Source organism: Metopolophium dirhodum, chromosome 3 (assembly GCF_019925205.1).
Source record: "Metopolophium dirhodum isolate CAU chromosome 3, ASM1992520v1, whole genome shotgun sequence".
NCBI classification, from domain to species: Eukaryota; Metazoa; Arthropoda; class Insecta; order Hemiptera; family Aphididae; genus Metopolophium; species Metopolophium dirhodum.
The window spans coordinates 11,018,380-11,121,618 of record NC_083562.1 but is presented as its reverse complement, the minus strand read 5'-3'; the positions used below and the strand labels follow the sequence as shown (position 1 = coordinate 11,121,618).

Sequence of the window (103,239 nt, the reverse complement as noted above, 5' to 3'; positions counted from 1 at the left end):
AATATTTTTTAAGGAATATCAACAAGCTAGATTTAACCTAAGTCCTGGCTAAGAATAGTATTTTTAATGCGATATAATACACAATTGATTTAAAATGTAATAACACTAATAACAAATCCTTTATCAGCTATTTTTATTTTAATCAATTTAAAAACTAGTGTCCTAATAATGTTAAAAATAATAATGTTCATCTGTATCATTAAAATAATAAGTAATTATTCGTGTTTTATAAAAGTAGGCATACATTTAAAGTTATAAAAAGTACATAATAAAATGTAGGTACTTTAAAAATACTTATAAATATTGTATAAATAATTTACCGATGATGAGTAGAATTTGTTAAATAATTAACTGTTAAATTAAAAATATTAATCTGCGTGCTTGTGTACTTTTCGATTGACCAACTGTATTGTAGTTAACACGTAAGTAGGTACATAAGTATCACGCACGATTACAATAAATATACTAACTACCAAGTGACGTTATATACGTCAGTTTAAAAACAATGTTTTTCATTATGACAATATTGTCTAAGAATTTGGTATTAAAACGTATACGATATTGTGATGTACTTACGTTAGGTTATGCGATGTACTTATAGTACTTAGTACTGTGTATTTATTTACATGATTATGAATTAATTGTAATATCATACCTATCGAGTATTGGCAGAGTAACCGAGCTCGGCCGACCGGTCGAATTAAATAGATTTCAAAATATCGTTTCGAAACACATACTCACACGCACACCCCCCCCCCCCCCCCACATTTATGTAAAGGGACATAATACTATTAAGTGCTCTGTGTTGCGTTGCTCGGCAACCGTTTTGTTGTAGGTGTTGTGTGGACGAGATTCGGGTTGCAGGTATTATATTATAGTACCTAGGCCTCAATTTTATTCGGAGTTCTCTGCACGCGAACAATAGTCGTGTATCGCGACATCCACGTAAATCCTGATATGATGTCACTTTTATAACATATCATATTAATTCATTTATGGGCACTATCATTGTGGTGGTTTGATGTTCACGTTAAGTTTTCATTCATAGCGAGCGAATTTAGTTATAAAATGTCCAATTTTAAAAAGAATTCAAAGGCCAATAAGCACGTCGTGACGTCCACGGGACTATCGTTGCAGGGCTCTCAAGTACGTACATTGAAATATAATTCTATAATATATACATGTTGTATATTATAATCATATAGTTGAATATTATGTTACACTAAAACTTTTATATTTTACAGACGCATTAAAGATTTAATTAATTGTTCATTTGCTTATAAATCGATGATTATATATCTATTTTAACATTTTAATACTATGATATTTGAAATATTATGCACATGTAACCCGAGCACTAAAATAGTACAATAAAAACAGAAAAAAGATATTACTACAACAGTGATTATATAAGGCCCAATAAGGGTATCGGTATCGGTTTTTCCAATTTTCCGAAATTCCATAAAATTTGAAAATTATAACGAATTCACAGGAAAAATTATCACGTCCTGTTAAATAATCGGATTTTGTTAGTTATTTTTTTATTTAAAAAAAGAGAACAATTTTCAGGTCGGATCATAGGCTACATTTTCATTTTACTTTAAATAGTGGTAGAAAAATACGTTTTAAAATGAACAAACATTTTGCATTATTCAAATGCTTATTTAAGCTTCTATAATTATTATTTTGAAAATCGGACCTTGATCCGGCCCCGACGCCCTTAAATATTAAACTATAAGGATACAGGGTCCGCCGGGTAATATCATAAAAAAAGGCGTCCGAAGCCTGAGGCGTTCATATAAAGACTTAGTTAGATTTAGAATATTGGGTCACCGCTATGGAACAGAAAGTAATGAAAGTTAAAATTTAACTAACAGAACAGGTAAGTTAATCCCATTTGACAGTGACACTTAAAACTCGAAATACCATAACTTATAAGTTATAAAACAAGTGCCCGTCTACGTTTGGCCAACAATTTAAATTTAATATTCGTGACAATAACACACGGGTGCAACACAAAGTGACAATCATCTAAAACAAAACCTGAATACTGAACTTCGAAAACTTTGTTGCACTCGTTCAAATTGGAGGATTCGCCGCTGATAGTTTGAAGATCCCATAATAAAGCAAGGACAATGGAGGCAGGTTCACAATTTATTTAAATATTGGATGATAAAGTTTTTTTTGCGCAACGAGACGATTCTTGGTCCTTTCATTAATACATATTTATATTTAACATACATACAGTCTATTGCCTTCAAAATGCTTGTAATACTATTATTATTCTATTTTGGTAACACCATAACTTACAGTAACAGACAAATATCACACAACATATAGTCTTTTGTCTGCTTTTTTCTAGTACCTATATTATTGTACTACACGCACCCTGTGGTTTTATTAGCTCACGCGTGCTATGTAAAAAAGAAGAAGTCTTTTTTTGTATTTATTCCAATGTGTGTTCAGTCAAGGAAACGAACCCATTGGGTTAATAATAAATACAATTTAATCAATACATATCGTGGTGGACAGGCAAAGACGTATTATAATAGTCTATTGTCATAGAGTCACACAACATATTTAGTTTAACACAAAAAATAATACAGAAGTATAATTTTGCATTGGATTTCGATCTCGGAAAAGAGATGTGAAGTATCTTTAAATATTACTTTATTTGTATTTTTGATACCGGTCCTATAAAAATATACAGAGGTCAGAGGCCATTCATTTGTTCCACATTAATAGATAGTTATCATAATATTCAATTATTATGTAATAAAATATTTTATGTGAGTGAAAATATTATATCGGATATCATATTATAGGTATTATAATTTATTCAATTTCACAATTTATAAAAATATAAAATATTTGACTTGAATACAACACGTAGGTAGTCATAGGTACATTGCCCATTATCGCCACTGCAAAAAGGCATTCTTAACCATCCTTCAACAATGCAAGAAGTACTCTGGGAGAGGATCTTTCCCCCTGTTGCCCCTTAATTATGGTCCTGAAATATAGGACACTCTGTATAATTAAATCACCCATATTACTCAGTACCCTAGAAACTGGACTATTGAATCATTAATCTCTCGCAGACAGAATTCTAAAATATGAAAAGGGTCGTTATATAGGTAGGTAACTGAGTTATAGAGTGTACCCATTTTTCGTGGACATACGATATATTTGATTTTTTAATATACATGTAAGTTCTGGCTAATAATTTACCTATATAGGTAGGTAGATTCTACCTATTTTTTGAAGGCTTTATTTCAATAAAAATAAATATAAACATATATTTGAACTAATTCGTTGACATTTTCGATAAAGGTAGACAATTTTAATTTCTGTAAAACTATGCATACGGGCATTAATAGCGCATCCACAAAATATTTTTTTGTAACAATTAATAGACAAAATAAAATATATATTCTTTAAATAATATTAATTATCATACAATATTTTTAAAATATGTACCTACACAATAATTAATAGCGATACTATAGTATGTCTGACGTCTGTATACTGTGCCTTAAGTAGTTAAGTGCATACCTATAGGTACTATATGTACCTATTACAAGTAACGTCTATAAATAGGAACTATATTAATTTAAGATCTTAAGCCACATAAAATAATAACAAACTATAAAAGCGTAGATTTAATTTTATAGAAACCATGACATTTTCGCATCCACAAACTTTTCTATTCGTTTAGAGTTGTTGATTTATAAATTATTATTTTCTCTATCCTGTCATATTATTATTAAATAGTTTGTGCGTGTACCTACTTTGCTAGTCACGCGATGTCTTAAATTTGAATGAATATTAATTTATGCAACAACCATATGTAAGTGTGCGAATGGAGTTTTCACTAGCAATCGTGCGTACTTATATACAATAATGTCAATATATGAAACTTTGTATTCCTACAGATACTTGGCATTATTGTTGGTATGTATAGTAAATAGATTTTATCATTTAAATATTTAATAATGGTTTCTAGAGATAATTAATCCCATCAAAATATATAAGTACCTATTTATGACTTATAGACTATAGTAAGTATAATAATATATTGCGCACAGTATATAATATATACCTAAATTATACAGCTATATAATATATAACTGATATTGAATATTGATAACGAGTAAAGACGTACTATATTTTCGACTCTTGATTTGTATTTTTGTTTTGGCTATAATGTACGCGTTGTCTATACGTTTCTTGATAGTTATGTTCTTAAAATAATGGTTATTGTTTTTTAGTAATATACGTATTCTTGTATGAATATATATTATGTATATAACTAAAAACTAATATTATACCGTTATCTGCAATGTCTACATTATATTTTACATTTTAATATGTATTATGATATTTTGTTCAGATTAATCTCTCAACCCGTTTATCGAATTTGAACATTTCAAATCCTTTACATTATTTGTACAACGAAAACGTTGATACGCCGTCGCGTGGAAGACCGATGTCTGCACTGACATTGAGTGCTACATATCAGGTTTAATGATTAGATAAAATTATATTTTACACCATTCCTACAAAAAATATCATTCGTTAATTTCATTTTTTAGGAATCACCGCGTAAGTCAAGACTAGTTAAACGTCCCCAGTCTGCAGATACAATAAATAAGATTAATAAAAGCCGACACATTTCATTTGATTTCAACGATCAACAGATTGACACGGGTAAATATAGAATATCTGAATATATATATTGGTAAAAAAAAATATACAATTTATCAAAATGTTTGTTGGACGAGATTCGAGTGCAATTTTCGTGAATTATCCAATAGTTTTTAGTGATAATTAGTGTATTAGTTAGTGTATCACTTATTATTGAACAACCACGATATTACTTTGAATGAAATGTAATCATATCTGTAAGATGATCATGTGACAAATAAAATTATTTCACTGTAGAAAATATGATTTAAATCCCATTATTAGTCACTAATCACTATTACTATTACGTAGGTATTCAAAGTTAAAGAAAAATACAAATAAAATTATTTCATTTATTATTACAAAGTTGCTTAAACTCATTTTATTTTATTATATTTTCAAAACCAATAATAATAATGAACATTCCAGCCTATAAGTTATAATACTATAATAACTGTACAATCTGGATTAATCACGCGATTCAGCGTGACTCTTTGTGTGTTTTAAAATCTTTACAATTTATACTTATACATTGGCAAAAATTTCTATGTGTTCATATACAATACACACGCCACAATGTTATGAAATAATGTACACGTTGGGCGCATAACAATGTACTCCTATAATAAATGCTAATTATTCAAGTACCAGCATGTTGTACCACTCATTAATAATTATTCATCAATCACAACTGCCAATAACAATTTATCTGTCGCAAATTTGGACAATTTGGTTTGAACTTTGATTTGCAATAACATTAGTTATAATAATAATTAATAATAATTGATACTTGCAGGGATCATTATTTCAGTATTAGTTTTAGTAATTAATTGCGGTGGTGCCCACTAGACGGTACACTAGTACCACTACTGCCCATATACTCAGACCTTAAAAGCCCATTGTACACGCCCTTTCACCTTAAGTTAACGTCCTGAATACAATTCATATTGGAATAAAACTGATAACATTTTGAGATTTTTAGTATACAAAGACCATCGCAAAAATCATAATAAACAAAATCAATTACACAAATTTAAAGTTTTCATTACATTAACCCATCTCGCAGGTATCGTAAATATAGATCGGACGGAGAGTGTGTTTGATGAATCGGATGGGGCCGAACTGTCGTCGTCTAGTGACGGCCAATTGACACCTGTCCCCCCAAACGACGGCATCGGCGATGGCGATGGACAGCCGTCACTCGAGCCAGGGCTGACTTCTAAGCCACCCATACCACCAGGAGGTGGGGACGCGCGCTTGCCGGAAACTTTCGGCCGGGCGGCCAATGGATCAGCGACGTTCGACGATGCGGTGGAACTGAAATTCCAGCGCTGGTTCCCGAATTCGGCACCGGTTCTGGTTCCTGTACCATCACCCGTCACAGACGTACACGTAGAAAGTGTTACCAGTTGCGGCAGCGTCGGTGATGGGCGGACCGTGGCGTATGTGAAGAGCGGCCGCGGTCAGCTAGACGAGGAGAACCTGTACTCGAACCTGAGCGCGGCCATAGGTGGTGGCGCGAACGACAGATTTGGTGGGTCCGTTTCCGTGGACCTGTCGGGGGCGCTCCGGGGTAGCGACGCGGGCAGTGACCGGAGCCGGACACGGTCCATCGCAAAGCCGAAGATCAGGTCAAAGAAGAAGATCGCACCGGTGGTGGCGGCAACGGTCGGTCACAGATCTAAAAATATAAAGGACACGCTCAAATCGAAGCAGGTCGCGGTCGCGGCCGCGACTGTCCAGCCGGTCGAAGCAGCGGTAGCGGCGCGGAACGAGCAACCTTCGGAGAGACAGTCAGAAGTGAGGAGAGACCGTCCAAAGAACGCTGAACGTTCGCCGGTGCAAGATTACGTCAGGGAAGATGTGGTCTCGTGGATGTCAAGTCACTTGCAGAGACCTTCCACACCTGAGTTCAACAGCCATACACTCGTGAGTATCCCCGGTGATCGGCATCCGCATAACTGTTTGTTATTTTTAGAAAGCATCGATACGTCTATTTAGTAAACATTTAATGTAATTTATGTTTAAAGGACGCGTTTTGCGAAGAAAAACATAAGACGTCGACTTACGACGAGATCGTCAACATTCTCAAAGAACTTGAGTCCGAAAATAACGACATCGGTAGTTAGTTTGTAGAATTCGCTTACCTCAAACTTTTTTTGTTATCGTCATACCTACTATCACGTATTATAATACTTAATTATTATTTATTACACTTAAATTAATATATTTTATAACATTATTTTTATATTTGTTGTATAATGATGTATACTGATTTATTGTAGACATGAATGTCAGGAAAAGTGGTGTTACAGATAATAATAAACATCAAACATTAGTACCAGAATCTTCGTCTAGTTCAAAGTTAATATCACTTGGAAATCATTATACATTTTTGTTTTTTTTTCATGATTCCAAGTATATATTTTTTAAATGATATTTTTATTTTTGTTTTTTTAATGGATTTTTCAAAGGGCATTATGGTCATTTCTGGATGAGGTAGAGAAAAATGCAAATCAACCGACTGTTCCCAAATCACCCAAACAAAAATCGCCCGTACAGTTGCCAAACACACCACCACCGTCGTAAGTTGATTTTCTGTCCGCCTAATAACGTGTGGTATAGATCACTTTTATGTTTAGACCAGGTAAAAAAGTTGTGGATGTAAAAAAGGGAAATCTCCAACAAGTTATGGATCTTGACAAAGCAGAGTTGGCTCAGAAAGTAGCCATGCTTCAAATACAATTATCAGAAAAAGAAGATATAACTGAAAAATTAAAAACTACTATATCTGAACTACAAGCGGAGCACGCTAAAACTAAATCTGAATATGAATCCACTGTTACAAGACACCAAAAATTCATCGATAAAGTAAATAGTATTAAAATATTGTGAAATTATTTTGTGTATCAGATTATATTTAAAACATATATTATTCGATTAGTTATTGAACGAGAAAAAACAACTCAGTGAAAGCTGTTCTTTGACTGTAAAAGAACTTACAAAAAAAATGAATGACGCACTATCGAGCCAAGAAGAGCGACACAAAGTTGAATTGAAAAAAGCTATCGACAAACAGACAGCATCTGAGAAAATAAAAAAAGATCGATGGGTTGATCTGAAGACAAAAAAAATCAAAGTAAATATATATTTTAATATTTTACTATTTAATGCACTACCACTAGATACTTAAATGTTACAACTTTTGTGCATACAGGAGATGACGATTAAAGGTATTGAACCTGAACTTAATAGAATGTCTATAGCATATCAAGAAGAATTGGCTGAACTTAGAAGAATTCATCAATCCCAAATTGAAGAGATCGAAGCAACATGGCATAGGAGAATGGCAACCATGAGGGATAAAATGGATGCAGAACGGGAACAAGCAATTGTGACAGAAAGAGAAAACTCAAGAAATCGGTACCTATATTATTATCATGTACACTATAAATCCCGTAGATAACTTCTTATAACTTTGTATATAATATGTTTGTCACTATTGATAAAATTATTTTATTAATTTATATACGATATATATCATAAGCCATAATGGTTTGTAGTGAATAATTATTAATGAAATAAAACGTTTCAATAAGACTAAAATAAAACCATAAGTCATATAACGAAAGATTAACTGTTTGTATTTATTAGTTAGGAAAATTTATATTTTTTTTAAATAAAATAGAAAAAAAATAGCCTTTTGGACTTTATTTTGAAAACAACATTCGTTTTTCCGATGACCACCTATATAGTGTAATACTTTGATTTACAATTAATAAACTATTGTTTAAAATTAGCTTAGAAATGGAAATAGCTGAACTTGAAAAGAGCTATCAAGATCAACGTAAACGACTATTAGGCGAAATTCACGGGGAAAGATTACGTCAAGAAAGAGAAAATGAAGTGACACTAATGGAAAAGCAAAAAGCCCTTGAACAAAAGTTTGAGAAATTGGTATTAGAGATCCAAGAGAAGATTAATAAAAAGGAGCAAGAATTTCAGGTAGGTAACGTTAATTTATAATTTTATGATAATAACTAATAGCTTAAAACCAAAACCTAGGTATTGTTTTTAAAGGTTTTAATAAATGAAACGGAGAGTAGAAGCATTGAGTTGTAGTGGTATTTGTCTTACTTCGTCATTTTCATTGAAGGGTAGTGTTGCTAAAATTATATCGAATAATTATTTATTAGTCGTATACCAAATATAGTGTCAAACAGAGAACGTTTACTAAAAGCAAAATAAATCCAATATTTATGCATGAAATTTAAAATATTTTATTGACAATACGATCTGCTTTCAGAACGAGTTGAAGACTATTCGAGAAACTTGTGAAATAGATAAGACAAAATGGATACAACATCAAACAGCTGTGTTAGCAGATAAGGAAAGTAACATCAAAGAAATGTGCAAAAAAGAGCGAGACAAGCATATTGAATTAGTTGTTCAAAAATTGGAGAACGAAGCTTCTGAAAGAGAAAAAAGTTCAGAAATGAAAATTAAGTAATAATTTATACATTAATAATCAAATTATTGATGAGTCATTATTTACATTTCATCTAGTGTAAACTAGTTTAAACTTTAAATCGTATAATATTTATATAGTTTATTGCAATTATTATGTGTCTTAACTGTATGTGTGAAAGTAGATTTGATAACAAAATGTAATTAATTGTGATTGTAGACGAATAAAATCTGAGTACGAAGCTGACATTCGAGAACTAGAAAATACCATATCTGGCCATCGTATGAAATTAAACGAAGCTCGTACCAAAGCACAGGAGCAAGAAGATAAATTAGCAGATCTCACTAGTGAATTGAATAAGTGTAATGTTGAACAAGTACGATTACAAGAGGTATGTATTTAATTTTATAAATTATGCTAAATGTTAACGTGTAAAGGTCATTATTCTAATTTCTAATAATTTTTCAGTTGATTTCCAAACTAAAAAATGACCTTACTGAAAATGAAAATATTATAAAAAACGAAGCTGTCACTAAGATTGGAATATTACAGACAGAATTAATTCAATCAAAATTGAGTTTCGAAACTAAAATAAAAACCATTGAAAATGAAAAAGAAAGAGAAATAAATCTCGTTTATGTCCGGTATTAGTATGCGTTTTCAATTAAATAAATTTAAGGTTGGCTCATTCGATCGTTATTATTTTAGAGTAAAAGAAGCAATTAAACGAAAAGACGATACAATTCAGACTTTACAAAGTGAACGAAATGCTGCCTTAGATCAGTGCAGTAACATGGAGAGACTCTTGGAACGTCAGAGAAAAGAACTTTTGAAGCTCAAATAGTTTAATTATTGCTAAGGACATTTCTAACATTAAACGAATTCATCGTTTTTTTTTCTTTATAGCTACGCAAATCATTTTTCAAAAATATTCGATTATGTTTTTAAATTGAAACCCTTTTTTATAGTACGTATTATAATAATTTGTAATTTATATAATTAATAAAAATGTTACTATGATCATATTAATAATTTTATAAATATTAGTTGTTGCCTAGTACCTAATACAAATTTATTTTGGGTACAAAATAAAAATACAAATTGGTTTATTAGTGAAAATAATATCACGACTTAGCACTAGATCTGCCCGACTAGCCAATGGCAACCAAATAATAAATACTAATTTCAACTAATTATTTCTCCTATAACCAATATCAACCATTTATAAACAAAAATGTCCGGGGGGTAGGAGGATGAACATTTTTTTACGACCTATTCACAATTTCACATATTATCTACCAAATATACAAAAAAAATTTCATTAAAATCGGTCGAGCCGTTTCGGAGGAGTGCGACCACAAACACCGTGACACGATATTTTTATATAATATTAGATAATAGTCATAATATATTAATATTATACCATGATAAATTGAATAATCAGTCATGATAAGTAGAATAATACAATATGTGTTTATTTGGATTTCGAGATAAGTAGAAGTCAATATTATTTACAAGAGAATCTGTCCGGGCCGATGAAATCCATATAAGGTCCATTAACACTACGACGGAACAGAGACGGACCGGAATCCGTCCGGAACCCGCCGTGCCTGGAAAAAATATTGTTCTTGTATTTTTAAATATAAACGTTCATATTAATAGTATATATTAAAGTTGTTTTGCATCGATATACCATAATAATATTATGTAATCGTTGACGCCTTTAATACATATATGTAGAGGTAAAATGTTCTATGGTGTATTGTTAGTAGTGTTTGGTTGCCCCTGATTAGGAGTTTATGGTGATCCGTCGATTTAGCCAATATTTTTATTATCGAAGGAAATATAGGGTCTTCTGTGGTAAGAGAAGCAAACTGATTGTGCACGATGAAAGGTTTTGATTTATATTGGTCGGTGTGTGTGATAAATGGTTATTATGGAGGATTAAAGGGTTTAAGATAAGATACGTTTAATTCCAATATTACGTTTATTATTTTTATTTTGTTTCTTCGAAGTGATGACTTTATTATCTATAATTATAATTTTAAGATACGCCTCCTGTCTGCAAGGCGCATATTATTTTTTATTGGTATGTTTTCTGTAAGCGATGGTAAAGTCAGCATTTGGCGGTCGGATTTATAGTTTTGAAGTCCGAGATTCATCCAATGTGGTTTTAAATATCAAGTCGATAGATATTTTCAATTTTAATTGTCCGAACGAGCGAGTGACCACGCCGGGTGTATATGAAAATACTATAAAATTAAATTAGCTATAACTTGTTAAGACTAAGTCCGACCGCCAAATTTTGACTTCACCATCGTTTTTAGCATGCTTAACTACATACATTAAAACAAAACAAATTGCATAGTGTTGATCCGGTAAAACAGTAAAGTTCCATCTATTATTATCTACAGTCCAAAAGTTCCCATGCACGATGGTGTCTGTGGTTCGTTATAACTTATAAGTTTGTAAGACGTGTACACATTATATGTGACGCGATACGTTTTTTGATAATTAAAATAAAGTAATAAAGTAATGTTTTTTTTTCAATTTGGTGGAGTATTTTTCTGAAGATTGGGCAGGTTGAGCTTTGGTAGAGAAAACTAGGTATAAATGGTCGATTAGCATATACGTTGCAGAATTCTTTAGTTCGGAATATAGGTCTAACAGGATATAAACCTATAAGTGGCGTAAAAGCGCAGCACACTGTCTGCGCGGAAATAACCATTAACCGTCCATTTAAAAAAAAACTGACTACAACACTGTCCCTTGTCAATTTGTCCGGCATAAATAAACAAATATAATAAAATATTATTAATAATAATACTTTTTGATTAGGTACCTACCTAATAATAATATTAAAATAATATTATGATCGTAATAACACCACCACTTTCATCAACGGTACTCAACATCTCGTGTTCTGTTTTAATATCTAAACAAAATATTCACCCAGTGTGGCGCAAATAATTAGTCATAGTAATCTGTAAACCGTTACAATGTTTAACCTTAACTTGAGCTTTTTGATTTCTCGAATCAATTATTCTTTTCTGCTCAGCTATTTATTTCTTGGAAAATTCTAGTCAATTAATGTAATCAATTTCTTACTCAAAGCTTAACTCTGGACCGGAAATCGGACTTTCCGGATGTTTCGTCCTGCCGATTTACCATCAAAGGCATTTCGCAATTCGTTACTAACCTATAACCATCAGTATATACGTGACTGTTGTAATTGAAATTACACATTATTGTTTCGCACTTAACATTTTATTTTATATGAACCTCTAATAATACGTTTTACTTGGAATAATTATCGTAGTTGACCATTTGAATTATTTGAGGTCCTTCACTTTGAATTTGTACCAATCCGAAACATTTTAAAAACCTATATGCACGCGGGGAGTTCTCAGCGGGAGGGTTATTCGAATCTTCAGTTTCCTTTTCGTGTTTAGAAAATACACAGAGAATAGGTTCGTTACTGTGGAAAAAAAAATCGTACAAGTACACTCGTCGCTTTTGGCCCTTTTATTTTTCATATATGTCACCGGAGGCCATTTTGCGCTGTTAGGTAATAATGTTTCATTGTGACCACATGGTGCGTCTATTAAACACTCGCAAATGAGTTGATGAACTGTCGTAGAGACGTTAAAGGTCGGCTATTTGAAAATGGATAAAATAAAATGGCACCTGCGAGTGGCTGCAACATCATTTAACTGCAGTGCGCTAAAGTATAAAATCGATATAGGTGCAACAATACTGGGTGTATTATAATATAATGTATAATGTAGAACTGTAATGACTTATAAGTGTATATAATGTAATATTATATATAATTACATAGTTTAAATTATTAATAATTTTCAATGTTATGATATATTATGTAGTATGTAGTAATATTATTTTTATGATTATTTATATTAAATGACATTCTAAATATCATATTTTTTATAAATTAAATAAAATAATATTTTATATAATGTTCATCTCTGAATTGTATTTATGTTTGATGTGATACTTATCGTCATTGTTGTAGATAATATAAATCATTAATACATTATTAATCATTTCCCACTTTTTAGGTGAACGATTAATGTTGGGGTGCAAACAAAAACTGCACTTACAACATACTGTAGGTACCATTGTAACGAATAAAAAATGTAATCAACTTGGATTTGCTAGAGCTAGATAGCAGTAGAGAGCTTAGAGCAATAGCAGCAAAAACCATATAATATAGGTTACCTAATAGCAGAGTGGGTGTATTTTTGTTTTAAACTGTTTTTTTTTTTTTGGTTCAAAACGATATTTTAAACAAAACAAATTGTTTTAGTTTTAAATTATATATTTAAAACGGCTTCGACCACAATTTCGTGGAGTAGCAGTAGTTAGAATAACATAATTATTATGATCGACGTACAATATAATAAAATAATAAATAAAAATACAATCGTAATTTGACTACTTTGAGAACTTATCGTATCCGGGGTAACTATACGGTATCTCTAGTTGGTAAAAATAATTACCTAACTTGAGTTCAGAACGTTAAGTTATAATAGTTATTATTGAATAGTAAAAATCAATACATATTACTTATTGCTTAAAAAATAATATAAATGAAATATTAATTAAGTTATACTTAAGTATAGTCAATAAAAGTATATTTGTTTACTTAAACGTTTAATTGATAAGAGTTAAATCATTTTTTTAATTTACCATCTGGGTCACACGTTATAATATACGCTTAAGCGATAATTATGCATCTTTCAAATTTTTTAATTTTCAAAAATTAATAGAATAGGTACTTAGTAATCATTTTATTTCATGCTAGTTATTATAGTAACCTTAAGAAATTATATATTTTTTTCAACTAATTTATTAAATTTAACAATATATTTTATTTGTTTATTTTATTTAAAATCATTGTATATTTTATAGCGAGAAAAAAGGAAAAGTAAGTAACCACTCTCCTGCACAGAAGGTGTCGAGTGTACCTCGTCATTGAGGAATAAGTTACAGTAATGTACTTATGTATTATAATATTATAGTAAGGATATATATATATAATATATATTAGCGAATGATATTATAACACACGAGAGCGTTACTACGAGTCATGACAGTCAAAGAACAATGTGTCGTGGTTATCGTTTTTAAAATTCTAATCTGCTAAATTGTAATCTGCTATTTTTATACTAAATTATAATTAATCATTTTGTTTTAATTTTTAAATTGTTGAAATGTTCGCAATAGTTCCAGTTATTCAAGTATTAGGCATGATATAATACTTATGTATGAGGTATGTGTTAAATTTGAATTCAATAATAAATCGTTGCATACGAAAAACAATTCTGTGCAAAGAGGGTTTGTCAGCCTATTTTACTAAATGTATTATAAAATTATATTTATATTGCTATTGAAGTGATTTGTTTTAATAATAGTAATACAATAGGTTGAATTAATATTTTAAAACCATTGTATTTGAAAATTTAAAATTTAAAAACATAAAAGATATTATAAAATATAATATCATACGTTTAAAATGTCAAGTGTCATTGAATAACATTTTTAAATTACAACTTAACCTTTATTCTATTTTAAAGTGTAAATATCTAATTTAATTCAAATTTTAGTTTAAAATGTATAGTAAAATTGTTTTTAGATTTTTTGTTGTAGTATAAAATACTTATAGTATAAGCAACCTTGTAATACATTCTCAATCTTAAGCTATAAAAATTGAAAATTTCATACTCTTTTATCTTCATAATTATTTGAATATTTTCGTGATTTTGTCAACATTTGAACTTCAAATCTTTAATGGAGAATTACCTATATCATATCATTAATATTATGTAATATAATGTTTTTATTGTACCCTTACAAACTTTAATTAAAATGCGGACTGCTTATATAATAATATTATTGATATGCTTTACGTCTATAAATCAATATTGATAATAATAATAATAAAATAATATTAATAAAAAACATGCTAACATTACAACAGAATATGTATTTACAGTCTTAATTCGGAATATTATTAATTTAATAAAAAAAACATGTTTTTTAATCAAATCCAATAAGGAAACAAACCCACACGATGATCAATCACCTTGTCAATGCTTGTTTATTTCAATGGCAATGGGGGAAAAAAAAAACTATTTAATAATATCTCAGTGGGGTAGAAGAAACTAAAGGGGTAACGATACCATGTTTCAGTAATCCTATTAACGGTTCACACGTAAACCGCGAATACAATAAGCACACTACTAACACGTGTTCACTGTTCCTCATATTATAAAGAAAAATTAGAACTATGTTACAAATATTGAATTTAAAACCAATTAATGAACGGCATAATATTTCCGTTTAACAATAAATTATTCTTGCTGTATTATATAGTTATATTGAATTGCGTTGGTCTATTAATTATTTATTACGACTCCAGGGTTTCACAAACATAAGAAAATCTTAACCAAAAAGTAAAAAAAGAATAGAAACTGACAAGAAATAAAGAAAAGGGCGCAGAAAGGGAGAGAAATTTGTGATCCGACGTACAAACGAAATATTACAATATTGCCTGGGGTTGACATTTGCAGAAGGGTCTAACAAGAGAGGCTCAACGTTCAAATGGGATCCGGAAGGAAACAGGAAGGAAAGAATAAAGAACCTGCGCTCCCTTTTGCCAGCTTTCACTACCCAATAGTAAAAATGTATAAACAAGAAATTGAACGAAAAAACCAATCCAAAAAACTTATCATTTTTATATTTTTTTAAATATAATGCAAAATAATGAAAATAAAAAATATCATTCCTAACATTTTATTTACCGAGTACAATAATTATTCAAAAGAAGTGTATAAATTCAAATTACAAAATGCAACTTAATTTTGCAACTCTGTTATTCTATTTCTTTTAGATTTTAGGTAACATACGATCCTTTACTTCGCTAGTATATGCTACTGAAAACGTATCAAATCTTAATCAACACACAGTTGTAAAACTTTTCTCAATAAGTTTTGAGTGTTAATTATACTATCATAAGTAATATATGTTGATAAATCACATAATAAGAATTACGAGTACTTATAATACAAAATTAGTATAATACATATCATAGGTACAGATAATTATTAAGTAGTATTGTTTTTAATCTGATTGCTACTTGTACATAGGTTGTCTTTTTTTTAACTTGGCTATTATTATTAAATTATGAATATTTAGGAGTTTAGGATCTTAGTTTTTTTTAATGATGAGTAATCACAAATATCTTTAACAATAGAATATCAGATTTTCTAAAAAGAATATGTAGAGTGCTAGCAAATATTTTTAATATTTTTAATTTTATCAAAATAATTTTGAGTTACCAATTAATTACGATTTCAGGTATTTCTAAAGACTTTTAAGTCTGAAAAGTCCAACCATAGTAAGTTAATTGACTCCAATAGGTAGGTATCACAGTTTTTAATAAAGTTTTAATAAATTTTTTAAAAGTCTTCACTGGTTTATAAATTAAGATTTTATTAAATAATACAAGAAAACAATTAATATATACAACAAAGTTATTGATTACATTTAAATTTAGTTATTGTACAATTATGAAAGATAAATTCATGAGAAATGTCTTAAAAGTAAAAAAGCACCGAGTAAACTAATTAATGTGGAACCGATTCGTGTGCCCGCATTTTGAATATCAATTTTTTCAGTTTCAATATATTTATCTGTTAATACGATTACAGATTGTGGTCGCAGTTTTATTGGATTACTAGCTGAAGGTGCAGTTGATACAATATTTCTAAAAACAATAATTACAATAAATTAAAAAACATGAAACTGTTCATAATTTTAACGAGTCATCATTACTCAATCCAAAACAATTTTTAAGTGAGATATTCTAATTACCCTGGATTATATGCAGAATTTTCACTTCCCAAGTATACGTAAAGTTCGTCTTTGAGGTTCTTCACGTCATTGGACAATATGACGGTTTCAGTTTCACTTCCAAAATTCATTACGACAATGTACGATTCGCGTTCCAACAATGATCTAAAAATTAAGTGATTAAGAATAATTATTAACGAAAAGATACAATGCATAATATTTCATACAATTATAAATTAATTTCAACTTTTATTACCTCTTTAAAATATATATCGATTTAGTAATATTATACGTTTGAAGATCACCATATTTTAATGTATCGGTTTTCCGAAGTTGAGACATTTTTTTGTAAAAATTATAGTTGCTAGTTGGTATTTTTTTCTGTGATTCGACGTTTACTTTATAATAATTTGGATTTACTGGCAACCAAGGTTTTTTCGCTTCAGTAAATCCTTAAAAACATTTAATACAATACAAATTATATTTCATAATAATAATTAATCATAACTTTTTTCTTGAATTTAACGTCAACTTTTCAACAGTTATTGATTTCTTTGAGTAGTTCATAGAGTATGCACTGTAGTAATTTGAATACATTAATGACCGAATCGATGCAGTTGAATTAAACAAATAATACATTTTTTTAAATGTTCCTAACCCTTATCAAGATTTATCATAGTAAACTAATTTTAAACATTTCAATATAGATGAAATTAATGAGCGTTCATTTTATAATTTCTTCATACTTATATTTTCAAATTTAAAAACGCGTGTGATAAGATTTATAATCTGACTTAGTGTGGAAAAAAATAAACACACATAAAACATGGCATTATAGGACATATAGGTGCATCTTGGTTTTAGTATTTAGTGTACGTCCTTGGTTCTCTTGAAATCGGCAAGTGACGACGGTGTACCTCGTTTTATGAACTAATTCTACCGATACGGGAAATCCGTCTGTAACGGGTTTTGGATATTTTATCACTTAGTTTATTTTAAATAAATATTAAATATATATAAATAATTTATATCTATATTTTTCTGATATCTCTAGACTCTAATAACAATCTCAGTAATTTTCGTCATAATCGATTGAGTAGTTTTTTAGCATACACGTAACAAACATACATTTATTTATATATAATTATCAATCATAGATTATACTATAAAATTCCCTTTGAACTGAATTCTCGTGTGAGCCACCCTATAGCAACTAATATGAATTGAAAAACCAAACTACAAACACTCCTCGAGTCTCAAAGAATAAATGTATTGCAAAATAAATTATACCTGCGTTTATTGAACTATCCCATTGCATAGGGCATCTTTCATTATCTCTTGTTTCATCCAATTTTCCAGCTCCTGAATTATTAGGATCTTGAGTTTGATCTGGTCTCACATAAGTATCGTCCATGCCAATTTCGCTACCGTAGTATGTAACTTCTATACCTGGCAGAGAAAATTTCAAAGCTGTGAAGAGTGGTACCATTTCAGGACTAAATTTGGTTGGCATTCTAAAATTGTCATGATTTTCCACCTTAAAAAAAATGTATGAGATTAAATTATACGTCATATTTGTTGTATAATATTTATAAGCTTGTAAACGCATTGAAGTAATATTGAATGGGGCACTTGAATACAATACGATTATTTATTAGTGTGTGGACCTATGTCATATTATATTTTGAACATCACGTTTAATATTTTCTTAAAAGCATCATATTATTTTAAAATACTTACCACCCAATTAGCCACCTGGTTTTCAGGCATATTATCTAGCCAATTTTTAATATTTTCGTCTATGGATTCAATTATATTACGTTTATCAACAGCTAATAATGCAAAGTTAAATGGTAAATGAGCCCCAAGTTTCGTTGAATTGCCGTAGTATTGCATTAATACTTTTATCGGTGAGTAGGATTCGGTGGCTATTAAACTGTTCAAATATAAAAATGAATTAAAATAATATTATGAATCTCTCGATTAAGCAAAGAGAATGTAACTTTTGATGTTACATTCATCAAATATATGATAATATTATGATTTACCAAGAAATTGGCCTGTTATTACTTCTCGTATAATTATCGACGAATTCTCTCCATTCCCTTATAATTTCAATGGTTTCAGGTTGATCTACTGTATATGTATGATTCAAACTAAAATATTTTGTTTTACAATCGTTTTCGTTCGTCATACAAGGTTCATCAAGGAATAAATCACTTTCATATAAATGTTTAAGGGCGTCAAATCGGAATCCAACAATGCCTCTATCCAGCCAAAATTGAATTATATCCTTGAATAAAAGTGCACAGTAAAATATGTATACTGATAAAAGACAGAAACAACTCGTTGTTTTTGTCTTAAATGTTTTCCCATTTCCAGTAAAAATTGTTCGTTTCATTTCAGTAAATTTATCTATTAAATAGCAAATTTCAAGATGGTGCTCCCTTTGTAGGATTTATGATATTTGAAATTTTAATTGAGCTATAAATAACTAAATACTTAAATAGATAAAATACCAAATAATTACTTATATTTCGCTTCAAAATTATAATACCGAACACCAACGATATCACCAATTTTGATTTGACAATAAGTAAATTTTCGAATGGTAAAAAAAAAACTGTGTTAAAAATGCTGAACGAAAATGTAGTTCTTATATTATTAAATTGTATTTATTATGAGTATATATATGAATAAAAAAGGCATACATGTATAGCGTTCTCTTACTTGTATTTTAATCACTTACCAACATTTCTTTGTGAACTTCTGGGTTTCTAATATTAAAGTCTGGTTGTTTTGAATTAAATTGATGGTAATAAAACTGTTGTCGTTCTTTATTCCATGTCCAGCCAGTACCACCAAATATACTCATCTGTGTAAAAATTGATTTTCATTCAAGATTTAATAAAGTAAATTATTTTTAATTTAAAAATTCTTATGAATATTAATAAAAACTATTTCACATGATGAGGTTGGTAAAACTAAGTATTATTACCATTTTGTAAATATCTATGCTTTTTATTCTAATAAACATTTGAGAAAATGCTTTTAAAATTACAATAGTATTATTAAAATAATATAATGAATTTTAAAGTTCATAAATGTTATTTACCCAATTATTTGGAGGTTTTGGTATAATTGTTGAATTTTTTAAAACTTCATCATGGTTTGATGCGTTACGCCAAACGTAATAATCTGCGTATTTGCCTTCTCTTTCAACTGATTTCTTAAACCACTCGCATTTATAACTCGAATGGTTAGGTATAAAGTCTGTTACTAATTTAAGATCTAAAAAATATATGTTTACAGTGATCTATCACGTCATGTAATATGCTGTTAATCTGCAAATTAGTCATTACTAATAAATAACAATTACTTCGTTTCTTCATTTCTAATACAAGTTCATCAAAATCAGTCATTGTTCCAAATATAGGATCTATCTTATAATAGTCTTCAACATCATATCCCATATCATCCATAGGTGATTTGAAAAATGGACCAATCCATAAAGTCTCAATACCAAGATCAACGAAATGATCTAGTTTCTGGGTAATACCTGAACATTTTGAATAAAATAAATAATAATAAATTGACATAATATTATATAAATACCTTTTAAATCACCAATACCATCATTGTTACTGTCTTTAAATGATCTTGGATACACTTGATATGTTATTGTGTGCGACCACCACTCATTAGTTGGTTTTGTAGCACGGAAATATACATTCCCGTTTACGGTGGAGCATGTATATGCTATCACCATAAACAAGAATACATCAAATGTCCCCATATTGTTTTTAAATATAATAAATTACCTAAAATAATAAATATCGTGTTATAATTTGTCGACAAAAAAATATTGGATTTTAATATGAAATAATTCAAGTGTAGCTGTAAAAGGTATATAATAGGTAAAAATTATAAAATAATCATTAAACTAATTTGTATACATTTGATTAGTTTTGCAGTTATAATTTATAGTGCCATTAGAATCTATGTTGAAAATAATGGTAATTTAAACAAAAAATGAATACCTATTAACTAGGTACCTACAATAATGTATTTCAAATATTTTATTTACGAACAATTATTATATATTTAGGTATATATAACCTTTTAATATTTTTTATTAAAGTGTTTAATCATTTATAGATAAGAATAGTTAAATATTTTTTCTTTGAACATCAAATTTTACTAAGCAAAGAAAAATTAAATAAATTCGTCTAAAATATGATTTTAGTGCTAAGTCATACAGTTTATTTTTGTTAATAGACAATGGTGAAATAACTATAATAGCTAAATATTAAGTATATTACATTTTTAACTTACAACAATTACAAGACAGTTCAATAAAATAATTAACTAAAAATATTCAACTATGGTTTAATATAACATGAAATGAATAAACGTTTAGGTAAATATTTTTTTAGAGCGAACTGTGAGGTGTGTGCAATGGTGCAATGTTCCAATAACTGTATTGACCTGAAAAATATTCCCAATTTATATAAACAAATTGTGTTTGTTTGATCATAAAAAAAGGATGGTATATTTAAGAACTTAATCACTTAATAATGATAAAAGCAATAAACACAGTAGCTACATTATTATAAGCGCAATCACTGGCATTACGTTTAAGATAGGTGTATTAGGTAACTATTGTTCTATATTCATAATAATCACGTGATGGTTATATAATATTTAAGTATTTAAATTTTTTAAATTCAAGCCCCACTGGCTGGTAAAGTTAACTTCTCCCCTGCCTAAGATTATCTGTAATATATAGATAAAAAAGTACCAAATCAACTAAAATAATACAACTGACAGTCGGTATCAACAGTATGTAGGTACCAATACGGTTTTCGTTAAAACCAGCGTTTATTATCAATTGGTAATGTCCAGCCGATTCAATCACTTAAACTAAACATCTAAGTTGAAATATTTATTAAATTAGGGAAAATCATTCCAAAAGTCATTCCAAATTTATAAACCAGTTGCCATTACAACTAAACGTGTTCAGATAAGTGTTAACTGTCCTCGTGCGCGGAATTAACTACTTCAGCGGTAAATCCACAGATAAACCGACCCAGGTACCTCTATAATTAATTGAAAAAAAGTGGGTAAGTGGATGTCGCTCTGCTGTACCGTAGGTTACAAGTGGGTCACTGTAATGGATGGTGTTAAATTTGAATTCAATGATATAATATCATTGTAAAAGAAAAACAATTCTGAGCGAAAACGGTCAGTCAGCCTATGATATTAGGTACCAAGTATATTTTATGATATTATTGTGAAAAAAGTAATTTATATATAAACTATTTACATATAAATCAAAATATTTGGAAAAGGTTATGGTGTATAGAAAATGCTAATATAAACATTCAGTCAAAATTTCATGTACCTACGGTCATTTGTATTAGAGTTGCACCAAAAACCAAAATCGATTTTCTCAAAAACAGATTTTGCGTAAAAATGTCCGTTTTTCCTTAATTTTTCTTTTGTTTTTCACGTCACTTTTGAGAACTACTGGGAAATTTTTACTTTTGACCCCCCAAAGTACCAACTAGATTCACTTTCCTATCAGAAAAGTTACTGTTGACGAAAATCCAAGCACTTTTACTGTCCTAAAAGGTAATGACAGACACAAAAAAAATAAAAAAGTTAAATTAAAAAAAAACACACATCATTGTAAAATCAATATATTCATCGCTTCGCTCAGAATTTGAGTTGAGAATTCATAAAATGTTTCTTTTTCAATCTAAGATTTGAAAATATAATACAAGATTATCCATAAGTTTATCTACCTTTATAAAAAAAAAATGTCTACAAGAAAGTCAAATTAAATTTTTATTAGCGTTCGAAATTCTTATTTTTACAACCTTGATATTCACTTGATTTCTTGTGTAACGATTTTCTTATTTTTTTGTAATTAAAAAACGTATGTTGACGTATGTTTGACAAAATGTATCAAATTTAAAATGTAATCATTATTTTGTAGTTAAAAATTTATAAATGTAGCTAAGGATTGAAAATTTAAAACAAGGTTCCACATAAATAAGTATATATATAAATTACTTTATTCACAATAATATTATCAAATATACTTATTTCATAGGCTGCTATCATAGGCTGACTGACTGTTTTCGCTCAGAATCGTTTTTCTTATACAATGATATTATATCATTGAATTCAAATTTAACACCATCCATTACAGTGACCACTTGTAACCTACTGTACAGCAGAGCGACATCCATTTACCCACCTTTTTATGGGTACTAGTTTTGGAATTACGAAAAAATATCACCATTAGTATAAAAATTGAGCTACTCTAAAACTTTAGTCTAAATTGTAATTTTTAAATCTCTTTTTTCAAAAAAATCAATTAAAATTGCCCTGTTAAAATGGGTAGCTATCCTTTGAAATAATAAGATTGTGTGGCCAAATAACTGGGTAATAACATAAAATTCTAAATGTTTGAAAAAATAAATATACATTTATTATATTATACACGATCAAAATACCAACCCGGAAATAGAGGAAGTAAATATATAAAAATGCAAATAATAATAATATATATATAGTAAAATAATAAATAAAATAATAATTATTAATATATAAGCGGCATACAATGCAATTTGTCAAAAATTATAAAAAAAATTTGATATTTTCAATTAATCATATTATAATAGATCTGTAGGTAATAAGTATTCTATGTGTGGCCTACACTGTTCTATGATGACAATTTATTACAGTAAATAAAAAAAAGTCAAAATAATGTTTGACCCCTGGTAGGTCATCAGGACCGAAAGGTACCGAAGATTTATAAAATATTTCATGAAAAATTTAAAAAAAATCCTGAAATGATGACAATTAATTTTTTTTGGTTAGAAATTCATAAAAGTATTTGTGTTCATAGCAAATATTAGAAATATTAATAGAAGATTCCCACACGTTTTTCTACCTTTATCAAAAAAATAAATAAAAAATAGTTCACTGGAAAGTAACGCTATTTATAGTCATGACTCATGAGATATTTTCGATTTTTAATTATTAAATTTGATTATTTATGCAAGGATTATTTATAGGAGCACACATGTCTCCCCTATTTTACGGATTGATATTATAAAATCGTGTATGTAATAATATGTGATTGTAACCGGTTTATTCTGGTTGAGGGCAACTGGTACATTTTTAAAATGCTAATTAGAACCAATTTTCTACGGAAAGCCCAAAAACCAATTTCAAAGTTATAGATTATTAAAGCATTTTTTCAATGCATATTTTTATGCAATTTTGTTTTCAAATTAAGTTTGATATTTTTAACGCACAAGAAACTAAAAAAATTATAAAAATTAAAATAAAATGTTCGACACTTGGTTTTTAGAGTATTGTGTATAATATTATACTCATCTCGTTGGTCAAAACTTGATCGATATCAGTGATTATAATGTTGTTTATTTTAAAGTTTGATTGCTGTAGGTATAAGCATCAGAATCGTCAAAATTGTAGTTCATAGATTTCTCGGGTAAAGTTTTTTAATGGTTATTATTTTACTAAATCTAGCTCAACACTAACAATTTTAAAACTAGAGCAGAAACAACGATGTACCTAATTATGAAATCAGGGAATTTTAACACAAAAATAATGTTTAATTCAAGTATAACAAATCAAAGAAAAAAATACTGTTAAATTCAAATAAGGAAGCACATAATATAAATTATAATGACACGGTCTTATAATAACTAAATTACCAATCATTAAAACACGATGAACTAACGAAATCATTTTTTATATAATTTATTATATAATTATATTATAGTGATACCAATACACCGGTGAAAATTATACATATTGTAATATTTTTAAGTGTTTTCATCTAAATAATAAATATACTATTAATTACCAGAATTTAAAATAATATAATATTATGTACCTAGTTACTAGCTTAATAATAATCTATTTAAGATATTAACATTTAACATTATTTAAACTTAATTTATGTAAAATACTTTTTATAATATTAATTAGTTAGATATATCTGTAACGTATTATTAACATATTATTCTTATCTAGTTTGTATTTAAAGCAATACAATATTTTATTCAAATATTTTTACCGTATTTACGGTACATACCTATATCAAAAATAGTAAATATTTGTTATTAATGTTATTATATTAATAATGCACAACGTTTTACTAATCTTAACCCAATAGGAAATAAATAATAAATCCTTATACAAATGTATTGAATCGAAATATTATCTACATTACTCTGAATAAAATAAGCATTAAATAGGTATATATTTTATTTGTCTATTAATTTAATGAAATCATGTTATTCTATCAATTTATTTTTTATTTTTTATCTATTTCCGTTAAAGAAAACATTATACTCTTTTCTACCACTGTTAATATATAATATATTTGTTTAATACAATCAAACACTTTCAAATTGTACGTCATTTATTACCGTTCCCTGATTTTTTTTTTTTAAGAACTCCTCCAGCACTAAAAATTAAATAGGCTTTCAACTTATGCATGAGATGAAAGTTCATTATTGAATTTTAAAAAAGGGGAAAGTAGGTACGATGTGGGTTTTTTTTGTCTTAGGTAGAAAAACTTATGTGAAATCTTCTATTAACATTTTTAATCTATTAGCTATGATAAAAACATTTTTATGAATTTCTGACTGGAACATAATTATTTACAAAATTCAAAAAAATGTTTATGGCTATAAATAGCTCCAAACAAGTCAAACTAGTCTGAAAATATTACTATACATAGAATAGAGATATTGCTAAAATGCTGGAGAGAAGATGGTCTGTCGGCTAATATAACTAAAAATATTTCATGATATTGCTATTAAAGTAATTTATTTTACTATTATTGACCTGTTACGGTAGGTTGATTTAATTATTGCCAAATGTGTATTTTATCATTTTCCACATTTTTCATCATTTTCCCATTTTATACATGATACAATTTCCAAAATATTTTGACCTTTTTGACTATTTATAGACATTTTAAACTAGATTTGTTTTTTCTTTATTAAATGTCGATACAGACTAATGATCTTAGCCGTCGAAGCCTTAATCCAATAATAATAAAAAACAAATATAAGTTGATGGACAGTCTTAGCTCAAAATTATTGTTTTTCGTATACAATGTATTTTTTATCGTTGAATTCAAATTTAACACATTCTTTACAGTGAATCCTACAGACAACTACTATACAGAAGATCAGTACCCACTCGTCCACTTTTTTTTTCAAATAGGTATATTTATTATATTTACAAGAGACACAGACATATTTTACTTAGTATTAGGTAGATATCTAGTTTAAATGAGCAAATTATATCCCCAGTTTTCTAGTTCAAAAGTATTGTTAGTAGATATTTGTAGTGTTAGTTCAAATATATCATTAAATATTATTTAAGTTGTTAAAGATTATTAAATCCATTAATACTCAACAACTATAAGCTAAACAATCATAGCACACACGTGCTTCTTTAAAGCTGATATAGATAATTGACAATATATATTAATTCAAATAACAATAATAGAAGTATAGTTAGTATATATTATCTACATATTGGTTAGACTATTCTTATAATATTAAGTGATATTGCAATCAGATATCATTAAGCTAGAATAATTTTTATTTTTTTAAATACGATATTGAAAATGTGGACAAGTGGGTACCGCTCTACTGTACATTTATTGTCCTGTCCGTCACTATAATGGATGTTATTAATTTGAATTCAATGAACATGTAAAATCATTGTACATGAAAAACGAATCTGAGCGAAGATGGTCCATCAGACTATATTGGTAAATATATTTTATGATAGGTATTCTTTCTATTATAGGTAAAGACATTTATTTTACTATTATTAAAACAGTAGGTGGGTTAAATTAATTTTTACCAAAAACTTTTCATTTGGTTAATGAACAATTAGCCAGAGATTAATAAAATCATTATTTTTCATTTAAATTCCTTTGATCCAAATTTTAACTTAAAATATCCAAATATCTTAGATTTTTTTTTTACAGTAAGAAATATTTATGAGAAATCTAGTTTTAAATGTTCAATCCTTAACTATCCAAATTGAACATTTTAAATATTTTTAACTACAAAATAATTTGCTCGTGATTATGATGAACTTTGTCAAAATTTGAACTTCAAACACAAAATCAAACCCAACTTTATGAATCCATATAGGACCCTAAATATTAAGTCTCCTTCCTCAAAGAAACCAGATTGAACAAGCAAATTTAGAAAAAAAATATGTTTCCTATGTAGGTACACATCATATAAAAATATATATTTTTAAAAATGATGAAATCTAATGCGATGTATTATAAATTATAATAAACATTATATAAAGATTTGTTGAAACTAATGGCCTTAGCTGCTGAAGTTGCAGATTAATAAAAAACAAAATAAAAAAATATTTTGTAACCATATTTATCAAGTGCGTATTATTAATGTAGAACCATATATTAATTTAATTTTACATAATACTAGCGTCTTAATTAGTAATAATGCATATTATGTATAAAGCACGTTTATCTTTATCCAGTGAATAAGGTCTTTAAAATGTGAATCATTGTATTTGTAATCAAACACAATAAAATATTAATGAAAAAAATATTTCAACATAGTAAAGTCATTGGCACATTACATCATTGCAGACACTTCACAGTTAGCTCCGAAGCTGGGCAAGGTAGCGATTTTTTTAAACTAGTTGAAGTTGAGTCACTTTAATAAAAAAACTAACTAAGTTAAAATATAAATTAGTTTCTGAAACCGTCTAAATTTCTAACTTAGTTAATTAAAAGTTAGTTAATAACTTAAGTTAGAGTAGAAGTTAGAAGTTAGTTTTTTTTATAGAACCTTTTTGTTTTTATAAAACCTTTTTGTTGAAATGTAAATAATAAGTTATCTAACTTAAATTATTGATTAAAATTGAAAAATTGAATGAAACCCTATAGTAATTTGATCAAAATTTTCTAACTAGGTAAGTCATAATTTCAATTAAGGCGCCCGGTGCCGATGCCATTTTATCCTCAAAAATACACTCTGCGCGAATAACGATACCACCTTGTAAAATCAACCAAATTTCATAATTTTTTTTTTTTAATTGCTAGAGGGAAATATTCTACAGTCCTCATCGATTTCTGTTTTTCAATATTTTATTCTCAAACTTTATAATATGTCTAAGAAAATACAAGATAAAAAGTATTTTTTTTAATTTTTTTAATACAATTATATGAAATAAAATACAAAATCAGAGATCGATGCGGGCTGTAAAAAGTCTTCTTCTTTCAGATAAAAAAAATAGTCATCAAAATCCGACAATTCTACAAAGCTTGAGAGTTATTCCCGTAAACTCACTTTTTTCGATATAATACACTCTATAGACCCCCCCCCCCCCCTAAAGAGGTATCGGGCAGTAGATTATAATTGAGATGGCAACTAAAATATAAAATTTAATTTTCAACCTATTACCTACAGAACTAATAAAAAACAAATTACTAATAGGAATATAATTAAATTAAAATATCCTTAGCGAGAAAGGTAACCTAATTACTAAAATTCAACCACCATTCGAATCGTTATTCATATACCCACTTTAATATAGATATAATTTATTTTGAATTTAACACAATATAGGTACGTTAAAGCGCTCAGCTAAATTAGGATTTAGGAGTTACACTTGATACCTGATAAACAGCAGAAAAGTCAAATAAATTTTTTATAAGAATTTAAAGTTAAAATTTTGAAAGTATAGTTATTGTAACAAAGAATAAATGTATAATACAATTACATTGTTACTTATCAACAATGAAAGATCAATTTATAAAATTCATCTTCTAAGTATAAAAACAAAGAGTAAAATAATTAATTTCGTATTGAATTCTGTACCACTAGCAGTATTTCTAGGTAATTCAGGTTCAATATATTTATCTGTTAATACGACTTCTGACTGAGGTCGCAATTGTAATGGATACCCGGTTGAAGAAATTGTAGATACTTTACTTCTGAATTCAAAAACACCAAAATAATAAATTCATAAAAGTTTTATAAACTGATAATCCGTTAATCGTTATACATATTTTAAGTTCAAAAACCTAATTACCCGGGGCTATACGCAAAATGTTCAATTCCTAAGTGTACGAATAGTTCATCTTTGAGATTACGTATGACATTAGACAAGATGACTGTTTCAGTTTCACTGCCAAAGTTCGTTACGATTTTGTATGATTCGTGTTCTAATAGTAACCTGAATATTATCAACAGTTTAATAATATAAGAAAATAGCACATTGCTTTATTTTTCTAAGTAGCTATCGTTAATTAATTTTGGTTGCCTCTTTAAAATGTAAATCGATTTAGTAATATTATACGTCTGAACATCGCCGTTTTTAACGTATTGGTTTTTCAAAGTTGAGCCATCTTTTTGTAAAAATTGTAGTTACTGGTTGGCATTTTTTCTGTGTTTTGACGTTCAGTTTGAAATAATTTGGATTTACTAGTAACCATGCCTTTTTCTCTTCAGTGAAACGTTTAAAACGAATTGCCTTGATTGCATTAAGCATTATAATATATAACAACTTGAGTAAACATTAATTGTGTAATTACTAATTGTACATATTATATTAAGTTGTATAGTGTTGTAGTAGGTAAATAGGTACTTAAATCAATTGAAGCTATGAATAATAAACTATTATACCTATTTATATCATTTTATTGACTTTAATTATTCAGTGACTGACTAAACATTTAAGTTTGAAGACATACATTAAATAATTTCATTAACTATGTTTGTATTTGTTATGTAATAGTGATGGATAAATTATTAAAATTATTATATTTAATAGAATATTTCTCTTATACCTGCGTTAATCGAATCATCCCATTGCATTGGACACCTTTCGTAATCTCTAGATATCGATACTTTCGGACCACTCGAAAAATTGTCGTCTGTCACTTATTCTGGTCTCAAACACATGTTGTCCTCTATGCCAATTTCACTGCTGTAATAATATGTTACTTCAATACCGGGAAGACAATTTCAATGCAGTAAACATTGGTACCGTTTCTGCACTATATTTCGATGACGTCCTTAAATTGTCATGATTTTCAATCTAAATGATGAAAAAATAATTAATAAAACACTTCATAGGGTATCCAGACATTCCCCCCCCCCCCTACCCCTGATAACCCCTGGGGTTTGGACACAATTTTAGATTTAAATGTTACCCATATAATTCAATATTAGTATATACTACTATTTTACTTTTATTTAAAACTATATTTTTACTTAACTTATTTTAAATATTATTTATTATTTTTTTATTGAAATTAAGATTATAGGCTTTTTAGTTAACGTAGTTTTTACGAAAATAAAAAAAATTAATATGAACAAAAGCTAAAAAATATGTGTTAAAAATAATAATTTTATATTCGAAGGTAAATAATTAAAAAAAAAAAAAAAAAACGGAGGGAAATTGTCCGCATCAAAAATGTATCGGGAGGAAAATGTCCTACTACGCCGAAAACAGCCGGGGGGAAATGTCCACCATTCACTTCATAGTTATCAAAGGTACTTTTAATATGCATACAATTTGTATATATATAAATATACGTTCAATAATTATGATATTAATGTTTCATACTATGAGCGTTTAAACTTCAAATTAATAAGTGTATGTTAACTAAATGAAACATAGAATATATATATAACATAGCAAAGAGATTTTATACAAAGATTTTTTAGGCTTTAAATAGTACATAACATTATCGTGCGATTTAAAAATACGTACCAACCAGTTGGTCACTGCGTTTTCTTGTAAATCGGCCAACCAAGTTTTAATTATGTTATCGATAGATTCAACAATATCATCATCCTTTGGACACCTCACCAATGCTTAGTTAAATGGTATTTGAGCACCAGGGTTCGTTGAGTTGCCGTAAAATTGCATTAGTATTATTCACATCTGAATAATATTCTGTTGCCATTAAATTATTCATCATAATATTAATATAAAATTATGATTTGTATTTATTAATTTTATTATTTTATTGTATAAATAATACTGAATACATACCTACAATGTTTATACTGAAAATTAAAAATTAAAATCAAGTAGGTTATTACTTATAATTATTTATTTTGCATGTCTATAAAGAAAACCGAATTCATGTGTGTGTAGCATCCTTATATTATATTTTAATTACTTACCAAAATGCCTTTCTGAACATTTGGATTTCTTATATTAAAGTCAGGTTGTTTGGAACTGGATTGATGTAAATAAAATTGTTGGCGTTCTTTATTCCATGTCCAGCCAGTACCACCAAATACACTCAACTATGTAAAAATCGATTTGCATTCAAGATTTAATGAAGTAAATTATTTTTAATTTAAAAATTCTTATAAATATTAATAGAAACTATTTTAAACGATGAGGTTGGTAAAACTAAGTTATTACCATTTTGTAAATGTCTATACTTTTCATTTAATTAATATTTGATAAAATGCTATTAAAATTACAATATTATTTAATATTTAAATATTAGGAATTTTGAAGTTCATAAAATATGATATTTACCAATTATTTGGTAGTTTTGGTTTTATTGTTAAGTTTCTTATAACTTCATCGTGGTTTGATGCGTTACGCCAAGCGTAATAATCTGCGTATTTGTCTTCTCTTTCAATTGATTTCTTAAACCACTCACATTTATAACTTAAATGATTAGGTATAAAGTCTGCTACTAATTTAAGATCTAAAAAATTATATTGTAATACATTATATGTCTACCTTCTACGTTAATAAATACATAAAATGATTCAGAACCAATAACGACCATACATCAGTGTAGAAAAACTTAAAACGCAATTTAAAAATACAAAATAAATTATTTAAATAATAAAAAAAAACTATATTGACATTTTTTTTTTTCAAATTTGTATAATATAAATATTATAGTGTAAAACGTATAAACGCATAAACGTAATTTACTAATTAAATACATTTAGGAGGTAAATATACCCTAATATATTTTAAACATGCGACACCGGCATTAACCACTTCAGAAGTAAATTTATGGATAAACCTATCCAGGTACCTCTATAATTAATAACTAAAATAACAAGTAAAAAAATTAACATCGCCATAGCTTAGAGGTTTTTTTTATAAATTTTCTTTAGTTTATTTAAGATAAGACATAATATAAAACAGTAGTAGTAAGTATTTTAATTTTTAGTTTAAACTCATGCTAAATGATTAGGTAAACTTATCCCGAATACATTCTCCTTCGCAGACTGATCTTATCTGTAATGCGTAGTTTGTAATATGTATCTGTAATGTAACAAATAAACCAATACAACTAGTACAACAAAAAGGTTCTTGTGACTTAATAGTATTATGTCGTAGGCATATAGTCAAAGAATTTAATGTTTATGCAATTTCACTATCGGCCTAGACATTTAGTTAAATGACTAGGCATTTAACTAAATGTCTATTTCATGTCAGGCAAATAATAAAAAAACATTTTGTATTATTTTAAAAATTTAAATATATTTTCTATCAGTTATTTATTGCTATTTTATATATAAAAAAGCTTTGTATTATTTATTAATATTAAAACACATAGAAAATAAAATAATAATAATAATATAATAATTATGTGAAATAATATGTTTGATTTCGTGTTCACTATTACTATTGTTTTAAAAACGAAATCATAAAAAAAAAATAAAAAAGTTATATTATAATTACAATAGTTACCTATTACTTGTTGTCACATGTTATTATTTGGTGGCATTTTTTGGAACATTTAAGATTTTTCTTACATAAGCACTGATTGGTTTGAGATTGCCGCTTTCCTGATCGACATTGACATTTAACAAAACCTTGACCGTTATAAATTGATAAGTATGCTACAGCTTCACGTATGGACACAAATTTGTCTTTTTGTACTTTGCTGTCTTCTAAGCAATTATTTGAAACTAGTTGAAGTTCTTCTCTTGAACACCGATTTTTTACTTTACCAATTTCTGTGCAAATTTGATAAACGCCGGTCCGAATTTCTATTATTAACCCATTTATATTTTGACCATCGAGAGGTCCTCGGTCTACTTTTGGAACACTTAATACTATTTGATCACCAACTTTTAGTTCTTTAAATAGTTTTTCGTTATTTTCTGCCATTTTTTTAGCTGCGATTGTTTTCGTTTGTAAGATTCAATGCGGTAAACTTTTATCTGTTTTTCATTATTACATAGCAGACATACATATTTTCAATATCGTTACTATTATTTATAGAATAGCTGCAATTATCAGAATGAATATTTCTTTTACATATAGTACATTGGAGTTCACTACCTGATTTTTCTTAAACACTGCAGATATTATATACGTCACAATATATTTTTTTTCTTTGAAGGTATATTGTCAACATTATGTTCTGAATTGTCTTGTAAAATATTTTCAAAGTCTTTTTCATTTGATAATTTTTGAATAATTTCGGAAGGTAAGTTTGTATAAGTAAGACCTACTTTCGGTTCAGTGCCAAACAAGACTCGTTATGGCGAACGACCTAAAATTCGATGATGTGAAATGTTTTTTTGCCATTGTACAAAATAAACTCCGATTGACCACTTGGTACTTATATTGCCTACGACCCAAGCTCGTAACATGTTTTCAACGTCTTGATTTGATCTTTCTACAGATCCCTGACTCTGAGGGTGCAGTGGCCACCCATGTACTATTTTACATTCAGGCCACAATTCTGCCAATTTTCAATTATTTTCGTTGTAAATTCTCGCCCATTATCAGACTGAAGTATTTGAGGTGCTCCTTGTTCCAAAAAAATTATTGTACAATTCAATCGCATGTTCTGTATCTTTTTCCGAAACGTCATATTTTTGTCGTAATTTGTTTAGTTAAGTTATTTTTTGCTAGATTTTCATTTAGTGAGGTAGATTTCCGAAACTGGACAACGAATTTTGTTGTTTGGGGTCTTGTTAGATTCACATTGGCTAGAAGAAGTGCAGTGAAGAACTAAATCTCCAATAGTTAATTCACTACAAAGCTGTAAAGCTAAAAAACATCAAAAAATGCCCAATCAAATTTGTATTAATTTTTTTTATGTTCTGTAATGAATTAACTATTAAAGATAAAGCTCTGAAAATCTTCACCGCACTTTTCCTAACCAATGTGAATCTAATATGACCCCAAAGAACGAAATACGCTTTCTGGTTTCGGAGATCTATCTCACTAAATGAAAATGAAAATGATTTTTTTTGCGGCTGTCACACCGACATATTTTTGGATTCAAATTGTTATACCGCTTGAGTGTGATATCGGCTAATAAATTTCTAAAAATTTAAAATCAAAAAAGTTTACATGCCGATGCTTTACTTGGCAAGCGTTTATTATTCGTTTTTATGGTGATAAATAAAGCGTTAGAAATTAAAATCCCATTTTAGTGGTTTTTCGTAATTTGTCAGTGGTTTTTCCTATGCCATTAAATAACAATTGAGAAAATCGAAAAATGACCTGTTTAAAGTACCATCTTGATCCAATATGCTAAAAGATAAGGTATTATATGTTGAAATCGAAGCATTCCTTCTGGTCAATATTTTGTAAACAGGATATAAAAAAAATAAAAATAAACACCTTGTAAAACCACTAGCTTCCTCGCTCCGCTCAGAATCTAAAAATATTAATATAATATTATGAAAATTTAATATGAATTCATAGGAGCAAACATTCAATAATAAGTTCTAAAATAAAGTTACCAAAGAAATAATTTTAAATTGTATTATATTATGGAATCATATAGTTAATTGCATTGTACTAAAATATCCGTTTAAAAACCGAGAATTTAGCATGCTTGCGTAGAGTGACCTCTCCTAACTTTTTTTTTTTATATAAATGCTATTTGTACATCTGTAGTCTTTATTAACTGTAACGGAGCAAACTAACAAAAAACGGCCCTTCTCAGGGCCACCACATGTGACATATACAATATAGCCACAGACCTAACGCCCGACCAATCAGAAATAGGCGACGCTTATAGGCTGATTTCTAAATACATATTTTAAGTACAGACAAGAAAAGGATATCTATGAATAGAAGATATGACACCGATTACGTTGATACCATTTTGACCTTTGTAAAATAAATTCCGGCTAAATTACACGGTGCACCGTAACTCCGCACGGATCGTCGCCATTTTATAATATATCACCTTAAATCCGCAAACAAGTTTTTTTTTCGACACCTTAACTCCGCATACAGGATTTTTTTTTAACACTCTAACTTCGCACATGGTATAAAATATATCGTATTTATTATTGTATTAATTTATTTATTTTAAATACAATATATTATGTTATTAAAATTAAATAAAAATAATATTTTAGAATAAATAAAATAAAATATAAAATATTTAATGTAAATTAAAATTAAATTGCATTAAATGAAGCTAAACTCTTTACAAAATTATACCTATCAATTTGGTTGTCGTTATACAATTCTATTTTTTTATTTATAAATTGTATATGGTTTTTTTGTTGTGTTCTAATTATTCTACTTTCATTATTATTGGCAGAATTCATTCGTATATAAGAATCCGTCTGCATGGCTAATAAATTTTTAATGAAAACTGCAATATTTGGATGTGCTGAAGTAAATAAATTACCAAATTTGGCATGAAAAGACTCACAATTGTTAGTTGTTCTTTCCAGTGTTGCTTCTTTTTTGGCCCAAATACTGGGTGGAAATGTTGCATCCTGTTTTATGTATGTTTTGTCTAAGTAAGTGATAATTTTTTTAACTCGTGCATCCTTGGGTTGGTCATTTTTAAAGTCATTTTCAAAACATAGTTCAACTTCGTAAGGATCTAGAAACATAAGACCAAATAATTGTCTGAGCCATTTTCCTATGTTGGATTCGTTGTTTTTATATTCAATTTTCAATTTTCAAAATTTCAATTGAACAAGACCAACTGCTTGTATTCGTCTCCACCTATTAACAAAAAATAAATACAAATAGATAACTAAATATAATATAATATATATTATCCATACGTCCCATGATTGACTAAGATGAAAACGGCATCCAATTATAACTATATTAGGAAATATATCTTTGACGTTTGAATGAATTGCCGTTTCGAAATCGATTACTAGTGTTCTTGGTTGCAAACATTTGTTTAACGAATGACATTTTTCACGAAGTATTTCCCAAATAGCTGTATATGTATCTTTATTTTTATTTGGAAGCAGACAGAACACAACTGGTACAAATACGCCATTACAATGTGCGTGAATACTGAATAATTGGTGAAAAAATTTCGTACAGTATTTAAATGTACCATCAACATATAAGGTCTGAGAATCACACATAAAATTTAAATTTATATCACATGAAAATATTATTATATGATCTAATGGGTCATTTGTTATATCAAAATATTCGTCTTTCACCGTTATCGGATTGGTGTTATTAATATAATCATGTACTTCAGATATTGATTTTGGAAGTTTCGGTAAATTTCGTATACGTTCACGAGAAATGCTATCTCTAATTAATTTTGTGTCTTTACATGTTAAAGTCGACGCTGCTTCTACATTATTAGCTATTTCAAGTTTTATTAACTTGGAAGGACGATCAGTAATATAATCAAGTCCCTTTCGTTTTATCCCGTTACTAATCTTTTGTCGAATAATAATATTGGTGTCGATACTTTTATGTAGATGTGTCCCTGATTCCCGCAAAAAATTATAATCAACGCCAATCGTGTATAATTTTGCTGAACACGTTTTCTGTATGCATTTCCATCCAACTTCTCCGGATATTAGTTCTGTATACTTAGAGTATTTATAATTATTTTTTACTAACAGCACATTTCCCCGTTGACTGTATACAACACTGATTTCACTTGCCATATTTAAATAAAACATAATTTAAGCAACAATATAATCTAACAATTAAATTTTAAGCAACTACTACACAGAGAATGCTCAGAGAACTGAATTCGTCCCGTATACGTTCCACACTAGGGAAATAAATATATTGGTTATTAGTTTATTACCTATAATATGTTATCAATTTTATATTATATCGGTTTTATGGCATGTGGACTTTTGGTGTTAAAATATTTTTAGAATGCGGAGATACGGTGCGTTCGTGTTTTCGACCGTGCGGAGATACGGTGCATGCGGAGTTACGGATTCACAAAATATTTTTATTCATGCGGAGCTGCGGTGCGTCCAAATTACAAAAGAAACCGTGCCAACTGTAAACACACCAATCAGCATACAGGTTTACTAGTCGGTACAACGACGGGTATATATACGGGTGCACGCTCATACAAAATCATCAGTCTTCTTCCACCTTTCAACACAACACTACACACCAACACATTAGCGGGAAAGAGGAAGACAACAACCAGGAGCGATTAGAATCATAAGCAGCGGAAGACAGGCGATCCAGCGAAGGCGAAACGAAGAGCAGTAGATACAACACAGGAGAATTATTGTGCCGGACGACCAGCAGCAATCATATTCGGAAATACAACCCGACGGAAAATAAGTAGTGCCAGCGAATCAAGAAGTAGTATTCACACGACGGAGACGGTTAACGCACATCGCCGGCGAGCCAAGAAACTATCCTACGGCAGTAGTGAGTGATTACCAGCGGCTTTACACGCGGTTCTCCTCCGCTACCGTTAACAGTCGATCTACCCTTGCGACTACAAAAAGGTCCTTTTCAGGACCATTACAAATCCAGCGTGCCTGTCTAGGTGTTCGCCCCGAATCTCTCGACCTAACATTGACTTGTCCAAGTTCATAATTAGGGAGTCAGATTTCATTTCCCATTATATTTATATAATATACTATTGATTTATGCCCTTAATATTGTTAAATTTAAATCGCGCCTCCTTAGGCCCGATACCGCCCGACACGATCTACTTACTTAAGTCAACCGTGCGGCCCGGATTAAACAAATCCCTAATAACTGTAAATAATTTATTTTAAAAACATTGTACAATAAATTTTATGATACCGTAAACAATATTCTTATTTAATAAAGAACAGTTTGTCGAGCATCGGCGCACTGTTTCATAACTAGACTTATTTAGGAGTTAAGTTTTCTTGAACGATGGGGGATGACAATCATTTCTATATTTTAAGAAGAATGTTTATTACAGATACAAAGTATAAAAATACTATTATTATATCATAATAATTATGATTTTGTATCAGGCATTTCAAAAAAAATTTTTAAAAATGTCTGTATTTTTGAAGGATATATTGAAAGAAAACTTTGAAGATTAAATAGACAAACCATAGTAAGTTAACTAACTCCAATAGATAGGTGTCACAGTATTTTATCAAGTTTTAATTAACTGCTAATTAAATAACTTGATAAGTCTTCATTGGTTCATAACTTAGAATTTTATTAAATAACACATGCCAAACAAAAAAAATTACAACAAAGTTATTGGTGTCTAAAATTTAAACTAAAATCAGTTATAACTAATTATTGTACGAATGTACTATCATGATTTATGAAAGATAAATTCATAAGAAATATCTTAAAAGTAAAAGAACACTGAGTAAACTAAATAACGTGGAACCGATTTGTGTGCCCGCATTTTGAATATTAATTTTTGGTGTTTCGGGTGCAATATATTTATCTGTTAATACGACTACAGATTGTGGTCGTAGTTTCAATGGATTACCAGTTGAAGGAACAGTTGATACAATATTTCTAAAAACAAAAATTACAATAAATTTAAAAAAGAGGGTAAGTGGGTGTCACTCTGCTTCACAGTAGCTAACAAGTGGTTAATTGTAATGGATGGTGTTAAATCTGAATTCAAAGATATACTATCATTGCATACGAAAAACGATTCTGGGCGGAGTTCGTTTGTCAGCCTACGATATTATATTATATTATATTTATATTGTTATCATTAATACGGAAGTCGGTAAGTTGAATTAATAATATTTGTATATAATAATATACTTCAGAATGTTTCAAGTACCCACGAAAATATTTATAAATTAGGTACGACAAAATAACTAAAATCATTATTCTTGGTAATTTAATATGACCTAATTTTGATCAAATTTTATCTTAAAATAAAACTATGAGAAAACTATGTTCATATATTTTTTAAATTTTTGGTTACAAAATTATCTACTGACGTGGAACCTCGTTTCACATTTTTAATCCTTCTAGCAATGAATAATTTTAACATTTTTATCTACAAAATAATTTACAAATTTTCGAGATTTTGATGAATTTTGTCAACATTTGAACTTTAAATGCTTATAAGAACATCGTGCCAATGTATCTTTTTAATATTTATCAACTCCAGTTGTAATAATATATCAGATGCCTTGTATTAAATTGACAAGCTTTTTGACCAACAAATAAAAATGTTTTGACATTTTAAAAATACTAAAAAATTGGAAATGTCCATAAACAGCTCAAAAAGAGTCAAAATGTTTTAAAAATTATAACGAGAATATGAAATGATAAAATAAATATTTGGTGTATATTTCAAGAACCTACGGTTATTAGTTTATGAATAACAACGAAATAAGAAAATGGTTGTTAATTTACGAATTTTAATATGCCTATAAATAGCTAAACATGAATCAAAATGTTATAAAATTCTAATGTAAACATTCAGTGAAAATTCAAGTATTTGAGACAGTTTTTTAGAGTTAGTTAAAAACCAATATCGATTTTGGAAAACTCCCGAATGGAAAAGATACTGAAGTATAAAACCGAAACATTATTTTGGCTACATATCATGTAAGAAGACATTAAAAAAGTACACGCTCCGCTCAGAATTTAAAATAAAACTGTAAATTAATTTATTGTAACGAGTCATTAGTCATTACTAATAGCAAAACATTTGTAAATTCTAATTACCCGGTAATATATGCAGAATTTTCACTTCCTAAGTATACGTAAAGTTCTTCTTTTGGGCTCTTCATGATATTGGACAATATGACGATTTCTGTTTCACTTCCAAAATTCATTACAACTATGTACGATTCACGTTCCAATAATGACCTGAAAATGAAACGATTTAGAATAACTAACAGAAAGGAACAATGTGTAATATTAATTCAAAAAATAATTAGTTAATTAAAATTTTGATTACCTTTTTAAAATATATATCGATTTAGTAATATTATACGTTTGAAGATCACCATATTTTAATGTATCGGTTTTCCGAAGTTGAGACATTTTTTTGTAAAAATTATAGTTGCTAGTTGGTATTTTTTTCTGTGATTCGACGTTTAGTTTATAATAATTTGGATTTACTGGCAACCAAGGTTTCCCTTTGGTAAATCCTTAAAATCATTTAATACAATACAAATTATATTTAATAATTAAAACTAGTCTTAACTTTTTCGTTAAGTTAAATGTTTTTCGTAAACATTTTTCAACAGTTGTTTTTTTTTTAGTATCCTCTTTGAATAGATCATATAATAGGACCTATCTATATTCATTTTAGTTTATAATATTATGTTTTTTTGAAATGAATCCGTTATCATCCTAATATAATAATTTTCAATAGTTATTTAAAGTCTTATCATTCAATACAGATGATTTTGATGACCGTATACTTTATATACTTTATATAATTCCATTCTTATATATTAAATTTAAAATGTGTATGAATATCTGTATACTACGTCCGGAAAAAAACACACATAAAACCTGACACTATATGTGTATCTTGGTTTTATTGCACTTTAGTTCATGGGAAAATAGGTGAGTGGCGACGTTGTACTAACCTCGATTTATGAACTAATTCTACTGAGATGTCAATCCACCAGTGACGGATTTTGGATATACCACTATGTACATTGTATAACGTGGTTGGAGATAAATATATATATATATATATATATATAGAGAGAGAGAAGTTTCATTAATTTCTGTAACCAATGTTGGTAACACTATTTTTAAATGTATCGGGTATTCCAAAGTCGAGATATTTTTTGTAAAAATTGCAGTCGCTATTATATTCTGTGATGCGGCATTATTAGTTTATATTAATTTGTATTGAAAGGTTAGGTTAAGCATAACTAGGCATTTTTTTTTTCATTGAAACCTTTAAAACGAATTAACATGGCTTATTAATGTTTAAAAATAAAATACAAATATAGCTTGTGCATTTTTAGATTATAAAATTATACATTTAAGACCTTATCATTCGAGATGGATTAAATTGATAACCGTATATTTTATAATTTCTCCATACTTGTATATTCAAATTTAAAATGTCTATGATTTGCTGCGTACAACCCAACTTCATCTGGGAGAAAAGAATTCATAAGTTATGGCCCTATAAAGATTTGTCTCAGTTTTAGTGTAAGTACCTCCATAACAGCCAAATCGGCTCGGCGTCGGTGTATAACGTTTGGGAACTAATTCTACTGTGATAGGCCTATGCCGGATTGGTCCAATGTGGCAGCAGAACATAGGATTATTTAAAGCAATTGCTTCATGTCTGAAATGATTGGGTGAAGGCATAATCGTACAATGTCAACTCAAATATCATAATTAATAAATATTAATGGCCCCTGCCGCTTATTTTGTTTCAATGAAGGCGGTGGTAAAAATGTTTAAAATATATGTACAATATTATGCTTTAAAACCTTCACAATTTCGTTCCGCCACTGTAATTGAATAAATCACTTGGTATATTTTTAAACGTGGTTAAAACTACTTTTTACATATTAATAAAATATCTAAGAACAATCTCAGTGAATTTAGTCAATATCGGTTGAGTTGTTTTTGAGTATACATATCAATACTTATATGATTATATGCAACAACATACCTATATTTTTATATTCTTTATATTTTAATATAATAATATCTTAAAGATTATAATATAAAAGTCTCTTTGATTTATGTAACCAACGATAATACTATAAGAGAAAAAACATATTCGATTTTCACGATCCAAAACTGAATTCCTGTGTGAGCCACCAACTGCACCACCTTATAGCAACCAATATAGGTTGAAGAACCACGCTATAAATACTCTCCGAGACTCAAAGAATATGTATGCAAAATGTTCATGTGTAATTATATTGTACCTGCGTTTATTGAACTATCCCATTGCATTGGACACCTTTCACTATCTCTGGATCGACCGGAATTTTTACCTCCCGCATTATTAGGATCTTGTGATTGGTCTGGTCTCACATAAGTATTTTCCATGCCAATTTCGCTACCATAGTATGTAATTTCTATACCAGGGAGTGATAATTTCAAAGCTGTAAAGAGTGGCGCCATTTCAGGACTATATTCGGTTGGTGTTCTTGGGTTGTCATGATTTTCCATCTTAAAAAAATGTATGATATACAATTATATGTCTTTGAATAATTGAAAAATATTTACAAACGTGTAAATAAATGTATTGAAGTAATATTTTATGGTATTTAATACAATAAGAATATTTATGAATGTCTGTACCTTTATCATATTTCATTTTAAACGTCACATTTAGTATTTTTTTTAAAGTTTTATATTTTAGAGTACTTACCGCCCAATTAGCCACCTGATTTTCAGGCATATTATCTAGCCAATCTTTAACAATTTTGTCTATGGATTCAATTATATTACTTTTATCCACATTTCTTATTAATCTAAGGTTAAATGGTACATTAGCCCCAGGTTTCGTTGAATTGCCGTAGTATTGCATTAATATAGCTATCGATGAGTAGGATTCAGTGCCTAAATAACTGTTCAAATATAAAAATGAATTAATATAATATTGTGAATTTCAGTAAATTAAATATAAGTTGCTACTTTTAAAATTACATTCACCAAATATGATTTACCTAGAGAATGGGATATTTTTATTTCTCAAATAATTATCGATGAATTCTCTCCATTCCTTAACAATTTCAATAGTTTCAGGTTGATCTGTTGTATAAATATGATCTAAACTATCAAAGTTTATTGTACATTCGAAGTCGCTCCTTAGACATGGTTCATCAAGAAATGTATCACTTTCATATAAATGTTTAGTAGCGTCAATTCGGAATCCAATAACACCTCTATCCATCCAAAATGCAAATATATCCTTTAATAAAATTGCACAATAAATGTACACTGATATAATATAGAATAAAACTCGTTGTTTTTATTATAGAAACACTAACATACTAACTTTACGCTTCGTTATAAATAGCAAATTTCAAGATAGTGCAGTCAAGTTTTTGATATTTTAATTTTCAAGCAAGTTATAAATAGATAAAACATCAAAATATCGAATACCAACAAAATCACCAATATATTGGGTTGAAAATAATTAAATTTTTGAATGATTAAAAAAAACTATACTGAAAATTATGAACGAAAACCAAGTAGGTTATTACTTATTATTATTTATTTATTTTACTTTATTTATTTTGCATGTCAATAAAGCAAAACAAATTCATGTGTGTGTAGCATCCTATTAATTATATTTTAATTACTTACCAAAATTTCTTTATGAACATTTGGATTTCTTATATTAAAGTCGGGTTGTTTTGAACTGAATTGATGGAAATAAAATTGTTGTCGTTCTTTATTCCATGTCCAGCCAGTACCACCAAATACACTCAACTATGTAAAAATCGATTTGCATTCAAGATTTAATAAAGTAAATTATTTTTAATTTAAAAATTCTTATAAAAAATATCAATAACAACTATTTTACATGATGAGGTTGGTAAAACTAAGTTATTACCATTTTGTAAATTTCTATCCTTTTCATTTAATTAACATTTGATAAAATGCTTTTAAAATTACAATATTATTTAATATTTAAATATTAGGAATTTTAAAGTTCATAAATGTTATTTACCCAATTATTTGGAGGTTTTGGTTTTATTGTTGAATTTTTTAAAACTTCATCTTGGTTTGATGCGTTACGCCAAACGTAATAATCTGCGTATTTGTCTTCTCTTTCAATTGATTTCTTAAACCACTCACATTTATAACTTGAATGATTAGGTATGAAGTCTGTTACTAATTTAAGATCTAAAAATATATAGATTTACAGTAATCTATCACATGTGATATGCTGTTAATCTGACTAATAAATAATAATTACCTCGTTTCTTCATTTCTAAAACTAGTTCATCAAAATCAGCCATTGTTCCAAACATAGGATCTATCACATAAAAGTCTTCAACATCATATCCCATATCATCCATAGGTGATTTGAAAAGCGGACCAATCCATAAAGTCTCAATACCGAGATCAACGAAATGATCTAGTTTCTGGGTAATACCTGAACATTTTGTGTAAAATAAATGATTATAAAAAATATTTATATATAAATATATAATAACAAATCGATATAGGTACCTTTTAAATCACCAATACCATCATTGTCACTGTCTTTAAATGATCTTGGATACACTTGATATGTTATTGTGTTCGACCACCACTCATTATTTCGATTTTTAGCATGGAAATATACATTCCCGTTTACGGTGGAGCATGTATATGCTATCACCATAAACAAGAATACATCAAATGTCCCCATATTGTTTTAAAATATAATAAAGTACCTAAAATAGGAAATATTGTGTTATTATTTTGTATCCAAAAAAAATCGGGTTTTTATTTAGAAATAATGGAATTGTAGTTGCTTAATAATATTATATGAACTATAAAATTAAATCAATTCACATGCATTTGATTAGGTAGTTTTATACATAAATAAAGTTACAATTTATATTGCTATCAATATTTACAATTAAAATAGGAAATTCATACAAAAAATTAATATCTGTATCTTTTTACTATAATTTATTTCAATAATTTATTTATTGAATATATACTATTTTAATTTATTTCAATAAAAACAATTATAATACTATGTATGTAACTGATATATAGAGTGTACCCAATTTTCACGGAAAAGCTGTAGGTTTATTAAGTTTTAATATTTTTTTGTCATTTGTAGATTAAAATATTAAATTTTTTTTTCGTATTGTCAAATCATGTTAAAAAATTAAAAATTATTGATAATGTAAATTTGTCAAAAAATATGATTTTAGTACTAAATCATACGTTAAATGGTTAAATTGCTAATAACAGCTATAATATTATGTATATTCAATTTTAAACGTAAAACAGGTTCAAGACAGTTCAATAAAATAATTAATTAAACAATACAATTATAACAATGATAGTGTAATGAAATTAAATTAATAATTGTTTAGGTCATTTTTTTTTTAAGCAGTATACTACTTCTGAAAAATATTATTTATTTATATAAATAAATTGTATTTGTTTGATCATAAAAAATGATGATATATTTTAGAATTAATCACTTAATAGTAATAAAATAAACTGAAATAGGTACATTATTATAAACGAAATCACTGGAATTAAGTATTGTAAGACAAAATTGAAAGTATTAAGTATTGCTGTATTCATCATGGACTCGATGGTTATATTATAATACATTTTTTTTTAATTTTTACTTTTAACTTTCACTGAATGATTAACACATAAAACAAATTTAAATAGATTCGTCAAAAATAAGATTTTATTTTTTTTTTTTGGAACTAACCTAACCTTGGAACGAGGTTAACCTAACCTACAACATATTAAAATTTTTTTCTATTATTCAAGAATGATTAAATAGCCATAATATTACTTATATTACATTTTAAACTTACAACATTTATAAGACAGTCTAATACAAAAGAGCGACGTTGAGGTGTGTACAACGCAGCAATGTTCCAATAACTGTATTGCCTTAAATGTTCATCATTTATTTAAATAAAATGATATGTGTTTGATCATAAAAAAGGATAATATATCTATTTATGGCTCAAATCACACAATAATTATGATAAAAGCAATAAACACAAATAGGTACTTAAGTATATTATTTTACAGCCCGGTTGTGTAAGGCGTGCATTTACACTTTAAACATTTAAAATTAATGAATATTTTTATTATTAAGTACATATTTTTTGATTCTATAATATGATAATATTTATGAATTACGTGGGTTGATCAATCCATAAGACCACAGCCATAAAGTAATAATATATCTACATTATAACTGTACACTCGTCATGATTTTGAGTTTATGACTATATGTAGTATTCACTTCTCATTGCTATTATAGTAATATCGTTTTGCGATACGTTGTACTTATTGGGTTGAAAACGTACACAGCACCTAAACGTTGGTAATAACCCGCCGGGTATCAACCATTTATAAAGTTATATTATAATTATATACGTAACATTTAGGCGAGTGTAATATTAATGTGTAATATTATATCTGTAACAGTGGCGTGAATAAAAACATAATTGGTTATGCTCAAATCATTTTTCGTGAACTACAACTCATAATATTGTTATACATACCTACCGATAAAAAGTACTATTTCCCATCTATCAGTACCCACCCACCCACGCATATTTAAGGTGTTGTTTGAACAACACTTTTACGCTATATTACACGTCACAAAATTGTATAATAATATCATAATAATATAGTATTATAAATTTATAAATATAATAACTTACTAATAATTATTATGATTTAAGAGTATGTAAAAGTTTTGTACGTTTAAAATTCAATGTACCATTCATGTAATACAATGACATTAGAATTGGGTGTGTGATAAACACTAATAAAAATCGAAAATATCTTATGTCTATAGTTGGCTCAAAATGTTTAGAAATATTTTTAAATGTACAGAAAATGCTAGTGAAAACATTTGATAAAAGAAGCACTTACATTTATTCGTTTATGATAGTTGCACCAAAAAACAAAATTGATTTTGTCATACACTGGTTTTAAGTAAAACTTGTTTATATTGTATTAATTTATTATACTTATTAGTTATTATATACTTAATATGTCTATAACACCAGTGATAGTACCTTATCATTAAATATGCCATTGTAATGAATGTGTTGAATTTAAATTAAATGATAATTTATGGTATAGCTACCAAAAAAAGGTGGGTAAGTGGGTGTCGCTCTGCTGTACAGTAGGTTACAAGTGGGTTACTGTTATGGATGGTATTAAATTTGAATTAAATGACTTAATATTATTGTATAAGAAAAACGATTCTTAGCGAAGGAATATGATATTACTATGTTTATTTGATGATATTATTGTGAATAAAGTAATTTATATATAAGCTATTTACGTGGAACCTTGTATTCAATTTGCAATCCTTAGCTATAAAGTTGAACATCTTTTAAATTCAGTACGTGTCTAGACAGCCAACCATGTAGCACGTGTTTACCGTATCACGAATTCTTATTTTATAGCTCTCGACAGCACATCACTACTGTGTACACACATATACGGGTAATATAATAGTATTAAGTAACTACCAACCTCATTGTATAATGAGCTACGCTAATAAAACGGGCAAACCGTCTGTACCGTCAGTCATTAAGAAACCGATATCGAATAAAATCCCAAATAAAACAAATTCAACACTGATCACCAAACTTATAAGTGCATTTAATACACAATCCACTTTACCTCAACGTACAAATAATATTTCTATCAATACTACCTCTACCACCACCCCTTGTACATCTACTTCGATTTCATCTGCACCATCACCTTCGGAGACTTCTTCGACCAGTGATATCAACAATAGAAAAATACATATTAACAACATCGAACAAAAATCTCTACCCTGGTGAACAGGCACTGGTTTTTAACTCAATAGATGGTATACCTCAAAGAGACTATATTCTCGCCTTAGGTAAAATATTATCACCAAAAAACATAGTATACGTCTCCCGCATCTCGAATAATCGTTATTGAATTTTTTTTTCGAGCTATCAAATACTAGATTCCCTTTTAGAATCCACTCAGACTTTAACAGTTAACGATAATTTAATACAAATACGCAGACTCATAAATCCGTTAAAAAGGATAGTCATAGCCAATGTCTGTCCCTCTATCCCTAACCATGTTATACTTGACACGCTTAAGAAAATCAATATTACCCCCGTGTCAGAAATTTCCTACCCCAAAGCCGGCATCAACATTGAGGGATATGATCACATCTTAAGCTTCCACCGCCAGTTATTTATCAAACACGAAGATGCACCAAATTTCCCTGAATCCTTACTCCTACTTCACAATCAGACCGAATTCAGAGTTTTCATTACCGATGACAGAATTACATGTTTTATATGCAAATTCACCGGCCACACTTCTAACACCTGCAAGAAAATTGAAGCCGTACCTCTAACCTCTAACAGATTTCCACAACCCGTTTCTATGGGAGAACCCTCTATGGAAAAACTTCATGTGGAAGAACCTTCCACACACTCCCCGACAAATATTGACATCCCTGAAACGGCTATACATACCCCCACATTAAAAAGTCCTAACCACTAATTCACATCCCCTCAGACAATGGAAGGGATCACAGAAGATCTTCAAACAAACGAAATTCTTCAGCCTAGGTCCCAAAACAAGAATCACAAACCCGAGAACCATCACATACCATCAAATTAACTACACAACTAACCTAACCTCTGACGCCTCATCTCTAGTAACACCATTCTCACCACCCCCGATAAGCTCATCAACTCTCGAGGCCGACATCAGCAGAAGCAGGAATGTCACAAAAAAACCTAAAGTAGATAGATTCAGATCTAACTCCTCACCCAAGACTGTCGACAAAATAACCTCTGGTCTCAAACCAGCTCATGTCTACGGTCACTTGTTTTAGAGTAACACCAAAAACCAAAATCGATTTTGTCGAAAACCGATTTAGCGTAAAAATTCCCGGTAATGGGAAATTCTTCACTTCCTCACTAATGGGAATATGGGATTTTGACCTCCCAAATACACCAACTCGATTCACTATGTCATTGAACAAGAAACTTAAGTTGAAAATTGAAGCATTATTTCCACTACTTATCATGTTCTAACTCCTCATCCAAGACTGTTGAAAAAATAACCTCTGGTCTCAAACCAGCTCTAATAACCCATCCATCTCTCTAATCCAATAATTCATATATGTATTGGAAAACTACACTATCAAAAACTTAAATATCCACAGTACCTGTAAAGAAATCAATTCGGATACCATATTCCTAATGCTCTTGATTGATCAAGTAAAACCTTAAGTCACTGAACGTACCATTAAAGTTCATCTCACCAAACTAGACCATCTTCTCTTCCAATCATCAAAACCTCAAGTTAACTAACCCTTTTTTGCAACCCTAAGCAGCTCAATAATTATTTGTTAATAAAAATAATTAATATGATAGTTAACATTATCCAATGGAACATAAACAAGTTCTACAGCAAACTAGAAGAACTTCAACTAATAATCAAAGACCACAACCCTACAATTATATGTATACAGGAAAACAATTTTAATACCAATAGTAACCCAGTTCTACAGAATTACAACGTTTTCAAAAAAACCGTAATTCCTGTATAAGATCCAGTGGGGGAGTTGCAACTTTGGTTGATCATAATTATCCCACCGAATAAATCACACCTCTTACTGATCTTGAAGCCATCGCGCTTTCTATAACACTCCCCCTTGTAACCTTAACAGTTTGCAACATATATATATACCAAATCAAAAGAATTTACACTCTATGATATAGAACATATTATCCAACAACTCCCCAACACGTTTATAATCGTTGGTGATTTCAACAGTCATAGTGAAACTTGGGGATCGTACAAGATTGATCCTAGAGGTAAAATAACCGAATAACTGCTTTCAAACGACAACCTAATACTTGGCGATTCAGGTTCAATATATTTATCTGTTAATACGACTACTGACTGTGGTCGCAGTTGTAATGGATACCCAGTTGAAACGGTAGATGCTTTACTTCTAAAAACAAAAGCACAGAAAAAATTAGTTATTAAAATATAAAACTGCTAATCCGTTATACATATTTTAAGTTAAGAAATCGAATTACCCGGTGCTGTATTCAGAATTTTCATTTCCTAAACATACGAATAATTCATCTTTGATACCTCGTATGACATTAAACAAGATGACCGTTTCAGTTTCATTGCCAAAGTTTGTTACAACTATGTATGATTCGTGTTCTAATAATGACCTGAGAAATATCAATCGTTTAGTATTAAAAAATAACAAATCACTTTTTTTTTTAGCACCTACCGTAAACCAATTATAATTACCTCTTCAAAATGTAAATCGATTTAGTAATATTCAGACGTTTTTTAATGTATCGGTTTTTCGAAGTTGAGACGTATTTTTATAAAAATTGTAGTTGCTATTTGGTATTTTTTCCTGTGATTCAACGTTTAGTTTATAATAATTTGGATTTACTGGCAACCAAGGTTTCCCATTGATAAATCCTTAAAATCATTCAATACAATACAAATTATATTTAATAATTAAAACTAGTCTTAACTTTTTCGTCAAGTTAATGTTTTTCATTAACATTTTTCAACATTTTTCAACTGTTTTTTTTTTTTTTAGTGTCCTCTTTGAATAGGTCGTATAATAGGCCCTATATTCATCTTAATTTTTGATATGTTTTTTTTAAATGTAACTGTTATTATCATAATATACTAATATTCAATAGTTATTTAAAGTCTTATCATTCAATACAGACGATGTTGATGACCGTATACTTTATATACTTTATATACTTCCATACTTATATATTAAATTTAAAATGTGTATGAATATCTGTATACTACGTCCCGAAAAAAACACATAAAACCTGACACTATATATGTATCTTGGTTTTATTTTACCTTAGTTCATGGGCAAATAGGCGAGTGGCGACATTGTACTAACCTCGATTTATGAACTAATTCTACTGAGATGTCAATCCACCAGTGACGGATTTTGGATATACCACTATGTACATTGTTTAACGTGGTTGGATATATATATATAGAGAGAGAGAAGTCTCTTAAATTTCTGTAACCAATGTTGGTAACACTATTTTTAAATGAATCGGATATTCCAAAGTCGAGATATTTTTTGTAAAAATTGCAGTCGGTATTTTCTTCTGTGATTCGGCATTATTAGTTTATATTAATTTGTATTGAAAGGTTAAGTTAAGCATAACTAGGCATTTTTTATTTCATTGAAACCTTTAAAACGAATTAATATGGATTATTAATGTTAAAAATAAAATAAAAAAAGAGTGTGTAAGTGGGTAAAACAACTTCATGTGTATGTACGCATCCTATTAGTTATATTGTAATTAAGTACTAACAAAATGTCTTTCTGAACATTTGGATTTCTTATAATATTAAAGTCAGGTTGTTTGGAACTGAATTGATGTAAATAAAATTGTTGGCGTTCTTTATTCCATGTATTACATGTCCATCCAGTACCACCAAATACACTCAACTATGTAAAAAAAAATTTTCATTCAAGATTTAATAAAGTAAATTATTTTTATAATAATCTGCGTATTTGTCTTTTTTTTCAATTGATTTCGTAAACCACTCACATTTATAACTTGAATGGTTAGGTATAATGTTTGTTACTAATTTAAGGTCTAAAAAATATATATTTACAGTAATCTATCACATGTAATAAGCTGTTAATCTGACTAAAAAATAACAATTAATTCGTTACTTCATTTCTAAAACTAGTTCAAGATTAAATAGATAAAACGTCAAAATATCGAATACCAACGATATCACCAATATATTGTATTGAAAATAATTAAATTTTCGAGTAATAAAAAAAAAGCTTGTTGTGAAGTAGAGTAAACATGATTATAAACCAGCGTTATGGCGTGCGTTATATGACATGTTACATAATACTTTATACACTTCAACTATTTATTATTTATATTATTATAAAGGTAGCTAATATTTTAAAACGTAATATTTTGTGGATTTTCTGATTATTGGGAAGACAGATTAACACTGGGAGCGCTGCCGACACCTATCGTACTGATGGTTAGGGGGTCTAGGACATTTCGCCGCGACCGATTAATGGCACTTGACAAGAATTATGAAATTTTTATCTAGGTACCTATATGATTTTTAAGAAACATGCAAATGATAAATGCACAATTAATACAATAGCCTGACCGTTTAATGTAATTATTAGTTCGTAATATTTAGCCTATATTGCTTTGTTTGGCACTACAGATATTTGATGACCTCCTATATAATTCCCACGGGCCACGTTCAATCCAAAATTGAACTTAATTAATATTTGTTACATAATACATACCATGTAAGAAAAGGCACTATTAACTATTTAAATAGCTAAGACTAAAAAACATTTTTGTTTCAAAATAAAAACTATGCAACTATTAGAAAATTATTTTATCGTGAATTGAGCAAACACCCATGCACTCAATAAAATTATATGCTACAAAATCAAATTAGAGGATTCAGCAGTATTAACTATTAACATATTAGAACAAATTAGGTCAGGATTGATAGGTATACTTATACTCTGGAATTCTCAAAATAACATTGTTAAATCGTTGATTGTTGCATTATTAATTATTAATTTAATTGATTAATAGGTATATAATATACGGAATACTCCTCGCGTAACAGTGTACCTATAATACCTGCAACATATAACATAGGTTACTGTACGAGTGTACCTATCTATGATTTATTTGGTGGCCCATTCACCATTCACCATTGTATCAAATATCTAATATACATTATACAATTTTCATAATATAACACTCAGTAATGATTTTTATATTTTATCTGTCTCAACAACTCAAAACATAAAAAAAATGTAAAAAACTATAAAAGTTAGTGGCTAACAATAAAATAATCGTATTGGACAGTAAAAATGCATAGATTTTCTTCAACAGTATCTTTTCTGATAGGAAAGTGAATCTATTTGGTACTTGGGGTTATAAATTAAAGTAGGTTTTCAAAAGCGCCGGGAAAAACAAAATAAAAAGTAAGGAAAAACGGGAATTTTTACGTAAAATCTGTTTTTGACAAAATCGATTTCGGTTTTTGGTGTAACTTGAAAACAAATGATCGTATAATACATGAAATTTTTGACTTAATGTTTATATTAGCATTTTCTATACACCATAGTCCATAACATTTTCAAAATATTTTGACTTATTTTGAGCTGTTTATAGACATTTTCAGTTTCTAATTTTTTTAGTTTTTTTTTTCTATAAATTTCAATACAATCTTATTTGTTAGGTAAAAAAATTGAAAATTTAATAAGAGGCTCCTAATACATTGTTTCAAAGGTAGATGAAAAATATTAAAAATCCATAGTGTTTGGCATCAACATTCAAATAATTTTGATTTTTGATAATTATTAGAAAATTGTTTTGCTTGACAAAATGGACAGCACATTCCACTCCGTCTTGCCATAAATTCTAAGTGATCGTATAACCATATGGTTGAGAGAAAAAGAACATAAAAGTAGTATTAAGTAGTATGAAGGAACTGTATACATTTTACTATTTTGTTTCTTTTCCCGCTCACTCTATAACGTGCCCCCTTAGATCATATGCTAGTATACTAGTATATTATGATCTAAGCATACCACAGATTTCTCTCTCTAAACGCTGTTCATTAGTTTATAGAGTAATATATAGGGCCTATTTAAACTGTATTATCAGGCTGATGTCAAACAAGCGGTCATTGACCTTATCAAAATGTCCATTAATATGCCACTGATTATGCTCCCCATACTCCATAGACCTGATAATATCAGGTTGTGATTATCTTACATTATTACATTATTACATTATTACATTATTACATTATCTTACATTAATCTATTATCAGGCCACTCACGGGATGGGGACGGTTGGGTCCCGTGATAAGAAATTATAATTGATAATCTTAATCAAGAGTTCGAATTCTAACCTCAAATAAAAAAATTACAATTTAATACCAACCATCAGGCATTGTAAATAGTTCAGTACGATTTTTGAGTATATGAATTTCTCATCCGGGTCCAGATACATTATTTATTCATCATTCCGTCATTTATCCGTCGTAAATAACCGTTATTTAACGGTTCGTCATTTTACGTTTGCCGCTGCTTGCGCTTGTTGTGCTTTGGTGCTTGCCGCTTGGTTCAGCAATCAACATGTTAAATTGTTAACGTAAGTAAAACTTGTATTTTTTATTTTTCACCTTAATAATAAGTTCGTAAATAAATTGTTTGTAATGTGCCTATCTGAATGTTCATATTTATTCATAGCAGGTTCACACCTAATTAATAATTATTCTATTAGTAAGTAGGTACTGCATTTGAGTTTTTACCTATTGACACAACTACCTATAGAGGGGCGAGACCGTTTTCGACCAAAAACGTACCCTTACCTTTTCGGCCGATTCACTTTTCGACCAAAACAAAACGTTTTGTAATATGATATTATGTAGAATAAATAATTTATATATAATTTTTGTAAAATAGAATACCCATATTATATTAACAATTTTTTTTTTTATTACGATTATTACGATTTATTATATACGATCGGTGATTGTCGACTGTGATAGTTATACTACCATAATAATATATTGTTATTTCAGTATAATAATTTATGTAGTATGTACCTGCAAGACTGATCGTTATACGTATTGTAGAGAGTCACTATCTTTCTTAATATTATATTATACACATTACTATTAGACTTAATAATTATTGACAAAAATTGTATATTATTATGTTATTCTTTTTATAAAATATTATGCACAGTGTGACATATTAACACAAAACTAATGTTAATAATATATAGGTTTTCTTATATTTAAATTTTTTTTTATATTTTATTTTACAATATTTTATTTTACAACATTTTATGTAACTTATACTTTAAATAATTTTTAAAATTATAATTGCCACAATTTTACAAAAATTATATACTAATTATTTTATTTATTTTACATATCATATTACAAAACTTTTTGTTTTGGTCGAAAAGTGAATCGGCCGAAAAGGGAAGGGTACGATTTTGGTCGAAAAGGGAATAGACCTTTTTTAAATTTGGTTGAAAAGTGAATCGGCCGAAAAGGGAAGGGTACGTTTTTGGTCGAAAACAGCTATGCCCCTATAGAGTATAGACCTAAATCGTCAATACCCAAACGGCTTCTGTCTATTGTTTATTATTCCCAAACGGCTCCCGTCAAAAAAGGTTTTACAAACAGGTAAATTACCAAACGGCTCCCGTCGAAAAAAGTGCACGGAATCGTGCACATTTTAAGACACACGATTTTACAATATTTTTATATTTTTTTTTATATTTTGTAACTATACAGTTTTTGTATACCGAAATTAATTATATGTTATGGGCAAAGTGGAAAATTTTTATAAAGTATAAATAGTTATATGCTACGTCTATCATACTCGCCAAAGCTTGTGTGTATTATTTCGTCGTGTATATATGACTCGTATATCATCGATATCTTATAAAATAAATAACTACCATAGATTATATAAAAAAATTGTGCATCAATTATTATATTCTATAATTTTTTTTTATATTTTTATTTATACAATTTTGTCTATTTTTCAAAACTTTTTTACATTTAATTCACAGAATATAATTTAACCTCAAAAAACAACAACACATTTTTAACCATACCTCTTTAGAGACAGTCCTAAGTCTGTATGAAGTGGGAAGGAATTTGTGTTGTAAAAAACAGGATTACTACCATGAACTTTTTTCGATGGGAGCCATTTGGGTATTGACCTGTTTGTAAAACCTTTTTTGACAGGAGCCGTTTGGGAATTGACCTTTTTGAAAACGGGAGCCGTTTAGGAAAATCGGGAGCCGAATGGGCTATGCCCACCTAATTAATAAATTTTTGTAACAGAACTTCAGCATTATTATTCAATATAAATATAAATATGAAATAATAAATCAACAAAAATAATATGTTTTTCTTAAATTCTAAGTGTGTAATCAATTTATTGTTTCTAATCATCTATAACCGAACACATTTAAAAGAAAAAAAAATATTTTTCATAATTTCATTAAAATATTTCAAGAACAGTGTAATTTTCAATTTTTAAATATTTCAAGTGAAATATTTCAAATTTAGAACCCTATGTATAACTGTATTTACAACTGCATGTGCCATGTGGTATAACTTTATGACAATTTTTCAAAGGTGAACCTAGAAGTTGAAGTCAGATGCACATTTAGTTCATAACTCGTAAACCACCATGTGGCAACCGTTTTTCCAGAATAAGTGAATCCTAAATGACTTGGGTACATGCATACACCAGTTCCTGTATCTTGCTGACTAAAATTGAAAAAAAATAACAACATTAATTAAATTATATTGAAAACTGTATTAACTTAAAGGCTCAATATCATATTAAAAATCAATGTACTAAAATAATAACCAATCAACATCATTCATAGTCCCAACACATAGTTGGTTCCAATATCATATAGCAAAAATCCTTATGTTATAGTTGTGAACCTATAGCGTATGTACTTAAATAACAATATAAATATGTAAACTTTTTAATACTATGAATAATATTAGTACACCACTCGATCAAATTTATGTTTTCAAAAAAATCGTGTCTCGTATTTAAGTTTGAGAAATTAGCAAAACAAAATTTCCTGCCAATTTTTTTTTTTAATAATTCAAATTTTGAACACGTAATTTACCTACTTAATAATTAAAATACAAAAACTTATACTTGCTTCACCATTGTATCAAATATCTAATATACATTATACAATGTACATAAAATAACACTCTGTAATGATTTTTATATTTTATCTGTCTCAACAACTCAAAACATAAAAAAATGTAAAAAACTGTAAAAGTTAGTGACTAACAATAAAATAATCGTATCGACGTATCAAACTATTATAATATAATAGGAACCAGTGTTTTTTTTGACTTACAACTTAGACGTTTTAACGACTACCGAGATATGAGATTACTGAGATTCTGGTAGGTAGTCTGTTGAATAGATAATAAAGATATGGATAACACGAGACGTGGTTTTTCTGAGAACATAAATTTGATCTTGAGGTGTCACTGCTTTGAACTTTGAAGATATTACAACCCATATAGAAGGAACTAGTACTTCAAAATGTACATCCAATTTTGTGTTGTTAGCTCAAATATATATATTAAAGTGAATTGACCTGTTATTTTATAGGTTTTAATTTTTTATTCTTATATACTTATCGATTTATATTAATGAATAATGAGCTACACGCATGCTAAAATAAATGCGAAAAAAAAGTTCAAAATATTTATTACTTAAAACGTTATACAGATACAGACAACAGACAAGGAAACGTCTGGTTCTACGAATAATCACTTAATGTATTTTTCAACTTTTTGCTACTCCGATTACAGGCGAAACAATGGTCGTACGTATTTCGACCATAGACCATTTTTGAATCCTCGTACATCAAAAGACCAGAATCTCGAGTTTCGTAGTGTTCAAACGAAACCCTAAAATCCAAAATACACGTAATTACGTAATTTTCTAAGTACAAAAAACTCAAGACAAATCATAACTCCCAAACCAAAAGTCGAATAACCTCGATCTCGTACCCATTGATACGGCGTTAAGTCCTCTATAACATCCGACTACAAAAACGGCTCGCCGCGCCCAAATTCAAAGTGCCCGTACTGAAAAACGCTAATTTTTAACTTTTGAAGCTCCAAAAAACGGAGAAATACGGATCCTATGGTCTCGACACAAGACGTCGAATTTAATTACCGACCTCCAAACTATACAAATCTCGAGTTTCAGAAACGTCGTATAAAAACTAAATCTTTTCCAGAATACATCTAGGGGGGGGAGGACCCCCGACTCCGGGAGTACGTTTTAGAAGAGCCTAAACCGAAACATTGTAAATGTATAATATTATCTTATATGAACGTCATCTACAACTTAAAAATGATTTATTGAACTTTAAAAACTATTAGGTAGGTACATATTTATATACGTTTGTTCGCATTTGGTAATTACGCCAGCAGCATACAACATCCTATGCCAGTGGTTTTCCTAGAAGTAGTTACCATTCATATAATCGATAATAAATCTATTTAAGGCAGGGCCTTGCACCCGATTTAACCCGAACCACTAACACCCCTAAACACCTTTAAAAAATCAAAACACCCGTGTTAACCAAAACTCGAATAAAATATTCGGGTTAACCCGAAATCCCGAATAATTTTTTTTTTCTCATTCTTCATGCGACATAATATCATTTCGTATGTATTTCTTGTGGTGAGTTCGATTTTGTAGAGATAAATAATCAATAATAATAATAACAGGAACAATCTAACAAACAATCATAGTTAATTTCTTGAAAATAAAATCCATTAAAATGTTTAATAATTTAATTGATTCTGATTAAAATATTAAATATTAAATCATTTCTTATACCTATTATATTATGATATAATTTATTACTTTATTACTTTATTAGTAAAATAAATCCAAATATAGCCAATAGCAATATAAAATTGACGTGGTCTCAACAAAACTGAAAGTATTGACAGCCGTGACTAAAATACCAAACACTAATAACTAATAATAACTTGTGTTATTTCATTATTTGCGACGAACTTCCAAAGCGGAATTACCTATGTCCTATAATATATAATTTAGTAACTCGAATATCGTAATACGCGACTATATTTATTATTTACCAGTTTTTCGGTAATCACGAAATCATAATTTATATTTTATTTTATTTGTCTATGGCTCGACAGTCAGCGCCCCTATGGCCATCTATTTTAAACATTTTAATATTTTATTATTTATTATATCATTCGAATTGGCGTGTGGGAAATTGTACATTTGTAATTTGTATCACATTCGGTCTACGAGTCTACGACGCGCCTCTCACTACGTACCTACTCAATTTTCAATTTTATTATTATTTCATCGTACAATTTGTAAGTACCTATATATATTTTATATTACCTTTTATTTATAGTATAATAATATTATTCATAATATTTATAAAGATTAATTTTTTTAATTTTTAAGTCATCACAAAATAATCAATACCTATTCTGTTATATAGGTACGTAACAGTATGCAAAATTAAAATACCAATCTGTTGTAACTGTTGATTTTGCAAAATATACCTATTCATTATGTTTTTGTATTCACTTTTAAATGGGGTTAGGCTCTAGCAAGTTAACTATTTTTTGACCACAGAAAGCCTTGTAAACATTTTGATTTTTGATGACTGTTTTTTGTTTGCTTATCAAATAAAATTTTTCTGAATATTTTTAATAAGTACAATTTTTTTTTTAAATATGCTAGTATGTTATTTAAGTCCAGTACCTATTTAGATTATAGACATGTTATATAATATATAGTAAAAAAAAAATGAGTTACGTGGACTCTAATGCCTATAATAAAACGAATAGGTAGTTAAATAATTAGTTTCCCATTGTCTTATTTCTTATAGTTCATAGAAAAAGGTAACTACTGTACATTAATTAACCTAGTTTAGTTAAAAACAAACGTTGCGAATTTGGGTAAAACATTTATATTTTATTATAAATAACATAAACATGAACACTTTCTGTTTTTTTTTTTTTGGGGGGGGGGGGGGTCATCAAAAGTTCTGTTTTATTTAGATTTCTCAGCACCCATATCAACCAATATTAACCCGAATAATAACGGTTTTTAAAACCCAAATGTTTGTTTAAATTTTTTTATTCGGGTGTTTGAACACCCAAATACATCCCGGTAATATACGATTCCGAATGGAACGATTGCGAACGGACCTTTTCCGGTAACACGATTGCGAACGTTTTTACCTGCCTTTAATCGTGCGGTGTTGTCAGATTTGGTGTTAGTCAATAACAAATTTTTAAATGCCCGAATGCCCCAGCCTTGAAGAAGGTCATGTATTTACAGACTATTTAGTATCGACATATATTCCACCTGATGCATTATATTTCCACCGTATCTTTGGGCACAAGAACCTTCAGTAAATCCAAGGTATGATTTAAAAAAAATAACTTGAATTCTTGTTCCTTCCCACTTAAATTTCTCTGATAAGCGTCATTCGTTCGCAATCGTGTTATAAAAAAGATAAAACGTTCGCAATCGTGTTGTACCCAGACCAGAATACACAACATTTAGGTCATCGGGCTGTCGGCTGTATGTATGATAAAGTCCTGGAAGGGGCTATTGTAATTCCCACTTCCAGGACTTTATGGGTACAACACGAATGTACAACCTGGAAGTGGGAATTACAATAGCCCCTTCCAGGACTTTATCATACATACAGCCGACAGCCCGATGACCTAAATTGTTGTGTATTCTGGTCTACCCTATGATGGCCGCGAAGTAACGATCACGTCACGGTTTATCAGATTGCCCAGTTTAAAAGAGTATCCAAAAATTTCATCGGAATAAATACGCCATAAATCGTGTCCGGATCAATATCTACAAAAATGACATCCCAATTATTAGAAGCTAATAATATAGGTACTTAATATATATTATAATATAATATAATATTAAACTCATTATACCCAGTTATTACGATTAAGTAGAAATAATATTTTTCAAATAATATTACAGTGTCTTTGTCAGTCAGCTGTACGAAGTTTCCGCTGCGCCACAAAACGGGTCGACGCCGGTCGCTGAACATGGGAAGTCTTCAAGTCCACCCAGAATCGTATTGATGAATCAACAATACATCTTACATCTTACATCTTTCATTGCAATCTTATAATTATTCACCTGAATGCATGTAATCCTGAATGTACAGTTAATTTATTGCTACCCATCTACAAAGTTAACACTGTATTCATAAAAGTATTTATTGTGAAAATAAAATTGAGTTCTGCATTATTTGTAGGTACTTAATAATTATTTGGGTATAAAGGAAACATATTTTAATCATACAAAATTAGATAAACTAAAAGACAAAAATAATAAGTAAATATACGTCGTGTTAAAAATACTTTTTAATTAATATAGGCAGGATAGGTACAGCTATTATGTAGGTAGGTACTTATCCAAAACTCGTTTATCAGGAATTAAATAAAAAGGGAGGTCAATAAAAAAAAAAAATTGGAAGTGACTCTGCTGAACAGTAGGTTACAAGTGGGTGACTGTTATGGATAGTTTAAAATTTGAATTCAATGATATAATATCATTGTATACGAAAAACAATTTTAAATGGAGACGATTTGTCAGCCTAGGATATTGTATACTATACTTATATTGATATTACAGTGAAACTTCCATATAACGAAGTCGAATAAGCAGCAAAAAAAATTCGTTATATAGAGGAATTCGGTAAATAGAATTACGTATTTTTTTCAACTTTTTTTTTATAATTTTTTTATTATGTATATTGTATGTATGTAAAAACAACATCAAACATCATATTACAGTTTAATTTAATTTTTAACCTTAAATATAATTTAAAAGAAATAATCAGTAAGTTTTGTTTGCTTATTATTTTTGAGAATTGTCCTTCTTTCGTAAAAAGTTTCTATATCGTCAAGTTTTAAAAAAATTTCATCGGGAACATTAAATGTTCAAAACATCCAAATTTTGGAACATCGGTGTCTTAATCGGGTCCATTGTTCATGTACAATTTTAGAACTATGACATAAACTATCAATTTGATAGTGACAACGTTTACAAAAACTGGTTTTTATCGAATAATTATTTCGTTATATAGAAACATCAGATTCGTTATTTGGAGATAAATTTACGTGTAATTAACAATGAAGGTCATAGTTCTTAAAAATATTTCGTTAAACAGAAAATTTCGTTAAATGGAAGTTCGTTATATGGAAGTTTCACTGTATTAAATATTATTAATACCGTAGCCGGTTAAAGTGAATTATTATTATTTGTTTATTATCATATTTGTATATGATAATATATTTTAGACATTTCAATTACCCACGAATAATATTTTTAAAATAGGTATATAAATTACAAGTTACAACGAATTATGAATGATATTTCAAAAATTAATTGCCGGAAATCACTAGATTTTAACTGAAAACGACAGGGAAGTCTGAACTTGGCGGTCAGTCTTATTTTAAGTTATATGTATCATAGCCAATTGGAATTTTTGGTATTTTCATATGTACCCGGTATACCACACTGCGCTTGCTCAAACAATTAAAATCAAAAACATCCCTCGACTTGTTATTTAAAACCACCATGGGTGGGTGTCAGAATTATTTTTGTATCATCAATTTTAAAACGTTGATTTACCGAGATTAAAAAAAATTTAATTTGTAATACTTAAGGTCGGTAAACTTTAAGCGTTGTACGGGTGCGTAAAACACCGAAAATCGTGAACTTCGTAAGGCTATACCATAAAAACCAATGATTTCCCGGTAGTCGAGTTATGGACAAGTACCTACATAGGTAACTTATAATAATTCATATTGTAAATTAATTAGGTACCAAAAAAATATAACTTCTCAAACACTGTGTCTATTGGTACTGGCGGGAGAATGTATTAGAATGTCTATAAACTTACGGACCAGTTTGTATAGTTAAATTTGGCATGCGAACTATAATTGAAATAGAAAACCAGAATAGGTGCATTGCAGATCACAAAGATTTCTGTAAAAGAACATACGATTTATAAATATACCGTATAGGTATACTGAGTTCTTATATAATAATATATAAGTTCTTTGGATTTATCATAGTAAATAATATATTTTATAATATCTATGGCATAATATATTTTATAATATCTATGGAAATCGTCAATTGTCGAAATTCGTCGACGACGGTTAACAATTCTAATAGTTTCAGAAATACTATTGTATTATAAATATAATATATTGTATATTTTGATTTCAGTGAACAAAAAAATAATAGGCCACAAATATAAACGGACAGTTCGTTAAACCGGATAAGTTGTAACACAAACTCGCAAATTTCGTTTGATCAGGTTATTTTCATAAAATATTTCGATACTTTCAAGTTTCAGCTCATCGGAGTGGGATGATTAGATAAAGATGGATGAAGATAGCAGTTTCTTCGGCGATGGAGGCACTAGCTTCGTTTTACCGGAAGAGTAGATGTTTACGAGTAAGTTTGTTTTCATATTATTACCTACTATTTTACATTTACTTTTTAGACTTAAATTAAATATTTATTGCCACGGACAATCTATTAACTAGGTGACGTAGAAGCATTTATAAGTTTAATCCCAATAGCGCAATGTATAAAATACGCGAGACCGTCTTCGTTTCACGACGCCAAGTTTAATACGCACCTTTTTGCATGTTATACTATACGCCGGGTATCACCTTAGGTTTGCGCGAAGTATTTAAAACAATATAATGTTATTAATCTTTATATTTTATATTTTTATATACATAAATACATTATACACCTCATATATTTTATTAGCATACTAACACCTTTTTTAGTGTAGTTTATATACCCTAGATGGCTATAGATATAGGTATTAAATGCCTTGCAATTATATATTTTACTATAATTATTAATTTCATTATAATATAATATAACAATACACTTTAAATTAAATTAGTTGTCATCAAGACAGACAGTCTTAAAACAAACTCTTTTCTGGATGTTTTCAAAACGTATTATGCTAAAAAAAAATTACACAGTTGTCGTAGCAGTCAGTTTCTATATCAACCCGTGTGACATCAAATAGGAATTATTCTTGTTTTTTTAAATAGTTTTTTCGATAAATATATGTAACATGTATAGCTCATACAATTATGAATTTATAGTTAATGGAAATGCGGATGTTTATAGTATAGTTTTATACTTCATAGATATTTTTTTAGTTAATAATCGTATAAATAATTTGATTAAATAATCAGGTACCTACTCATCACTAGTATCAATTTTATTATATTACGTGTAAAATCACCGACACAAGGTGCAGACTGAATTAAAAAAATTAAAAACATAAAATAAAATATAAAATAATGTTGTAGCAGAAGCTGGAAACGGTAGTTTATTCTAATTTATAATCCAATTAATGTAACCGAGAATATAACTATTAAATTCATCATTGAATGATTATTCAGAGATCACTTTGGGATAAATGTAAATTAAATTAAAATAATTAAAAAAACATTTTGTGAAAGGAACAAGATTACTGCTAATATTTAAGTCTTAATTATTATTAACAAATAAATACAAATAATAGATATTTTAATAGCTTTTTACTATTAACATCACTCAGTGTAAATATATTTTCTGATCGACTTACCTATATGTAAGTACCTTCTATAAAATAATTGTTCATATCAAATAATCCTAACAATTTAATGCAAGGATTCTCATAAATTGATCTTACAGCAGCCTTAAAACACCAAAAATACATTTGTACATCATTTACAAAATTTTAGTTCCCTATTATGGTGTAGGTATTAATACAAACAATAAATTGCTATTCGAAAACACAATTTCGTATACCTATTATTATTTACTAAATACCTATAATTAAATTAAACTAAAAATAAACATATGATTACATACCGAGTGCCTATAATATAATATTATATATGAACATTGAATCTTTATTACGAATACTTACCGTTTACACAGACCACAAGAAAAAATAATAAAAAAAAAAAAAATAAAGAACACATCATTGTAAAATTAATAGTCATCGATCCGCTCAGAATCTAAAATTATAGACTTGGAGTTTTAGATCATATCACATTTTTCTTTAATAATTCATAAAATACAATATACTCTTATAAAAATATTCTTGTGCTTCTGATATCTATTCACCACCTTAATCAATAATTAAATTGATAAACGAAAATAATAATTTAAATAATACCTATATCATATTATTATAATTCAGATTCAAAATTATAAACTATTTTGGTTTATTGTCATATCAAATTTCAATGAACAAATTGGTCCTTAACACAGAACTCTTTGATATAAAAAGTTGCATTATATTATATCCGTGGATTCATCATATTGACGTACCTAGTATGATATCTATCATTTATTTATTTAATCTATGGCAAATCTCAAAGTCGTTGCAGAAGACACAGTCGATTAAAAATTCTAAAATTTCAATAAGCAAAGAAGATATGAGCAAAAAACTTACTGCGTTTCGTATAATTTTATTTTTCATAAATCACAATATTCTAAGTTCTGGCTGTATTCTGGAGCGTTTCCTCGTGGGCGTCGCAGTTAACACGCGTCACGGATTCCGCCGAAAGAGTCGATAATTAAAGTAAGTTTGTTTTTATATTCTTTTGGGGCTTAAATTTACTTTTAAGACTTAAAACAGATATTTAATGTCACGAAAAATGTGGTATCAATGTGTTGTAGGCGCATATTTAATACCGAACTAGAAATGTATAAAATACGCGAGATATAAACGTCGTCGTCGTTTTTCCAGTCCCTGTTCGTAGAATAATTATAATTAATAGGTACATACCTATATAGGGTACTTAATATAAATATATATATGTTTTGGTTTAATTTATAGAAATATATTATGTTATGACTTATAACTGATAATAGTCATAAGCAGGGCTAGAAACTTTATGCGCTAAAAAACAATGAAATATGTGCATACGTATGTACTAAAAAACACCAAAATATGCGGTATAATATGCATTTATTATTTTAAAAAAAATGTATTTAAAAGCATAATTATAGAGAAAAAAAATTATTTTTGAATCATAAATATTTTATTTATATTTTTCTTTTGATAATACTGAATCTGTAAACCTGGCCGGTCATTACGGTCATTAAAGGCCAATTCTTATTTCTTAGTAAAAACACTATAAACCATACGGGCGAGCGTCGCCGACGACATTAGTGACAGCTATTGGTAAAAAAAAATATTTTATTCTTGAAAACATTTTAATTAAATAAGACGATTATAATTTATAATATTTATAAACATTTACACAATATTTCAACTATTACTCGGTATAGTATAATTCAAAATATAGACTAGGAAACCGTGTGCGGCGGCTATTTATTTTTAAATTATTTAATTTACAATATTCAACTATCAAAAACTTGTTTGTTGTAGATTTCTTATCAATTTTTACCATAAAATGCATTTATATACTCAAAATCTTTAAATATGCATAATCATATAAATTTAGTAAAATATGCAAAAACTTTTGAATTGACATCCTAACATTCTATTTATTCTTACAGTTCCATTTGTCAATATTCCAAATTGTTTCAAATTGCACATCAATTGATATGATGTAAACCAGTTGTCAAAACAAAGTTTATAATTCTTGTTTCTTGGTATAATATCACACAGTCTAATAATTATGTCACCACTCAATCCCAGAGTAGATTTTGATTTTATTGTTCCTTTTCCTACATACAATCCCAAATCATGTACAAATCCACTTTTTTATGCTAATGCAAATACTTTTATACCCCATTTGTGAGGCTTTGCTTTGTTATACTGTTTCATAGTGCTCCGGCCTTTAAATGGTATAATAATTTCATCTACACATAAATGTTCCTCTAAGTCAATCAACTTAAAATCATTTTTTATTGAATCTAAAAATGGTCTGACTTTAAAAAGTTTATCATGTAATGAATTATTTGAAGGCAAACAGAGAGTATTATCCACAAAATGAATATTAGATCTAAGTTTGTCAAACCTATTTCGACTCATATTATCTGCTACAATAGGTTGTCTTAAATATTGATTCCAAAACATCTTATAGGATGACAGTTTTATAATTGACATAATTAAGTGAATACCTATGAATTGTTCAATTTCTGTTTCATTAGTATTCACAGAAAATCCCGATTTTTGGGTTGAGTAAAGATTAGTTTGATATGATATATTTTTTATCATATCAGAATCAATACATTTTTTGAAATATTCAAGAGGAGAAAATGGTAATTTAGCTGGTGGTGGTATAAACTGAATATCACAACAATAATTTTGATTTTCCCATGTACCACTTATCCAATTAGGTACCATTGGAGTATAATTGTCTATATCATCATCAAGTACCTCTTCATGAAGATCATCAGCAATATTTTCATTATCTTGATTAACCTGATCATTTGCATTGAGTGTTGAATTTTCCCCATTGAATGGAATATCACCAAATATTTGTTCATAAATCAATTATAATTTATAAATAATAATAATAATAATAATACAGATGATTATTAAATTTACTAAATTCTTTAATTCAAAATCATTTTGATGCAAAAAGTTGTCCATGTCTCTGAAAGCATCCAGGAAATCAATATTTTCTTCATCATTATCTGACTCTTCAAATTCATCAATATCTGATAAATCTCCATACAATAAATTTGCAATTTGATTATCATTGAGAGCCATAATAAGACTTAATAACAATAATCATTATTATAAATAAGTTGTTAAATAAAAAAATAATATTCAATAATAAATGTAACCAAGATACACACAGCTTGTAACCATTACAATATAAATATATTATATTCTATACATTCCCAATGATGCCTCATCAGATATGTGACATTGTAACGTCTTAACTAAATTAAATATTATAAAATGAAATAGATATTGCATAGATGAATGTATCTTGTTTCTTAAATAATTTACCAAATAGCAATAATTATAAATTTACTTACCTAAATTAAATAAAATTGAACACGAATGACGTCAATAGTGGAGAGTCGTAATTTACGTAAACATAATCAATGACAACTCGATAAATAATGGATTTGGCCCGAAAATGCATAAATATGATAAGAATAAACACATATTTTTCAATAAAATGTGATATTAACTGTTAACGATCAACAATAATTACGAAAAATGGAAGAATGATAAAAACTATGATGCCATATGGCATCACGGGAGCTGAAAGGGTTAAAAAGCATTATTATTATAAATGAAACAAAACTATCAGCTATGGACCGTGACATAATATAGGTATTTCTATATTTTTAGCTCCATAATTTCTGTTAAAATATTAGGAAAATGTATTAAGTACCGCTAAATTTGAGCTATTACTTAAAATATTATATTCATAACAAATTATCATAGAAGGTTAGGTACTGTTATTCCACATACCTATTATAGTTTAATTTAACTACAACATTCTAGTAGAGTCTGATAAAATTAGGTTCCACGACTTTGATCATACAAACTTTAAATACTAAACTATGGGTCTGAAATTTAGTTTATATAGATCTCAATAATCCAAAACATACATCGCTTCAAAATATAAAAATTAAGTGTCTTGTATAGTAGTAGGTAGGTAACTTTCAAAAAAAAAAACTAAAAAAATCTTACTTGAAATCTATGTATAATATATGTATATTGTAATAAATGTTCAAATGTTTATTATAGTACATTATAAAACATTAACTTAAGTTCAATATAATACATTATAACAGGTGTTCAAATAAACATTTCACACCACATATTTTGTTAATTCACACAGTCTCTCTTCAATTTCAAATTTTTTTTCAAATTATCTACAAAATATAAATGTTTAGTAAATTGGAAGACATGATTAAGTATTTAATCATTTATCTAAAAGAGACGTGCCGGGTCGCCACATTACTATATCGAGGGACCACGGTGCAAGTGCCGTCCATAAATATCATAACATATATTATATTAGAAATACAAACTTAATATTTCACTAACAGTAAATATTATAAAAAAATATTACGAAATGTACTATACTCATTACTCATATTATAATATTATGATTGTATTAGTTACAAACTCTTGAATTAAGAGTTATGTTTGAGGATTTAATTAATTTCCTAAAAGGAAATTCCTCAAAATTGCCTCAGTAAGTTGAGGGACCGTAGTCAAAGTGCCGTCCACCAATAAAGTACCCGAAAAAAAAAAAAAAACGATTAATTCAAATATAGAAGGTACTTATATCATATACTTTTATCAAAGTATGATTGTGTTAGTCACAGTCTTGTGTAAATGATATTGTCTTATGTTTTCCCAATCTAATTATACAAAATACTGAAAATTAATGAAATCACAAATATTAGTACAATAGAGAGACTGTGCATTGATTTACAAATTCGTCTTAAATTTACTTTTTGCATAGAGAATATTAAGGTGGGCTGGGCTCTTAATATCAGAGTATTGGGGATAGGGCTGGGATTTCATATTATGAATTGAAATATTTGTGGACACTGGACGACCAAAAGGACCATCCTCCATAGCATGTTTCAAAAAGTCCAAAATAAAATTAATTGAATACGTTGCTCCCATGCTCGACATTTTACTGGTATTTTTAAAAAAATCATTAAAAATGTTGTTTTAAAAAAAACCTTTCATGTGCATGTGTTGTCTCCAAGTGTGTGTTGTGAAAGGATAGATGCTGACAAATCATTAATAGAGACTCGTTGATCGCTTTTATGTGCTTCAAATTGTTTACACGAGTGTGGCTCCATCATAGATAATAAATATATAACATAATGGATAGAACATAATGGTCTTATCAGCGGTCTTCGAGGGGAACAATTGAGGCCAAATAAAGTATACCTACATCGAGTATCGACTATCAATATAAAGGATATTGCCTCAAATGTATTTAACATAGGCGTGGACTATCCATATCTTTATTATCTATGGGCTTCATCCATAGCATGGATTAAGGTGTCAACAATCAAAGGATCAATTTGATAATCAAACACTTAAGTTCGGCAACCTGCAACCCGGGATCATTTTATTCAAAGTGTCCTAATAAGTCACAAAAAGGTTAGTTAGGTAAACCTATGGTTAGTTGAGAAGCTATGGTGATGATAGACGACTGCCATCACTGGTCGTCGTGAGCTTTGTGATGATCTTTTCCTACTAACTATCAAGGTATTCGATATTGTAAACATAACAATGAAAGAAAATATTTAAATATTATTAATTCGGTTAGGTTAGGTTAGGTTAGGTTAGGATAGGACAGGAAATTAGACGTTAACTAATTATCATAGTTTTTAACACGGTCTTAAAGACGGTCAGCTAGAGTTGTACCAGTATAGTTATTAAAAACTTAAATACAGCCAACATTAAATAATGATTTTTTACCACAGCAAATTATAAAATGTATTTTAAAATATAACAAAATATTATTTTATTTAATATTGACTGTAGACACAGCCAAACACAATATTATTTTAAATTAAACATTATTTTATGTCCTTCATAAATTACAATCACATAATAGAGTCCGTGCAGGACCTTTTTCTCATTTAATTTTTTTGCATCCTTTATAAATTACATTCATTTTTATACATTTTCTAATACATATATTACGGTGATACACCTCTGATCATAATAACTGTTCGTATTATTATAATGTAAACAATACCTAGGTTTTAGATTATAGTTAATATGTATTGCAGTATTTAGCTTCCAGCGTATTCTTTTGTTTAGTGTTATTTCACTCAGATTTCTCAAACAATTTTTTTTTCAATTCATTGAACTCTAGTAGATTTTTTTGTATAAATATTTTTCAAGATTAACCGGCTATACCTGGGAGTAGGCTGAGTACCTGTGTACATACTATATAATTTGAAAAGAGACTGGCTAGGTTCTCTCACGTTCCCCATTAAATTTATGTTTTTTATATATTTAACTTTTTTTGATTTTTTTATATATAATCTTTTTTTAAAACCTTTACAACCGGATGCCATATATTTTTTTTAAAAATTTTTATCTGCTTCTTAAAATGCGTTTGCCTGCGGGTGCCCACGTTCCCCTTTCAATTTTTTTTCATAAATTTAATTCAATTTATTTTTAATATGAATATTTTCAAATTTGTAAGTCTTCAGAGAATTTTTTTTTTGTTATTTAATTCCTATTGATCTTTCTATATACATTTTTAAACAAGCCGGTGCCATCTACATTTTTCTAAATTTTTTTTTGCCTTCTAAAATGCATTTGCATGCTTGCGCCCACCCCACATGTGTGTTTCTACTGTAAAAATTTTTCCATATTTTTTTTTGTTTTCTAAAATGTTTTTGCTTACAGGCGCCAACACCGTTCTTCAATTTTTTTTTTAGTTATTTAACTCTAATTGAATTTTTTGTATATACTTTTTGAACATTGATAACCAGCTGGTGCCCAATGAATAATTCTTTAATGAACTAAATATTTTATTTTTAAATAACATTCGTTTTATACATTTTCTAATACATATATTACGGTGATACACATCCGAACATGTTAACTATTCGTTTATAATAATGTAAACAATACGAACAAATGTTTTCTGTTTAAGATTCTGGACATTTTAGTTTGAACTCATTAATCTGTGTTCCTACTATATAATTTTTTCTACATTTTTTTGTTTTTTAAAATTCATTTGCCTGCGGGTGCCAAAACATCGCTTCAATTTGTTTCGAAATTTTTTTTACCGTTTTTGAATTTTTTGTAGAGACTTTTTAAACATTGATAATTTGATACCCTCTGTATTATTATTCTTTAGTGAGCTTATCATTTTCAATAGTTTTTCTGTATAAGATTCTGGGAATTTAAGTTTGTAGTTTGTGATGTGTAATCCTAAAGTAAATTTTTTTCTACATTTTTTTTTGTTTTCTAAAATGCATTTGCCTGCGGGCGCCAACACCTCCCTTCAATTTTTTTTTTTTATGATTTTAACTCTAGCCAAATTTTTTAAACATGGATAATCTGGTACCCTTTGAATAATCCTTCTTTAATGAACTAAATATTTTAAATAGTTTTTTTTGTTTAAGATTTTGGAGATTTTAGTTTGAAGTTTGAATGTGTTTTCCCACACTATAATTTATTAAAATTTTTTTTTGTTTTCTAAATGCATTTGCCAACGGGCGCCAACACCTCCCTCCATTTTTTTTTTATGATTTTAACACATTTGCCTGCCGGCGCCAACACCGTTCTTTTTTTTATGATTTTAACTCTAGTCAAATTTTTTAAACATGGTCAATTTGGTTCCCTTTGAATAATCCTTCTTTAATGAACTACCTATAATTATTTGAATAGTTTTTACTGTTTAAGATTCTGAGCAATAACTTTGAACCTCGTTATGTGTATTCCTACAGTAAAATTTGTCTAAATTTTTTTTGGTTTTCTAAAATGCATTTGCCTGCGGGCGCCAACACCTCCCTTCAATTTTTTTTTTTATGTTTTTAACTTTAGCCAAATTTTTTAAACATTGACAATCTGGTACCCCTTGAAAAATCCTTCTTTAATGAACTAAATATTTTAAATAGTTTTTTCTGTTTAAGATTTTGGAGATTTTAGTTTGAAGTTTGAATGTGCATTCCCACACTATAATTTATTTTAATTTTTTTTTTGATTTCTAAAATGCATTTGCTTGCGGGCGCCAACACCTCCCTTCAATTTTTTTTTTTATGATTTCAACTTAAGCCAAATTTTTTAAACATGGACCTTCTGGTACCCTTTGAATAATCCTTCTTTAATGAACTACCTATTATTAGTTTGAATAGTTTTTTCTGTTTAAGAATTTGAGCATTTTAGTTTAAACTTCGTAATGTGCAGTATTCCTTCGGTAAATCTTTTTCTAAATTTTTTTTTTGTTTTCTAAAATGCATTTGTCGGCAGGCGCCAAAACCTCCCTTTAATTTTTTTTTTTTTGTTTTTAACTCAATCCAAATTTTTTAAACATTGACAATCTGGTACCCCTTGAAAAATCCTTCTTTAATGAACTAAAATATTTTAAATAGTTTTTTCTGTTTAAGATTTTGGAGATTTTAGTTTGAAGTTTGAATGTGCTTTCCCACACTATAATTTATTTTAATTCTTTTTTTGATTTCTAAAATGCATTTGCCTGTGGGCGCCAACCCCTCCCTCCATTTTTTTTTTATGATTTTAACTCTAGTCAAATTTTTTAAACATGGTCAATCTGGTTCCCTTTGAATAATCCTTATTTAATGAACTACCTATAATTATTTGCATTCCCACAATAAAATGTATTTAATTTTTTTTTTGTTTTCTAAAATTCATTTGCCTGCAGGCGCCAACACCGTCTTTCAATTTTTTTTTTATGATTTTAACTCAAGTCAAATTTTTGAAACATGGTCAATCTGGTTTGCTTTGAATATTCCTTCTTTAATGAACTAAATATTTTAAATAGTTTTTTCTGTTTAAGATTTTGGAGATTTTAGTTTAAAGTTTGAATGTGTTTTCCTACACTATAATTTATTAAAATTTTTTTTTGTTTTCTACATGCATTAGCCTGGGGGCGCAAACACCCCCTCCATTTTTTTTTTTTATGATTTTAACTCATTTGCCTGCCGGCGCCAACACAGTCCTTTTTTTTTATGATTTTAACTCTAGTCAAATTTTTTAAACATGGCCAATTTGGTTCCCTTTGAATAATCTTTCTTTAATGAACTACCTATAATTATTTGAATAGTTTTTTCTGTTTAAGATTCTGAGCAATAACTTTGAACTTCGTTATGTGTATTCCTACAGTAAAATTTTTTCTAAATTTTTTTTGGTTTTCTAAAATGCATTTGCCTTTGGGCGCCAACACTTCCCTTCAATTTTTTTTTTTATGATTTTAACTCGAGCCAAATTTTTTAAACATGGACAATCTGATACCCTTTGAATAATCCTTCTTTAATGAACTACCTATTATCAGTTTGAATAGTTTTTTCTGTTTAAGAATCTGAGCATTTTAGTTTAAACTTCGTAATGTGTAATCCTAAAGTAAATTTTTTTCCACGTTTTTTTTGGTTTTCTAAAATGCATTTGCCTGCGGGCGCCAACCTCCCTTCAATTTTGTTTTTATGATTTTAACTCTAGCCAAATTTTTTAAACATGGACAATCTGGTACCCTTTGGATAATCCTTCTTTAATGTACTAAATATTTTAAATAGTTTTTTCTGTTTAAGATTTTGGAGATTTTAGTTTGATGTTTGATTGTGTATTCCCACAATATAATTTATTTAAATGCCAATCTGCAGCGTCGTAAAGCTGTCAGAAGATATTGACGTAGACAAGATAGTGATGGCTAAGCAAAATGCCGCTATTTATGGCGTACTTGAAAAGATTGAGTTCGTTTTTGGAGACTTTTTCAAACTGGCAAATCAGATAAAGGGTAACGTTATAGTCACATCGCCACCATGGGGCGGTCAAGAATACAACAAAATGGATGTTATCGAAAATTAGTGTATTTAAAAACTGTTTAACTCGACGTTGCTGTATGTCTGGTCCAATAATGTCAGTTATAAGTCATTGTGTATTTAATACAATAAAAGCATAGTAAAAAAATAATTAATAGACTATATTAATATAGTACTTACTTAATTAATTTAATATACCTAACCGTACCTATACATACAACAATATTATAATAATGTATTATTTATGTTTGAATTCATTAGAACAATGCCGTATCAGACGTCACTCCCAAACCGGTCGACATCCATCTGCATAGCTGTGAGTTGAAAACGTCTATACTTAAAAATTGTTATAGTACCTATAATATTTATCTAATAAATTAATTTTCTTTTTTCTTTTTAGATCTAAGATTTGAAAATGTAATATAAGAGTACTCATAAGTTTGTCTAACTTTATCAAATAAAAAATGTCGACAAGAAAGTCAAATTAAATTTTTATGAGCGTCTGAAATTAATATTTTTACAACATTTGATATTCACTCGATTTCTCATGTAACAATTTTCTTATTTTATTGTAATTAAAAAACGAATGACTGTTGATACTTGAAAATTTCACTGAATGTTTATATTAGCATTTTCTATACACAATAAAATGTTGAAATTATTTTGACTTATTTTGAGCTGTTTACGGACATTGTCAGTTTTCAATTTTTTTAGTTTTTTTTTCTATAAATATCAATAAAATTTTATTTGTTGGGTAGAAAAGCGTGAAAAATTATTATAAGGCTCCTGATATATCATTCTAGTAGCAGTTGAAAAAAATTAAAAACAAATAGGCACAATTTTTTTTTATAAGCATTTAAAGTTCAAATTTTGACAACATTTATCAAATTTATAATTTATTAATTATTTTGTAGTTAAAAATGTAAAAAATGTTTAACTTTTATGGTTAAGGATTGAAAATTTAAAATAAGGCTCCACGTAAATAGGTTATATATAAATTACTTTATTCACAATAATATCATCAAATATACTTGGTAATATGAATATCATAGGCTGACTGACCGTTTTCGCTCAGAATCGTTTTCTTTATACAATGATATTATATCATTGAATTCAAATTTAATACCATCCATTACAGTGACCCACTTGTAACCTACTGTACAGCAGAGCAACATCCACTTATCCACCTTTTTTTTTTTAACTTAGCTTTTTTTTTACTCGGAGTTATAATGAAGTGTTTTTGGTGTGATATCAACTATTTTTAATGTTGATGTGTTAATTATCTGGTATACTATAATAATAATAATAATAATAATAATTTAATAATAATAATAATAATAATAACCGCTGGCCTCCTAATAGTAATATAAAAGGAAATAATAATAAAAGTATTAACACGTCGTGAACAATCGAGTGCAAGTCAAGAAATGGTTTGTTTTACTGTCAGTTGCAACCACGGCTTTAGATGGTATAGTTGCGTAACGAAACGAGAAAAAGTGCGTTGCGAATGTTCTTACCAAATACCTATGATCATAGAGCGCTCCCAGCGAATTTATATACTAACTAAATAGCAAAATATGTCAACATAGATATTAGATAACAATTTACAATATTGAAAACATTATTGAAAATGAGAGTTATTTCACTATTTCAGTTATTAAGTAATTTATGTCTGTTTATATTTTTAAAATGTACTAATAAATATCAATATTGATTATACAAAAAAGAAAATGTTCTTGAAAGAAACTCTTTATTAAGTAATTTAAAATATAAAACAACTATGTGGATACTAACTTAGATAACTTTTTTCTTGCTTTATTTATTTGCTTGGATTCAATATTTTTCATGTAAGAATATTGCCTCATTCTCATTACAATATACATTGTGTATATTTCTGTTAATATTTCACTTTTATGAACTGAACATTCCCATTTAAGTATAACATTATCATTAGCTAATACAGTAACACTCACGATTAAAGATATACTATATATACGATATAAGCAAAATATCAGTATTTATGGATCAGTTAATAGCACGTAGATACTAAATAGAACCTATCTAAAGCTGTGGTTAATAGTAATATAAGTAGGTACATTGATATTATGATTTATGGAAATTATTTTATTTTTGGCGGCATTTTTTGAATAGGTTTTATAAACAAACTGATAGATGGCGCTGCAGAATCTTAGGTTAAATCAGCTGATTTCGTGAGAACATTTGTGGCACATAAACGTCTTGCTGTAAGTAATACACCGTACTGCAACAATCCTATCTAAAGCCGTGGTTATCAGCATAGAGTAATAATATCGTCCGTGCGTCGTCGTAGTACATCGTCGCTGCCGCCGCCGCCGCGATAAGAGTAGTGGGAATTGATAAGCGGCGGGTCGGGGGATATTTACGATATTTTCGTTCCCCGACCCACCGCTTATCCATCCCCACTGTTCCGTGCACCCGGTCTTAACAGTACTTGAACATTTTTGCTTATAACTTACAAACTATCTAACCAATCTGCTAGCGAATTCCTCTATTCCCACCTGCACAATATTTCTGATCTATTGATACCTCATACTACTTTATATGTTCAGCCGTTTACCCTGTAGAGCTTGGCAAATAATTGACATAAATTAGGACGATTTTTCAATGTTAAAACTCGGTGTCCTGTTATTATACGTTAGTGGCTACTCCACTATTTTTTTTTACTTAGCTTCGCCCCATTCCCGTTCGCTGGATACTGTGGTGGCTTGAGTGCCTCGAGGGAAGATAGTAGGATATAAAATATTTAAAAATATAATTTTTCGATAACAGTGTTGTTCTGTTATGAAGACTTGAACCCTTGTAAAAAAAAATGTTTTCAAAAATATTAATACTTTTAGAATAATGAGGGTCTTACGTTAAATGAATCACCCGGTAATCGGTATGGAAAAATGGAAGTGTAGCTGCGAAGTTAGTGCCACATTTAGACAATTTGTGCTCCAGCATAAAAGAAAAACCCTGCGCAGGGACGAACCGAAGGTGGAATGGAATGGAATTTATTTTCACCTAATTAATTTTTTAAGACGAGGAGAGGAAAATTAAATAAATTGTTTAAACTCAATATTTTTGTAATGGGTCATGAAGCGGATTGGCAAAACTACATCGAAACTGCGAGAATCGGCAGTCAGCACAAGATAAAAACCTAATGAACAAATAACATAACACGCATGCTTATAACGATATACCCAATAAAATTATATCATGCATATAATAGACAGTAGAAAATCGATAAACCGTCTATTTCTTTCATCCGTCATCGCATTTAAGCAATGCAGGCATGCGGCCTTGGATCATAATATACTAGTATAATAATATGATCTAATCTAGCATGTGGCGGGCGATTATAATACGTTATCGAGTGAGGGTACCTATACATTTTTTTTTGGAATATCCAAAATACGCGATAATCGCGTTTCAAAGAAACACTCAACAGACGAGGATTACTGATTATCTTGTATCGTATATAATGTGTGTGTTTGATGTCCGTACAACTTTACTGTATAGTTGACAAAATGACAACAGTCTGTTGTACACCTTATTCAGTATTTTAATAATTGTGCTTACTTCGCAAGTTATTTTCCGGTACAAGGCTTAGAAAGTACCACGAGTTGTAAATTGAAATTTTTCATTTAAAACCTACCCTGTTTATTTCAAGGCTTAAAATGTCTTATATCTACATAATATGGTTCATCATTTTTATAATATACGAAATATAGATTATAAGTATATAGATTAATTAATATAGATTTTAAAAATATTATACATATCTCGTTTCACTCAGAATCTAATATTTTTTATTAAATTGAATGCATTTTTTTAATAATCAGATTAAAAACATTAGTAAATAATTAGGTACCTACCTACATTTTATACAAATACAATTATTGAGATTATTTAATATTTATATAGGTTATGATGGAAGAGGACGATTCTTATAATGTAGATAATTATTTGACAACAATAATAATAAGTGATGAATCATAACTATTTATTTCATATTATGTTTGTTGATGTTATTTCATTCTGATATAAATTAAAAATAGTAAGTTAGGTATTTCTAAGTTTCAACTTCAAATTTAATTTAAACATACATTGAAACATAAGGTAATAAAGAAATTATAAATGTATAGCATATTGTAACTAAAAATAACTTAATAGTTACCAAAAATTTTGAATTTCAAATTATAGTCGGCAATTTTGAAGAATACATCCCCTATGATTTTGTTTTGAGATCATCCCTGCGGGGGATATGAGAGATAGATCCTTGTAAACTTTTCAGGTTTTGAACGAAAAATGAATCTATTGGTTTTACAAATATAAATCGAGTTATTATAATCAATATTATATTGGATATAATATACATCATAACACATAGGTAAGCAATTTTAGGTTTCTAACCGTCAGTTTAGAACTTCTATTATATCCCCGTTGATTCCGTCCATCCGTTAGTTACCAGTACATAGTTACGATTGAATGAAATAAGATTGTATAACCATGTTCCCATTCAAAGTAAATTCACACTAGCCAGTATTAAAAAATATTAATTTAATACTATGATAATTTAATATAAATTTATAGGAGCAAATATTCATAATAAGTACCAAATTAAAGTTACCAGAGAGAAAACTTTAAAGTTTAAAAAGACCAATCATATAGTAAGTTAACTAACTTCAATAGATAGATGTCACAGTTTTTTTTATCAAGTTTTAATTAACTGCTGAAAAGTCTTCATTGGTTCATAAATATAAGAATTTTATTGAATAACACATGCTAAACAAAAGAATTACAACAAAGACATAAATATTTAAAATTTAAACTAAAATCAGTTATAACTAATTATTGTACGAATGTATCATGATTAATGAAAGATAAATTCATAAGAAATATCTTAAAAGTAAAAGAACACTGAGTAAACTAAATAACGTGGAACCGATTTGTGTGCTCGCATTTTGAATATTAATTGTTGGTGTTTCGGGTGCAATAAATTTATCTGTTAATATGACTACAGATTGTGGTCGTAGTTTCACTGGATTACCAGTTGAAGAAACAGTTGATACAATACTTCTAAAAACAAAAATTACAATAAATTAAAAATAAGCGGGTAAGTGAGTATTTCTCTGCTGTACAGGACATTTTTTTAATAACGATAAATATGTGTGATATCACAACAAAAACCTTCCGTAAACTACGTGTAAAAATGGCTAAGTAAAAAAAATATAAGATCTTTAAGCACTATAAAAAAGAGATATCGTGAATAAATGCTAAGAATATTAAATTTAAGTAAACATATTTCGTTTTAATAATTTATTTTCTTGGCGAGAAATTATTTAGAATAGTATATAAATATTATAAATAATATTTTTAAAATAATAATAAGTTATATTTTAATAGTCTTTCGCCATATAATTATTTTGTTCATCACATTTTGTTTCTCTTAAGAAATAATTCCTCGCCAAGTAAATAAATTATTTAAAGAACATAAGTTTACTTAAATTTAATATACTTAGCATTTATTTATGATATCAAATCTTTATAGTGCTTAGAGATCTTATATTTTTTTTACATACCCATTTTTACACGTAGTTACGAAGTGTTTTTGTTGTGATATTGCTATTATTAATACGGAAGTCGGTAAGTTGAATTAATATTATTTTCAAATAAGATAATAATCATATTCCAATATTTGTATATAATAATATACTTGAGAATGTTTTAAGTACCCACAAAAATATTAATAAAGTAGGTACGACAAAATAACTAATATCGTTATTCTTGGTTATTTAAGGTAACCTAATTTTGATCAAATTTTATCTTAAAATAAAACTACAAGAAAAATGTGTTTATATATTTTTTACATTTTTGGTTACAAAATTAACTACTAACGTGGAACCTCGTTTCACATTTTTGATTCTTCTAGCAATGAATATTTTTAACATTTTTATCTACAAAATAATTTACAAATTATCGAGATTTTGATGAATTTTGTCAACATTTGAACTTTAAATGCTTGTAAGAACACCGTGCCTATGTATCTTTTTTAATATTTATGAACTCCAGTTGTAATTATAAATCAGAATCCTTGAATCAAATTGTCAAGGTTTTTGACCCATCAAATAAAATTGATTTGACATTTTAAAAAACTAAAAAATTGAAAATGTCCATAAACAGCACAAAAAGAGTCAAAATGTTTTAAAAATTATAACAAGAATATGAAATGATAAAATTAACATTTGGTGTATATTTCAAGTACTTACGGTTATTAGTTTATGAATAACAACGAAATAAGAAAGGTGAGTAAGTGGATGTCGCTCTGCTGTGCAGTATGTTACAAGTGGGTCACTGTAATGGATGGTGTTAAATTTGAATTCAATGATATAATATCATTGTATAAGAAAAACGATTCTGAGCGAAAACGGTCCGTCAGCCTATGATATTACCAAGTATATTTGATGATATTATTGTAAATAAAGTAATTTATATATAACCTATTTACGTGGACCTTGTTTTAAATTTTCAATCCTTAGCCATAAAAGTTAAACATTTTATACATTTTTAACTACAAAATAATTAATAAATTATAAATTTGATAAATGTTGTCAAAATTTGAACTTTAAATGCTTATAAAAAAAAATTGTGCCTATATATTTTCAATATTTTTCAACTGCTATTATAACAATATATCAGGAGCCTTGCATTAAATTTTCACGCTTTTCTACCCAACAAATAAAATTTTAATGATATTTATAGAAAAAAAAAACTAAAAAAATTGAAAACAGACAATGTCCGTAAACAGCTCAAAAAGTGTCAAATTCTTTTCAAAATTTTATTGTGTATAGAAAATGCTAATATAAACATTCAGTGAAATTTTCAAGTATCTACAGTCATACGTTTTTTAATTACAACAAAATAAGAAAATCACACGAGAAATCGAGTGAATATCAAATGTTGTAAAAACATGAATTTCAAACGCTCATAAAAATTTAATTTGACTTTCTTGTAGACATTTTTTTTTTGATAAAGGTAGACAAACTTATGGATAATCTTGTAATCCATTTTCAAATCTTAGATTTAAAAAAAAAATTTTTATGAATTCTCAACTCAAAATAATTTACTAATTTTTGTGATTTTTCCGTATTTTGTCAATATTTGAACTTTAAATGCTTATAAATAAAAACTGTGACTAAGGATTTTTAATTTTTTTCTTCTGCCTTTGAAACAATAACCTAGAAGCCTTCTATTAAATTTGCAAGCTTTTTTACATAACAGATAAAATTTTATTGATATTTATAGAAAAAAAAACAAAAAAAAATGGAAATTGACAATGTCCGTAAACACCTCAAAATAAGTCAAAATATTTGGAAAATGTTATGGTGTATAGGAAATACTAATATAAACATTCAGTCAAAATTTCATATCCCTACGGTCATTTGTTTTAGAGTTACACCAAAAACCAAAATCTATTTTCTCGAAAACAGATTTTGCGTAAAAATTCCCGTTTTTCCTTAATTTTTCTTTTGTTTTTCACGTCGCTTGTGAAAACTACTGGGAAATTTTTACTTTTGACCCCCCAAAGTAGCAACTAGATTCACTTTCCTATCAGAAAAGTTACTATTGAAGAAAATCCAAGCACTTTTAATGTCCTAAAAGGTGATGACAGACACAAAAATAAAAAAAAAATTAAAAATTAAAAAAAAACACACATCATTGTAAAATCAATACATTTATTGTTCCACTCAGAATCTAAAAATGGTTGTTAATTTACGGGTTTCAATATCCTTCTAAATAGCTCAACATGAGTCAAAATGTTATGAAAATTCTAAACTAAACATTCAGTGAAAATTCAAGTATTTGAGACAGTTTTATAGAGTTAGTTTAAAAACCAATATCGATTTCGTCGAAATCCGATTTTGTATAAAATTCCCGTTTTTTATTATTATTTTTTTTTTGTTTTTCCGGGCGATTTTGGAAAACTCCCGAATGGAAAAGTTACTGAAGTATAAAACCGAAACATTATTTTGGCTACATATCATGTAAGAAGACATTAAAAAAGTACACGCTCTGCTCAGAATTTAAAATAAAACTGTAAATTAATTTATTGTAACGAGTCATTAGTCATTACTAATAGCAAAACATTTGTAAATTCTAATTACCCGGTATTATATGCAGAATTTTCACTTCCTAAGTATACGTAAAGTTCTTCTTTGGGGCTTTTCATGATATTGGACAATATGACGGTTTCTGTTTCACTTCCAAAATTCATTACAACTATGTACGATTCACGTTCCAATAATGACCTGAAAATGAAACGATTTAGAATAACTAACAGAAAGAAACAATATGTAACATTAATTCAAAAAATAATTAATTAATTAAAATTTTGATTACCTCTTTAAAATATATATCGATTTAGTAATATTATACGTTTGAAGATCACCATATTTTAATGTATCGGTTTTCCGAAGTTGAGACATTTTTTTGTAAAAATTGTAGTTGCTATTTGGTATTTTTTTCTGTGATTCGACGTTTAGTTTATAATAATTTGGATTTACTGGCAACCAAGGTTTCCCTTTGGTAAATCCTTAAAATCATTTAATACAATACAAATTATATTTAATAATTAAAACTAGTTGTTCGGGCCGTACGGCAATTGTAATTTTTGCACAATCCAACGCACGGTAATTTGAACTTTTTTATATTATTATTTATATTTAGAAAAATAAAGATAAATCAAACTATGTTAAATTTTGAATTATTTATTAAACGTACAATTTTAAATATATTTTTTATGTTTACAATTGGTTCTCACTTGTCGCACTTAGAGACTTTGGCGATTGACACTGTATTCGGTCGCAGCTGTCGGCAGACTAAAATTAATAACGTGCCATTTTACAACGCAGCGCGTCCAGCGCGCTTATCTGTCTTTTTGCGGCGACCGATTACAGTCAATCGCCAAGACTGAACACTAGTCTTAACTTTTTCGTCAAGTTAAATGTTTTTTGTAAACATTTTTCAACATTTGTTTTTTTTTTTAGTATCCTCTTTGAATAGATCATATAATAGGACCTATCTATATTCATTTTAGTTTATAATATTATGTTTTTTTGAAATGAATCCGTTATCATCATAATATAATAATTTTCAATAGTTATTTAAAGTCTTATCATTCAATACAGATGATTTTGATGACCGTATACTTTATATACTTTATATAATTCCATTCTTATATATTAAATTTAAAATGTGTATGAATATCTGTATACTACGTCCGGAAAAAAACACACATAAAACCTGACACTATATGTGTATCTTGGTTTTATTGCACTTTAGTTCATGGGAAAATAGGTGAGTGGCGACGTTGTACTAACCTCGATTTATGAACTAATTCTACTGAGATGTCAATCCACCAGTGACGGATTTTGGATATACCACTATGTACATTGTTTAACGTGGTTGGATATATATATATATATATAGAGAGAGAAGTCTCTTAAATTTCTGTAACCAATGTTGGTAACACTATTTTTAAATGAATCGGATATTCCAAAGTCGAGAATTTTTTTGTAAAAATTGCAGTTTGTATTTTCTTATGTGATTCGATATTTAGTTTATATTATTTGTACTGAAAGGTTCGGTTAAGAATAACTATGCATTTTTTTTTTATTGAAACCTTTAAAACGAATTACTATGGCTTGTGAATGTTTAAAAATTAAATTAAAATATAATTTGTGCATTTTTAGATTACAAAATTATACATTTAAGACCTTATCATTTGAGATGGATTAAATTGATAACCGTATATTTTATAATTTTTCCATACTTGTATATTCAAATTTAAAATGTGTATGATTTGCTGCGTATAACCAGACTTTGTCCAGGAAAAAAGAACTCATGAATCATGGCCCTATAAAGGTGTGTCTCAGTTTTAGACAGTGTTGGGAATTATCTAGATAAGATTTTTTTGAAATAAATTGTCTTTTAAAGTATATAGATAATTATTATGTTACGATTTATCTAATGTTTAGCTTAGATAAAAAAATGGGCTTATCTAGATAAATATTATAGAGCCCTTACAAAATTATAAAACCAATGTTATTAAAATCCTAATATTATATAAACTATTTATAAAATTAGAAGAATATATTTCTTGTTATTATTGCCAACGACAATATTACGATAATACGAGAACCTGCATGCGGGCTTGCACTATACATCGTTTTCTACTAGCCATAATAAGCATAATAAAATTAATTAGGTATAGGTTTATTTCCCCATCCATTATAAAAATAAATTAAAATTAACTTCATAGAACTGTATTTCAAAGGCTCAATTCGTTGTTATTATAAATATTATGTCATTATATTGATATAAATCTAATATTACAAAAATACTAAAAAATAAGTGTAAAAAAATGATATTTATCTAGATAAATGTATAGTTGTATTTATCTTTATCTAGATAAATTACATTTATGTTATCTTTATTCTTATCTAGATATATTTTTAGTTATCTATTCCCAACACTATTTTAGAGTATGTATCTCCATAACAGCCAAATCGGCTCAGCGTCGGTGTATAACGTTTGGGAACTAATTCTACTGGGATAGGCCTATGCCGGATTGGTCCAATGTGGCAGCGGAACATAGGATTATTTAAAGCAATTGCTTCATGTCTGAAATGGTTGGGTGAATGCATAATCGTACAATGTCAACTCAAATATCATAATTAATAAATATTAATGGCCCCTGCCGCTTATTTTCTTTCAATGAAGGCGGTGGTAAAAATGTTTAAAATATATGTACAATATTATGCTTTAAAACCTTCACAATTTCGTTCCGCCACTGTAATTGAATAAATCACTTGGTATATTTTTAAACGTGGTTAAAACTACTTTTTACATATTAATAAAATATCTAAGAACAATCTCAGTGAATTTAGTCAATATCGGTTGAGTTGTTTTTGAGTATACATATCAATACTTATATAATTATATGCAACAACATACCTTTATTTTTATATTCTTTATATTTTAATATCTTAAAGATTATAATATAAAAGTCTCTTTGCTTTATGTAATACTATAAGAGAAAAAAAAATATTCGATTTTCACGATCCAAAACTGAATTCCGGTGTGAGCCACCAACTGCACCACCTTATAGCAACCAATATAGGTTGAAGAACCATAAAGCTATAAATGCTCTCCGAGACTCAAAGAATATGTATGCAAAATGTTCATGTGTAATTATATTGTACCTGCGTTTATTGAACTATCCCATTGCATTGGACACCTTTCATTATCTCTGGATCGACCGGAATTTTTACCTCCCACATAATTAGGATCTTGTGATTGGTCTGGTCTCACATAAGTATTTTCCATGCCAATTTCGCTACCATAGTATGTAATTTCTATACCAGGGAGTGATAATTTCAAAGCTGTAAAGAGTGGCGCCATTTCAGGACTATATTTGGTTGGTGTTCTTGGGTTGTCATGATTTTCCATCTTAAAAAAATGTATGATATACAATTATATGTCTTTGAATAATTGAAAAATATTTACAAACGTGTAAATAAATGTATTGAAGTAATATTGTATGGTATTTAATACAATAAGATTATTTATTAATGTCTGTACCTTTATCATATTTTATTTTAAACGTCACATTTAGTATTTTTTTTAAATTTTTATATTTTAGAGTACTTACCGCCCAATTAGCCACCTGATTTTCAGGCATATTATCTAGCCAATCTTTAACAATTTTGTCTATGGATTCAATTATATTACTTTTATCCACATTTCTTATTAATCTAAGGTTAAATGGTACATTAGCCCCAGGTTTCGTTGAATTGCCGTAGTATTGCATTAATACATCTATCGGTGCGTAGGCTTCGGTGCCTATATAACTGTTAAAATAAAAAAATTATTTAATAAATTATTGCGAAACTCGATAGAGCAAACCTAAGTTGCTACTTTTAAAATTACATTCACCGAATATGATTTACCTAGAGAATGGGATGTTTTTATTTCTCGTATAATTATCGATGAATTCTCTCCATTCTCTTACAATTTCAATGTTTTCAGGTTGATCTTGAGTATAAATATGATTTAAACTATGAAAGTTTATTGTACATTCGTAGTCGCTCATTAGACAAGGTTCATCAAGGAATAAATCACTTTCATATAACTGTCTAGTAGCGTCAATTCGGAATCCAATAACACCTCTATCCATCCAAAATGCAAATATATTCTTGAACGAAAGTGTACAATTAATGAATACTGATAAAATATAGAAATAACTCGTTGTTTTTACCATACAAACACTTACATAGGTACTAACTTTACGTTTTGCATTTCTAGTATAATACCGAACAGGTTCGTTTCAGTAAATGGATCTAAAATAAATACCAAATTCCAAGACTAAATAGATAAAACATCAAAATACCGAATAGCAACGAAATCTTCAATATATTGTGTTGAAAATAGTTAAATTGTCGAATAATAAAAAAAAAACATATTGAAAATTAGAACGAAAATTAGAACAAAAATCAAGTAGGTTATTACTTATTCTTTTATTTTATTTATTTTCCATTTCTATAAGGCAAAACAACTTCATTTAATCCTATCAATTATATTTTAATTACTTACCAAAATGTCTTTGTGAACTTTTGGATTTCTCAAATTAAAGTCAGGTTGTTTTGAACTGAATTTATGTAAATAAAATTGTTGTCGTTCTTTATTCCATGTCCAGCTAGTACCACCAAACATACTCAACTGTGTAAAAATTGATTTTCATTCAAGATTTAATAAAGTAAATTATTTTTAATTTAAAAATTCTTATGAATATTAATAAAAACTATTTCACATGATAAGGTTGGTAAAACTAAGTTATTACCATTTTGTAAATGTCTATACTTTTCATTTAATTAACATTTGATAAAATGCTTTTAAAATTACAATATTATTTAATATTTTAATATTAGGAATTTTAAGTTCAAAAATATGTTATTTACCCAATTATTTGGAGGTTTTGGTTTTATTGTTGAATTTCTTAAAACTTCATCTTGGTTTGATGCGTTACGCCAAACGTAATAATCTGTGTATTTGTCTTCTCTTTCAATTGATTTCTTAAACCACTCACATTTATAACTTGAATGATTAGGTATAAAGTCTATTACTAATTTAAGATCTAAAAAATATATGTTTACAGTAAACTATTACGTCATGTAATATGCTGTTAATCTTCAGATTAGTCATTACTAATAAATAACAATTACTTCGTTTCTTCATTTCTAATACAAGTTCATCAAAATCAGTTATTGTTCCAAATATAGGATCTATCTTATAATAGTCTTCAACATCATATCCCATATCATCCATAGGTGATTTGAAAAGTGGACCAATCCATAAAGTCTCAATACCGAGATCAACAAAATGATCTAGTTTTTGGATAATACCTGAACATTTTGAATAAAATAAATAATAATAAATCGACATAAAATTATATAAATACCTTTTAAATCACCAATACCATCATTGTCACTGTCTTTAAATGACCTTGGATACACTTGATATGTTATTGTGTTTGACCACCACTCATTATTTCGATTTTTAGCATGGAAATACACATTTCCGTTTACGGTGGTGCATGTATATGCTATCACAGCAAACGAGAATATTATATTCATATTGTTTTAAAATATAATAAAATATCTAAAATAGTAAATATTGTATTATTATTTGTTATTGCAAAAAAAATCGGGTTTTTATTAAGAAAAAATATAATTGAAGTATTGTTTAGCGATATTATATGCACTATAAAATTAATGAACATTAAACTAATTTACATACATTTGATTAGGTATTTTTATAAATAACTAAAACTACAATTTATATGATGCTAAAAATAAATAATAAGTAAAATAGTAAATTCAAACAAAAAGCTAATACCTGTATCATTCCACTATAATTCATTTCAATAATTTTAAATAAAAACAATTATAATACCATGTTTCCTCGAAAACTGGATACACCGTATAATTAAATTACCCATATTATACACAGTACTCTAATCATATTTTTAAATTCAGTTTTCGGGACATAAAACTTGACTATTAAATCATCAATATCCCGCAGATAAAATTCTAGAATATGTGTTGAGTACTGAGTAATGTATGTAACTGATTTATAGAGTGTACCCAATTTTCACGGACAAACTGTAGATTTATTAAGTTGTAGTATTTTTGTCATTTGTAGATTATAATATTTAATTTTTTTTTTGAATTGTCAAATCATGTTAAAAAATTAAAATATATTGATAATGTAAATCTGTCAAAAAATATTATTTTAGTACTAAATCATACGTAAAATGGTTAAGTAGCTAATAACAGCTGTAATATTATGTATATTCAATTTTGAACGTAAAACAGGTACAATAGACAGTTAAATAAAATAATTATTTAAACAATAACAATGATAGTGTAATATTACATGAAATTAAATTAATACGTTTAGGTGATTTTTTTTTTGAGCTAACAGTAAACTACTTCTGAAAAATATTTTAAATTTATACAGATAAATTGTATTTGTTTGATCATAAAAAAGGATGATATATTTTAAAATTAATCGCTTCATAATGATAAAAAAAATAAACTCAAATGTACCTATATTATAAACGAAATCACTGGAATTAAGTATTGTAAGACAAAAATTGAAAATATTAAGTATTGCTCATTCATCATGGACTCGATGGTTGTATTATAATACATTTTTTAAATTTTTACTTTTAGCTTCAACTGAATGGTAAACACATAAGTATTAAAACAGATTCGTCAAATATAAGATTTTATTTTTTTTTTGAAATAAGCTGTGTTTGGGCTCAGTTTGTAATTGAATAAATATATAAAAAAACTAGTGGACTGTATAATAGAATGATAATAATTTATTGACAATAATTTAATAATACTTTTGTATAATAAACACTATTTTAATTATGTTAATAATATGTGATAATTACTTTACGTCGCATATATTGACCGGCATTGTCACCGATGCGTCGTCGAGATCGAACTGGCGACCCGTGCCTTTTATTACCCCACCTGGGATGACATAATAAATACTATCTACATTCTTACGATAACGATAATCGTCTATAATACTTATTACCTGTACATTGAACAAGCTGTATTATAGTGGTACAACATATTAAAAATGTATTCTATTATTCAAAAATGATTAAATAGCTTTAATATTATGTATATTACATTTTAAACTTACAAGAATTACAAGACAGTTTAATACAAAAGAGCAACGTTGAGGTGTGTACAACGGAGCAATGTTCCAATAACTATATTGCCTTAAAAATGTTCATCATTTATTTAAATAAAATGATATATGTTTGATCATAAAAAAGGATAATATATCTCTTTATGGGCCAAATCCCACAATAATTATGATAAAAGCAATTAACACAAATAGGTACTTAAGTACATTATTATATACCCCAATGGCGTGAGGTGTAAAAACACTTCAAACATTTAAAAAAATTATTATTTTTATTTTTAAGTACATATATTTTGATTATATAATATGAAAGACCACAGCCATGAAGTAATAATATATCTACATTATTAGGTACTGTACACTCGTGATGATTATGAGTTTATGACCATATGTAGTATCTACTTCCCATTGCTATTATAGTAATATCGTTTTGCGATACGTTGTACTTATTGGTTTAAAAACGTACACAGCACCTACACGTTGGTAATAACCCGCCGGTTATCAAACGTTTATAAAGTTATATTATAATTATATTTGTAATATTTAGGCGAGTGTATTCAATGTGTAATATTATATCTGTAACAGTAGCGTGAATAAAAAAAAAATTTGGTTTTGCTCAAATCATTTTCGGTGACCTACAACTCATAATATTGTTACACATACCTACCGATAAAAATTACTATTTCCCATCTATCAGTACCCACCCACCCACCCATATTTAAGGTGTTGTTTGAACAACACTTTTACCCTATATCACACGTCACTAAATTGTATAATATCATAATAATATAGTATTATAAAAAATATAATAACTTGCAATGCAAAATAGTAATAATTATTATGATTTAAGAGTATGTAAAAGTTTTGTATGTTTAAAATTTAATTTACCATTCATGTAATACAATGACATTAGAATTGGGTGTGTGATGAACACTAATAAAAATCGAAAATATCTTATGATGTCTATAATTGACTCAAAATGTTTAGAAATATTTTTAAAAGTACAGAATAAAAACATTTGATAAAAGAAGTTCTTACTTACATTTGTTTATGCTGAGCTGCACTAAAAAACAAAATTAATTTTATCGTATACTGGTTTTGAGTAAAACTTGTCTGTATTGTATTCATTTAATGTTATATACTTATTGATGTGAAACATACTTCATGGCGTGGTACGGGAGTGAGGCCGTCACTGTGGCGTGGCGACGTCTCAGGCCGGGGCTATACAAGGCGTATTCGCGTATTCCGCCGCGTTTCAAACGCCGCGCGCCGCGCCCTGCGTATTCCACTACAGTGTTCGGATTAGATGAGTATTTTTTTATCTAGATAAAGATGATATAACTCAAATGTATCGAGATAGATATAAAAGATAACTTAACTCATATTTATCTAAATAAAGATAAAGATAAATACTTTTTATCCAGATAAAAAAAGATACAATTTTTTTTTTTAATGGGTTTTAAATTTAGGTATATTTTAGTTGGGCACTAGGAACATAATAATAACTTATTATCTTATTAATAAGAATGATGTAAATAAAAATAACTACATTATTTATAAACCATAAACTCGGTTTGAGAATCTGTATAAATATTTAAAATGCGTTTGTAAAATATCATGATTTTTATCAATAAAAAAGGTGGGTAAGTGGATGTCGCTCTGCTGTACAGTAGGTTACAAGTGGGTCACTGTAATGGATGATGTTAAATTAGAATTCAATGATAAAATAATATCATTGTATAAGAAAAACGATTCTGAGCTAATACGGTCAGTCAGCCTATGATATTACCAAGCATATTTAATGATATTATTGTGAATAAAGTAATTATTTATATATAACCTATTTACGAAGAGTCTTGTTTTAAATTTTCAATCCTTAGCTATAAAAGTTGAACATTTTATAAATTTTTAACTACGAAATAATTATTAAATTTTAAATTTGATAAATTTTGTTAAAATTTGAAATTTAAATGCTTATCAAAAAGAGTCAAATTATTTTCAAAATGTTACCGTGTATAGAAAATGCTAATATAAACATTCAGTGAAATTTACAAGTATCTACAGCCCTACCTATATAGAGTATACTCTTCCCTAAAAATAAGTTTGTTATCCAATTTTTGTGGCCTACGTGCAGACGTAGTTGGATATCAAACCATTTTCACAGCGTCAAAAATAATATAGGATATAATTAACCTTAGCATTACCGGAAAAATACAATTCAAACAAATTTCTTTAAAAAATATATATTACAATTCACTTATATTACTATTAACAACTATACATGTAAGACAAACTTATAAAAACCATATTGAAAGTACAAAAACACAGATGAAACTAATACATTTCAAACTTGATTCTGTACAACTACTAGCGTTATTACTTGGCGATTCAGGTTCAATATATTTATCTGTTAATACGACTACTGACTGTGGTCGCAGTTGTAATGGATACTCAGTTGAAACGGTAGATACTTTACTTCTACAAACAAAAGGACGAAAATTTATTTAATAAAATATAAAACTGCTAATCCGTCATACATATTTTAAGTTAAAAAAATCGAAATACCCGGTACTGTATTCAGAATTTTCACTTCCTAAATAAACGAATAATTCATCTTTGACATCATAAATGACATTGGACAAGATGACCGTTTCGGTTTCACTGCCAAAGTTCGTTACGACTATGTATGATTCGTGTTCTAATAGTGACCTGAAAAAAACAAACTTTTGGTTGTATAGAAATAACAAATCACTATACTTTTTTGAGCACCTAATGTTAACCGATTGTAATTACCTCTTTAAAATGTAAATCGATTTAGTAATGTTATAAGTCTGAAGATCGCCATTTTTTAACGTTTTGGTTTTTCGAAGTTGAGACATTTTTTTGTAAAAATTATAGTTACTGGTTGGAATTTTTTTCTGTGATTCGACGTTTAGTTTATAATAATTTGGATTTACTGGTAACCATGGCTTTTTCTCTTTAGTGAAACCTTTAAAATAAATTGCTACGTTTTTTAACTATAAAATTATAATATAGCAACTTGGTTTTACATTAATTGTGTAAAGTGTAACTATACATTAGGTTGTACCTAGTAGCTGTTAAATACTTAAATCAATTAATAGTAAAAATAGAAAACCACTTATTTCGGATCGTATTAATTTCAAATTATTAAGTTTATTCTGTAACTGCAGGCTGATTGTTGATACGTTTTTACTTTAATGCGACTAACTATTTAGGACGTACCTATACTAAATAATTTAAACAATTAGATTTGTATTTGTTATGTAGTATAGTGACAAGTGACGGGTGAAATTAATTTTATTAATATTGCACTTATTATACAGCTATGCATTATACCTCCGTTAATCGAATTATCCCATTGCATTGGACACCTTTCGTAATCTCTAGTTCTCGATAATTTCGAAGTAGCCACAAAAATGGTATCTGTTACTTGTTCAGCCCTCAAATACATGTTGTCCTCCATACCGATTTCAAAACCATAATATGTTACTTCAATACCGGGAAGAGCTAATTTCAACGCAGTAAACATCGGTACCGTTAAAGCGCCAAATTTCGACGATATTCTTAAATTGTCGTGATTTTCCATCTAAATTATGAAATAATTTATGTTAAATTATAATATACATAGAATATACAATTTACATTTACACTATACATTATCAATATTTATATTATATTAATATTTCTTACTATACTATACGTGATTAAACGTTCAGTGCATGTTACTCATGTTATTTAATTAAGCATTGAACAGGCATTTATTAAAATGACATAAGAAATATATTTCCGAGAAGGATGTCATAAGCTTTAAACAGTATATAATATAATTATATTATTTAAAAACACCTACCACCCAGTTGGCCACTGCGTTTTCTGGTAAATCAGCCAACCAATATTTGATAATGGTATCAATAGATTCAACTACATTCTCATCTTTTTGACTCTTTACCAATGCTAAGTTAAATGGTATTTGAGATCCAGGGATCGTTGAGTTACCATAATATTGCATTAATATATTGAAGTTGGAATACGCTTCTGTTGCCATTAAACTATCCAACATAAAAAAAACGATGTTTTTTACTAATTAAATGTAGGTATTTATTTAATTATATGTCATGTTACTAATAACAGAACATGAGCAATAGGATAAAGTTGTTTAGTTTTGGAGTTTGGGCTCAGTCACTAATGTATGCTGTGGTTAAGCACTGTCCATCATCGATGGCTCCCGAAATTAGTTAACTTTTAAAAAAAAAATGTTTGTATATATACAAGCTATGCATACAATTTACCTTGAAACTGATTTATTCTTGCTTTTTGTATAATTATCCATAAACGCTCTCCATTCTAATATAATAATAATATTTTCTGGTTGATTTCTAGTGTATATATGATCTAAATCTTTGTACTCAGTGGAATTGCTCTTTTCTGGCAAAAACGGTTCATCGAGTAGTGAAACTTTTTCATATAAATAATCGACAGCATCAAATCGGAATCCAGAAATTCCTTTGTACATCCAAAATTCCATTACGTCCTTTAAACAATACCAAGACCATACGTATAACAAATTGACATACAATATAATAGAAATTTCTCATAGTTATTTTATATTCTGAATAGATCGAAATAAATTATTTTTCTTTTAGTATATTTTCAAATGGTACCTATGTGTGTTTTGGTCTTCCATCACCTTCAGAAATAGAGAAAAAAACTTAAATTGTCAACTAGATCTGGTTAGAAGTAAAAAAGTAGACAGTTGTTCGAACTTTTTTAAATACCTAGGTACATTTTTATTTTTTGTAATTAAAAAAATAAATAGTGGTACATTTTAAATTTTGACCAGAGTTAATTATGTTTTTTCTAGACATGATAAACATATATTAATAGTAAATATTATTATATAATATTATATTATTTTTGATATATTTTGTAATTATATCCCACATTGGGTATTTATAATTTTAAAAAAAAACTATTTTAATTATTTTAATGCAATAATTCAAAACATATTAATTGCAGAGAAATTGTTGCAATAACATATTTATCGATGGTATTTTAGTATTTAAAATAATTTGAAGCTTTTTATACCACGAATATATAGTACACAGTATTGAATTATATAAAAAAAGTTTTGACAATGTTTGTTCAACATACAGTAATGTACTACAGACAATTAAGACGACGCTACACCCGTATGTGTTTTCTCCGTCTTAAAAGTATAAAATAATTGTAAGACGGAGACAACAACTGTGGTTGTAGCGTCCTAATAAACTGTCGAACAACAGAAAAATAAATTGCTAAAAATGATATAAGTAGATCATAAAAATAAGATGACCGATCCTCACCACTAAAACTCGTTCCTCGTATGTTTTCTAGATTGTAAAACTAATAGAAAAATAAATTCTAAAAGTTGTATTAATAGATTATTAAAAAATCCTTAATAATATAAGCTAACAATCATCACCGAATAGTTTTTCATATGTTTTCTCAGAGTTTTTATACAGCGACTTACTAAAAGTTGTAGCTTAACATCAGGATTTCTCAAATCGAAGTCTGGTTGTTCCTTACCAAATTGATGGAAATAAAATTGATTTCGTTGTTGATTCCATGTCCAGGCAGGACCTCCTAAATCACTCAACTATGTGAAAATAAATAAATAATAATTATATCAATTAATTCTTTGATAGATACTAGTTTTTCTTAATTATTACCTACTCAAAACTTCAAAATTTCGATAACTTCAAAACGAAGTTTGTTTGACTTACTTTAATCGTTTCATCTAGTATTTACTAGCTTCTAAAATATTATAAATACCAATACAACATATAACCTAAGTTACTTACCCAATTATTTGGTGGTTTCGGCGTGATTGACGAGTTACTGAGTTCATCTTGATTTGAAGCGTCACGCCAAATGTAATAATCAGAATATTTTCCTTCTTGTTTAATTGATTTGTCAAACCACTTGCACTTGTAACTTGAATGGTTTGGTATGAAGTCAATTATCAGCTTTAGATCTAAAATAAAAATGGTTAGATATTAAATCATTAAAAACATAGAAATCTATATAAATATTATTCTTTTGAACAAAGTATGACATTTACTTCGCTTGTTCATTTCAAAAACTAATTCTTCAAAATCATCCATTGTTCCAAAGACAGGATCTATCATATAAAAGTCCTCAACATCATATCCCATATCATCCATAGGTGATTTGAAAAGTGGACCAACCCATAATGTCTCAATACCAAGATCAGTGAAATGATCTAGTTTCTGGATAATACCTGAAAATGTAATACACAATCAACATAAAATTATTTTGGCTCTCATTATATGATTTATAGACATGAAAAATGTTGGAGTTTATTTAATTTGTTTTCGATATATGTCGATGAAAATGTTGGTTCTAGGTAATAAAGCTGGAACGGTAATATAAGGTTCCTGATAAGTTATAATAAAAAATTTAAATACATCGGAACTTTAGACTTAATTTGTATACCATTAATATTATATTATTATTAGCATTCTGTATACCGCATGGCAGTATTGACCGGGTGATATTTTATACAAGTATATAACTATCTGCAATTTATGAATATATTAAGAATAACAATATAGCAACATAATATGACATAAATATAGTTGGTATGCATAAAAACTTGTTTCCATGTTTGTCTCTAAATAACAACTAGCTGGGTGAATGCGTTATTATTGCTAGGTTTTTATGATTATGCGAGCAATATAAGGTAGGTAATCTACCTTTGGTAGATCACGGACCCTAAGTGGTAAGTGTTTAATTTATTTAAATAATACAATCAATTAATACAAAATCCTAACCTAACCTAATATTGTACTAAAATCTGATTAATAATAAAAAAACAAACATTCGTATGTATAGATAAACAAAAAATATACAAAGTAAAATGCAATTAATAATAATACTTATTATTATTAAAACTTATAGCAACCATTTATAAACAAAAATTTCCAAAAAACAATGTAAAAACATTTATCCACCGAAGCCGTTCGATTTCGTGATCCCTGGTTAAATCCCTTGTTTGAGAACCTCCCCGGCTTGGACCTATTATTTATCTTTTTGTGGTAAAATACCCTTGCCCGTGGTCTAATCTATCTCTGTACAAAATTTCTTAGCAATCGGATGAACGGTTTAGGAATGTATAAAAGACATAGGTGCAAACATTTTTTGTCATTTATAATAATAATAGCTGCCCCACCCGACGTTGTCCAGGCCAAATATTTGCATTTTTAATAAATATATTCGTACAAAATGTATATACCATATTTCTTCTAATTATAATATTAATATAATATGTAACGAACTGCAACCATTTAGATTGCCAAAAAAAAATTTCTTTTTTTGTTTGCTAAAAAAATCATGTGTGAGTTACCCTTTACCTATCTACAGCCTATATGAGTTGAAAAATCAAGCTGTATACACCCTCCAATTTTCAAGTAATAATCTATTGAAATAACTTTTATTGAAAACGGTCCAGTCATTTTTTAAGGCTATTAATTTCGGATAAACCAACATCCAATTTTAGATGTACCTATAACCCGATTCTACCCGCCAAACAATAAAAAATAAAAAAATTAGATTAAATAAGCGTATTTTGGGTTTAGTGTACCTATACCTAGATACCTCAGTGCACAGATAAATTTGGGTATCTTTGCTAACAAAATCGACCAAATAGAACAATTATTTATTTGTGGAGGGTTGGGTATAGCACTTGGTATAAATCGAACATGGTTCAAACTACTCTTTAAAATATCCTGATGTCTCCAAGAAAGATTCGAAATTTTCACAAAAGCGGTCAAATAATTTTTGAGACCCTATATAATAACTACAAATATACATTCAACTCTTATATTTGTTTTAAGATATAATTTCTTTATTCGAAACCATAAGCGTGCGACGATTTGATGGATGCTTTTACCTCATCTGCCAGAGTAACTAATAGCAAACATTTAAAATACCTACTAATTTTTACTAATTATTTCTCCTACAACCGATATTAACCATTTATAAACACAAATTTCTATCGTAAATCTCAAAATACCTGGTTGAGCACCTCTCCGGGTTCAACCAACTAGGTCTAATTTTGAATCTAAACCATTCAGGGATTTCACTCACACAAAAACACACAAAAAATGTCCAGTGGTTTAGGAGGAGTTCAATGAAATACAGAAAAACATTTATTTATAATATATATTATATATACATAGACATAGATTTTTATTATTTTCGGCTGCCCAATTAATTTCACCAAGGAAAATTATTATTCATTAAAACCTTCCCCGTGACTCGACCGATTTATTAGTGAAAACCGTATAAAAATAAGTAGAGTTCTTTTCGAGGTATGCTCGTACATTCAAAAAAGGGGCATTGTTTGTCTACTATATTATGGATGTTATATGCATATAAACCTTCCTCTTCAATCACTCTATCAATTAAAAGAAATCGCATCAAAATCCGTTGCATTGTTTTAAAGATTTTTAGCATACAGAGAAAAAAATGGACTTAGTTTTATAACATGTTATAATATTATATAGATTAATGGACATCATAATATATTATATAAATACCTTTTAAATCACCAATACCATCATTGTTACTGTCTTTAAACGATCTTGGGTACACTTGATATATTATTGTGTTCGACCACCACTCATTAATTGGATTCTTGGCATGGAAATATACATTACCGTACACGGTGGCGTAGGTATATGCTATCACAGCAAACGAGAATATTATATTCATATTGTTTTAAAATATAATGAATTACCTATCTAAAATAATAAATATCTTGTTATAATCGGTTACCACAAAAAATATTGGTTTTAATATATACAAATGGAAATGTAGTAGCTATAAAAGTAATATTAATATGTAATAATAGGTTAAAAAACTAAATAAACTATAAAATAAACATTAAATTAACTTACATCTGATTAGTTTTGCAGTTATCATTTATATTTCTATTAGTATTTATATTGAAACTAATAGCAATTCAAAGAAAAATTTAATACAATAATTATTTATTATTTATTATTATTTATTCATAACGTTTCGATATTTTTTTAATAATTTTTATTCGTTTATAGATTATAATATTTAAATATTATTTTTAAACATTAAATTATGCAAAAAACATAATTATTAAAATAATTTAAGGAAATTTGTCAAAAAATAATATTTTAATAGTGAATCATACAATTTATTTTAGTTAATAGAAAATAGTTAAATAATTATAATATTATGCATATTCAGTTTTAAATTTAAAACAATTACATGACAGTTGAATACAATAAATAATTAAACAATTATAATTTAACACGAAATTAATAAATGAAGGAGTACATTTTTTTTTTAAATTTAACTGTGTTTGCAATAGTGCAATATTCCAATAACTGTAATGGCCTTAAAAATGTTCTTAATTTATATAAATAACTTGTATTTGTTTGATCGAAAAAAGAATGTTATATTTATAAGAACTTAATCACATAATGATGAAATCAATAGACACAAATAGCTACATTATTATAAACACAATACCTAGCACTACGTTATAAGATAAATGTATTAAATATTGTTCTATATTCGTTTGCACACGTGAGGATTATATAATTTAAGTATTATAATTTTTAATTGTAACTCTTGCTGAATGGTATAGTCAACTTATGCAGAGTATACATTCTCTCCTGTCTAAGATTATCCGTAATATGTAGATAAACTGTATCAAATAAATCATTACAACTGATCGACTGTGTTGGTACCAACTATAGGTACAAATAAGTTTTTCTTTAAAACTACGAGCTTATCCTACGAATCAGTAACGTCCAGATGATTTAAAACGTTTGAATTAAACTTCTAAGTTATTGACTTGGGGTAAATCATCAGGCAGTTGCCATTACAACTAAACGTGTTCAGATAAGAGTTAACTGTCCTCGTGCCCGGCATTAACCACTTCAGCAGTAAACTTATGGATAAACCTATCAAAGTACTTCTATAATAATAACTAAAAAAACAAGTAGAGAAACGATCATCGCCATCTCTTTGTGTTTTTTTAATTTTTTTTATTCGATTTAAGATAAGACATGATATAAAATTGTATTAGTAGTATTTTCGTTTTTAGTTTAAACTCACGCCAAATGGTTAAGGTTAACTTATTCCAAATACATTCTCTTTTGCAGTCTGACCTTATCTGTAATACGTAGATAAAATGTAACAAAAAAACCAGTACAACTAGTACAACAAAAAGGTTCTTGCGAGTATTAATATATAGATTATCATGCATTGAAGATTTTTTAGGCACAAACAAAATAACCATCATAAACATTTTAAAATGTGGATAATCGGGTATACTGCTATGCTGTACAGAAGTAGTCCAGAGGTATGTCCTTGTAATGGAAGTGTTACATTTAAATTTAATAATAAATCATTGTATACGAAAATCGATTCAAGTGGAGACACCATACAATACCATAAATAATCAAATTTAATAACTAAAAATAGATAAATCTAAATCTAAAATTTCTTATGACTATAAGTAACTTTCCAGTAAAATGTGTATTTTATTAAAGGTAGAAAAATGTATGAGCAATCGTCTATTAAAATGTTCAAATGTAAGCTATAAAAAAAATGTTTATGGATTTCAAACTCAAGCAGAGTCAAAATATTTAAAATCGTCTTTATAATATTTGGAGATAATTTAAAGTATCTACGGTTTATACATTTTTGAGTAGGTACACCAATAAATGTTTTGACACTATTAGTTTTGCGTAAAGTTTCCATTTTTTATTAATTCTTTTTTTTTCGTTTTTCGCGTCACTTTAAAAGCTACAGATAATTTTTAAATTTAACAACATTTGTACAACAATTTTAGATTCACTTTCTAAAAATTGTCTGATCGGATAAAATCAAAGAATTTTTACTCTACCTAAAGTTAAAAAATAGACAGATAGCAATGCTATTTTATAAAATAGCATTTTCACTGTTTCAAAAAGAGATGACACCAGTGGCGCGGAAAACAATTTGAATTGAAGGAGCCAAATATATGTATTCCATCCATCCAACCACTCACCCCTAAAAACAGGTTGTATACCATAATTGCTCGCTTCACTCGCAACAGATACCATGTAGAAAACATACAAATTGGATAAAATAATAACATTTTAAGTAAATTTTAAATACTATAAAAAAAAAAATAGTAATCATATTAATTAAATATAATTTATAACAATATTTAAACAAAAATTTCTTTAACACATCTTGTGTAAAAAAAAAAACATTAATAGGTAGCATTTAATTTATAATGGTAATTTCCAATTTTATCCATATTATTAGAAATAAACTTGCTGATATCTCAACTCGTGTGTTCATAATTTAGAAGCAATACATTTTACAAATCTACCACCACCGGCACCAGTCGCAGTGGTAATGAATACCCAGTTGAGAAAGTAGATACTTAAAAACAAAAACACAAATAAAATGAATTAACAAAATTTAAAACTGCTAATCCGTTATACCTATATTTTAAGTTAAAAATCTAATAACCCGGTGCTGTACGCAGAATTCTCACTTCCTAAACATACGAATAGTTCTTCTTTGACATCTCGTATGACATTAGACATGATTATTAAGTTGTACCTAGTAGCTGTTCAATACTTAAATCAATTAATAGTAAGAATAAAAAACCACTTATTTTGGATCGTATTAATTTCAAATTATTAACTTTATTCAGTAACTGGCTGATTGTTGATACATTTTTACTTTAATGACTAAATACTTTGGACGAGGTACCTATACTAAATCATATAAACAATTATATTTGTACTTGTTATGTAGTTGTGAAAAACTGAAATGTGACGAGTGAAATGAAATTAATATTATTAATATTGCACTTATTATACCTCCGTTAATCGAATCATCCCATTGCATTGGACACCTTTCGCAATCTCTAGTTCTCGATAATTTCGAAACGGCCACAGAAATGGTATCTGTTACTTGTTCTGCCCTCAAATACATGTTGTCCTCCATACCGATTTCAAAACCATAATATGTTACTTCAATACCGGGAAGGGCTCATTTCAACGTAGTAAACATTGGTACCGTTAAAGCGCCAAATTTCGACGATATTCTTAAATTGTCGTGATTTTTCATCTAAATTATGAAATAATTTATGTTAAATTGTATTATTATTATTATTATTATTATTACTATTGTTTATTAAGCGCAAAAATGGCAATTTTACATTGTTTACAAATATGGGGTATTAATTAATAAGGTGTAGGTGTGATTATATAGTCATATAATTACATGATTAAATACAGAAATAATTTAGATTGCAATAATTCAGAGTGTATACATATAATATAATGGTTAGTAGTATTTTAGTAAAAGTAGAAATAGTGGCCTAAGGACTATTGGTTGTTTAAATTACTTTATTGTTATAAGTACTATATTATTATACATAAAATATACCATAAACATATTTTACACTATACATAATTAATATTTCCAACTATACTATAAGCGATTAAACTTTCAGTGCATGTTACTCATTCAGTATCGATCAGGCATTTATAAAATAACATATAAAATATATTTTCGAGAAATATGTCATGAGCTTAACAGTAGGTATATAATATTATTAAATTATTTAAAAACACGTACCACCCAGTTGGCCACTGCGTTTTCTGGTAAATCAGCCAACCAATCTTTGATTATGGTATCTATAGATTTGACTATATGATCATCTTTTTGACACTTCACCAATGCAAAGTTTAATGGTAGCTCAAACAGAGTCAAAATATTTGTGATCGTCATATTAATGTTTAGCTCTATATCTATTGTCTTCGTACACTATTTTGTCTCTTGTGCGCCCTATTTTAGAATATGGTATGATAGTTTGGCACCCCTACTTAGCAAAAGACCAGTTAAGACTAGAAAGAGTCCAAAATAGGTTTTTATCATCTCTTTTTTACTCGAAATCGAGCATCCGCAACATGAGACTCTACCCATCCGTATTTTAAAGCTAAACATTATTCTGACGCACTTTTTTCTCGACGTTTGATGGAGATTCCGTTTTATTCAAGGTCTACTCGATGGATCAATAGATGCCCCTGATCTTCTTTTCTCTATTAATTTCCGTGTTCCAATCTACCCTACAAGACATCACGCACCCTTTTTTATCTCTACTCACTCCACCTCTTATGGTAATAGCCATTCTTTACACCCCATGCTTCGTTGTGTCAATAATGCCATGTAGATCTTTCCGTGCCTATTTGCTCTCTTTTTATCTGTCATATACAACTATATATACATATGTAATTATTCTAGATTTTAAGCTGTTAATTTGTAATTTAATTTGTACTGTAATCTACTTAACTTATGTATACTTAACATATATTTTGTAAATTACTGTTTATTGAACATAAGATAAAATAAATAAATATTAATATTTGGAGATAATTTAAAGTATCTACAGTTTATACATTTTTAAGATAAGGTAGGTACACACACCATTGGTCTTGGGTGAAATTTCGATTTTTTCTTAAATCTTCGTTTTTCATGGCACTTTTGAAACAACAAAGAATTTTCAAATTTAACATATTTAGTACACCAACTAGATTCACTTACTAAAAAGTTGCTGATGTAGAAAATCAGAGCATTTTTACTGAACCAAAAGTGGAAAATAGGCAGATAAAACACACATCATTAAAATCTTTCGCTACGCTCAGAATCTCAAATAATTAAAAGTTGACATTTCAGAATGTCT

At 28.2% G+C, this 103,239-nt stretch overlaps 6 protein-coding genes, 2 long non-coding RNA genes and 1 pseudogene across 9 annotated transcripts; 3 read left to right on the top strand and 6 right to left on the bottom strand.

Moving 5' to 3' along the window:
• Window positions 1-914: 914 nt before the first annotated feature.
• On the top strand, window positions 915-10,164 carry LOC132941962 (centrosomal protein of 131 kDa-like). The gene is given in 16 exon segments (XM_061010228.1): window positions 915-1,146; window positions 4,394-4,522; window positions 4,596-4,710; window positions 5,753-6,615; window positions 6,717-6,807; window positions 6,972-7,050; window positions 7,161-7,271; window positions 7,329-7,557; window positions 7,631-7,825; window positions 7,904-8,109; window positions 8,487-8,691; window positions 8,993-9,192; window positions 9,374-9,545; window positions 9,623-9,798; window positions 9,863-9,945; window positions 9,948-10,164. Coding segments are annotated over 16 exon segments (2,988 nt in total). The 5' UTR covers window positions 915-1,068; the 3' UTR covers window positions 10,004-10,164.
• A 6,485-nt stretch (window positions 10,165-16,649) lies between these two features.
• On the bottom strand, window positions 16,650-21,508 carry LOC132940354 (maltase A3-like). The gene is made up of 11 exons (XM_061007900.1): window positions 21,365-21,508; window positions 20,645-20,850; window positions 20,409-20,588; window positions 20,145-20,320; window positions 19,779-19,904; window positions 19,078-19,322; window positions 18,770-18,965; window positions 18,320-18,566; window positions 17,286-17,481; window positions 17,051-17,194; window positions 16,650-16,943 (listed from the first exon to the last, which is right to left on the bottom strand). Exons 2-11 carry the CDS (start codon window positions 20,823-20,825, stop codon window positions 16,760-16,762), a joined length of 1,875 nt encoding a protein of 624 aa, XP_060863883.1. The 5' UTR covers window positions 20,826-20,850; window positions 21,365-21,508; the 3' UTR covers window positions 16,650-16,759.
• A 14,213-nt stretch (window positions 21,509-35,721) lies between these two features.
• LOC132940355 (uncharacterized) lies at window positions 35,722-38,125 on the top strand. The gene is made up of 2 exons (XR_009664077.1): window positions 35,722-35,862; window positions 37,216-38,125. It is a non-coding gene; the product is annotated as an uncharacterized LOC132940355 (long non-coding RNA).
• Window positions 38,126-38,485: 360 nt separating this feature from the next.
• Window positions 38,486-45,887, bottom strand: LOC132940353 (maltase A3-like). The gene is made up of 11 exons (XM_061007899.1): window positions 45,778-45,887; window positions 44,453-44,658; window positions 44,196-44,375; window positions 43,947-44,122; window positions 43,580-43,705; window positions 42,937-43,181; window positions 42,639-42,837; window positions 42,190-42,436; window positions 40,236-40,428; window positions 40,001-40,144; window positions 38,486-38,824 (listed from the first exon to the last, which is right to left on the bottom strand). The coding sequence occupies exons 2-11, from the start codon at window positions 44,631-44,633 to the stop codon at window positions 38,635-38,637; spliced, it is 1,881 nt and encodes a 626-aa protein (XP_060863882.1). The 5' UTR covers window positions 44,634-44,658; window positions 45,778-45,887; the 3' UTR covers window positions 38,486-38,634.
• Window positions 45,888-49,774: 3,887 nt separating this feature from the next.
• LOC132940141 (maltase 2-like) lies at window positions 49,775-52,727 on the bottom strand (annotated as a pseudogene).
• A 1,264-nt stretch (window positions 52,728-53,991) lies between these two features.
• LOC132941723 (uncharacterized) lies at window positions 53,992-74,704 on the top strand. The gene is made up of 6 exons (XR_009664189.1): window positions 53,992-54,177; window positions 60,618-60,789; window positions 62,883-63,113; window positions 65,179-65,262; window positions 74,376-74,430; window positions 74,515-74,704. It is a non-coding gene; the product is annotated as an uncharacterized LOC132941723 (long non-coding RNA).
• On the bottom strand, window positions 66,415-67,368 carry LOC132942087 (piggyBac transposable element-derived protein 4-like). The gene is made up of 2 exons (XM_061010393.1): window positions 67,204-67,368; window positions 66,415-67,077 (listed from the first exon to the last, which is right to left on the bottom strand). Exons 1-2 carry the CDS (start codon window positions 67,366-67,368, stop codon window positions 66,415-66,417), a joined length of 828 nt encoding a protein of 275 aa, XP_060866376.1.
• A 4,177-nt stretch (window positions 74,705-78,881) lies between the features above and the next one.
• On the bottom strand, window positions 78,882-89,300 carry LOC132941356 (maltase A3-like). Its single transcript, XM_061009372.1, has 11 exons — window positions 89,158-89,300; window positions 87,655-87,854; window positions 87,419-87,598; window positions 87,155-87,330; window positions 86,790-86,915; window positions 86,147-86,391; window positions 85,849-86,047; window positions 85,400-85,646; window positions 82,536-82,728; window positions 82,301-82,444; window positions 78,882-79,214 (listed from the first exon to the last, which is right to left on the bottom strand). The coding sequence occupies exons 2-11, from the start codon at window positions 87,827-87,829 to the stop codon at window positions 79,025-79,027; spliced, it is 1,875 nt and encodes a 624-aa protein (XP_060865355.1). The 5' UTR covers window positions 87,830-87,854; window positions 89,158-89,300; the 3' UTR covers window positions 78,882-79,024.
• A 2,350-nt stretch (window positions 89,301-91,650) lies between these two features.
• LOC132941222 (maltase 2-like) lies at window positions 91,651-98,531 on the bottom strand. Of its 2 annotated transcripts, none has more exons than XM_061009167.1 (11): window positions 98,405-98,531; window positions 98,045-98,248; window positions 95,545-95,724; window positions 95,285-95,457; window positions 94,954-95,079; window positions 93,734-93,975; window positions 93,295-93,493; window positions 92,781-93,030; window positions 92,217-92,412; window positions 91,989-92,132; window positions 91,651-91,901 (listed from the first exon to the last, which is right to left on the bottom strand). In XM_061009167.1, exons 2-11 carry the CDS (start codon window positions 98,217-98,219, stop codon window positions 91,718-91,720), a joined length of 1,869 nt encoding a protein of 622 aa, XP_060865150.1. In that variant the 5' UTR covers window positions 98,220-98,248; window positions 98,405-98,531; the 3' UTR covers window positions 91,651-91,717. The 2 variants fall into 2 exon arrangements, with proteins under 2 accessions (XP_060865150.1, XP_060865151.1); XM_061009168.1 differs by having other exon boundaries at window positions 98,045-98,244; window positions 98,405-98,480.
• Between the last annotated feature and the right edge of the window lie 4,708 nt (window positions 98,532-103,239).

Coding starts and splice junctions, on each gene's coding strand:
- LOC132940354 (XM_061007900.1), bottom strand. CDS start 20,825: ATGGGGACATTTGATGTATTCTTGTTTATGGTGATAGCATATACATGC. Junction 19,323..19,778: donor AAGTTCACAAAGAAATGTTG/GTAAGTGATTAA, acceptor CTTTTATTCAAG/GATATAATTCAATTTTGGCT. Junction 17,195..17,285: donor TCGATATATATTTTAAAGAG/GTAATAAAAGTT, acceptor CTTAATTTTTAG/ATCATTGTTGGAACGCGAAT.
- LOC132940353 (XM_061007899.1), bottom strand. CDS start 44,633: ATGGGGACATTTGATGTATTCTTGTTTATGGTGATAGCATATACATGC. Junction 42,437..42,638: donor ATCAGGTGGCTAATTGGGCG/GTAAGTACTCTA, acceptor CATTTTTTTAAG/ATGGAAAATCATGACAACCC. Junction 40,429..42,189: donor GGATAGTTCAATAAACGCAG/GTACAATATAAT, acceptor AATGATTTTAAG/GATTTACCAAAGGGAAACCT.
- LOC132942087 (XM_061010393.1), bottom strand. CDS start 67,368: ATGGCTCTCAATGATAATCAAATTGCAAATTTATTGTATGGAGATTTA. Junction 67,078..67,203: donor ATTTTGAATTAAAGAATTTA/GTAAATTTAATA, acceptor GCAAATGATCAG/GTTAATCAAGATAATGAAAA.
- LOC132941356 (XM_061009372.1), bottom strand. CDS start 87,829: ATGAATATAATATTCTCGTTTGCTGTGATAGCATATACATGCACCACC. Junction 86,048..86,146: donor AAAAACATCCCATTCTCTAG/GTAAATCATATT, acceptor TTATTTTAACAG/TTATATAGGCACCGAAGCCT. Junction 82,445..82,535: donor TCGATATATATTTTAAAGAG/GTAATCAAAATT, acceptor TTTCATTTTCAG/GTCATTATTGGAACGTGAAT.
- LOC132941222 (XM_061009167.1), bottom strand. CDS start 98,219: ATGAATATAATATTCTCGTTTGCTGTGATAGCATATACCTACGCCACC. Junction 93,494..93,733: donor AAGAATAAATCAGTTTCAAG/GTAAATTGTATG, acceptor TATGTTGGATAG/TTTAATGGCAACAGAAGCGT. Junction 93,031..93,294: donor ACGCAGTGGCCAACTGGGTG/GTAGGTGTTTTT, acceptor TTCATAATTTAG/ATGGAAAATCACGACAATTT.